This window comes from Mustela lutreola, chromosome 10 (assembly GCF_030435805.1).
Source record: "Mustela lutreola isolate mMusLut2 chromosome 10, mMusLut2.pri, whole genome shotgun sequence".
NCBI classification, from domain to species: domain Eukaryota; kingdom Metazoa; phylum Chordata; class Mammalia; order Carnivora; family Mustelidae; genus Mustela; species Mustela lutreola.
This window is the reverse complement of record NC_081299.1, coordinates 88,699,984-88,844,162: the sequence shown is the minus strand read 5'-3', so window position 1 is coordinate 88,844,162 and position 144,179 is coordinate 88,699,984.

Here is a 144,179-nt window from a genome sequence, read left to right as displayed (position 1 = left end):
ATTTCTTATTTTTTGAATAATTAATAGACCATTTATCAACAAGTAGTTCATGAAATCCTCTCTCATCTGTAGCACCGACTCTGAAAAAGGTGCCAGCCTCTGCTTACTCTGTACGTATATAGAAACGAGAGCTCAAAGTTATAATCCATTTGTCAATTATGGCAACATTATATTCTAATAAAACCTAGAAGCATCTTATTTCTTCTACCTTCATTAATCAACAACACCAACCGCCAACAATACCACTAAGCACATATTTTTTTCAGAAATTATTTCAAATGACGGAAAATAATTTTCCCAGAAACAGTTGGGGATTCTTTAAGATTATATTAGTTACTAAATTTCCTTAGTCATCAAGATAATTATACTCATATAATGTTTTAGTGCTACAGAGAATCTCTAAAAATTATAAATAAGCTTAAAAATGTTATATTGTTAGTTTTCAAATTTATTTCTTGAAAACATCATTGGTAAGAGAACAAAGAGATAAGACAGACTGAGAGAAAATATTTGCAGATCATAGTTGATAAAGTACTGGTATCCAAAATATATAAAGATCTCCTAGAACTCAAAAATAAGAAGAAAAACAACCCAATTTAGAAGTGGTCAAAAGTTTTGAACAGACATCTCATCAAAGAAGACAAAAAGATGGAAAATAAACATATGTTAAGATATTCAACATCATATGGCATCATGGAATTGCAAATTAAAATGACAATGAGATAACACTACCCATCTATTAGAATGGCTAAAATCCAAAACACTGACAACACCAAATGCTGGCCAGACTGTAGAACAACAGAAACTCTCATTCATTGCTGGTGGGCATGCAAGATGGTATAGCCATTTGGAAAACAGTTTGGCAGTTTCTTTCAAAACTAAATATACTTTTACTGTTTGATCCAGCAATTACAGTCTTTGGTATTTATCCAAAGGAGTTCAAAACATATGTCAACACAAAAACCTTCACACTATGTTTATAATAACTTTATTCATAATTGAATAAACTTGGAAGGAACCAAAGATGTCCTTTCGTAGGTAAGTGGATAAATAAACTGTGGCACATCCAGACAATGTAATATAATTCAACATCAGAAAAAAAAAAAAAAAAAAACGAGTTTTCAAGCCATGAACAGACATGAAGGAAACTTAAATGCATATTTCTAAGTGAAAGTAGCCAATCTGAAAGACTGTTCGGTCTGGTTTCAACTATATGCCATTCTAAAAATTGCAAAACTATAGAGAAAGCAAAAGCATCAGTGGTTCCTAGGGTTTTAGAGAAGAGGTGGAGAGGGATGGATAGAGGGAGAACAAGAGATTTTTTAGGGCATGAAGCTCTTCCATATGATAGAGTAATAGTCAATACATGTCATTATGCATGTCCAAAGTCATAGAAGGTACAGCACAAAAAGTGAACACCTGGCATAAATAGAGAGCTTTAGCTAATAATAATGTATTCGTTATATTGGTACATCAATTGTAATAAATGTACCACACTAATGCAAGATGTTAATAATACGGGAAATTGTGCATGTATGGGTGAGAAGTTATATGGGAACTCTATTCTTTCCTTTTTTTCTGTAAAACTAAAGCAGCTCTAAAAATTAAAGTCTATTAATTAAAAAATAAACTATTAAATTTAAGTAACAGGATGACAAATTCTGGGAAAATCAATATGTTTTGTTTCTATGCAATTCATTTATCTAAAAAAAGAAAGCAAAGGTATTATATTCACTCTAAATGCAACTAGATTAAATGGGCTTGAAAGCTTAACCCTTTAGCAGTTCCAATGTGATTTCTGTCCATCACCAATTCACAAATGATCTTTCTGACCTCCTATCCATGACGTCGTAATTCATGTGTTCTTATTTTTTACAACAGCTTTGCTCCACGGATTATGTTTGGCTCATTTTCTCCCTACATCTTTCTGTAGTTTGGTTTTGCTAACATTGCCCAACAACCAGCATGATATTGAGGTGGTCCTAAATTACATGTTACATTGTTACATGTATCTTAGCTCTTTGTTTTGTCAGCGGAGGAGAATGGATCTTGACTTAAGGAGGAGTTTTATATTGCCCAGTCTCCTAAAAGGCACTGTGATTTCTCTCATTTATTGACACTGGAAAAAGTCAAATACATTTCAGTAAATGCATATTGAAGCAATAGGAGAAACAAATTAGTTTTATTTTCTGCTGCTTCTGGCATTTTGTTTTCTGTGGCTTCTTCTATTACCCTAACACATCTCAGAGTCCATGTCTATTACAAATCTCCCCATCCTTGTTTCTTTTATTAACCCCTTAGGTACCAAGCTTTTCTATAATAAAAATAACTGGAGAAAATTCTCCAGTCACCCTTAAGAAGTAGAGTACTTAATAATGTCAGATAGTTTGGGCTTTTACAACAGTCTTGGATGAAGTCACAAAATCAGGTATAGTTCATTATTAGTTTAGAGGTGATGGGAGGATTCATTGAATTTACTGAGGACAACTCAATCAGAATATATATCAATTAAAAGATAAGGGGTAGACACATGTCAAACATAACAGTCATGTTTAGAAAAAAATAAAAATAAAATATTCCTTCTAATAATTTTTGAGTTTTTCATTGATTCCTAAAAAAAAAATCCCCCCCATGTTTTTTTAGTAAAAATGGCCATCTCAAAAGGAGAACACTTCAATTTAAAATATGTGTATCTAGGAATTTCAGAAGTCATTCATTTATATATTTATTAAACAAGTATTTTTTCAGTCCCTGAGTATGTAAGAGGCCCTCTACTAGTAACTAGAAAGTAAAGATAAGAATAGTGCCTGCTAATAAAAACCAACAGCTTCTCCTTTCAATTTACCTGTTTTTAGGTATTTGGAAAGAATCAAACTTCAAGTAACAAAACCCAAATATAGGGCACCTGGGTGGCTCAGTGGGTTAAAGTCTCTGCTTTTGGCTCAGGTCATGATCCCAGGGTCCTGGAATCGAGCCCCACATCAGGCTCTCTGCTCAGTGAGGAGCCTGCTTCCTCCTCTATCTGTCTGCTTCTCTGCCTGCTTGTGATCTCTCTCTCTCTGTCAAATAAATAAATAAAATCTTAAAAAAAAATACCCAAATATAGTGGCACAAACCTATAGGGCTTATTTAGGAGACATAGAAACATTCCAGATGTAGGCAATTATTGTCCTTTCTTCAGTAGCTCAATAAAAGTGGGCTTATGAGCTTGTTATTGTCTTAGCTTTCCCTTGTGAGCTCCTCCCATGATCATCAGATGCCTACTACAATAGCTCATTATAAAGGCATAATAAAACAAAGGAAAGAAATACAATAACATCTATACAAAAAGAAGAAGAACTCTAGAGGAAGCCCACAGTATACTTCAATTTATATTTAATTGGTCTAAACTTGGATTTTATTGACACCATTGGCTGAAAGATGACCAAGAGGATTATTTTAGTTAAACAAAAGACCCTTTAATATTAAGACTAGACAATTACTAAGTATTGTTTCCAGTGTGACTGACCAATAGAGAACTCCAAACCAGCCTGTAAAGAACAAACAAGATAATTCTCAATCCTGTTAAAAACAAAGCATTAAATAATACAGAATATACATAGAGTACTCAGCAAGGATTAATGCTCATTTTTGTCTGGAAGTTGTTTTAAAGGTAGTGGAGACATTACCCAACCCAATATATGTATTTATTAAACACATATGGACAAACAAGAATATATCATCTGTAGTATCAGATACCAGGAACATAAAAATAAGAGATGAACAGTTTCCTTAAGTATTTCACAAATCTAGTAGGGGAATTAAATATGTAAACAGGTAATTATTAGACAATGTGATTAGTATAATGTTGAATATTCTAGCAAAGTGTGTCATGTCTTGATAGAGAATATTAGAAAATCTTTGATTACGATGCCCTTGGTAGTAGACCTTAAACTGGAAACTGGGCAAGATTGAAAGGAATCCCATCAAATTGGAAAGGACACTATTGTCATCTAGTGGCCAGACTCCCATCCTTGAAATGGTTGAGTTATCTTAGATATTATCTAAGAAATAATATTGGGTGGGAAAAAAAGCAATTGAGCACAGTTTTACAAGTTTTTGTTTTTGTTTTTGTTTTTCCAGATCCTAATACATAAGGGACACAAATGCTCGAAAAATTGAAATAAAACCTGCCTTTCAGAAACTTTTTTTTTCAGTCTTTCATCACAGATAAAAATGACCTCAATTTGGGAAGCTGACTCAGATTAAAGGAGGCTAAGTAGACATGCTAACTAAATGCAGTTTGTGATCTTAGATTGGACACTGTGGCAATCAGTGATAGTTAAATAAGACTGGTAGATTATTTAATAGTATTGGAAGAGTATTGATTTCCTGATTTAGATAATCATACTGTAGTTATGTAACACTTAAATATTTTGGGACACTGACAAGTGTCCAAGAATCTTATAACCATTATTAAAACTTTGTATAAGTCTGAGTTTATTTCAAAATGAAGAATTAAAGAAGCTAAATGATAAAAAATGTAGTACAAATTACAAAACTGGTTTAATCTCATATTTTTAGTTTCCCTAAGTGAATAATATATCCTATAATTATGTAAGTATTATAATTTGCCTATTCACATATTTCTCTCTAAATTCTACATTTAGGGTCAGTGTGAAAGAAAATTCAAGACATTCATCATAGTTTTTGATTTGTAGTTTCTGAAGGAAAAATACTATACCTCTAAGTCCAGCCACACTGGCAGTGTTTTTATAGGAAACCACAATTAACTTACCATTTTCTTTGTGCTATTAACTCCAGTTAATTATGTGAGGTTCTCAGTCCAGCACTAATAGCTTCTGATGGTGCATTCCATTTGCTGTGATTTTTATGCTACGATTATATCCATACATTTCAAAACTTCACAGAGCTATTAACATGAAATCACTTTAGTGGATTCCTTAGGAATTTAAGGAAACAAACAAACAAAAAAGATGTCATCTAAGTCCATTGAACTGGACAAAAAAGCACAGGCAATGACCTTGAACCATTCTAGCTTTTAATGATATGTACTGATGATTGACATGCTGTTTTCAACCACCATTTGGGATGCACAATCTGTAAATCTCTGATTTTTGTCTTTTTCAGTGGACAAATGAAGTTAGGCAGGAATTGAAGTGTAGGGACAAATGTAATTCTACTTGTTTTAAATAAATCTGATAAAGCATATTAAATTTTGAAAGATTTCTCACTAAAAATAGTGTCTTAGCCACCTGAGTATAATTTAACATTGCAAGATAGGAACTCCAGTTTGACCACTTACATTAATCTTTAATAGTTGAAAAGTCTAACTTCAAAGTAACAGCTAACTAGCCATTTATTGAATGTTTAAGATTTTGTTGAAAATCAGAGATGAATTTATTTTTTAATTAAAGACTACAATAAATTCTTTGCCACTCTTTCTATTCATTTTTTAAATTTCTCCTTGGGTGCCCTTATTACTTGCTTTAACCAACAGAAGCTGGTGGAAGTGGTGCTATGTAACTTCTGAAGCTATGCATAAAGGAATTTTTGGTTCCCACTTTACATACTTGCAATACTCCAATATGGAATCCAACTGTCATTCTGTGGAAAACCCAAGCTATAGGAAGAAATCCCTTCTACTAATAGGGATTGAGACACTACTATCTCTGAAGCTATAGGGAGAGGCCCCACAGATGAGAACTGCAGCACTTTGATTAATAGCCTCAACTGAGTTTCCAGCCAACAGTCATTACTAAACTGTCAGACATTCAAGTCAGCCATCTTGGATTTCTCAGATCAATGCAGCTTCTAGGCAATTTCTGCCCTAGTCATTGCAACATGGAAAAAAGAGCCACCCAAATGTGGTCAGGCAAACCACAAAACAATGACAAACTATGAATGGTCTTTGGTTTAAATTTTGAGTGTTATCAGGAATAGATAATCAAAATCAAGAGTGTGCTATGTATTAGCCTCTTCATCAGGGTAAGCAATTTCTGTCATCACACTGGCTGCCCTTAATTTAGTTGCCTCTATAATACTACAATGTCAGTTTTATTCCATATAATTCAAACTTTTTTTCATAAAGCTTTTGATAATAATTTTTCTAATAAAATGCATTTTTCAAGATTCATTTATTTCTGTTCAAAAAATATTTTGAATTGAACTGAAGTTTTATGCTTACCACTTGGTTTGGTGAAATAAGAAACAATTAAAACTACAACATATAGCCCAATCATTAAGAACCTTGTTACTATTATAGAGACTTACCATATATATTTATTTAAAATAATTAAGAGTCAGCAAAAAGGTGACTGTCAGTAGGTACAAAAAGGGACTCAGAAATTTAAGTGGAACCAAAATATTTCTGGAAGTCTATTAGGAAGAAGAAAACAAGTGTTCAATATTCAAAATATAGAGAACTTGAAATGTGAAGAGAAGTGAAGTGAAGGTACCCCAAATTATGAGAAAATCACAGATTGAAGAATGATCATGACCAAGGAGAGTTGGTAGGGAAAAAAAATTCACTAAACCAGAGTATAATTATCAGAAAATAGTAGGAGAAAATAATCAAAATGCAACTTATCTGTATAAAAAAAATTTTTGCAATCTTACTTGTTTAAATATTATATATTTTTTTATAATTAAATATGTTTTTTGAACATCATTAAAGAGAAACATAGCTGTGGGCCTCAACCACAACTTTCTTCATATGCAAATGAGCATGCCAGATTTTGCACTTAAAATTCAGGAAGCAAAATTTCATCATTTCACACAAGTCTGAGTCTGGAATGCCATAGATTCGTGATGGCAAATATAGAGATTGCTAGTTAGAAATATATAGAAAATGAAACACATAAATGATGATGAAATGCAAATTTGCTGAAATCGTATTAAAATGTTTTCTCTTTCCTTTTAAACATCATTTTATATATCCTTGACTTAAAACTATTTATTTCCCATCTGGAAAAGTCATCCTCTGGTATTGTGTGGTAAAGCAAAAGAAACACTCATGAACACTGATCTGGGACATAGGCACTGATTAGCTAACCAGATTACCACCTGAGAATCAAAAATACCACAACAAAAGGTGTCTAAGTTAAATCCTGGCAAAAAAAAAAAAAAAAATATATAGCTATTTTCAGTAAAATACAATTAGTTTCAGAATAAGTGAATTATTGGGGTGCCTTGGTGGTCAGTCATTAAGCATCTGCCTTTGGCTCAGGTCATGATCCCAGGGTCGTGGGATAGAGCCCTGCATTGAGCTCCCTGCTTGGTAGGGAGCCTGATTCTCCCTCTCTCTCTGCCTGCTGCTCCCACTACTTGTGTTCACTCACTCTTTGTCAAATAAATAAATAAGATCTTAAAAAAAAAAAAAGAAGTTCCTTCTTTTTCTTTCATCATGTGTAACTGACTGTACCAAGAGTGAGGGGAGAGCAGACTCATTTATCATATAATCAGACATTTGATTTAAAAAAGTCAGTGGGATACATGCTCTATATTTGCTATTTAATACTATTTTAAAAATATTTGTTTATTTATTTTAGAGAGAGAGAATGCACCCAATTGGAGGGAGGGGAGAAGGGAGAGAGAGAAAGATCCTCAAGCAGACTCCTCACTGAACATGGACACCAATGCTAGGCTCAATTCCACGACCCTAAGATCATGACCTTAGTGGAAATTAAGAGTTGGCCACTTAACCAATTGAGCCACCACCCAGGCACCCCTATCCAATACTGTTTTAGCAATTTCAAAATATATTGATTCCATATTATCTCAGTCAAAGCTGCAAGTGTTCTTATTTTATCAGTAATAAATGAACACATTAATCATCTTTTTATCCATTATTCATTTACATTCATTGCTACTATAGTAGGCACTGGGGCACAAAAATGAGATATGGTCCATATGTTTTATACTCATTTGTATGATGTATAATAGTCCAGCTCTATCTCTTAACAGTTAAGAAGTATTAACATACTTTCTTTTTCTTATTTTTTTAAAGATTTTATTTATTTATTTGACAAAGAGAGAGAGAGATTACAAATAAGCAGAGAGGCAAGCAGAGAGAGAAGGGGGGAAGCAGACTCCCTGTTGAACAAAGAGCCCGATGCAGGACTCAATCCCAGGACCCTGAGATCATGACCTGAGCCGAAGGCAGAGGCTTTAACCCATTGAGTCACCCAGACACCCTAACACACTTTATTTCTTGAACAAAAATGCAAATACACATTTTTTTAGGTTGTATGAACTCTCAAAAAGCTGCATTCATATGTTCTTATATCTAAAGACTTTGCCTTAGATACATACACACATTTATTCCTTAATTTAATTTAATTCTTTAACACATTTTACTAAGTACTTATTTGCCAAACATAGTACTAAATACTGAAAATATAAATATGAATATATTCTTATACTCAATAAGTTTTTATTGTCTAACGAAACTAAAAGGCATTCATGAAGAGCCTGGGGGCGCTCATTCAGTTATATGTCTGACTCTTAATTTCAGCTCAAGTCATGATCTCAGAGTTGCTGGATCCAGCTCCTCAATGGGCTCTGCAACGAGCTTGGAGCCTGATTGAGATTCTTTCTCTTCCTCTTCTTCCTCCCCGCCCTGTCCACTCCTGCTCTCTGTCTCTGAATAAATAAATAAATAAGTAAATAGATAAAATGTAGTCATGCAAATAAATGTAGGCAATAGAACATCAAATGTGTAAAAATATAAAATTTTACATAGAAAGAAGTGGTCATAGCCACTCAGGGAGAGTCTGAATTCAGATTCTTTAGAAAAAGGTGATACTAGATCTGAGTTTTTAAAGCTAATCACATATTCAGTAAGTAAAAATAGCATGGTGCATGGTTCCAAGACCAAAACATATAACTATCAGAGTGGTTTGTGATAGTTTTTATAAAACGTGGAGTTTTAAATTTGTTGTTATGTGTGTCTGAATGTATAAATATACACACATGCTTGTGCCTCATTGGGTGTTGGGTTATTCTTCCCATTTGAAAAGAAACTAAAGATGCTGGTGTTTTTGTGTATGTCACTAAACATATTGAGCTTAATAATTAAAAAAAAACTATAGTTTCACAAATATGACCATTTGAATCAGATGTGCCTAGTTGACTTATTATTTTTCTTTAGAGTTCTTCAGTGATATTAGTCCTAATTTCACTGGGGGGAGTGGCAGAGGGAGAGGGAGAAGCAGACTCCTCCCAGGTGGGAGCCTGGGAGTAGGAAGCCTGAAGCAGACTCAATCCCAGGACCTGCGATCATGACCTGAGCAGAAATCAGACACTTAACTAACTAAGACACCTAGGCATACCTAGTCCTAGTTTTTGAGAAAGTAATTTCATTATTTACATAAACTCATCATCTTCACATTTTTATATCTGTAAAATAAGTCTAAGGATGCCCCTTCCCAAAGTCATTAAGAAAATTATTAGAAAGTATACAATTTTTTATTTGACTATTTGTAGATCTTATTTTTTTTTTTTTAAGATTTTTATTTATTTATTTATTTGACAGAGAGAGATCACAAGTAGGCAGAGAGGCAGGCAGGCTGAGCAGAGAGCCTGATGCGGGGCTCGATCCCACAACCCTGGGATCATGACCTGAGCCGAAGGCAAAGGCTTAAACCCACTGAGCCACCCAGGCGCCCAGTGTTGATCTTATTTTAAAGGAAGAAATATATCCAACTATATGCATGAAAATTGTACTGAATAGAACTCCACTAAGACATGGCAGTGGGAAGAAGGGGCTATTAAAAAAAAAATCACAAAACCTATGATAACCAAATCTCTTATTAATTCATTTAAAGCATAATTAAAGAAACAGAAACAACAATTATATCACCCAATGTCTATATGCTACCCTACAGATTATGGATGTTAAATATGAAATTATACAAGATATAAAAATTGCATCATAGGTCTTTTGGCAGATTTCAAAATGAACCAAAAGTAACAAAGAGTAATAACTAACTCAAAATAAAGATATTCATTAGCAAGACATAGTTCTAGTATTTTATAAAAATAAAGTATATGCAATGAAAATCATGAGCAAGATAATTAAAGTACAATGGGAATTAAATAAAATGAAAGCAAAAGTAAGTAGGAATTCTATTTTTGTAAAAGAAATATGCTATGCAATAAGATAAAAGAGATCATGCTTTCCTAACTCACAATATACAATAGTCAAAAAGACAAAATATAGTATTGACCAGAGATTCCAATAATAAAAATAATTGCTAGAGATCTCATTCAGTTAGAAACAAAACTTTTCATAAATGCTTGGCTTTATTTCATGACACTTTTGCCTCTAAAAATGTAGTTGTGGGTGGAGTGGGAAGGCAGAATTTATAAATCTATTTAAAAATAGGGTGATCTCTCAGTTAACATCCCACTTTTGGTGGTGTGTTCAACTTGGAAATGTTTGTCATTGTGTTAGTTACTAGAGCTTCCATTAAATAAATAAATAAATAGGGTGCCTGGGTGGCTCAGTGGGTTGGGCCGCTGCCTTCGGCTCAGGTCATGATCTCAGGGTCCTGGGATCGAGTCCCGCATCGGGCTCTCTGCTCAGCAGGGAGCCTGCTTCCCTCTCTCTCTCTCTGCCTGCCTCTCCGACTACTTGTGATTTCTCTCTGTCAAATAAATAAATAAAATCTTTAAAAAAAAAATATATATATATATATATATATCCCACAGTATGCATGTTTGTGTGTGTGTGTGTGTGTGTGTGTGTGTGTGTATATATACCACAATTCTGGAGGCTAGAATTCTAAGACCAATGTGTCAGCAGGTTTGATTTCTTCTGAGGCCTAAGGTTTCTTCTGAGGCCCTCTTTCTAGTCCTCATGTGGTCTTCCCTCAGTTTGTGCTGTCTGTTTTTAATCTCCTCTTCTTGTAAGGACACCGATCATACTGGATTAGGACCATCCTAATGATCCAACTTATATTTTGTGCTTTAAAGTCTCTCTCCTCACATATAGTCACATTCTGAGGTACTGGAGGTAAAGGTTTCAGTATATGAATTTGGGAGGGACACAATTCAACCCGGAACACTCATCTTAGGAAGCAGATTGAGGAAGTAGGAAAGGGCTTCGAAAGGTCAAGATGTTGGACCCAAGAATTTCCCCAGCTTTTTAAAATCCCTCCCAGTGGCTCTGTTTTCAGCAATGTTTTAGAACAAAATTTGGGAAGGTTATAATTCAAAGATTCAATCATTGTGGGCAGGACAGAAAGCCAATGTTGTTTGCTGTCTTTCTAACCATATTATTTGGTTTTATTATGTTAACTTGATTTAGCACAAGCTAGATAGGGGCAATAGATTTTCAGTCATGTGCCAGTGGTGGTAGGCAGTGGTTCTCTGAAGCACTATACTGTAAGTGTTGTAAGACCATGTTCAGACTCCACAAGGAAAGGGATCACAATGTATTATTTAAGCTTGTCATGGAAAAAGGAGGAGGAATAGTTCTAGCATGTTCCATATATGTGCCTTTCTTAAAATAGAAAGTATCTTAGTTTCTATGGAAAGTGAAGTTTTCAACTATTTGACCATCTACCTGGAACACTCAGTTTTGGCCACAGGTGGACTTTCTTATTTAACTGTCTTAGCTAAAATAATGCCCACGTTAAAAAACTGACCAGTACCTAAATTTATTTCAGAGAGGCAGAGTCTGTCACTATTTTATTATGTGGAGTCACACTTCAGCAACTTGATGCCTTTTCTACCCTTCTTCAGACACAAATCTGTCCTGTTGTTTCTTTGACTTCCTCCTGTCCTGTCTTTTCTCATGATGCTTTCTCTACCTCCCTGTTCTGAATGAATTCATTCTGCTTTCTTATGCCTTTCCTGTCTCTCTCCTGATTCTTCCTTTCCGGAATGCTTTTTCTCTTGATATAACAACTCACTATCTACTCATCAGCTTTGTTATTACGACCACAATGGACTTAGCTTATAAATTTCATTCCTTTCAAAGAATAAATCACTACAATCTCTCCCCATGATTTCTTTCTTTAAAAAAAAAGAGCAAATGTACATTATTTATAAATTGAACATTCAGTTGCCTCTTTTTTCCTCCCAGCTTTATTGAGATATAATTGACAAATGACATTGTGTAAGTTTAAGGTTTACCATGTGATGATCTGATATACATATATATTGTGAAGTGATTACCACAATAAGGTTAGTTAACACATCTATCACCTTACACAATTACCATTTTGGTTTTTGTTTCGTGGTGAAAACATTTAAGGTCTAATCTCTTAGCAATTTTCAAGTATACAAATTATTAACAGTAATTATTATGCTGTATGTTAAATTACATTAAAGTATTCATCTTCTAACTGAGGTTAGTGCCCTTCATTAATACCTCCCCTTTTCCACGGGTTCTTGGAGCTTAAACTTAACATTTCTATGTCAAAGATACTCATTATCAGTCATATGGAGGTACCTGCTGTCATTCTTTTTAAAACCAAAACTACTTAAAAACAACTATTTTTTAATGTATTATTAAAACTAAATGTAACCCATGTCTGTTCACTATTTAATTCACACTAACTTGGAGGTTCAGATAAATATTGAATGTGATTTTTCCAGGATATCTATTATGTTTTCTTTGAAGTTATCAAACATTCTTCAGAGAATGTTATTTGGGGATGGCAAAAATTAGGAATAAGGTTTAAATTCCTAATTTTTGCCATCCCCAAATAACATTTGGGGATGGCAAAAATTCTTATGTGGGGGCCCAGGTGGCTCAGTCAGTTGGATTCTGCCTTCAACTCAGGTCATAATCCCAGGGTCCTGGGACCAAGCCCCAAGTCAGGCTCTCTGCTCAGTGGGGAGCATGTTTCTCCCTCTCCCTGACACTGCCCCTGCTTGTATTCTCTGTGTGTGTGTGTGTCAAATAAATAAATAAAATATTTAAAAATAATACTAATAAAAATAAAAATTCTTTGGCAATTTTTAGGACACCTGGGTAGCACAGTCAGTTAAGTATCTAACTCTTGATTTTGACTCATGATCTCACAGGACTCTGTTCTCAACACACAGTCTGCTTAAGACTCTCTACCCCAGCCAGCCTTCTGTGTTCTTTCTCTCTCTCTGTAAAGTAAATAAATAAAACTTTTTAAAAAATATAGAAAGAACAATCCTTAGGTGATTTGTGAAAGAAAACAATTTTTGTTTTATTTTTGGTAAGTACTGTGTTGGAAAACAGAAAAAGCATTTATAAAACTATGAAGTAAATAGCTTTTGAAATTAAGGATATATCCTGAAGCTGAGTAATGGATTTAAGGAGAAATGAATTTCTTTCCAAGATATCATTCTAGTTTAATTTGTTATTTGTCCCCAAGAAATGTATATACATGATACCAGAATAAATCTGACAAAGAAAATAATTTTAATTCAATCTAGGAGGAAAAAGAAGATATAATTCTGAAAAGTTACTGTGCTACATTTTATATTCTGTGGAAGATGTTGAGGATGGAATGTGAAAAGGTAAATTAAAGTAAGAAAATCAGTACCATTTCCATGAGAAGTGTTGATTAAATGAGGTTATAAAGAAATGGACACCTGGATGGCTCAGTCAGTTAAGCGTCTGCCTATGGCTCAGGTTATAGTCCCGGGATCCTGGGATCTCCTGGGTCTCCTTATTTAGAGGGGAGCTTGCTTCTCCCTCTGTCTGCTCCTCCCCCTGCATGTGCTATTTTTCTCTATCTCTGACAAATAACTAAAATCTTTAAAACAAAAATGAGATAATGAAGAAAGAAATATTCCTAAATCACCCTGAAATCTTACAGTGACCATACTTTCAGGACTGTACTTTTTTTTCCAGATATTTTTGTTCCTTAAAATCATTAAACTACCAGAAATTGTAATATTTTACTATCTGTAGTCTACTTTGTTTTCTGCATTTATACTGAGAAACATCACAAAACAGTTTTATCAAGACCAAATATCTAAGATTTTGATTTAGAAAATATGATTACTGCATGTGCTTTACTTCACATGCAAAAGCAGCTACTGACCATCACCAGAGGTCTTTAGTTTGTGAGGTTTTTTTCCACAAAGATTATAATGGGTTCCTGTTAAGGGATGTATGTATTCAAACTCAGAACCCTCACATCTAGTACTGTACATTTACAATATAGTTGGTAAGGGTTAACAATGCAGTCAGTAGAAAAGAGACAAAGCAAAGGAAACATTTCCACTTTGGATCCAAATTTCTTATTCAGGATGCATAACAACTGATATAGTCCACACAGGCAAATTAATTACTGTATCCTGGAATATTTAATCAGATTAATATGATCACTTACAACTGGATGTAGCACAAGTGTGCTATTATCCTAAGATAATTTATTACTTTTTTCTCTCAAAACCAATTCTACTTCTGTAATATTACTATCTAGGAATAATCTGATGACCAAAAGAAGACACACTTCAGAGTGAAAGAGGTCACTAAATCACACTTATGGTGGGGCAATGCATGTAAATGTGATGTCTCAGGCAAATTGGAATGGATGATTATACTCTAAATGATGTAATCATTTAGTCATCTGGTCAAGGAAAATCAGGTGTCCTATTTGACTTACCATTTTCCTTCTAATAAAATAAGCTTGAGGGATTTGATTTTGCTTCCCTTTTCTATTATCCCTACTTGAGTCTCTCATCATTCCTCACCCAAACAGAACTTTCTGCCCCTGACCCATCCAATAACCTCTGCCAAAGTGATTGCTTTGCAAAGTGCAGAGTGCAATCTGATAATGTTGCTGTCCTAGTTAAGATAAAAATAAAACTATTAAAAGATCTTGCCAACTCCAGGATAAAGTTCAAACTTCTAAACATTTCATTTAAGATTCTTTATGAACTTAGGTCCTCTGAAACACTCCATATTCCTGCTCACACAGGCTCCTTTTCACACATTATGTTTTCTTATGTCTTCTTGACTTTAAGGCTCTAGTTTCATTTGCACAGAATATTCCCTAACGTGCATGCATGTGTGTGCATGCATACACACACACACACACACACACACACACACGGACTCTTGCTTATCTTTTAAGTTATTGCCTAAGTCTAGAGACTCTGGTTTTTATTCTGAGTACTCAATCAGAAATATTTGGGGGAAATATTTCTCCCACATTTCTACCATATGATTCTTGTGAGGAATCCTAATTATAGATTTACATCTTCCGATTAGTGTTAATTTGTTCAGGGATAGGCATGTGGTCCAACCGTGCCAACCAGTCCATCTTCATGACTTTGTCTATTTGGCTGAGTAAAGAGATTCAGTCCCTATTTGATAAGTAAGCTATGCTACATGAGGAATGGGAATGCCAGAAGACAAGTTCACAAAATAAAACAATTTGGAAATTGCATCCAACAACACAGAGAGAGACTGCGATGTTAGAGCAAGAGTCCTGCAAGTGTTCAAGGGGATTCCCAGTTCTATTTGTTCCTGAGGTCCATGTTTCCCAAGGAAACATAAAATTTTAAATAAAATCCACTTAATTGTTTTCTTTTATTTACATCATTGGATTTTTCTCAACTGCAACCAATAGTCAAGATGAGATACCAAGATGAGAAAAGCTTTCTCTAATCTGTACTTTCATATGATGGTGTTGTATCACACAAACTTTACTTAGACAAAATCATCCACATATGCTAATCAAGGGACTATAGAGAATTAAGATTTAAAATAGTATGGACAGTTACACTCAATGAACACAGGTTTTAATGTATGTGTAAAGTCCAACTCTCTCTCATTTTCAGTTCCCATATTCCCCCCAGAATGGAGGTATTTTGTTGTGGTGATGGTGGTTGTTGTTATTGAGTGTGAGTCTTACTTTTTGATATATAATATGATTTTAAAATTAAAAATAGCTCCCAAATGCATAACGATATCTTGGTTTCTAAATATTATTTGCCAATAAATAGAAGTGGGGCTTACTGGGAAAGTGGTTAATTCCAGGACTAGACAGGGAAAGTCCACGAACCCAGTTCCAGAAAATAAGTAAGTGATCAAAGAAAGATGAGGGCTTGACACAAGAGCTAACCTAATGACCCAAACTGGAACACTTTGAGTATCAAAATAAATAAGGATAATATTGGGATTAGCCTGCAGAAAAAAAGAAATATCTAAAGTACACACTCAGTTAAGTGATAAGGGACAGCTCTTCCTTATAACAGAATTCCAATTAATAAATGTGTAAGGAAAGTGGGAAACAGAAAATCAGCTTTAAGCAAATATCATAGTAATAATTTCTGCTAGTGAGATCTGTTAGTGGGTATTAAAGCTAACTGGCTAATATCTGAGGAAAAATGGGATTTGCATCATATCGAAGAGTCTCCCCCCAAATATTTATGAAGTAAAATGTGATACAAATGTTATGTATAATAACATCTATGTGGTGTTATATATATAATATAATATATGCATAACATATATATACATATCATATGTCATGTATAGTAAGTCTACCTTAGAAGACACCTTAATCAAGTAATCAAAGACAACATCATCAGTAAAAGCATATCATCAGGAACCACATGTTATGATGCATTCAGAAAAATACAACATCCTTCCTGTGGTATAATGGCCAAAAACCATAACCCCAGCCCTATTATGAAAAAATCTCCAGCAAGCCAAAGTTGAGAATTTAAAAAATAATTTAGCAGTACTTCAAAGTGTCAAGATCCTGAAAGATAAGGAAAGGCTGAGGAAATATTTAAAGATTATAGGGAACTAAGGAGAAATAACACTTAAATTCAACATCGGATCTAGGATGAGAGAATGAGATCCTAGCACAGAGTACACTTATGAAGGCATGGTAATCTAGCTAGTGATCTATTGACAGAAATAGACTAATGGGACAGAACAGAGTGCCCAACAACCAGTGCATGTATGGAACTCAAAATATGCCAGAAGTGGCTGGTCAAATGAATGATAATAAGTTAGAAAAAAATAACTGACTATGTGAAAAAAAGATGAGAATCTTTCCCTTGTTCATTTAAGTAAAGCAACACTATTCACAATAGCAAAAGCCTGGAATAAACACAAATGGGTAATGATAGAAAGAGGATGATTACATTTACACACATATGACTATTATAAAGTAGTCAACATAAATGAATTAGAACCATGTATTATCATATGAATAGATGTTAGCAATAATATAAGGGACAAGTCTTGAAAATAAAACATGATTTTTATATAAAATTTTAAAAACAAAAATTAAATTCAAAATTTTATATATTCTATAGTATACATCTATAAGATATAGATATATAGTAATATCTATAAGAAAATAAAACTATGCTATTAAAAAAAAGGAGATCGTAAATATAAGATTCAGAATGCTGGTTATTCCAGATGAATTAGAAATCATCTGCTTCTAGTTATATGGCATTCATACCATCCTATTGTTCTGTCTCATTTGTGGATGTACTGTATTATAGACCACTAATCCTTTCGGAGTCCCTCCATTAATTTATCTAATATGCTACCTGTGAGGCAATATGAAAATATTTTTACTTAATTAGTGAGTTAAGCTCATTTGTACTTACTGATATTATTGATCTACTTGCTCTGTGCTGAACATTTCATATAGTATTTCATTATGTGGTTTATTTACTTGATCTTTATTTTTTATTTAAGAAAGTTTTTATTTTAATATTTACTTTTGATAAATAACTCTATCTAAGTTAATTATCTTTTCCTGATTTTCTCTCTTTATGTATTGATTGGTACCCACTACAAGCAAGAAAATTAGCAACTAACCCGTTCTTTCCCCTCCCCTTCTTTTCCACAACATCTGATGTATAATAAATTTTACTTTCAATAACCTCAAGCAACCAAAAAGTTTATTCTACTAGTCATGTGATCCCCTCACTTTATTCTTATATTTTTATGGTTATATTCTTCTACATTATCAGAGCATAGGGCTATGACATACTTTACTCTCCTTTATAACTATTATTATAACCACTTATCTTATTTTTACAACCATTATTTAGTCTTGGTTATGATGGAAATATATTTTTTATATTCCTCACCAGTACTTACGTTCATGTCTATTCTGCCATTTGGTAATCCAAGCTAATTCTTTAATAGATTCTTAGGAAGTATGTATGGAAATATTTCCTGAAAAAGTGATCATATAAATAATACTATATACTTACATATTTATAACAGTGCACATTTGGTTAGATATAAAATTACTGGTTCACATTTTCTTTCCTGGAGTGTTAAATGTATCATTTCATTGTTCTATGGCATAAGATTATTATTATTATTGATATATTCAATAATAATTTGGCTTTACACACTTATAAGTGACTTTTTCTAGAGACCTAAAGAATATTTTCCTTTTATATAATCTGCCAGTTTTATCAGAATGACTGTGTTTACTGTTTCATGTACATTTTCCCCAGTATATACGTGATCTCAATATTTCATTCTAGAATCATTTTTATGGAAAAATTTTTAAATTTGAAAAATTTCAACAATTTGTTTTAATGTAAATTTTAATTTTAAATTTCAGTATTTTTTCTGTATTAATGATTTCATTTACTTTTTTGAAGATACCTAACATAGCTAATTTTTGCACAATGTAAGTTGATACAACAAATAATGTGAAGTACAGCATAAATCAAAATAATAAGGCTATAAATTCCTACCAAATCTGACTTTTCTTCCCATCTCTCTAATGAAACTTTTTCTAAAACTCCCTCATGACTTTCTCTCCCCAATATCTAATGGGTTCATTTGAATTATCATTTTACATTGTTCAGATCTGATGAATTTGTTTCTGTTGACTATTTTTCCCCCCTCAGGCTTTGCTTTAATTTGGATTTTTTGATTGCTCTTCCTTAATTCTTTTTTTTAATATTTTTATTTATTTATTTGACAGACAGAGATCACAAGCAGGCAGAGAAGGAGGAGGAAGCAGGCTCCCTGCTGAGTAGAGAGCCCGATGTGGGGCTTGATCCCAGGACCCTAGGATCATGATCTGAGCCAAAGGCAGAGGCTTTAACCCACTGTGCCACCCAGGTGCCCCAGCTCTTCCTTGATTCCTTTTGCCTATTTCTCTATTATCTTATTTACTATCTTTCTCTAGCTCTTAAATAATTGATTCTCTAGAGTCTAGTCTTGATTCACTTTTTTCTTGTTATATATCTCACTGGGAAGTCATCTACCTCTAAGTCTTTTACTGGATTCTCTCTGTTGAGATTTTCTAACTTCTATTTCATGCTCCAATATGTATTTTCAACTGCTTACTGAGTTCTGTTCTCATAATACCTCAAACTATGAATGAATGAATGAATCTCATTATCTTCCTCAAATTCCAAACGTGTTATCTTTATTCCATTTGTATTAAAATTTCCAATTGTTTTATGAATCTTCATTTGGCTCCACTTTCTCCCTTTTATTCACATTGGTTGTGATGCCACCAACTTTGGCTTTCTTTTTCAATATTCCTTTGGTTATTCAAGGTCTTTTCTGGTTCCATATAAATTTTAGGATTATTTGTTCCATTTCTTTGAAAAAGATGGATGGTACTTTGATAGGAATTGCATTAAATGTGTAGATTGCTTTAGGTAGCATAGACATTTTCACAATGTTTATTTTTCCAATCCAGGAGCATGGAACATTTTTCCATTTCTTTGTGTTTTCCTCAATTTCTTTCATGAGTACTTTTATAGTTTTCTGAGTATAGATTCTTTGCCTCTTTGGGTAGGTTTATTCCTAGGTATCTTATGGTTTGGGGTGCAATTGTAAATGGGATTGACTCCTTAATTTCTCTTTCTTCTGTCTTGTTGTTGGTATAGAGAAATGCAACTGATTTATGTGCATTGATTTTATATGCTGACACTTTACTGAATTCCTGTACAAGTTCTAGCAGTTTTGGAGTGGAGTCTTTCGGGTTTTCCACATATAGTATCATATGATCCGTAAAAAGTGATAGTTTGACTTCTTCTTTGTCGATTTGGATGCCTTTAATTTCCTTTTGTTGTCTGATTGCTGAGGCTAGAATTTCTAGTACTATGTTGAATAGCAGTGATGATAATGGACATCCCTGCCATGTTCCTTACCTTAGTGGAAAAGATTTCAGTTTTTCTCCATTGAGAATGATATTTGTGGTGGGTTTTTCATAGATGGCTTTGATGATATTGAGGTATATGCCCTCTATCCCTACACTTTGAAGAGTTTTGATCAGGAAGCGATGCTGTACTTTGTCAAATGCTTTTTAAGCATCTATTGAGAGTATCATATGGTTCTTGTTCTTTCTTTTATTGATGTGTTGTATCACACTGATTGATTTGCAGATGTTGAACCAACCTTGCAGCCCTGGAATATATCCCACTTGGTTGTGGTGAATAATCCTTTTAATGTACTGTTGAATCCTATTGGCTAGTATTTTGGTGAAAATTTTCACATCTGTGTTCATCAGGGATATTGGTCTATAGCACTCTTTTTTGATGGGATCTTTGTCTGGTTTTGGGATCAAGGTGATGCTGGCCTCATAAAATGAGTTTGGAAGTTTTCCTTCCATTTCTATTTTTTGGAACAGTTTTAGGGGAATAGAAATTAGTTCTTCTTTAAATGTTTGGTAGAATTCCCCCGGGAAGCCGTCTGTCCCTGGGCTTTTGATTGTTTGGAGATTTTTGATGACTGTTTCAATCTCCTTACTGGTTATGGGTCTGTTCAGGCTTTCTATTTCTTCCTGGTTCAGTTGTGGTAGTTTATATGTTTCTAGGAATGCATCCATTTCTTCCAGATTGTCAAATTTGTTGGTGTAGAGTTATTTATAGTAGGTTCTTATAACTGTTTGTATTTCTTTGGTGTTAGTTGTGATCTCTTCTCTTTCATTCATGATTTTATTTATTTGGGTCCTTTCTCTTTTCTTTTTGATAAGTCTGGCCAGGGGTTTATCAATTTTATTAATTCTTTCAAAGAACCAGCTCCTAGTTTCATTGATTTGTTCTATTGTTTTTTTGGTTTCTATTTCATTGATTTCTGCTCTGATCTTTATGATTTCTCTTCTCCTGCTGGGTTTTGGGTTTCTTTCTTATGCTTTCTCCATCTCCTTTAGGTGTAGGGTTATGTTGTGTATCTGAGACCTTTCTTGTTTCTTGAGAAAGGCTTGAACTGCTATATATTTTCCTCTCAGGACTGCCTTTGTTGTGTCCCACAGATTTTGAATGGTTGTGTTTTCATTATCATTTGTTTCCATGAATTTTTTTTCAATTCTTCTTTAATTTCTTGGTTTACCCATTCATTCTTTAGAAGGATGCTGTTTAGTCTCCATGCACTTGGGTTCTTTCCAAATTTCTTCTTGTGGTTGAGTTCTAGCTTCAGAGCATTTGTGGTCTGAAAATATGCAGGGAATGATCCCAATCTTTTGATAGCGGTTGAGACCTGATTTAGGACCGAGGATGTGATCTATTCTGGAGAATGTTCCATGTGCACTAGAGAAGAATGTGTATTCTGTTGCTTTGAAATGAAATGGTCTGAATGTATCTGTGATGTCCATCTGGTCCAGTGTGTCACTTAAGGACTTTATTTCCTTGTTGATCTTTTGCTTGGATGATCTGTCCATTTCAGTGAGGGGGGTGTTAAAGTCCCCTACTATTATTGTTTTATTGTTGATGTGTTTCTTTGATTTTCTTATTAATTGGTTTATATAGTTGGCTGCTCCCATGTTGGGGGCATAGATATTTAAAATTGTTAAATCTTCTTGTTGGACAGACCCTTTGAGTATGATATAGTGTCCTTCCTCATCTCTTATTATAGTCTTTGGCTTAAAATCTAATTGATCTGATATAAAGATTGCCAATCCTGCTTTCTTCTGATGCCCATTAGCATGGTAAATTCTTTTCCACCCCCCTCACTTTAAATCTGCAGGTGTCTTCGGGATTAAAATGAGTTTCTTGGAGGCAACATAGAGATGGGTTTTGTTTTTTTATGCATTCTGATACTCTGTGTCTTTTGATTGGGGCATTGAGCCCATTAACATTCAGGGTAACTATTGAGAGATTTGAATTTAGTGCCATTGTATTGCCTATAAGGTGACTGTTACTGTATATGGTCTCTGTTCCTTTCTGATCGACCACTTGTAGGCTCTCTGTTTGCTTAGAGGACCCCTTTCAAGATTTCCTGTAGAGCTGGTTTGGTGTTTGCAAATTCTTTCAGTTTTTGTTTGTCCTGGAAGCTTTTAATCTCTCCTTCTATCTTCAATGATAGCCTAGCTGGATATAATATTCTTGGCTGTATGTTTTTCTCGTTTAGTGCTCTGAATATATCATGCCAGCTCTTTCTGGCCTGCCAGGTTTTGTGGATAAGTCTGCTGCCAATCTAATATTTTTACCATTGTATGTTACAGACTTCTTTTCCTGGGCTGCTTTCAGGATTTTCTCTTTGTCACTAAGACTTGTAAATTTTACTATTAGGTGACAGGTTGTGGACCTATTCTTATTGATTATGAGGGGTGTTCTCTGCACCTCCTGAATTTTGATGCTTGTTCCTTTTGCCATATTGGGGAAATTCTCTCCAGTATACCTTCTGCTCCCCTCTCTCTTTCTTCTTCTTCTGGAATCCCAATTTTTCTAATGTTGTTTCATCTTAAGGTGTCACTTATCTCTCGAATTCTCCCCTCATGGTCTAGTAGCTGTTTGTCCCTCTTTTGCTCAGCTTCTTTATTCTCTGCCATTTGGTCTTCTATATTGCTAATTCTTTCTTCTGCCTCATTTATCCTAGCAGTGAGAGATTTCATTTTTTATTGCACCTCATTAATAGATTTTTTGATTTCAACTTGGTTAGATTTTAGTTCTTTTATTTCTCCAGAAGGGGCTTTTATATCTCCTGAGAGGGTTTCTCTAATATCTTCTATGCCTTTTTCGAGCCCAGCTAGAACCTTGAGAATTGTCATTCTGAACTCTAGATCTTACATATTACCAATGTCTGTATTGATTAGGTCTCTAGCCTTCGGTACTGCCTCTTGTTCTTGTTTTTGTGGTGAGTTTTTCCTGCCTTGTCATTTTGTCCAGATAAGAGTATATGAAGGATCAAGTAAAATACCAAAAGGGTGGCAACAACCCCAGGAAAATATGCTTTAACCAAATCAGAAGAGAACTCAAATCATAAGTGGGGAGAAAGGGGATAAAAAGAGGTTCAGAAAGAAAAAAAAAAAAGAAAGAAAGAAAAGAAACAATTAAAAAAAGAAAACGAATAAAGAAAAAGTATAAAAAAGGAAAAATATATATTAAATAAACTAATTAAAAATCGTTTAAAAAGAAATGGATAAAAGTTTAAAAAAATTTTAGCAGAAGAAGAGAAAAAAAATTGAAAAGAAAATAAATTAACTACAAGACTAAAGAATCAAGGGGAGAAAGCCATGAGTTCCGTGCTTTGCTTTCTCCTCCTCTGGAATTCTGTTGCTCTCCTTGGTATTGAAACTGCACTCCTTGGTAGGTGAACTTGGTCTTGGCTGGATTTCTTGTTGGTCTTCTGGGGGAGGGGCCTGTTATATTGATTCTCAAGTGTCTTTGCCCCAGGTGGAATTGCACCACCCTTAATGGGGCCGGGCTAAGTAATCCGCTCAGGTTTGCTTTCAGGAGCTTTTGTTCCCTGAGCGCTCTCCATAGAGTTCCAGAGGACAGGAATAAAAATGGCAGCCTCTTGGTCTCCAGCCTGGAGGAGCCGAGAGCCCGGGGCCCCACTCCTCAGTGTGCCCTCAGAGAACAGCACTCAGTAACTCCCGTCTGCCTGACCTCCGGTCGAGCTCCGAGCTCACCGAGCCTGTGACCAGTTCAAGGTACCCCTGACCTGTGAGCTCACTGTAAGCTCATTTCTGTAGCCGGCTTCCCCGTTCTAATACCTGTAAGCTCTGCGACACTCAGACACCCCCAATCCTTCTGTGACCCTGCGGGACCTGAGGCCACGCTGACCCCGCATGGGCTTCACCCCAGTTTAGCCTCTGGAGCGATGTTCCTCAGTGGAACAGACTTTTAAATGTCCTGATTTTGTGCTCCATTCCTCCGCTGCTTGCCAGGAGCTGGCCCTTCCCCCCAGAGTCTATCTTCCCGTTGCTTTGGATTCATTTTTCCACCAGTCCTACCTTTCACAAAGTGGTTGATTTTCTGTTTCTAGAATTGCTGGTCTTCTTCTCTTCAATCTGTTGATGGATTTGTAGGTGTTTGCAATCTTTAGATAAGCTATCTAGCTGATCTCCTGCTAGCTGAAGTAGTCTCAGCTTGCTACTTCTCCGCCATCTTGACTCCTCCCCCTGCCTACTAAATCTTCTTACTCTCTAACTCCTGTGATACCTCTGATGAAACCTAACAATTCAAGACAAAGGGTTTGAAAAAACCATCAAATATATAACACACTATTAAAGACCATACATAAACTAATTTAACTATCTACTTCTTTGCTACTTTCACATCATTTACCTAAACTTTTGCAGTTCCAACCTACTCAAAATTCACTGTGTATACTATGCATTTTCACAACTATTTTATTGTTTATTTTCCACTCCCTTTTCCCCTTTTTACACTCAATAAGTTAAACTCATCCTACAAAGGCCAGTGCATAAAATGCCTTTTTCTTTGACTCCATCCTCAAAGAAAAACTAATTTTCCTTGTATGCACTAATTCCTGAGAGCACTTTGTATAAATATTTCCTACTAATGATACTGTACAATAATGCCTGTATGTGAATGTTCCTCTAACAGACCGCACATTCTGGGGGTATAGCTCAGTGGTAGAGCATTTGACTGTAGACGGCACATTCCTTAAGTGTGGGATCTGTGTCTTAGTCTTATCTATAAGCTCCCAATGCCCCATGTAGCTCCTAGAATTAAGCTGTTTAATAAACATGGACATAAGAACTGACAACTAGAGTATAGAAAAAATATATAAAACTATTATTGAGAATTCATTTTTTATGGAATAGGAGCAAGATGGAAGAGGAGTAGGAGATCTAAATTAAATCAGGTCTCAGGAATTCAGCTAGATAGTTATCAAACCATTCCAAACACCTACAAACTCAATAGGAGATCAAAGAGAAGAAGAACAGAAATTCTAAAAACAGAAAAGCAACCACTTTCTGGAAAGTAGGAAGTGTGGAGAAGTGAATCCAAGGTGATATATGGAAAGATATACCACAGAGGGAGGGACCAGCTCCCTGCAAGCTGCAGAAGAGTGGAGCACAAAACCAGAACTTTTAGAAGTCTGCTCCACTGAAGGACATTGCTCTAGAGGCTAAGCGGGGATGTAGCCCTCACAGGGACAGTGTGATCTGAGCTCCCTCAGAGTTACAGACGGACTGAGGGTGTCTGAGTGTGGCATAGTTCCCAGGTGTCAGAGCAGGGAAGCCAGCTACAGAGACAGAGCCAAGGACTGGGCTGTCAGCTCAGGATTGTCATAAGCCATGATCCCCAGCACAGCTGAACCACTATTCTTTGAGCAGAGACCCCAGAACCGGCAGATCCAGGGAGACTTACCTTCCTTCCCCAAGGGGAGTGGCATGGGAGCATACTGCAGGAATCTGCTGTGTTTGGAGACTCCAAATGGGGCTGTGTGCCAGAGATAAAAAAGGTCAGTCACAGGCTGGGTGAGCATGGAGTGAGGCTGCAGACCAGGGAGATGGGAGGGACTGACTGCTTTACTCTGAGGGTGTGCTGAGGAGTGGGACCCTGAGCTCTTGGCTCCTAAAGGGCCAGAGATTGAGAGGCTGCCATTTTCATTCCCATCCTCTAAATCTGTATGGAAAATGTTCAGGGAACAAAAGCTCCCAAGAGCGAACTGGAACAGATTACATAGCCTGGCTCCTGGAAAGGGTGACGCAATTCTACCTCCAGCAAAGACATTTGAGAATCATGGCAATAGGCTTCTCCCCTAGAAGATCAACAAGAACACCCAGCCGAGACCAAGTCCACTGATCAATAAGAAATGAAAAACTTCAGACCTAGGGAAATATAGCACATAGAATGCATGGATTTTTCCCCGATGATTCCTCAGTCTTTCAAAATTAAATTTTTTAAATATTATTTTTTCTTATTCTATTTTTTAAATTTTTCCTTTTTTTCATTTTAACCTTTTAAAAACTATTTTATCTTATCAACACGTTTTTAAAAATCTTTTTAACTTTTCATTGTCATAGTCATATTCTATCCCTTCATTGTATTTAACCTTATTTATGATATAGATATAAGATTTTCTTTCTTTAAAATTTTGGGATACAGTTTCTTCTAACAGCTCAAAATATACCCTAAATCTAGTTTATGGCTTTGTTCTGTAAGGGCCTACTTAGCCAGAGCAACTCCATCTCTGTTAAACAGCCATTCTGTTGTTTGTGCAGTAAACCTAAATTGACCCTGACCCCCCAACCCAAGGAACTTACTTAAAAGCAAGTCCAGGAAACCAGTAAAATGTGGTCAGCCAGTTCCTGATAACAGAGCCCAAAAGCCCAAACAGAGCCCAAGGACGAGTCAGGCCAGGTGGAGACATCTAATCAGTAGAAAGCACATATGCAACCTCCCTAACCTCCAAAGAATGTAAACCCTGCCTTTTGGCCACCAAACTTGGATGCCAATTCTGACCAGAGTGATAGGCTAGTTCAAACAGCTGCTATAGGGTAAACTGCAATTCAGTTGTCCACCTGCGTGTGGCCTAACATGACTATGCAACTTTCTGTGTGTGTTATAATCTCATTGGCCACCTGTGTGTGGCCAGGCTTAACCACATGGCCTTTGCTCTATAAAAGTTAATCTGTGAGGCTGGGAGGGTTTGCTCTCTCCACAAGAGATGGCCTCGACTGGTCGGTTTGATTCTCGATGCTTGGTGCGAAATAAAGCTTTGCTTGATCTTCACTTTGTATCAGTCTCGCTCCTTTGATCACGGATCCAATCTTCTGGGGGCTTGTCTGGGATCAAACTATGAGAGCTGAGCCAGCATCAGAATTTCTGGGAAAAGCTTCTGGAGGTAAGATTTCAAGATCCCGTTCTGAGAGATCCTGTTCTGTTTGTGTGTTTGCAGAGCTCTGGGGATGTGGCCCACCAGGGAGAAACTGGATGCAGTATTGCTCCCCAGGGCTGGGGTGGATGTGGGGATGCCCCATCCCCTCCACTGCCAGGGGGTTCTAGTTCCCCTAGGCAGTCAGGGGACTGAGAAAATCTCCACCAGCAGCAGCTTGTGCTTTTGAGTTGAGATTATATCTTGCACACCACTAGACTTGATATTTGGTTGAGGAAGGGCCACTGGGTCTGCAGTTGTCTTTGTCTTGTCTTTTTGTTGTCTGTTTTGTCATTTGTTGTGTTTGAAGAAATGGGGCAAGCAAGGAGTAAGGGATCTGTGACACACCTAGGTCTTGTTCTCCGGCATTTCCAGGATTTTCAAGATAAAGCCACCTACTTGGGTGATAAGGTTTACCCAGGAAAACTAAAAACACTCTGCTAATTGGAGTGGCCCACTTTCAGGATGGTTGCTTGAAGAAACATTTGCCTTGGCTCAAATCTACTCTACCCAGAGTAAGGTCTTTGATTTCCATTGATACCAAATACCATACATCATGCCCTGGCAATACCTGGTGGAAGAGTCACCATCATGGCTCAAGCCTCACCTTTCCCCTACTAACAAAACCATTTCTCTCCCTCTAAGGCAGGTCAGACCACCACAACAAGAACAGAAATATGAGGGGAACCAGGGAAGACTGTCCTGCCTCTGTCAGACGAGGAGAATGTAGATTCTCCCTCTCCTTATCCATTGCCTAAACCTGACTCTCGGTCCCAAGACACCCTTACCAGTCCACCTCATACATGGTTGGGATTCACCTATGGGACCACTGAGCAGAAAGACCACCCTGATCCTTCCCCTTCCCTCTACCCACCCTCTGCCACCCTCTACCCCAGTGGTTCCATCAGCACTGATGCTGCCTCTCTATGAGTTTGCTCCACCAGATGGGAGAGGGCGCCCCCACCTAACCTATACCCCTTTCTCCTCTTCTGATATATGCCCACCCTCAGGATTTAATTAGTCTCTTGGAGACTGTCTTTCTTACCCACCATCCAATCTGGTGGATATTCAGCAGCTCCTTATGGCCCTCTTTAACATGGAAGAGAGGGATTGCATTATGCGATAGACCCATAAGGTGATAAGTGAGAGACTTGCCCGCGACCTCGATCCCCGGTGAATGGAGGACTATTGCCCAAAGGAAACCCCGACTGAAATCCAAACTCTGATGAAGGTAATGAGAACCTACTTTTCTACCACCAAGCTCTGCTGGGAGGCCTCCATGAGTCTGTGAGGAGACCCATAAATTTATCTAAAATTAGTGTAGTCACTCAAAGTAAGAATGAATCTCCATGGGCTTTTCTAGAAAGGCTTATTGAAGCCTATAAAATGTATTGCCCAATCTACCCCAAGGCACCCCAAAATCAGAGGGCAATAAATCTTGCCTTTGCCAGTCAGTCAGCCCCATATATAAGGAGGAAACTTCAGAAAATTGAAGGATTTGAAGGGAAGAATCTGACTGAGTTAGTGGGAATAGCAGAAAAGGTGTTTAACAACAAGGATACACAAGAAGATGAAAAACAGACTAGAAAAATAAAGTTTTGGCATTACATGAGGCAGGAAGAAGACAGGGGGAAAGAAGTCAGTGGAAAGGGAAAAGGCAGGTAGGAGATGGTCAGTGGAAAGAAAAACCTAAGCACAAAGAAAGCAGGTGGGAAGACTTACATTCAGATCAGTGTGCTTACTGCAAGGAAAAAGGACACTAGACCAGGGAGTGCCCTAAAAAGAAGATGGCAATACTGGCCACCAAAGACTGAAGGAACCATAGTTCAGAGTCCCTCCCCAAACCTTGGGTTAAAATTGAGATGGAGGGGAAATCAATTAACTTTTTGGTGGACACAGGAGCCCAATTTTCATCATTACTAAAGCCTATGGGAAAACTATCTGGAGAGGAATTCTGGGTACAAGGGGCAAATGGCACAGAAAGACATAAATGGACAAGAGAAAGGACTTTAAATTTGGCCTCAGGAGTAGTCAAACATCAATTCTTGGTCCTCCCTAATGCCCGGTATAACCTGATGGGAAGAGATCTCCTCCACAAACTATGGGCTGGCATTCAGTTCTCAGAAGGAGACATGACTGTGACTTTGGAACAACCCACTATGTAGATGCTTCTGGCAGCAATAGATGAACACCTCCTTTACGAGGCAGTCTCAAAACCAAAGGAGACAAGGGAGGGAAGACTTCTCCAAACCCTACAGGTCGAGTTTCCCAAAGTCTGGACAGAAGGGAAGTCTCCCGGCCTGGCCAAGGGACGGCCTCCAGTAGTGGTACAGTTAAAAGCAACAGCTGTGGCTGTTCGTGTCCAGAAGTATTCCCTCCTCCTGTGGGAAGGAGGGAAGCAAAAAAAAAAAAGGGGGGGGGATCAGAAAACACATTAACCGCCTCTGAGGAAATGGGATCCTAGTTCCTTGCAAGTCTCCATGGAACACACCATTGCTGCCCATCAAAAAGGCTGAGACTGGGGAGTACCAACCCATTCAGGACTTGCGGGAAGTTAACAAATGGGTTGAAGATATCCATCTGACGGTGCCTAACCCCTATACCCTACTCTTCCTCCTGGGCCCCCAAAAAACTGTGTATAAGAATCTTAGATCTCAAGGATGCATTTTTCTGCATAACTTTGGCAAGGGAGTCTCTGCCCCTCTTTGCTTTTGAGTGGCCCGACCCACAGGAAGGGTTCCAAGGTCAGCTCACCTAAACAAGACTTCCCCAAGAATTCAAAAATTCACCCACCATCTTCGACGAGGCCCTACATGAGGATCTGCATGAGTACAGAACCTCCAACCTGGGAGTCTCTGTTACAGTATGTTGATGACTTGCTAATAGCCGCTGAGGACTATGAGTCATGCTTGTGGCTGATGAGAGCTCTCTTACAGACTCTACAGGAAAAATGGTATCAGGTGTCAGCTAAGAAAGCACAGTTTTGTCAGAGCCATGCCACTTATTTAGGCTTTGATCTCCACAAGGGAGTGTGTTCACTGTCTGAGTCCAGGAAATGTGATCACACAATACCCCCTCCCCACCATGCCCCAACAAGTGAGGGAGTTTCTTGGGATGGTGGCCTACTGCAGACTGTGGATACCGTGGTTCACAGAGATTGCCAGACCTCTCTACGAACTGCCTAAGGGAGGACTCACTATGGTAGAGTGGACAGCTGAGGCAGAAGGAGCATTTCAGGAACTACAAACAGCCTTACTGAGTGCCCCAGCATTGGCCATCCCAGATGTTACCAAGCCCTTCCACTTGTATCTGGATGAAAAAGCAGGGGTGGCCAAAGGAGTTTTAACTCAGACTCTGGGGCCTTGGCAAAGACCAGTGCCTATCTTAGCAAGAAACTAGATCCAGTAGCAGCTGGGTTCCCTCCCTGCCTTTGCATAATTGCTGCCACTGCCCTCCTGGTCAAGGATGCAAGTAAATTGACTTTGAGTCAAAATCTCACGTTGACCACCACTCATGCCATCGAAGGCCTCCTTCTGACCCCACCAGACCAGTGGATGACAAATGCCCAAGTGATGGGGTATCAGGCCCTCCTCCTCAATGAACCCAAAGTGACTTTCTGGCCCTCGATGGTGCTAAATCCAGCCACGTTGCTGCCAGAGGAGCTGGCTGACCACCCACACGACTGTGGGGAGGTCCTAACCCAGGTCACAGGAATAAGGCTGAATCTCAGAGACACTCCCCTCCCAGATGCAAAGATGACTCTGTTCACAGACGGGAGTAGCTACATGGCCGATCAAAAGAGGTAGGCGGGTGCTGCGGTGGTTTCTCCTGAGCAGGAGCTCTGCAAGGTGGCCCTGACACAAAGAACCTTAGTGCAAAAAGCAGAGCTGATTGCACTTACCAAGGCACTGCAGATGGCCAAGGGTAAGACCGCCAACATCTGTATGGACAGCAGGTATGCCTTTGCTACTCTCCATATACATGGGGCTATTTATAAAGAAAGGGGCCTATTAACAGCAGAAGGAAAAGTAAACCAATTAGCAGATTGAGCCACAAAGCAAGCAGCCTGAGAAATGGCACAAGAACTGGTTACACTCCTGGCTCCAGCCCTACCAGAAAAACCAGACTATTCAGAGGAAGATTTAAAATATTTACAAAAATTGGCTAAATTAGACTATGAAGAGGATTGGGGTAAGACTAGGACAAGAAAGTTAATTCTTCCTTGAAGACTAGGGAAAAAAAAATTAGTAAGCCAAATGCATCAGGGCACTCATTTAGGGACATGCAAGCTTAAGGATCTCGTGGGCAAGCAGTTCCAGGTTTCTAAATTAGGGCATATGGCTCAGGATGTGGCTGATAGATGTGCTCAATGTCAGGCAGTAAATGTGGGAGGAACAAGGATGGGAAGAGGAAAAAGGGAGAGAGGTAGGTAACCATGAATTTATTGGGAATTGGATTTTACAAAGATGAAACAGGGAAAGTATGGACACAAGTATATGTTAGTTTTTGTGGATACATTTTCAGGTTGGGTAGAGGCTTTTTCTGCCAAACATGAGATGGCAGGAATGGTGGCCAAAAAGCTACTAGAAGAAATAATTCCTAGGTTTGGGTTGCCTCTCACGATTGGGTCAGACAATGGCCCTGCATTTGTGAGTTCAGTCTCACAGGCATTGGCCAAGGCCATGGGCACTAATTGGAAACTACACTCTGCCTACCAGCCCCAGAGCTCTGGACAAGTAGAGAGAATGAATCGGACTCTTAAAGAGACCTTGACAAAGTTAATTCTGGAGACTGGTGGTTGATGGGTGGATCTCCTTCCCTTCGCCCTCCTTAGAGCGTGGTGCACACCCTACTTAAGTAAGTTTACCCCATTTGAAATAATGTTTGAGAGACCCCCTCCACTCTGCCTACAGCTACAAGAGGTTGCCCTAGCGGAAATGACTAATCAGTCTATACTCCAGTCACTGCAGGTGCTACAGTCTGTCTTAAAAAGAGCCCACACAGGGATCCAAGCTGCCTACACTGAGATGGAGATGGAGGTGGAACCACATCCTTACCAACCTGGAGACTCGATTTGGATACACCTCCTAATTTGGAGCCTTGTTAGAAAGGACGATTTACTGTCATCCTAACCACCCCCATGGCAGTAAAAGGCCTGTAAAAGTAAAGGCAGTACTGCCTTTTACAAAAGGCAGTAATAGACATCAGGGCCTGGATTCACATGGGTCACATCAAATGAGCTGAGGATGAGGACTCCCCCCAGAGATGGAAGTCGCTGCTGATGGATCCCGCCGACCGTGGACTAAAGCTAAGACTCAAAAGACAATGAGTTCATTGTTGCTCCTTTTGTTACCTGTTTGTGTAAGAGCCTCTGAGTCACCTCATAAGACTGAAAAGTATAGGTGGGAAATTAGACAATTGGAATTAGAAGAGGAAAAGGTTATACAAAGCAGAGAATGGCTAACTAATCAGCTGACTGTGCAATATAATGTAACCTTATGCCAATTGGCACCCATTAATCCTTGTTTAGATGCCATACAGTTTTACATGTGCCCTAACACTGGGCCTCCCCAATGCGGTGGGTGGGGGGCAATTCTGGAAGCCCACCAGAGTACTGTTGTGCACAATGGGGATGCAATACAATAGCACCTTTGGGGAACAGCAAGCGCATCACTAGCAAGGACCCTCACATAGAGGTTGGACATACTAGGGAAGGAAGATGCCATCTGATGACTGATGGATACTATCATCCACGGGCTGACTGCACTAAAATCTTTATAAAAATAATCAACCTCAAAGACCATCTTTGGGAGTATGGCTGATCCTGGGGCCTCAAGTATTATGAGGTTGGCACAGAGGCAGGAAATTCACAATCCAAAAAATAAAAATTAGGGAGCCACCCTGGCCTATAGGGCTGAACCCAGTTTTAAATCCTCCCAAACCACCAAAACCAACCAAACCACCTGCCACCCCAACCCCAAAAGAGACTGTGGAGGATAAAAAAGAGAGTGTTGACAGTGACAACAGCGCCTCCAAACTTTTACTCCCATTGGTAGATTCAATGTTTAGCTTTTTAAATGCTTCAGACCCTAATATTACTTGAGACTGCTGGCTATGCTTAAACCCTCAGCCCCCATATTATATTGGAATAGGGGCCAACCTTACATAGGGACTCAAAAGGGACAGATTAAAAATGAAAGTTCTTATGACTCTAGTGAGTGGGGAAAGGTAACTAGACTAGCCCTAGGGGATATAGAAGGAAAGGGACTTTGCCTTGTGACACAAAAAGGGAAATAAGCTTCCCCATATAGAGACCTATGTGAGACCATAATAGTCCCTACTGTTTTCACTAACTTCCTTAAGACCCCCACCAGAGCCTGGTTTGTCTGTAGTTCAGGACTCATGCCATGCCTTAATCTCGCTTCGTTCCAAAACTCTTCCTGGAACCAACTCTGTATAACGGTTCACATTCTTCCCCAAGTAGATTATTATGGAGAACCCGAGGGATTCCAACATCTTACTGCAAGGATAGAACAGACAAAGTGTGTGGTTCCCATCCTATTTCCAGCACTAGTTATGGCAGGGATAGCAGGGTCCACAGCAGTAGGAACCGCAGCTTTAATAAAGGAAAAAGTAGATATTGAGGCTCTTGGGCCCCAAGTAGGTGCTGACCTATGCCATATGCATGAAAATATAGATAAGCTAACTGATTCATTGAGCTCTTTAGCTGAAGTAGTACTGCAAAATAGAAGAGGGTTTAACATACTATTCCTAGAAAAAGGGGGCTCTGCGTAGCCCTGGGAGAGGAATGCTGCTTCTGAGTAAATCATACTGGAGTAATCAAAAACAGTCTGGTAGCAATTAAAAAGAGACTAGATGACCTCAGACAACAACACAGGAACTCCCAGGGATGGTATAAAAGTTTGTTCAACTGGCCTCCATGGATGACTTCCCTAATATCAGCAATTGCAGGCCCCCTGGTTTTACTATTACTAATGTTGCTTTTTGGCCCCTGCATTATAAATGCCCTAATGTCATTTGTACAAAATAAAATTGGAGTGATAAAAATGTTAGTCCTACCAGCTCAATATAACCCCTTACAACAGGAGGACATAGAACTGGCTGAAGAGTCAAGGAATTGACTAATCTCCAAAGAAAAGGGGTGGGGAGGATATAAGGGCCTACTTAGCCAGAGCAACTCCACCTTGGTTAAACAGACATTTTGTTGTTTGTGCAGTAAACTTAAATTGACCCTGACCACCGCCCCCCCCCTTCCCAAGGAACTTACTTAAAAGCAAGTCCAGGAAACCAGTAAAATGTGGTCAGCCAGTTCCTGATAACAGAGCCCAAAATACAAGGATGAGTCAGGTCAGGTGGAGATATCTAATTAGTAGAAAGCACATATGCAACCTCCCTAACCTCCAAAGAATGTAAACCCTGCCTTTTGGCCACCAAACTTGGATGCCAATTCTGACCAGAGTGATAGGCTAGTTCAAACAGCTGCTATAGGGTAAACTGCAATTCAGTTGTCCACCTGCGTGTGGCCTAACATGACTATGCAACTTTCTGTGTGTGTTATAATCTCATTGGCCACCTGTGTGTGGCCAGGCTTAACCACATGGCCTTTGCTCTATAAAAGTTAATCTGTGAGGCTGGGAGGGTTTGCTCTTTCCATAAGAGATGGCCCCGACTGGTCGGTTTGATTCTCGATGCTTGGTGCGAAATAAAGCTTTGCTTAATCTTTGCTTTGTATCCGTCTCGGTTCTTTGATCACAGATCCCATCTGTTCTAGTCTCCCCTGATCACATTCTCTCTCTTTTTTTTCTTTTTTCAACCAATTCTTATCTTATAAATTCCTTTTTAAAATCTTTTTAAAATCTTCATCTTTACAGTCACATTCCATTCCTCCATCATGTTTCTCCTTACTTTTGTATAAATATAAGTTTTTCTTTCTTTAAAATTTTGGGAGGCAGTTTCTTCTATCAGACCAAAATACACCTAAAATCAAGTGTGTGGCTATGTTCTATTCACCAGAATAGAACATATATATTTATATGTATATAATATATATATAAATGTGTGTATATATATATTATATATATATATACATTTACATATATATATTTTCCCCCCTCCTTTCTTCACCTCTGGTTTTGGTTCTCTTCTGATTTGGTTAGTACATATTTTTCTGGGGTCGCTTCTACCCTTTTACTATTTTGTTCTCTCATTTATCTATTCTTATGTGGATAAAATGACAAGGCTCAGAAAAAAAAAAAACTCATCTCAGAAATAAAAGAAACAAGAGGCAGTACCTACTTGTAGGGACCTAATCAACATGGACATTAGTAAGATGTCAGAACTAGAGTTCAGAACTATAATCATAAAGATGCTAGCTAGGCTTGAAAAAAATCATAGAAAATAATAGATAATATCTTTCTGGAGAAATAAAAGAACTAAAATCTAACCAAGTTGAAATCAAAGAAGCTATTAATGAAGTGCAATAAAAAATGGAGGCTCTTAGGGCACCTAGATGGCTCAGTCACTAAGCATCTGGCTTCAGCTTAGGTCTTGATCCCAGGGTTCTGGGATTGAGCCCTGGTCAGGCTCTCTGCTCTGCAGGGAGCCTGCTTCTCCCTCTCCTTCTGTTATGTTCCCTCTCTTGCTGTGTCTCTCTCTGTCAAATAAACAAATAAAATCTTTTTTTTTTTTTTTTTTTTTAATGGAGGCCCTTACTGCTAGGATAAATGAGGCAGAAGAGACAATTAGTGATATAAAAGACCAAATGATGGAGGACAAAGAAACTGAGAAAAAGAAAGATAAACAACTACTGGACCACAAGAAGAGAGTTTGAGAGATAAGTGATACCATGAGAGGAAACAATATTAGAATAATTGGGATCCCATAAGAAGAAGAAAGAGAGAGAAGGCACAAGGTATACTAGAGCAAATTATAGCAGAGAACTTCCCTAATTCAGGGAAGGGAACAAGCATCAAAATCCAGGAGGCACAAAGAACTCCCCTCAAAATCAATAAATATAGGTCAACACCCTGTCATCTAATAATAAAATTTACAAGTCTCAGTGACAAAGAGAAAATTCTGAAAGCATCTTGGGACAAGAGGTCTGTAACATACAATGGTATAAATTAGATTCTCAGCAGACCTATCCACAGAGACCTGGCAGGTCAGAAAGGACTGGCATGGTATATTCAGAGCACTAAATGAAGTAATATGTAACAAAGAATACTATATCCAACTAGGCTGTCATGGAAAATAGGAGGAGGGGTGCCTGAGTGGTTTGTCATTGAGTGTCTGCCTTCGGCTCAGATCATGATCCAGGGTCCTGGGATTGAGCCCTGCAACAGGCTCCCTACTCAATGGGAAGACTACTTCTCCCTCTCTCACTCCCCCTGCTTGTGTTCTCTTTCTTGCTGTCTCTCTTTCTCTGTAAGCTAAATAAATAAAATCTTAAAAAGAAGAAGAAGAAGGAGGAGGAGGAGGAGGAGGAGGAGGAGGAGAAGGAGAAGAAGAGGAAGAAGAAGAGGAAGAAGGGAGATAAAAAGCTTCTAGGACAAACAAAAACTGAAAGGATTTTCAAATACTAAACAAGCCTTACAGGAAATATTGAAAGGGGTCCTTTAAGCAAAGACAGAGCCTAAAAGTAACAGACCAGAAAGGAGCAGAGACAATATACAGTAACAGTCACTTTACAGGCAATACAATGGCACTAAATTCATATCCTTCAATAGTTACCCTGAATGTAAATGGGCTAAATGCCCCAATCAAAAACACAGGGTATCAGAATGATTAAAAAAAAAAAAAAAGACTCATTGATATGGTGTCTGTAAGAAACTCTTTTTAGGCCCAAAGACAACTTCAGATTTAAAGTGAGGGGTAGAAAACAATTTACCATGCTAATGGACATCAAAAGAAAGTTGGGGTGGCAATCCTTATATCAGATAACATAGATATTAAGCCAAAGACTATAATAATATGTGATGAGGAAGACACTATATTATACTTAAAGGGTCTGTCCAACAAGAAGATCTAACAATTTTAAATATCTCTGTCCCTAACATGGGATCAGACAATTATATAAACCAATTAATAACAAAATAAAAAAAAACATCAAAAATAATACAATATTAGTAGGGTATTTTAACACCCCCCTCACTGAAATAGACAGATCATCTAAGCAAAATACCAACAAGGAAATAAAAGCTTTAAATGACACACTGGATCAGAAGGACATCACAGATATATCCAGAACATTCCATCCCAAAGCAACAAAATACACATTCTTCTCTAGTACACATGAAAACCTAAGCAGACCCATAAACAGTAAGGATATTGAAGCAGTAATTAAAAGTCTCCCAAAAACCAAGAGCCCAGAACCAGACAGCTTCCCAGGGAAATTCTTCCAAACATTTAAAGAATTAATACCTATTCTCCTGAATGTGTTCCAAATAATAGAAATGGAAGGAAAACTTCCAAAGTCTTTTTATGAGGCCAGCATCATCTTGATCCCAAAACTAGACAAAGACCCCACCAAAAAGGAGAATTACAGACCATACCCTTGATGAACATGGATGGAAAAATTCTCACCAAAATACTAGCCAGTAGGATCCAACAGTACATTAGGAGGATTATTCACCATGAACAAGTGGGATTTGTTCCTGGGCTGCAAGTTTGGCTCAACATCTGCAAATCAATCAATGCGGTATAATACATTAATAAAAGAAAGAAGAAGCACCATATGATACTCTCAATAGAAGCTGAAAAAACATCTCACAAAGTATAGCATCCTTTCTTGATCAAAACTCTTCACAGTATAAGGATAGAGGGTATATACCTCAATATCATGAAAGCCATATATAAAAAACCCAGAAAGAATATCATTCTCAATGGGGAAAAACTGAGAGCTTTTCCCCTAGGGTCAGGAACACAGCAGGGCCATCCAATATCACCACTGCTATTCAACATGGTACTAGAAGTCCTAGCCTCAGCAACCAGACAACAAAAAGAAATAAAAGGCATCTGAATCAGCAAAGAAGAAGTCAAACTCTTACTATTTGCAGATGATATGATACTTTATGTGGAAAACCCAAAAGTCTCCACTCCAAAACTGCTAGGACTCATACAGGAATTCAGTTAAGTGTTAGGATATAAAATCAATGCACAGAAATCAGTTACATTTCTATACAACAACAACAAAACAGAAGAAAGAGAAATTAAGGAGTCAATCCCATTTACAACTGCACCCAAAACCATAAGATACCTTGGAATAAACCAAACCAAATAGACAACGAATCTGTACTCAGAAAACTATAAAGTACTCATTAAAGAAATTGAGGAAAACACAAAGAAATGGAAAAACATTTCATGCTCATGAATTGGAATAACAAATACTATGAAACTGTTTATGCCACCTAAAGCAATCTACACATTTAATGAAATCCCTATCGAAATGCTATCCATTTTTTTCAAAGAAATGGAACAAATAGTCCTAAAATTCATATATAACCAGAAAAGAGCCTGAATAGCCAGAGGAATGTTGAAAAAGAAAGCCAAAGTTGGTGGTATCACAATTCCAGACTTCAAGCTTTATTACAGAGCTGTAATCACCAAGACGGTATGGTAGTGGCAGAAGAACAGACACAGATCAATGGAACAGAATAGAGAGCCCAGAAATAGACCCTCAACTCTGTGGTCTACTAATCTTCGACAAAGCAGGAAAGAATGTCCAATAGAAAAAAAGACAGTCCCTTCAACAAATGGTGTTGGGAAAATTGGACAACCACATGCAGAAGAATGAAATTGGACCATTTCCTTACACCACACACAAAAGTAGACTCAAAATGGATGAAAGACCTCAATGTGAGAAAGGAATCTATCAAAATCCTTGAGAAGAACACAGGCAGCAATCTCTTCAACCTTAGCTGCAGCAACTTCTTCCTAGATAATAAAAGCAAAGGAAGGAAGGGCAAAAATGAACCATTGTGACTTCATCAAGATCAACAGCTTTTGCACAACAAAGAAAACAATCAACAAAACCAAAAGACAGCTGACGGAACGGGAGAAAATATTTGCAAATGACATATCAGATAAAGGGCTAGTATCCAAAATCTATAAAAAACTTATCAGACTCAACACTCAAAGAACAAATAATCCAATCAAGAAATGGGCAGAATACATGAACAGACATTTCTGCAAAGACCTCCAAATGGCCAAAAGATACATGATAAAGTGCTCAACCTCACTTGGCATCAGGAAGATACAAGTCAAAACCATACCTCTCAGCAGTCAGAATGGCTAAAATTAACTAATCAGGAAACAACAGGTGTTGGCAAAGACATGGAGAAAGGGGAACCCTCCTACATTGCTTGTGGGAATGAATGCTGGTGCAGTCACTCTGGAAAACAGTATGGAGGTTCCTCAAAAAGTTGAAAATAGAGCTCCCCTATGACACAGTAATTGCACTACTGGTGTCTACCCTAAAGATATAAATGTAGTTATCTAAAGGGGCACGTGCAACTGAATATTTATACCTACAATGCCCACAATAGCCAAACTATGGAAAGAACCTAGATTTGCAACCGATGAATGGATAAAGAAGAAGTTATATACATATACATATATATTATTTGCATATATATGTATTGCAATACATATGTACATGTATTGGATATGCATATATGTATGTGTGTATACACACACACACACATACATATACAATGGAATACTATGCAGCCATTAAAAACACAAAATCTTGCCATTTGCAATGACGTGGATGGAACTAGAGGGTACTATGGTAAATAAAATAAGTCAATCAGAGAAAGAGAACTATCATATGATCTCTTTGATATGAGGAATTTAAGAGGCAGGGTGGGGGGGTCATGGGGGAAGGGAGGGAAAAATGAAACAAGATGAGACCAGAGAGGGAGAAAAACCATAAGAAACTCTTTTTTTTTTTTTTTTTTAAGATTTTATTTATTTATTTGACAGATCACAAGGAGGCAGAGAGGCAGACAGAGAGCGAAGGAAGCAGGCTCCCTGCTGAGCAGAAAGCCCGATGTGGGGCTTGACCAGGACCCTGGGATCATGACCTGAGCCAAAGGCAGAGGCTTTAACCCACTGAGCCACCCAGGAACCCCCCATAAGAGACTTTTAATCTCAGGAAAGAAACTGAAGGCTGCTCTAGGGGATGTGGGGTATGGAGAGGGTTGGTTGGGTTATGGTCAATGGGGAGGGTATGTGCTATGGTGAGAGTTGTGAATCCTGTAAGGCTGATGATTCATAGACCTGTATTCCTGAAACAAATGATACATTATATGTAAATTTAAAAATTCATAATTTACTGTATTTTGTACCTACTCTCTTCATATTTTCTGATATCCAGCCTCAGTGCTCATCTTGTCATATACCTGAGGGTCCCTTTCATTTTTATTTTGGGAGCATGTTAGTAGTGTTTGAAGATAGCTGCAACAATAATATCCTTCATCCATATTTATTTATTTATTTAATTTTATCCCACGTATTCTTTTAGACCAAAGTTAGCAAACTACAGATAAAAAACTAAATCAGACTAGATTTATAATGCCATCTTGGTTTTTTCATTTGTTTCTTTTTCCATAGCCTATGAACTCAGATTGATTTTTACACTTTCAATTATAAAATAATAAAGAATATTGTATGTGGCCTGCCAAGTTTTAAATATTTACTGTTTGGTCTTTTGCAGAAATTTTGACAAGCTTTATTCTTGAAACTTGACATCTCCTTCGAGGATGGAATTTAATTTCTTTCCCCAGTTTGGATGGGTTTATAGCTTACTTGTAACCGGTAGAATGAGATAAATGGAATGCTGCATGATCCCCCAGGCTAAGAAAGAAAAAACTATGCATTCCTTACCTTATGCCCTGAAATGATCTTGCCACAGTCCTGAGACTGCCACATTAAGAAACTGCCTCACCTGGAGGATCCTTGTGACTATGTGAACAGAGAGAAATGCCCAATTAGATCCCAGCCACTCCGAGTTAGCTGCAGCCACTGTCTGCCTACAATTGCATGAGAGACTCAAATGAGAACATTTCATCCAGGCCTTCCCCAAATTTCTATTTCAGAGAATTTATGTGGTAATTAAATTTGGGTGTGGTTTGTTATGCAGGTATACTGGCTGAAATAGATTTTGACCCTGGGATCTAGGGTGCAACCCTAAAAATCCTCAAATGTGTGACATGACATTAGCTTTGGAGCTGAATGGCAGGCAGAAGTGGGAAGGACCTTGAATGGTCTGTTAGTAAAATAAAGGCCTTCAAGGAGGTTCTTGGTGAGGACTTACTGTAAAAAGATGATAGTGAAAATCAAAGGGAAAGAGATCTGTTACAGTATGGTAGTAGTTTTGGTTACTCTGTCACCTGCAAGAGAGTGGAAAATAGCAAACTTGTTTAATTATTGTGATGATAGAACTAAGCACATTTCCAGGCAAAATACTGAAAGTGGTGGCAATAAGGTGGTGGCTTTTGTCTAAAGGAGAGAACCAACAAGAGTCATAGAAAACCCATAATACCTTAAGAGATGTATGTTGGTAGAGATACTTCCAACTTGTACTATCAAGGACAGACACAATACAAAGTAAATAAACGTTTTGAATCTCCATCATTTTATGGACATGAAATAGGATGATAAGGTGATTCATTTACAATCTCAGTTTTTGCTGATTATTATTGATTTATTTTTATGGAGGAGAAAAAGCAAAAGAAGATCTCAGAGAGTAGAGCCAAGAGTCCAGAGAACAGCTCTCAGAATAGTAATCAGCCATAATCAAGAAAATGGTGAGAAGTGCCCTGTTGGTCTTTAGGATTGATAAGGACCAGTGACTGCTGGGAACCTCCTATTTTCCTTTGTTTTGAGCAGGAGTCCTTGTATTGGTTTGTGCCTGTCCTACCATTGTATGCTGAGTGTATGGAGAGGTCATAATTTGTCTCCTTAAATCACTGATTTCTAAATTAAATATATATATAGATATAGATATATAGATATATATTTTCATGGTACTATAGCCAGGAAATACACCTGAAAATCCTCATCCACACATCGAACTAACATACCTCAAATCTAATTATGAGCTTTACCCCATAATATGATGAGGACATGGGGAGTTTAGGGGTAAAAGGTGAGTATATCTTGTAAATAAAATAATATTTACTGTGGCCAGAGGACAGACAGTAGCATCAGGGGCATATTACATTTCTCAAAGATGAACACAGAAATATTTCCTATCTTATGTGATTTTTATTGCTTCTTTTTTCAGCTTTATTGAGAAATAACTGACAAATGAAATTGTAATATTTAATGTTCACAATATGATCATTTGATATGTGCATCCATTTTGGAAGAATTCTCACAATTGAGTTAATTACTTATCTTTACATCACATTTTATTATTACTATTTTTTATTTGTAAGAATGCTCGTGGTCTACTCTCTTAACCAATTTCAATTATACAAGACAGTATTATTAATTGTAGCTACCATGAGATCCATTAGATTGGCACACTTTATTCATCTTATAACTAAAAGTTTTAATAACTTCTTAGTAACCTCTATTTCTCCCACCCCTCAACCCCATAGTAGCCATCATTCTACATTCTGTCATATGTTTTTTAGAAATCTGAAAGTCACCCATTATGAAGTCGAATTTCTGTATGTCTCCTTGAAATCATATGGGCTTTTGTGACTGCCTCAACCATTAGATCCTGGTGGAGATGATATATAACTTCCAAGGCTAGACCATAAAAATTCCTTACACATTTTCCTTGTATTCTTGCAATCTTCATTCTTGGATCATTGCCACCAAAGGGAGATGCCTTTGGCCTACAGCCCCAACTGAGCTTCCAGAAGACCATAAGAACCTATATTCTAGCCATAGATTAAGCCATACCAAAGTGAGTTTACCATCATTAAAACCTCATGGAGCAAAAGCAAACCATCCAAGGTAAGCCCTGCCATGATTACAAATACATAAATAAAATAAGTTACTATTGCAGTTTTAAGCTACTAAATTTTGGAGTGCCTTTTTTTAATTTTAATTTTAATTTTTGTTTTTGTTTTGTTTTTTCTTTTTTGGAAGGAACAATCAAGTCTTTATTCACTCAATAAGATAACATAAGCAGGAGACAAAAATAAGTGCAACCTCCCCAGTGTTCCATTTTTTTCCTCATGGAATCATGTCAGTGGAAGGTCAGGTAATATAAAAGTATAAAATAAAAAATATTTCTTAATTTCATATATATAAATATATTATAATATATTATATATAAACATGTATGTACATACATACATATATATATGAAATAAAAGGATTTTAAGGAATTGGCTCTTTCAATCACAGGGGCTTGCAAGTCTGAAAAGCATATGGCAGGCCTCCTGGCTAGAAATTCTTAGAAGCTGATACTCTACTTCACAGGTAGAATTTTTTCTTCCTTGGAGTGTTTTGTAATGAAGTAACAGATAACTGAAAAAATTTATTTGCTTAGGTTCTCCCCTTTGACTACATAACCCCATGTTTTTGCCCACCTCACCTCCCCACATTTTTCAATCTATTATGGGCTACAGTTTCGAGTGTCAGTAGTGGATCTCTAGAGTTCTCTGAATCTTTCCATTAGTTTGAAACTATTTCTCTGTACTCCCCAGCAGATTATCACATCTCTTTTTTATATTTTTATTAATTCCTCACCTTTTACCAAAACATGTAATTCTATTAACATTTCATGTATTCTGCTAAAAAAAAGAAAAAGAATTTGATTTAAAATATTTTGTAAACTTGGGGTGCCTGGATGGTTCAGTTAGTTCAGCATCTGATCCTTGGTTTTGGCTTAGGTCATGATCTCAGGGTCCTGGGATTGAGCCCTCTGATGGGCTCCACATTCAGCAGAGTCTTCTTGTCTCTCTCCCTTCACTCCGCCCCTCACCAGCTCTCTTTCTCTCAAATACATAAATCAACAAAATCTTCAAAAATAAAATAAAATACTTTGAAACTCTCCTTAAAAGTAGATTCTTTAAAAGTAGGTTCTTTACCTTGCTTTTCATTCTTGCCTGCTAATAGTATACATTCTACATAGCAAAACCTCAACAAGTATTTGGTGAGTTGTGTTATATTTAATTTTAAGTAGTTTTAGAAGGCATTTAAAAATAATAAACCTGTGACATTTGCTTATAGAAATTGGGAAAATAGAAACAATGTAGAGTTTCCTTAAAAAATTAAAAATAGAACTCCCCTATGATCCAGTAATCCCACTACTGGGTGTTCACCCAAAAAATACAAAAAACACTAATTTAAAGGGAAATGTGCACCCCCATGTTTATTTCATCATTACTTAAAATAGTCAAACTATGGAAGCAGCCCAAGTGTCCATGGAAAAATGAATGGATAAGGAAGATATTATATAGAGAGAACATTATTTAGCCATAAGAAGAATTAAATCTTGCCATTTGCAACAACATGAATGGCTCCATAGGGTATAATACTTACTGAAATAAGTCTGTCAGAGAAAGATAAATACCATATGACTTCATTCATATGTGGAATTCAAGAAACAAAACAAATGAGCAAAGGAAAAACAAAGAGAGAGAGAAGAGAGACAAACCCAGAAACAGACTCTTAATTATAGAGAACAAACTGATAGTAACTGGTGGGGGAAGGATAAAATAAGTGATGAACATTCATGAGTACACTTGTGATGGAAAATGAGACCAAACTTGTCCTTATACCACATGAATTTTCAAAGTAATTTAAATATGATCTATTAATGTCAGCCTTTATCACAATTAAGAATTTGCATGTGATCATTTTCTTTTTCACAAGAGTAAATATGAATATGTGTATAGGGTAGCAAGACTAATATTTATTTGAGTATAAATGTCATGTTTCTTGAAGTTTCATATGGAATGAATACTAAGCATACCCACTAAAGGCTTCCTTTTTCATTAAAAAATAATCATTTTTGTTTTTTCTTTAAAAAAAAAAAAAGGAAATAAATTGGGAGAATGGACTAATTTATTTGGTCCACCTATTAGTTTAGCTTAATTTTTGTTTCTTTTACTTGAGGTTAATTCCTACAAATCTGGGAAGATAACTACCACAGAATGATAATTTTTAGATTATATGTCTAACAGTGCAGGTAAGCATTCTCTATCCATCTGTGACATCACAACTAAAATATTATCTATTTGTTGTTTTAAATACCCTTGTTGAAATCTGACAGCTATAATACTGAGTGAAGGAAGCAGACAGAAAAAAAGACATACTGTATGATTCCATGCTTATAAAGTTCAAGAATAGGCAAAAATATTTTCTGCTGCTGTGACAAAGGATAGTTGTTGCCCTGGGGAAGGATAGTAACTGAAAGGAGACAAGAGGAACCATCTGGGTTGCTGGTAATCTGCTTCTTGATTTGACTGATGGTTACATGGTTGAGCACTTGTGAAAATTCACTGAGTTGCATTCATGTGATTTGTAAGCTCTATTTAACACTACACTTCAATTTCGAAAGTACCTATTTTGGGGCCTCAATTATCTCTAGATATATATTAACGTTGAGTGAAATATGTCTCTGTATCAAGATGTGAAGAAATTGAAGAATACAAAAAGGTTAGAAAGATAAGGGACATAAAATATTGTGTAATGCCATCGTAATTTTATACAAATGAAGCATCTGAAATCTCAAGATGGTAAGCATCACAGCCAAAGTCATGGTGCAATTTAGAAGCTGTATTAAGTACTTTTATGACTCTTGCCTTAGCATTCTTTTCACAGTGCCTACTATATATGGTCATCAATAAAAACATGTTGCCTGTTCTTGAATATATTACATTACAAAAATAATCTATGAAGATTCACATCTATTTCTCTTCACAATCTTTAGGTTCAGAGCATTCTTATAATTTATATTTATGCTTCTAGTTCTTATAAAAACACCCTGCTTCTCTTTTATTCATCACTGATCCACCAAGTTTCTAGTAGCTTTCACCTCAGAAGACCCTTCCAATCTTGTATCTATACTTAAGAGATCCTCTAACTCTGCTGAAAAGTCATTCTCTGGGTTGTTTCCCATTAAATAGGTGTAAAAGCTTAAATTTCAGCCTGTTCCCTCTCTGTAGGCATCAAATCTTTATTAGGCATTTTTCCTAACATATCAGCCAGGACTTCACCAAACTGCATCCCACTGGGTACAAAGAAGATTCTTAAGTTTCCAGACAGAAGTATCTTTTGCAGTGAGTCCTCTGTCCTTTTTCTCATTTCTAGGTCACTTTCAACTTATTCTTTACAATGCATGGAGATTAATCACTCAGTTCTTCTAATGACAATGTACTGCTAATCAAAACAGCTCCAGCATGCTTCCACTCTGGAGCTGTCTTCTAGCTGCTCACTATTCCTTTTTACTAGGTGTCATTTTTTTTTTTCATTTTATGAAATGAAATTTCATAATTTGGTCATTTTATGATATTTTTATATCATAAATTGACAGTTTAAATTTTCTATCTTTATGATGTTGATTTTTTTTGCTGATGAAAAGTAACATATACCCAGTATAAAACAACTGATAAATTATAATAAAATCAAAATAGCAGTCATAATGATAGCTAACATTTGAAGTACTAACAGCTACTATAGCTAACATCTGAAGTATAGTGCTAATTTACCCACACATTATAATACCTACACAATCATATCTTACCTAATCCCACAATATCCCAGTGAGGTAGACACAGATATAATTAAAAGAAGACAAGTTAAATTGTTTACTTCAAAATCACACAGCTAAAGAATGTCTGCACAAGAAATTGAATCTAGATCTTCTAAGTACAGAGCCCCAAATCTTGTAAACTACTATTTAAAAATAACCATTATTTACATTTCAGTGTTCATCTTAGTTTTTCCCCTCATGTAATAAATATATATAACTCTAAAAATAATTTTGCAATATAATTGGGATCATTCTCTAGAAACAAATTTGTACCCTGAGTTTATTACTTAATCTTATAACAGGTTTCTCATTTTATTAAAGCTTAAAATATTTGAAATCTGTATTTTCTGGGTTATATAGTATTTTAATACTATATACTCTTTAGAGCCATTTTTTAAAAATATCAGTGTTTAATAACTATCCATTTCTTATACACATTACGCGAGGTTTGCTGCTCTGTTGTGGTTCTGCCAGGCTTTGGTTTTGGATGAGCTGGACTTGGCTTCATATGTCCTCTCCATCCAGAATCCAAACTGAGGGAGAAGATTTGATCTGGGATAAATGCTTGTGGAGAGCCCTAAAGGAAGAGAACCCCAGTCAAGTCATCCAGTTGTAGTTAATCTTGTGTCCAGATGTGTCAAAATTCACAAATATTCATATCAAATTGGCACAAGTGTGCCACATGGCCAAGCCCAAAGTGAATAGTACTAGAAAGCATGGCCAATGTGGAGAGGCAACAAATGATAATAAACCAATAATACAATATACCATAATATTTATTTCCATACAGCAGGCAAAATATATTCATTTCTTCAAAGCACTCAAATGTCTTTTTTAGAAGTTAAAATTGGCTCAAAGCCCAAGACCTTGTGATCCAACTTAGATGCTGTGAAAACTTCTCTTGAATTGAGGAACTCTCAGTTAAAAAGACAAGTGGTGCCTGGGTGTCTCAGTCAGTTAAGTGCCTGCCTTTGGCTCAGGTCATGATCCCAGGGTCCTGTGGTAGAGTCCCTGAGCCCCACATGGTCATGCTCCCCGCTCAGCAAGGAGCCTGCTTCTCCTTCTCCCTCTGCCCCTCTCTACCCTCCCATCCCCATGTACTCTTTCTCTCTTTCTAATAAAAAATAAAATCTTTAAAAAAAAAACAAAACAAAGACAAGTAATCTGTCCCCTTACATACCCAAAGTAGGGAGGAAACAAGGACAGGGTAATCACAATGAGTTTTTAAATAAAAGCTGGCAAAAAATATTTGCAATAATCATTGGTTCTTAGAAATTCTGAAATCTCACGGGGAAAATGTGAGGTTGTCCCTAACCTAGAAAATGCTTTCTGATTAGACCCCAGTTCTGTCCCAGAGAGTTGACCACTCTGTCCATTGTGCTTTGGGGCATTTAATTGGGGCTTTGAGACTATTCTCTTTGGCCATAGCTTAAGAAGGCATTGTTATGTGCTCTTCTTGTCATTGGACCAATTTTCCTACCTGTAGAGATTTAAAGCACTAAGGGAGACTTTTTGTTTAGAATATTTACAGTGTTTTAAATTAAGATACATGGCATGTTGGCAATACATCTCTCTCAAAAAGTTTGTTAGTTTCTATCTCTCTGATTCTAGTCAACTCTTTGAGTCAAACTCATAATTCTTCCTGAGATATACCTTTCTCAATTTCTCTCTCCACTTGATTTAGGCTCTTTGAGTTTATCAGGTTTCCACAAGATGAAAACATGCACTCTCATCTTTAAGACATTTTGTCCAAATGAAAGGATTTACTGAGGGCCACTTAATAAAATCAGACTTAATGAAAGCTTTCAACATTTATGCCTTTGACTTAGTCTTCATCCTGAGGTTGTGTTTCTATGACCACACCCTTGGTTTGATTTTTATCTTTAGGTTTGAACTTTATTTGAGAATTACTTACCAGCTGGAGACCAAAAAACAACAACAACAACAACAAACAAAACAAAACAAAAAACAAAAACAAAAAAACAGGGGTGCCTGGGTGGCTCAGTGGGTTAAAGCTTCTACCTTCTGCTCAGGTCATGATCCCAGGGTCCTGGGTTCGAGCCCTAAATCAGGCTCTCTGCTCCTCAGGGAGCCTGCTTCCTCCCCTCTCTCTCTCTGCCTGCCTCTCTGCCTACTTGTGATCTCTGTCTGTCAAATAAATAAATAAAATCTTCAAAACAACAACAACAACAATAAAAAACCATTTTCAATGCTGAAGGTGTCTAAGTTTCTATATTCTCCTTTGGAAACCTTTTTTTTTTTTCCCCCGAGCTCATTTCTTACTTGAAGTTACCTTTCTAAACGGAGCAAATAATGATGAACTCAGGCTGCCATTATTTTGCTCCAAACCTTTCTACCTAAAGCTCAAAGGCACATATTCTACTTTCCAAGTGGTCATTTAATCAAATATTTCAGAACACAATGCTGTCATCTCCCCTTTTCTCAGCCTATTATAATAGCACTCTCACTACCTTTCCCCTACTGTTAGAGCCAGGGTCACAGATTCAGATGTTCTGTTATGGCAACACCTCATTGATATCATATTCTCTAAGTAAACTTGGCAGGGGTTCCTTCAAAATACTAAAAGCTTAAGATGACAATAATCTTCTTTATCCATTCATCTGTTGATGAGCATCTTGGCATTTTCCACAGTTTGTGGACATTGCTGCTATGAACATTGGGGTGCATATGGTCCTTCTTTTCACTACATCTATATCTTTTGGGTAAATACCCAGTAGTGCAATTGCCAGATCATAGGGTATTTCTATTTTTAATTTTTTGAGGAATCTTCATACTGTTTTCCCAAGTGGCTGCACCAACTTGCATTCCCACCAGCTGTGTAAGAGGGTTCCCCTTTCTCCACATCCTCTCCAACACTTGTTGTTTCTTTCCTTGTTAATTTTTGCCATTCTAACTGGTGTAAGGTGGTATCTCAACCCCTATACTTTTGTACATACAGCAAACCCTGTTTGCTAAAGCCGGTTTGGGTTACACTTTCTATGCCTTGTTCCAAAAAGAAATCAATGGATCTGCTTTAATAAGGAGTTGGATCTTTATCCTAACAGCATGACAGACATTAAAAGATTTCCTGTAGAGATAACATATAAATTACATTTGGAAAAAAAAAAAATGCTGTGCCTGCAATAGGGAGAATGAATAGGGAAGAGTCCAAAAAAGATGGGGACAGATCAGTGTGTAGGCCAATGGAGGAATCTAGGTGATAGAAGGTTGTGGCTTAGAATAGAACAGGGCTAAAAGAGACATGCTCAGATTTAGAATATTTAACAGAAGACTCATGAATTGATAGTGAATTAGATACATGGGTGGGGAAAGGGAAATGTCATAGCTGATGAAAAGAAACGGGATTTTTAGCTTTTTGCAGTCAGATGCATGGCAGGATCAGTTAGTGTGATAGAAGATACTGAAACAGAAATGTTTTCATTAGAAGATAACTAATTCTTTCTTAACTATATTGAATATTATATGCCTTTGAAACATCTAAATGGAGATGTTGAGTACACAATTGGGTATTTGAAACTGAGAAAATAAACTTTGGCTGGACATCTAAATTTGTGGGCCATTAAGTTAAATTGGACATAAATTCTTCAGGGCATGTAACCTGTTTTGTGAGCATTTTAGAATCTCTTCTTTTGTTAATAATTAAAAAAAAAATCGTAGTTGTCACCTGTTTCACATGTAGAGAACTTTTCTTTCCCCTAGAAATTTGTTAGCTCTTGGGGAATGGGAAATTTACTTCTATTACCCAGGAGAGCAGCTTGTACTTGCAAGAGTTTAATAAAATTTGCTTAGTAAATAAGGAATGCAAAGGCTATTGTCTCTCTCTAGCATTTTAACTCGATTTTTTTCTTCTTTTCTTATAATTTCAAATATGGCTTTTAAAGTTTCTTTGTTCCAACTCTCATCCATGTATATGTCCACCTGTCTTGCTTTGTTTTTTCTTTGTCCTGGTACTCACTTACAAAGGACCATTTATAAACAGCTCTGCCCTGATTTCTGTCTACATGCAAAGACCAAGAGTGTATAAGTATTTTCTGCACAATTCTTGTTTTCTGTGTTCATATTGAAGCCAGAGAGTAGTGGAAAGGGAGAGATGGAGGAGATTCTATGTGATGAATTTTGATACAGAGGGTTTTGCTTTCATTTTTACTTCTTTATCCTTTAGCTTACAGTGCAGAAAGGAAAAGTATTAAGGATGAATGATATATGTGCAAAACTTGAGCTGTTCCATGGGGGGCTGTATTTCAATTTTCTTGAATCCTTCAAAAGAACTAGAGGAATTCATGAAGGTGTGTCATCACTGACCCACTTTAAGATTTATCACAAATAATCTGTTTCATTTATGTAGCAAAAGTGTCTGTTAGATGACCAACATAAAAGTGGATTTAACTCTGGGATACCTGCATGGCTCAGTGACCTGGTAACCTCTGCCTTTGGCTCAGATCATGGTCTCAGGGTCCTGGGATCGAGCCCTGCGTTGGGCTCTCTGCTAAGCAGGGAGCCTGCTTCCCCTCTCTCTCTGCCTGCCTCTCTGCCTACTTGTGCTCTCTCTCCCTGTGTCAACTAAATAAATAAAATCTTAAAAAAAAAAAAAGTGGATTTAACTCAAAGAGTAACAGGAACTTCTTAGCTTATTGCCACAGCTGCAATATGAACCAACACATTCTGGGTCTATACCGCCACAGATACAGACAAGTCCAAAAACAGCTAGCCAAGTGGATAAGAGTAATGTTAAACTGGCCTCAGCTGCAGGTCCCTCTCTGCATATCTTCCCATGGCAGAATGGCCCTTCATTGCCAAGACGAATACAATCATTTGTCACGCAAATTATACGTTTCTGAATGCCAGAGACTGAAAGACAATGACACCTGGAACTAGCGTATACTCACCAAACGCCCATTATAAAATGAGATCATGTTGGAAAATGTGCAGGTGTTGATCTCCAACAGCTTTATTCAAGGAAATAAAATGTTTGGGCATAGAGCCACAGGTACTTGTTTCAGCCTTTTTCTTTTTCTTAAAAACAAACAAACAAAAACTATCTAGTGGCATATTAGCCTGGGATAGTTTATATTTTCAATCAAGGTTTGATTGCCTTATAAATCCTCTTTTGTGGAACAGGAAATTTTAATAGAATGGAATTTTGACCATGCAAATATTGTAGAAAAATGGCACTTACAAAATGACGAATTTATTCACTTCTGTGCAGTTAATATAAATTCTCATATGGTCAACTCAATTGCAGTGACCTTTATGCTTCTTTGAGAGATCTGAATAAAAATCAGACTAACTGTAAGTGAATTAGCTTACTCTCTGTAAAAAGCCTTTTGTTATTCCTTACCAGTCTATGTGGTATGTACAAGCTCACTTTAAACTAGGCATCCACATGAACCCAATTCTTGCACCAAACTGCTGTCTTCAGTTCTTTGCCAAGTCCCCAGAAATCCTTCAAGCCATGCCCATACCTGACATTCTGCCTCTCAGACGGAATGTTCCAGTGATTACAAACATTCTGTTAGCACTAAGGAAATTCCCTTTTTGTCCCAAATGCAGTTTCTAGGAGCGTGGGTGCTGATCCACTAGGGCTATCATCAGTCCAGTTACTCTGCAGAGTATCTCTCCTTGGGGGTCTCTTGGAGCCTTTAGAGTTCTAAAGCTTCATGTTGGTCCATCTCATCTCAGAGCAAGGACAGGAGAGAGGAAAGAATGGTATTGAGAAGACGAATAACGATTTTCTTTGGTATTGAACTTTTCCAGAGGGCCCCCGGTGCATTTCAGAGCCAGGTAAAACTTCTTTTTAAGCTTTTATTTACTGTCCTTTTTCTCCCTGGGATCCAGATATAGGTCCAAGATAACTTGCATAACCTCTAAAAGCAGCCAACATCCTTCTCAATATTTTTGTCTGAGGGCTTTGATTTTCTTATAAACTTAAGATCTTCATCCCTGGCTCCTTCATCCCCTAGGACAGATTTCATTGTGAGATGCTCCTTAATCCCCTGAAAATATACTTTCTTGGGCCATCCAACCATTTTCCAATTCTATCTAAATTCCAACATTGATTCATAAATCAACAAATATTTATTGAATCTCTATCATTGACTAGACATTTCAAATACACCTTTGACTACTCATCAGTATTTCTCACTAATTTTTATTTGCTGAAGAATATTGTCCTGCATGGCCATTAGAAGCAAAATCCAAAAAGAGGAATTTGTTTAATTACTTTTTGGCAAAAAAAAAAAAAAAAACACAAAAAAACAAAAAAGACAAACAAACAAACAAAAAAAACCCCACAGATGTAACATTGAAATAACAAAATAACATTTACTCCAAAAGTTGTGCCTTAGCTCATATGCAATTTTGTGTGTGTGTGCCATTACATGTTGTTGACATTTTCTGAGGGTTAGCTGATATCAAAGATTCTCTTGACCTCTACCAACTTGCCCTTTTTCAAGGAATGGGAGACTACAAAATACACTTACTGTGCTCTCTAAACACATTCTCTCAACAGCTTTACCCAACCTCCAATGCATACCACGCCATCTCCTTTACTGCAGAGGGTGAGTGATAAATCTTGACTGGCAGAACTTGGTTTCAAAATTTCTTCAAACATCCTTCATAGATAACCTTAAATTTCACTTCAGTCTGTGAGGGTACTTCACACCTCCTGAACTGGCTTTTGGAGGATCTGCTAAAAACCTGAGACAAAAGGGAGAATTGTATGTTACATGCTATTAGAGTCAGTTTTTTGAGCCTCTTCTTTATTAGGATAGCTTGGTCTAGGCAGTGGTGTGCAAGGGCTAATGTGGGGTAAAGGTGAGCCTTCTCTTCATAGCACATGCACTTAAAATCCACCAAGGAAACAAGACAGATTAAATTTCTCAGAGTTCTTTCTCACCCCTCTCTTTGTTGTAACACTTTCACAGAATAATATTTATGATGACACTCTCATCAATCAGATTAAATTTCCACTTCTTAGGACTCCCTTCCCTTTTTTTGGTCAATGATGAGAAACTATTAGATACCATTTGGTACACAGGGTAAAGGATAGGACAAGGAGGAGAGAAAAGCCAGAGAGCCATGGCATTAAAATATAATGACCTAAAAGTAAACTTGTGAAATAATCAAGCAGCTGTTTAATGTTTGTTCTTCACCATATTTTTCCTATTTTATCTTCTTTTGCATTCTTTTCATGTCAACTTCCCTTTTGCAATTCATCACCTCACTATGAAAGGATCACTGTAGATAAAAGCCTTCAAAATTATCTCATTGAGATATAGCATGGATTTTCTGTGTCAAGAGCCCTCAATTTTTTTTTTCTCTAATATAATTTTTATTTTTTATAAACATATATTTTTATCCCCAGGGGTACAGGTCTGTGAATCACCAGGTTTACACACTTCACAGCACTCACAAAAACACATACCCTCCCCAATGTCCATAATACCACCCCTTTCTCCCAAACCCCCTCCCCCCAGCAACCCTCAGTTTGTTTTGTGAGATTAAGAGTCACTTATGGTTTGTCTCCCTCCCACTCCCATCTTCTTTCATTTATTCTTCTCGTACCCACTTAAGCCCCCATGTTGCATCACCACTTCCTCATATCAGGGAGATCATATGATAGTTGTCTTTCTCCGCTTGACTTATTTCGCTAAGCATGATACGAAGAGCCCTCAATTTTTTATTTAAAATCTTTAAAACATTATCAACTCCACATTAGTGGAGTAGTAACTGGCCGAAAAAGAAAACTATGACATGAGAGAAAACAGCATTTCACAGAGATCAGCAGGTATACAACAGATCAAAAATCGAGTGTCTTCTTAAAACAAAATGATTGCTCTGTGAAGACCTCTATTAAACTAGGCATAAAGAAGAAATTTATGAAAATCATTCTCTTTGCTAAAATATTTTCAGAAGTAGATCACAATGAAAAGCATATCCTAGTACTCCCTAATTAGAGTACACACTGAGCTGGAAGCCTAGGTACCTTTAAAAGTATTGTTCATAGCATGAAATCTTCTATAAAGAAAAAGATAATCTCTAAAGCTTTAATTCACGTATTTAGGTTGAATAAACTTCCAAAAGAGCAAATAGTTATTCTTGGATTATTATGGAGTTAGAAATAAAGTTAAATACAGATGCATTTCTTAGATTTTTCTACCTGGAGAGGTATCATTCTCATAGCAATTTAGCTGATGGTACACTTGTGGATTAAAAAAAAAAAAAAGGAAGTGATATATATCCTTCTCCTACAGAGAAAACGTGGTAGTAAATACAATAAAAACAGCAATTCACTTTAAATAGCACTTTACAATTTAGAGAGCATTTTCACATCTTTAATCTTCTATTCTTAAAGTAAGTTCTCAGAGTTCATTTTTATCACCCTTACTTTACAGACAAAAGGAATACAACTCAAAGAAAGTAAGATTTGCCCAATATCACATAACTACTTAATGACAGAGCTGGGACTTGCAACCCAGATTTCCACAGCTTTTTGCACCAGTTCTAAGGCTCTTTTTGCTACCCTATAACTGCCTTAGGTAGAATTCTCATTGCTTGATTAGGAAAGAGGCTAAACAAGAGTAAGATGTTTATTCAGCAATGAAATTATTAATTGGCTACCACATAAGGACATATATGCATCACTGTAAAAACTTTGAAACCTTTGAAATATGCAAAAAGATTAAGTGGAAAGCAGAGCATTTTCTAGCAGACCCTTCTAGGGTTATCCAATTCCACAGGAGTCTGAGCCTTCTCTTGCATGGCGTCTTACAACTCCGCAAATTGTAAAAAACAAAAACAAAAACAAACCTGATGGTAATAGAAATAATTTTTTCCATAAAGACAAGATTTGGCCCATGGAGATTAAATTCCACCCCAAAGATGGTGACCAGTTTTTCATTAATCTGCAAATTCACTGGCCTATATGTATGTCTGTTTTTTCCAGTCTCCTTTGAGCCAGTTTTAACTTTTACTGGTCTCCTCCTTAACTATTGAGTTAAATAAAAACATTTGATACATGTTTATTTTTTATTAGTATGAGAGTCATAATTTTACTTTTTGAAAGATATCCTTATCACATGAAATGAAATATGTACTCTACAAGAAATCACCATCTGATAAGGACAGATATATAAATAAACAGAATGAGAAATGTCAAATAATACAGATTTGTGAAAAATGAACTGTACAATGGAATTGGAGAGGAATGGCTTAGCTGAATCTTGAAAAATGGAGAAAAAGAGAAACCACAAAAGGTAGATGTACTATGGTCACCCATGTTTAAGAACATAAATTCAACCACAAACAGTGATAAAGCAATCTGTTTGGCATTAATGCGACATCATTCTTTAGCATCGTCACAAATCAAAACAAATAATCTCCAATATGAAATATCCTACCTAGGCTACAGTATGGGAGTCAAATGAAGTGGGAAATTGTGCTACCATTTATCAAATACAATCTTTTTTTGCCAAGCTGTATATACAGTCCCTAAAAGATTCGTTCGTTAATTATAACTATTTCAGCCAAATAATTTTGTCTTTGTAAAGACTAGATACTTATTAAGAGCAAGCTCTTTTTCTTTCTTTTTCTTTTTTTTTTAAGAGCAAGTTCTTTTTCTAACTCATCTCATTAGCTAACTTGACAGTAAGAAAAGATTATTGCCCATAAAATTCATTTCATAGATATTTGATGAATTTAATGAAGAGTTGAGTTCATGCTGGTACCTCCTCTTGAAGTGTTCTGACCTCTAAAAATTCCATTCATTCTTCAAAGATTCTCAAAGTTTCCTCCTACTTGAAATCTCTGCCTGAATCAGACAACAACTTTTGGTTCATTTAGATTACCTCATCTCTCTGAATAGCATTGGTTTCATTATGTCTTGTAGTATATAACTGTTGATAGTTTAGATCATCATATTTTTGCCTCTTAGAATCTAATCTCCTTGAGGTCAAGGTCCTTATTTATGTATCTGTGTAACTCTCAAATGTTTGTCATAGTCCTTTTACAAATATCTGTTGCATGAACTTTATTTTTTAATGTTCACTTTGTGTTAAAAATGCTTGACAAAAAAAAAAAAAAAACTTTTAACATAGGAAAATAGAAATTGTTTTCCCTAAATAGTTTATTTTCTTGAGACAGTAATCTCAATTACTCCATAATTAGTTTTGAAATTTGTCTTAGTACAAACAAAAATTATCTGAGCTTCTACTCAACAGTCTGATAAATATGGAAAATTTATAGAAGCTACATATATATATATATATATATATTCCACAATATATAAAAATAGTGCATAAGGAAATGATATTAAGAATTAAGGAGAGCAGGAAATTTTATAGACACAGAAACTGCTTTGTAGCAACACTGTGATTTACTGAGCTTTATTTTTACCAATAATATCCCCTCCAGCCTGCATGTGAGTGTATAATATATTCCAAACCTAATAAAAATGACTATGTTGGAGCATTTTATATATTTCAGAAAATTAGTCAATTTTTACATCATCTGAGGTTCTGTAAATTACTATTTTCATGAGGAATAAAAATCTGTCCATAAATAATCTATTCTGAGACACTGGCAAGTCACACAACACTATGACTGCATTAGTAATTCATCCCACCAAGTGAATAATTTGTACAAAAATATCCTAGCACAAGCCAAACAAAGGGATCATCCAGAGAATGTGGGATATAAGGTAGCTATCTCAAGATTATGTGGTCTGAGGGAAGCCCCTAGCCGTAAAGTAAGAAACAAGGGAGCCTGAAGTGAGGGAGAACAGGGACTGATTTCATGTCAGGTTGATTCAGAGATTGGTATGACTAAGGAAAATGCTAGATTCATGAAAATAGAGTTCTTAACTTGACAACTTTAAAAATCACTTCTTTCTTTTAGTATTATTATAGATTGAATGATCTTCACCCAAGCGAAATGATGAAGTCCTAACCCCTAGTATCTGTCCCAGGGACTTGCTATGGAAATAGGGTCATTGCAGATGTAATTAGCTAATATGATGTCACACTGGAGTTGTGTGGGCTCTTCCTCTAATTTGATTAATGCCTTTATAAGAAGAGGGATATTTGGGGGCACCTGGGTGGCTCAGTGGGTTAAGCCTCTGCCTTCCGCTCAGGTCATGATTCCAAAGTCCTGGGATCACGCCTCTCATCTGGCTCTCTGCTCATCAGGGGGTCTTCTTCCCCCTCCTCCTCTGCCTGTTTCTCTGTCTACTTGTGATCTCTCTCTCTCTCTCTTCTCTCAAATAAATAACAAAATCTTAAAAAAAAAAAAAAAGGGAAATTTGGGGCATTCGGGTGGCTCAGTTGGCTGAGCCTCGAGTTCTTGATTTCAGCTCAGATCATGACCCCAGGGTTGTGGGATCGAACCCCACATAGGGCTCCACATTCAGCTTGGAATCTGCTTGTCCCTTTCCCTCTTCTCTGCCTCTCTCTGTCAAACAAATAATTAAGTAAATAAAATCTTTAAAAAAAAATAGGAAGAGGGAAATTTGGATATAGGTATAGAAGATGATAGTCACGTGATGTTGGAGGCAGAGATTGCAGGGATGCATCCGCAAGCAAGGAATACCTGGAGCCACCAGAAGCTGGAAACGGCAAAGAAGCATGCTCCTTGAGAGCTTTTGGAGAGAGCACAATTCTGCCAACCCCTTGATTTCAGATTTATGGCCTCCAGAACAATGGGAGAATAAAATTCTGTTGTCCTAAGACACCCAGTTTGTGGCACATTAGGAAAATAAGATAAATATCTTCCTAGTTACCAAAGGAACAAAGTCTATTTTAAGTAGCAGCTTTCATCTACTTAACCTTGGTGATCACAGTGACTGGATAACGTGTGGCATAATATCACTAGCATAGAAAAATAGAACACTGAACACTTGTAGTATGATTGTCATAAAATCGATATCAAAATATGGATAATGATGGTAGCAATGATTATCATGTGGCTGATGCATGATCTTTAATCTTCATAACCATAGGTGGCAGGCAATATTATCTTCATTTTACAGAAAAGGAAAAGGAAGCGTAAGTAGGTTAGGAATTATCGCAAGGTAAAATGTCACAGTTTAAATTCAGGCCTTTCTGATTCCGTGCAATATTCTTCTGCACACTGCCTTTCACCTTTCTTATAAATCTACACAATAACAAACAATTTGATTAATATCTGTTAATTGAACTGACTATACATGTAGGCCTTTAAAGTTTCATCCTGTAACAAACCAATGGAAAGGAGTTGCTCAAACATTATAAGCACTTATCTGAATTCTTTTAGTCCTGTCAATCAGCATAAGATAATTACCAGAGAACATATTTCTCCTCCTACTCACAAATTCTCCATATGTCTACAGCATGTCTTACAATTTCCCCCAAATCAAATGATTCTGACTTGCCCCTTCAGGGGAACAGCATCACATATTGATTACAATGAGAATGGGCTTTGATGTCTTCCAGCCTGTGATTCAGTTTCAGTTCCTCAGAAGCTGTGTGGATTTGGCTATTTCCTGCATCCACGGAGACCCAGTTCCTTCACTGTAAAACGAGGGTCAAGCTAGCCGCTTGGCATAATGGCAGGCACACACGAAGTTATTATTACAATTATGCCTTCAATAGTATACCTTACTTAGAACTAGGAAAATGTGTTGATTATATGAAATTGACCACAAATGTATTGTGAGTTATATAATTTAAACCATCAGCTTTCTAGTTTCTATCATCAAAAAGAATTTTTTAAAAAGACACAGAAATCAAAGAAGGCCTTTTCTTTCCTGTGTTATTTAAAGAATTTCCTACAAATCAAAACACGAAATCCTTCTGAAAAGCTAATCTTCACAATAAGAAAGAATCTGTAAAGGTTCAAATTCTACATGGGAAAAAAATGACTTATATCAAGCTGTTTCTGCATTTCCTCTGATAAAGCACAATAGTCCTATATTTCTCATCCAAATCACTTTTGCATCACAATAGGAAGCAAATTGTAAAAATAAAAGGTTTTTACTGGGATTTTTTTTCTCACAAACTCAGTCTACCCAAATGATTGAATACTCCCCAAAAAAGAGTTGAAAGAAAAATGATGGTATCGAGGGAGACAAGAGATATTTTTAAAAATGTTATCTACTTTCAAATTAGTTCTTAAATTTTGTTTTTGTCATCATTGGGGTTAATGACAAGGAGGCAGCAAAGTGTGGTGGTTGAGAGTGTGGACTCTCCAATCAGAGTTTCGGGTTCTTTGCCAGTCTTCATCACTCACAGCTGGTGTGAGTTGGGCAAGCCATATACCCATCCGTTCCTCAGTTTCATCATATGCAAAATATAAATATACATAATACTAATCTCTCAAAGTAGCTTAAAGAATTCCACAAATGCATGTAAAATGCTTTACAACAGAGCCTGGCACATAAACAAGCATCACTTGAAGTTTGAAACTATTATTAATATTCAGTCTTATAGTGTGTCTATGGGGAAATAGTAGCCAAATAGCTATTTAAAAATAAATAATACAAATAGCTGGCAGGTACTGAACACATATTCTCAGCCAGCCCCTATCGTATGTACACTATGCTATAAGCATGATTGTTTTCCCCATTTTACAGACGGTGGGACTAAAGAGTATACAGAGGAGCTATCACTTGCACACTCTAGCAGCCAGGTTTGTTTTTATTGCCCCTCAACTTTTTGTATTGTACCAAACCCTGAAGGGGACACCAAAAATACCAAAACCTTCCATCAGACCTCTTCTCCTGACACCAGGTAGGATTTTTCACCTTGAACATGGTTCTAAAGCCGTCTTCTCTAAAAGAAGAGCCTGGAATAGTGACTTGTGAAGTCACTTGAGAAAGTGATTTAACAAGGGAGTGCTTTCAGGAGAAGGAAAGAAAGAGAGGAAAACAAGATAGGGCAGGGAAGGAAGGTTAGGCAAAAATGTAATCTTGACTGGAGATGAGCTGTATCTTGGACTAATAGTTGCACCATACACTTGAGGCAAGGTAGCCCGTCCTTTGTATGCTGACTTAGTCGGTCAGGAGCTTCTGACAACCCCAGGAGCTAAGGAGCAAAGGAAGCATGATCTCCTGAGCAAGGCAGCTCCTATTCCTCCAGAGTCAATGCACTGACCAAGGGGCAGCTGTGAGCCCTTAGAAACCACCCGTCCAACATCTGGAAAAAAGAAACATTGGCCCAGTGAATGGGCACCAGTAACATATACTGCTGTCCATCTTTTGTTGTTCACCATCCCCTTTAGTCAATGAGCTCTCCGACTGAACATGGGCTCAACTCTAGAAATTAGGCAAAGAGCTTTGACTCTTATTGGATAGCTCAACATTTTGCTTGTTTATTTTAAGTACAATTTATAAATATAATGTCAATAAGAATATAATATAAAATATAAATATACTTTTCTTCAGTACTTTTGTTGGCTACCTATCTGTTTTGACCTGGGGACATCATGTTCTACTAACATTTCCATAGATCATGGTGAGCCAGATGCCTGGCCCTAGTTGGTATTCTGACGTTGCTGACCATTTGGGTAATTATATTCACATTATTTCTGGCACAGAAGTGCTGCACCTGGCTTTTGTTATGCTGGGATCCTATCATCCCACCAATAGAAGGTGGGACATGTTTTCTGTCATGGCATGTCTTCCCATCAGCCCTGTGTAGAGGAAAAGATACCATAGTATCTCAGGGATACTGGCATCCTCCTTCTAAGCATGTATCTTTTCCATCTTGGGAAACAGTCATTTTGTGGGTTTCCAATATTTTATGGTGGATTCGGTCTGATAGGTCCAATTCTCCATGCTTTTTAATCCATAACTCCAGTCTGTCACAGATTTCTAGCTTCTCTACTTTATTTACTGTGGGCCATTGAATTTTCCAAGATTACGAGAGCCAACCAAATAGTATATCAGGAAGACTTTCCAAGTCCCTTGCCAGAGTGTTAAGTCCTGTGTTTGAGAGAATGGGTTCTCATGTCAAAGGACTGCATTTTTCAGTTTATAGTCTTTGATCCAGCAGTCTCAGAATATGCTACTGGGCATATTTTCCTTTTTCCTGCTGATAAAATGTTAGCCAGGTCTTGGAGCTCCTTTGGCATAGAATCCGTCTTCTCTCTTAGTAGGTCAGGCTCTTTCATATTCAGGTTTTGCTTAATGCTGGCCTGATTAACATGGTTCCTACTGAATGTAATAAATAACAGTCAGCTTCCCCACAAGGATTTTTGCATTTTAAACATAAATACTGTTTACTCAAATGCTTATTTTTACTAAAACATTTTGTTTGTTATTACCTAAACATTTATCTAACTAGAAAAATGAAACATTTTAACCTTCTTCCTCTCATTATGCATGGCTGATGGGGTAGGGGGTTAGCAGATCCTGAGGAAGACAAGCATTGTTTTGTAAGGCTTCTGCTTTATTGGAGGCCTCTGCATAGTGAGGAAGTAGAGTGGGCTTCTATTTAGGCAGAGATGAGGGGGAGGGACACCTGGGTGGCTCATTCTGTTGAGTGTCTGGATATTGGTTTCGGCTCAATCATGATCTCAGAGTCCTGGTATCAAGCCCGCCTTATGCCAGGTTCTGCACTCTGCAGGAAGTCTACTTGAGGATTCTTTCTCTCTCCCTCTCCCTTTTTCCCTACCCTACTCATGTTCTCTCCCCCTCTCTCTCTCCCTAAAATAAAATAACTCTTGGAAGGGGAAGCTATAGACGTGAATCTGAGGATTCTAGGTTCTCAAGTGCATCAATCTAGATATCCCAATATGAAGTTTCAGGACCCCACTCTTTTCTCACTAAGGATCTGTTTTTGTTAGAGGATACTTGCCTACACTAAAATTCCATCCTCTTTATAGATTTCCCAGGCTTACCATTAGATCCTGTGTCTCATCTTCATCTCTTGTGAGCAATAAGTCTCTAAGGGAGCTGCCTAAAGGCTTTCCAAACTTCCTACAAGGCTGATTGATGATGGATGTGTGTTTCTCATCTTCTCCTTCAATATATCCATGGCACGTAGCAACACCCATCAAACTCCACAGTCCTTATAATTACTATTTACATTATACCTCTGAGACATTAGAAACATTACAGCAGCTAGAGAATTTCTTCTTATGAACAGCCTCTTCTAGTTAGTCTGAGAGGTCATGATTACAGTATTCCAGGCCCTATAGACTTTTTAACCTACCTTATCAGAAATTTTATTGACATCTTGCCAGCATGTGACCCACCTTCACAACTCTATTCTTTTTTTTTTTTTTTGAGTATTTATTTATTTACTTACTTGACAGAGAGAGAAAGATCACAAGTAGGCAGAGAGGCAGACAGAGAGAAGGGGGGAAGCAGGCTCCCCGCTGAGCAGAGAACCTGATGTGGGGCTCATCCCAGGACCCTGAGACCATGACCTGAGCCGAAGGCAGAGGCTTAACCCACTGAGCCACCCAGACACCACCACAATTCCATTCTTATAGTCGGCTTCCAAGAATCATTTCTTAGATGATCCTAGGTCAGAATTTCAAAAATCAAAGCCTTCGATGGTCATTCTTTTGTTTATTTGGGTCGTTTCTCTTTTGTTTTTGATAAGTCTGGCCAGGCGTTTATCAGTTTTATTAATTCTTTCAAAGAACCAGCATCTAGTTTCGTTGATTTGTTCTATTGTTTTTTTAGTTTCTATTTCATTGATTTCTGCTCTGATCTTTATGATTTCTCTTCCCCTGCTGGGATTAGGGTTTCTTTCTTGTTCTTTCTCCAGCTCCTTTAGGTGTAGGGTTAGGTTGTGTACCTGAGACCTTTCTTGTTTCTTAAGAAAGGCTTGTACCATTATATATTTTCCTCTCAGGACTGCCTTTGTTGTGTCCCACAGATTTTGAACTGTTGTATTTTCATTATCATTTGTTTCCATGATTTTTTTTCAATTATTCTTTAATTTCCTGGTTGACCCAGATGGTCATTCTTTTGAAAGTGTCATATTAAAAAAAAAAAAAATCCTACATGAGGAGGACTACGTTTCCACCAGAAGGCATTACGGGTGAAGGAGTTGTCTTTGTATCCCAGAATCTGTGTGTCATTAGGATCATGCTGTGGTGTAAAGCCCTGCAAGAGACAGTTCCAGTTCAGCTGAGGGCAATGCTCCTGCAGAGCATGAGCCAATAGTCAATAGCTGGGGAAGTTGTACTGGTCCAATAAAGAAGATCTTGGGAGCCCATTGACAGCATCCACTATGCCGTGCTTCTGAGACATAATTAAAAGCAGCACTTCCAAATCATAATGCATATGTCCCAATTTAGTTTTTCTTTTTTTTTTTTGCTTGCTTGTTACTTACTTTGCTCCACTTATCACATTCCTCCTACCCCAACCTATATGCTTCTACTATATTTTATGCTGTTTTTCTGTATATTTAACTCAATTATAAGTTCCTATAGTGTAAGAGATTATGTATAATTTATTTTATATTTAAGAAATTAAGTTTTCTGGTTGGGGAAATCTACAGCTTCAAGCATGGATGCTGACATCATCAAAATTCTCTATTTGGCTGTCAGGAGCACAACTGAGGACAACGTTTCTTCTCTCGGCCTACACCACCAAAAATGAAGCCTCTTATAGGTTCTTCTCTGGTCATGTATAAAGAATTCTCAATCAATACTTTCATTCTAAGGACATAAAATTTTTTTTAAAAATACCAGAAGTCTCCCTTGCTAGATTATCAATATTAATTAATTTAAGTTTTCATTCATAAATATAAATTTTTCATTCATATTTTTAGGGGAACCAAGAGCACAATAGAAGAGCTTCTGAAGGAGCAAAGATCCATTGCATGAATAGTGGAAGCAATGTAAGCCAGAGAATCTGCCCAGACACATCACTCAAGACTTGCAGACTTTTGGAAGACAGTATTCTAAAGTGAACAATAGAAAGGGGAAATCTCTTTAGAGATTTATGCTCCAATAGTAATCCCAGACCTCCAAACCTTGAATATGCAACAGTAACAAAGAACTTGTTATGGAGGACAACACATCCATATTTGTAGTCCACAAAGACCAAGGTAATATATCCCCACACCCTCTCCCTCAGAAAAACATGGACATCCAAGGAGAGAGTCAGGAAGTTGGAGACAGAAGACAAATTTACCTGTTAATCATAGCAGTTGAGTGCCTTAATATTATATTTGAGAAACTACATCATTTTCCCCCCAAGTTGGAAACAACTCAGTTACATATATATTATGGTTGAAAATAGACTAGTCATTTGTTAGATTAGTAAATCGAAGAGGGAATGTAAACGACTGTGTGAATTTGTTCTGTGAAATTCTAGTAACAAAATGCATTAGCTCAAATGTGCACAGGTTAATGCAAAGAAATCCTACAAGATTTCAGAAGATTATAGTCTGAAACTACCCTACAATTGCTTTCAATGACACGTTAGAAATGTGATTCTCTTTTCCTGTGGTACGTGATTGGACTCTTAATAGTTAAGCATAAAGAGAATTCTTCTCTCAGGAATCACACGGAAATCATCAGTAAAGGTTTCCACATTACATAATTATATTTTTGTTTGTTTAATATTTCATAAGCTCTGGGTAAAGAAAGTGAAAATGTTTCAATAGTCCTCATACTCAATTTAGGGAATACTGATTTCAAATTTGGCTGCATATCAACCCCCTCTATAGAAACTTACATCAAAAAGACATGTTAACTTTTTAACGTTCATTTTTATTGTTGGTCAGGAAGGTATCTGTGTGCATTTCCTCACTCTTGAATTTCCTTCTCTTTATATTACATCTTGCAAAATCTTTTTTTTTTCATAATTTCATTCAAGCATCATCTTCTCTGTGAAACTTAGTGCTCCCACCAACTCACTTTCGAGTAGGATTGATCAGATTTTCTTTATTTATTTATTCTACTTGCATTATCTTTATTATAGTATACAACAATATCATGTTGTAAATATCATTTGCTAATTTGGAATATATATCAGTTGGTAATCTCTTTGTGGGTGGGTATCTTTTCTAATTATTTTATCAGCAATTTGCACAGTGCCAAGAACTTACTAAATAGTGCTCTACTACTTTTTTTAAAGATTTATTTATTTATTTATTTGAGAGAGAGAGAGAGAGAGCGCAAGAGAGAATATGAGTCAGGGGAAAAGCAGAAGAGGAAGAGATTCCTCAATAGACTGCCCTTGAACGTCGAGCCAGAATCCAGAGTCAGTGGCTTAACCAACTGAGCCTTCCAGGTGTCCCTATTTTTTTTTTGAATGAATAAGTATAGGTTTTGTCATAAAATAATAGAGAAATATCTAACATGATCTCTACTGCTTTATTTACAGAGTTTAGGTGTGGGCATACTCAAAAAGACAAAGTCTTGATACTGTGGGAATACACGTGTACCATATTATGTCATTCTTCTTTGTTATCTTGATTTGGGAAGACCTAAATTTCCTTTAGCATCTTTTCATATTGCTCCTTTGAACAAAATTTAATTATAGGCCAACTGAAAAAATCACCATGACTCCTGATTACTACTGGGAGAAATAAAGGGAATGAGGAAATATGTTATGTTCCATAGGATTTAAACTGTTTCATTAAGCCCTTAGTTAAAATTCAGAAAGATGGTTCTCCCTGAGGTAGACTCCCCCCATGGCAACTTCATCTCCCTTTAGTTTATAACCAAAAAGATGTTGTAAGAAAAATAACTTTGAGTCAATTAGAATATCCAAATGGTAAGCTTTGTCTCTTGATTAAAGATCCTTGATATAATTGTCAACATTTATGTTTCAAAATTTCACTGATTTCAACTTTCACAGATCTTGAATATAACTTTCTCATTAGCCCAAACGTTTGCAGTAGCTCAAAATAATTGCCCAAAGAGATGATATAGACTTGCCTTATGAGGTGTCATCTGCCCTGTATGTGAGTTTTTTCAACTACTAAGGAACTCTTTGGCAACCAGAGAAGAAAATCTAGATTTGTTCAAAGGATTGATCTCTACAAAAGCACAGTCTGTTGTTGCTGGTAGGCTTTTGTTGTTCTGCAATTGTCAACACACTTAATTCTTCAAATGATAAAAGTCTCTAAGTCTGTAATATAAAAATTAGATGTCCTGGAAATTTTTATTTCTATTTTAAAGGTACAACTTATCATCAAAATCATGTTCATTGCAAATGTTTTCTTGGCAATTTACTTGTCATAAATGTCTATTGTACTGACATACTCGACAGGGAATAGTGTATGTTTATTCTCACGCACTTAGGAATTTGTAAAGAGATGCAGTGACAATAAAGGTAAAAAATATTATGACTTGCAAACCTCCAGATGATGAGATTTGTTTTTTTATGTAATTCCATATTCCAAGGTCTGAACTGAATCCAAATTTTAGAAAGAGAAATACATTATAATTTTTTCACACTGTGAACATATAACTGACTTGGCATTAGTCAATTCATCCAAAGATTTATAGAAAAATCTTGCTTTTGCACGTGTGTGAAACAGTTGGGGAAGTGTAAGTAGGGAAAGATAAGTCAGTATGAGACAGATTTTTTTTAAGACACATTAAAAGATATGGAAAAAAATTTTGGAAACAAAAAAGTTTGAAGGTACACTGCCTTATATAGTTGTGACAGGTGAGATAAAGATAAACACAGAGAAATAGTACATATCCTGATCTCATTTCAAACTTTGAAGTTTCTTAAAATTGCCGTATTATCTCAGGATGTTCAACTTTTGTCACTATGTATACGTAGCCTTTTAGGTCAATCATGATAACTGGAGATTATGATCAGAGCAATAGGTATTTCAAGAACAGTCATTTATTTATGCATGCATCAGTTTATCCCGCATATATTTACTTTGCCTATTTCCTGCAAGTAGCTGTAATAGAGATTTCTCCTCTCTTAAAATCTTTTCTTGGAGCTAATATTCTAGAATCCCTTTTCTGTTTTGGTTTTTTTTTTTACATTTTTAGTTGATCACTACAAATGGCCTGTGACAAATGATGATAAATAAAACTTTGTTATATCAGGTATCATCAATCAACCTTTCATTTGCTTAATGTTTATTCAAGAATAGCTTTGTGTAAGCTGTGCTTATCTTAAAGAGGTTTAAGACATTCCTTTTATTCATATCCTCAGTAATATACTCAGTTATCAAAATAATGACTGCTATTTTGATATTTTAGATATCAGATTTTTAATCTTTTTAATATTTATTTATTGATTTATTTAAGATTTTTATTTACTTATTTGACAGAGACTCAAATAGAGAAGGAACACAAGCAGGGGGAGTGAGAGAGGGAGAAGCAGACCTGAGCCGAAGTCATACGCTTAACAACTGAGCCACCCAAGAGTCCAGATCAGATTTTTTAAACTTGAATAAAAATTGGGTTAACTATATGATGAATGGGACACATCTCACACACATACTTGAAATTTAAACTTATTTAAACTTATTTGTTTTGTGATACTCATATAAAGACCAACAGATCACTAAAACAGAATAGAGAAGTCAGAAATAGATCATTTATTGAATTTATTAAATGAGATTATGTATGTATGTATGTATGTATGTATGTATAAAAACTGAAAGAAAACCAATGGAAAAAGTGAATGGCTTGGGGAGTGCAGGACCTGGTAACTCAATATCCATAGGGAGGGAAAAGAGCAAACAAAGCTTGATATCTACCTCACATTGTATGTAGAAAGTAATTTAAGATTACTATAAACATAAACTCTAAAGTAATCCCAATCTTCCTAAATTTTTTGCCATTTCATACACTAAATATTTTACTCTGTTGAATTGAATTTTTGTTTTGTTTTGTTGCCTGTTTCATCCCTCTGGAGTACAAGCTACAGGAAGCTGAGGTTTTGTCTATTTTTTTTCTCTTATAAACATACCATGTAGAAGATGTTCAACAGTATTTACTGAATGAACAAATGCCTTAAGATACTTTGTCTTTGAATGAAGAGTTAACAAGGACCATAATACGGTACAAAGGTTCTGATCAAATTCTCTGAAGAACTAGAAACATTTCCACTTCATCAGAAAATCAGACTCTAGCCAAACTAATTAAAGAACCTAGATGTCCATCAGCAGATGAATGAATAAAGAAGACGTGGAATACACACACACACACACACAAACACACACACACTGAATACTATGCAGCCATCAAAAAAACACCAAAATCTTGCCATTTGCAATGACATGGATGGAACTAGAGGGTATTATCCTAAGTGAAATAAGTCAATCAGAGAAAGACAATTATCATATGATCTCTCTGATATGAAGAATTTGAAAGGTAGGGAAGGGATTGTGGGGGGAAGGGAGGGAAAAAATGAAACAAGATGGGACTGGGGAGGGAAACAAACCATACGAGACTCTTAATCTCAGGAAATAAACTGAGGGTTGCTGGGGGCTGGAGGAAGTGGAATAGGGTGGCTGGGTTATGGACACGGGATGGTACGTGCCATGGTGAGTGCTGTGAATTGTGAAAGCCTGATAATTCACAGACCTGTACCCCTGAAACAAATACTACATTATTTGTTAATTTAAAGAAAAGGTATAATTAAAAAAAGAAAAGAAAATCAGACTCTTACATACTACTAATAATAACCACTCCTCCTATTTATTACGTACTTCCTGAGTATTAGGAACCATGTGAGATATTTTCCATTAAACATCTTGTTTTTCTTTATAATACTTCATAAAATAGTACATAATTAAGAAAGTAGGCATCCTGGTAACTAAATAACTTGCCTGCAATCACAAGATTAAATGGTTGAGCATGGATTTAATCTAGGTCTGTCTTAAACAGATCTAGTTTTCATTTATTAAGTGAAATATAATATAATATACTTAAATACACATGGAACATATTCAGTGATATGAAAGCAAATTTCATCCTTTTTAAAATTAACTTTATTGGGGCGCCTGGGTGGCTCAGTGGGTTAAGCCGCTGCCTTCGGCTCAGGTCATGATCTCAGGATCCTGGGATTGAGTCTCACATCGGGCTCTCTGCTCAGCAGGGAGCCTGCTTCCTCCTCTCTCTCTTTGCCTGCCTCTCTGCCTACTTGTGATCTCTCTCTGTCGAATAAATAAATAAAATCTTAAAAAAAAAATTAACTTTATTTCCTCTTTTTTCACTTTAAAACCTTTTATTTATTTTTTGTTGTAGTGTAGTTATGAAATGGTTAAGATACAGCCCAAGAAATATAGTCAATAGTTTCCTAATAGAGTTATATGGCAACATTTGGTACCTACGCCTGCGGTGAACACAGCATAATGAATAGAGTTGCTGAATCACGATGATGTACACCTGGAACTAATGTAACATTGTGTGTCAAGACATTTTATTCTTAATTCAAATGTACTTGTAAGATAGAATAAAAGTTAAGGAATTAGCTAGAGGTAATTCTTCTTGTAAAGATTATGTTCCCTATTTATGCCGGATTAAGTAAATAAGTTTTTGATAATGCTTCATCTGAGACATGAAAGAAGTTTCTCAACAGAAGCACTCCATTTTTTTTTTCCATTACAGAGAAATATTAAACATAGTGGAAGCAAAAATATTTCTTCATTTCATGAAAAGTTAAAACCATACAATTCCACAATCAACATCACTGAGTTTATTCAATTTATTTGAAAAATTGGGATCAGTATTTACTAAATCAGTTCACAATAGTAATTTTAAAGCATACTCTCTTTCAGAAAAAGGACAATGAATACTTCTGTGAAAAGATGTGAATGAAATAACATCCTAGAAAGAAAAATAGTCAGCCTGAGCTCCCGGAGTCTCCAGAACTAATAGTTGATCTATCAGTTATCAGATTTTCTGGGAGAGTGGCAGAAAGCACAATGAATTAGTTAATCAGTTACTCTGAGTTGGAATGGGAGGGCATTGGCTTGCAACTTAAGGGTCAGAAGCATGGAGTAGTAAACCTGAAGTCTGAAAGAAATTTCAACACTCTTTTGCATTTCCTAAAGAAAAACTCAACACAGTTTCTTCAGCTTGACATTATCAACATTTGGGCCTGAAAATTTTGCTTGGAGAGCTACCCCATGCATTGTGGGAAGTTCAGCAGCAGGAACCATTCCCCAAGTCGTGACAACCAAAAATGTGTGCAAACAGGGCAGATGTCTCCTGCTGGGCAAAATCACCCCTCCCCCATCTATAAACCCTGATCTAATATGTTGGTTTGCCTTTCTAAAATTCAAATTCTTTGCAACTCTGCAAATCTTATACACCAGTTCCTAAGGAACACTTAAATTTATCTCTCTCAAGAACCTCTGATGAGAAGTTGAATTTTCTTTGCCTGCTGATACTAATGTTGCTGGATGTGTGCTGAGACCTTGCCATATTTATATCCTAAGATTTTATATTTATCAAATAATAATACTAATTTATTAATATTATGCCCAGCATTGTCATCTTTAGATCTGCATTATCTATGCTGTCAGCTAACTTAAAATGAATCATTCTCTTACTGATCAATATTTTGCATTGAAATGATAAGATACAAAATATATTTTTGTAGAATGAATATTAATATGTGAGCCCTCTACCTGAAATTAAAGATGAGACCTGCAGGTTAGTATGTAAAAAAATTACGTACTGACAGCTAAGTAAATTTTGCTCTGTGGTACTGAAATTAAAGGCTGTAGGTCTGGAGACTTGGTGATGCATTGGAGAGGAATGATTCCTGCAGTTTATTCATTGGTACAGTTAGTCAATATGCATGTAATGAGCTCCTATTCCATGTAATCCATTATTTCTGAGGAAACAAATAAGGATCCACTAGCCAAAATTCTTCATGGAGCTTATGTCCTAGTTGAGAGAACAAATAATAAGCAAATAAACAAATAAAGAAAAATATAATGCTCCACTGATAAGTTATTTGTAGGAAACAAAGCAGGGCAAAGACAAGAGAACTTTACATGGAATGCTCAAGGAAATACTCTCCTCACACACAATACCATGAATAGCTTTCAGAATAAAATAGGGGAACAAGCTTCACAGAGAACTGAGAGAAGAGAATTCCAACCAAAGAAGGAATAAAGTGCAAAATCTGAAGTTAAAATCAGCTTAGCCTATTGAAAGATCAGCAAGAAAATGAGTGAGACCAAATGAAGTGAGTAAACCAGAAACCTGTAAGAGGAGTAAACCAGTTAGGGGAGCCAAGGTCGGAAGCACAGACATGAGGGCAGTCCTGCAGACCCATAGCCATGTAGCTGAGGTAAAATTTGGTTTTGACTCTGAATTGTTAAGACACAGCAGGATCTGAGAAGAGAAGTAAGGATCTTATTTACATTTATAAATGGTCAGCCTGGCTTCTGTGTAGAAAAGTATCCATAAGGTGAAAATGAGCAGTGAGAATTCTTTTTTTTTTTTTTAACTTTTTAAAAAGATTTTATTTATTTATTTGACAGTCAGAAATCACAAGTAGGCAGAGAGGTGGACAGAGAGAGAGCGGGGAAGCAGGCTCCCCGCTGAGCAAACAGCCTGATGGGGGGCTCCATCCCAGGACCCTGGGATCATGACCTGAGCTGAAGGCAGAGGCTTTAACCCACTGAGCCACCTAGGTGCCCCTGAGCAGTGAGAATTCTAAGCAAGATCCTGAATTGCATGGTCTTGGGGAAATGCCGGTGGTTTGGATAAGGACAGAAGCACTGGAGGTGATAAGACATGAGCAGACTCAGGATATTTTGAAGGAGGAACTGTCCGAAGGACTGAATCTGTGGTGTGATTGAAAGTATTCAAGAACAAGTTAAAGGATGTGGTCGTGAATGACAATGTGAAAATTAGTGTCATTTTCTAAGCTGGGGCAAACTGCAGAAGGAACAGACATGTGGGAGGAGTACAAGAGGGAGCTCAAATGTCTTTTCACACATGTTAAGTTTGAGATGACTTCTAAATATTAAACCAGTACCATTTTATCTAAAGAGCAAATCAGATTTTTGTTTTCCTTTCTGTTACCTTTTGGTTACCAGCTCTGTATCTTTTTGTTGTTACATCAGCTTTCCTGTTTATGCCCAATGTATTTATTTCTTATCTTCAGGTTGTGCCATAGAAAATAGAGTTTTAATAGGTGTTTGTCACAGCGGGTTTTTTTCTTTAAATACAGCATTATCTATCTAAGCCTGAGTAGCTCAAAAAATAAAGCCCATGAAAAAAGCAAGACATAAGTAAATTAAATTTTAGAGGTCTGCCTTTCTAGGGCAACTGGTGAATACTGCCAAACACTGTTTTAAAACACCAATGTTTAATGTTAAGGTAGAATTTTTCAAACTTAAGATTTTACTTAAATCTAACACTTTGGATGTATGTACAATTTGTGGGATCTCTTCTTGAAAGTAGGTTGACATGATAAGAATCCAAGATTGCTCCTTGAATGTGTGAAGAAGAAATAAATCTCAGTTTGAGCATATTTCATCTGCTAATACATCGGGAAAGAAAAAATCTGTAACAAATATCTTCACAGTAAAAGTACAAGCTATAATTTTTACTGTTATTAACTGATTTTTCCACATTAGTATAATTTTTTAAATCCTTTAATTGAAAATCAAAAAAGTATCAAAGAACAGACCTGCATTTACAGAGTGTCTTGAAGTATTTTACCACAGGTCCATGGAGGACTTTCTGTGGATCACCCTTTTTTAAAATGACACCTGTAGGGTATCTGGTTGGCTCGTTTGTTAAGTGTCTGCCTTTGACTCATGTCATGAAAAGTCCTAGGATCAAGGCCTGCCTCTGGCTGTCTGCTCAGCAAGAGTCTGCTTCTCCCTCTGACCCCCATCCCACTTATGCTCTCTCTCCCATACTCAAATAAATAAGCAAAACCTTTAAAAATAAAATAAAATAAAATGACATCTGTATTGGAAAGATTATCTCAGCAAAGAAAAGCAGCATTTTTTTTTTATCATCTTTTGTTATCTTGGGAATAATGATACGTTTCTGAACAGATCTTAGACACATTAACTAAAATAAATTAAGAAAAGGGAAAGATCAGAATCATGGGGTGTGCCTGAGTCAGAAGCTACCGTGGTGGGATGTCTGAAGGCAGTTTTATGATCCATAAGACTGGGAAAGGAGATTAGGAGATTAAGGAGAGTGAGGGAAGAGAAATCCTGTCCTGCCACACCATTTAGTCTGGGGTCAGTCTTTGCCTTCTATGTTGCTCTGGCTTCTTAGTGAAAGAACATTACATATAGCTTGAAAACACTTCCAGGCAAGTCATTGTCCTTTGGAATTCACTCTATACTCATGAAACAAAGAGAATGCAAATATAAATGAGAAAAAGTCCTTAATAAGTCAGATAAATAAATTTTATCACACTTTAAGCAAGAAAAGTAAATTCTCTTATTTCATTATCCTAGCAGGAACATTAGTGACTCCCGGGGTTTAGTAATAGGACATAGTCTGTTTTTACCTCTAGGTCATTTGATAATTTTAAGTGACCTGTGGAGACTGAAAATGTTTTATGCTGTTTTCTATCTCTGTGAGAGCAAGACTGGGGAAACATGATTAACAACAGCCTTTACGTATGAAAATAATCATAAATGAATATACAATAACAATTTATGTTCACATTTCAAGAAACAGCTTACAAAAATATGTTTTGATTGTTAACACTTGAAATTATGAAAATTACCTAAAATCCTTAGGTACTAGGCAAATTTTGAATTTGGCCTTCAACATTGGACCGTGAAAGTAGTTAACAATAAACTGTGGTCTTATTAACTTGGAAAAATAGAGTTATTTATTAAATCCTGTATTAAAGCATAATGATGAGTGGTAAATTTACTAGAAGTGCAATACCAAAGAAAACTTTTTAAAAAAAGATCCAAAAAAAATCAGATCCAAAAATACACATTTATTTTTCTATAGAACTTATTCTCTAGTCCTTACTTAACCTAGAGGTAGAATCATAACACAATTTAGGTCAGGGGAAAGTCAGCCAACCTAATTTTCTTTCAGTTAAATAAAAGACTTTTTTGTTTGTTTGTTTGTTTTAATTGAGTTTCAAGTTTCTTTTTGCTTTTCTTCTGAGTTATGGAGGGTTAAATAGTATCCATAGAACTCTGGTGGTGATGGTAGTGGGGCTTCTAATCCTTAATCATTACTACATATTATCTTTTGAATATGTGCCATTCCTGTTGGCTCCAGGTGTCAGCAACTACCTCCTTGGAGTCCACTAAAGACACTCATGTTCAGCATCTTTTCTCTAGTTGATCATGTCTTTGCATGTGGAACTTTTGCACCAAGACACTGTTAAGATAGGTCAACTTTTCTTCACACACATCTGAGGCCCTTCAGGCTAGCAAGAGAAACTCACATACCCTCCTTTCTGGAGCAGTTAGTTTCAGCAATTGACAAATGAGTAGAACATTTACAGTCTTCCAGTGAGAATGTCAAGGCTTCTGGACAATTCCTCATGCCCAGTGACTTCTTTCTCAACTAAAACCCAGGTGTAGTGTAAGTACCTAACAATAAGCTTTTAGGGTTGTAAAGCAAATGCCTGACATTAGGCTTTGGATTGCAGAGGCATCCATTTCAAAGACACAGATGTCAAATAAACAAATTGCCTACTGCATGATACAGTTACTAGCTAAAGAACTAGATGAGAAATGAGGTCGCTCCAAGCCATGAAGTTCTCTTTTTAGGAAGTTCTGGGTACCATGTTAGATAAATATATGTTATCTACCTTGTTATTAAATGTTCCTTGAAAAATAAATTTTAATGGTTTAATAATTTCTTCTAATGGATGTATTTTAATTTATCCAATGGTTCCCTACACTGTTACACTTACAAGTTTTTATGCTAATGTAAATACTGAAAGTAACTTAAATTTTGGAAATCATCTCTGTTTTAGTATAAATTCCTGTGAATAAAACTATTGGATCACTGGAACTTTTAATGCTTTCAAAGTAGCCATGCTAAAAAGCTCCTCAGAAAAGTTTAGTGAACATAAAGATGGGTGAGGTAGAGGTAAGGGCGTTGAATAGCTCAAAGTATGAAGCAGGGAAAATAGAAATCAAGGAGGCAGAGGTAAAAAGACCTTTCAAGCATAGGGGCTAAGGGATAGGAGATTTTCAGTGGACCATGTTTTCACACCCCTGCACCTTTGCTCATGCTGAAGTACTCATCCCAGGCCATCCAGTGCCCTCTTTCTCCCACCTGTTTCCACAAAATTGTTTTTATAGCCTGTATATCTTTGTAGACTTTGGCCATGATTTTGTGCGTTGCAAAGCTTTGTATTTTTGAGGACTTGACAATTGCATACAATAAGTGTGCAATAAATGTTAAGTTGAAACCTTAAAAAGCAAGCAAGCAAGCAAGCAAGCTCTGGGTAACTTAGATAACAGACCAATTGAGTGACTCTGCACCCTAACTCCCACTCTTATGTTTTAAATTTACCAATAGAGAGTGAACCCATGAAACCCTAAGCCCCCATCCTCAATTCCAATAAAAGCAGAATTGAAGGTATGTGCTTTCTTTCTCTTTCCACCTGCAATGACACCGTCTGTCCCCTGGCATGCCTGTACTGTCTAAAACTGGTGAGTAATATCTTTGATTTTTCAAAGGTCCTTGATGGTTGTTGCTTAGATATGTCTTATAATCATAATGAGAACTGCCAGGGCTAGTCCAGTCACAACACTGACTCTAGTTAAAGAAAGGTTTGAGGGGGCTCAGCCACAAGTAGTGGGGGCCCAGGTGAATGCCTCAAGCATTCCTGGCAGATAGCATCACGGTGAGTAGACTGAGACCTTCACGAAACCACAAGCCTAACAAGCCATTAGCCCTAGAGACTGACTGCTCCTGCTCCTCCTTGTCTGTGTTCTCCATCCTCAGACATCTGAAACTGTATATATACCGTGATCCTCCATGGCTTCCAGGATCTCCATAAAACGATGCTGGCACCAGCAAGAGATAGAACAGGTCTTTCTCCCAACTTCTTCTGTGTGAAGCACCCTGCCAATATGGTGGTTGAATAAAATTCTGTTTCTCTGGATGAAAATTCTAACAACTTCAGCAGTCCCAGTAGGCTGTCTCTGGCTTAAAACAGCATTTCATTATTTATCATGATTTGCAAGTCAGGAATTCAAGCAGAATTTGGTTGGCAATTTTTCTACTTACTGTGCCAATGACTGACTAGCAGTCGCTCATTATTTTCACCTTATGGCTGTGCTCATGTGGATGACTCAAGGCTCCGTTCAAATGCCCAATACTTTGGCAAGGATGCCTGGAAAGCTGGGTTCAGCTAAGAAGAAGATCCTTTCTCCAGGCAGACTCAGGGCCAATCTCCACATATTTGCCTGCTTGTTTTCACCACAGGAAAGATGGAGTTCTTACATAAAAGCGATCTTTGTGTACATTGTGGATTCTTTTTTGACACAGAAGTTATTTTGGACGCTTAAGTTTCAAACATTTGGGAACTCCAAAATTATTTTCTGTTAAATTTGTTATGTTGTTTGATTTTTTTTTTCATCTTTTCTGTGCTCAGAGACATCATCTGTAGGATTTTGGTATTCTGAAATTTTTCGAGGTTTGTTTTATTTCCCAGCATATGATCTACTTATAGCTAAAAACTGATTAAATATAACCTATGAATAGTTAAAAGATCAGGTATTCTCACATTGTTCAGTGCATTGTGTATATATATATGTGAATTAATTATATAGTTAATTGTATGTTACTTATACGAAGCTGGGTTATAATTGGCAGAAATGGCATTTGCTTATTTTTGCATTACATATTTCCAAGATTTGTTATTTGGGGTATAAAAAGTGAATATTGTTTTAGCTTCTTCTTGGATGGTATTTTCTATCATTATGGAACTTTCTTCTATCTCTTGATATACACCTTGCCTTAAAGTCTCCTTTGGTGTTAATATTGCCATACCAAATGTCCACTAAGGAGATAATAATTTAACTCTTACCTGCATAACTTCTGGCTGAATAGTACCAGTCAAGACAAGTCTTTCTATAATTAAGTGTGGCATATAAAATAGTTCTGATTAATATTGTAAAATATTTTTATTTACCTGAGAGGACCTAACACTATGTCTAATAATATCTACTAAATATTATTTTGTTGAATGCTAAAGGACTCTCTCACTCTTTCTCCAAAAATATGTTACATATTCATATTTAAATTTACTGGTGATCATGCTAATGCAAATCATTAGTTCTTTTTTTTAAGATTTATATTTATTTATTTGACAGAGATGGAGATCACAAGTAGGCAGAGAGGCAGGCAGAGAGAGGGAGAAACAGACGCTCCGCTAAGCAGAGAGCCTGATGAGGAGCTCATCCCAGGACCCTGAGACCATGACCTGAGCTGAAGGCAGAGGCTTAACCCACTGAGCCACCCAGGCGCCCCAACAAATCATTAAATCTTTAAAGTGGCTGCCTATTTTGTGTGCTTTAAGAAATAAAAGTTTGAGCATTCTACTGGAATGGGTAAATTTTTTAAATAATGCAAAATGAAATAAAAGTGCATTCAACCCCCTAAAGTAGCTATTTGAATGTGAGATGAAAATTTACATGTTACTCATTACTTGATTTTTACTTGTTTTGCTTCTTTGTTTTTGTTTTTGTTTCTGCTTGAGTTACCCATGGTTAGAGAATAGTTAAGTTTGGAGAAAAGGAACTAAGGAGATGTTATAAATAAAGACAGTTCACTGTTTCTTAGGAAATGGTTCTTGGAGGTAAAATCAATAGTCTGAAACTATCACAGTTACAAAGCTTGGTTCACCAAACATAATTTTAGCCTAAATATACGAATTACACATCTTTACTGTAAGTGTTTAAATACTGCTGTCTTAAAACAGTGTATAAATTCTGTCAAAAGAATTAGTTGGGATGCCTGGGTAACTCAGTCTTAAATGTCTGCCTTTGGCTCAGGTCATGATCCCAGGGTCCTGGGATGAGTGGGAAGCCTGCTTCTTCCTCTGCCTGACGCTCCCACTACTTGTGCGCGCTCTCTCTCTCTCCCTCTGACAAATAAATAAAATCTTTTTAAAAAAGAATTAGTTAACTTATAACAGTTTTCAAAAATCACATATTTTCCTGATCAGAAAACAAACACTAAAAGTGAAATTACTCTCAGGTAAGGATTCATGATTTTTATTTTTCCTTTGAAATCAAATCTTATAATCAAATCTTAAAATCAAAAAATTAAGAATTACTGGAATGAATGATCTAGTTTTGTCCTCCTACCTCAGCCTGATTTTCTGAAGTAGAACAATTTTAGAGCCATAAATCATTAGACTGTATTCCTGTGTAGATATCCTCCACATTGGCATAATTCTTCAAGCTTTGGGGAACTATGGTTTGCCACTTGTGCACTTTACATAAAAACCCAAGCAAAACAAAGCACATCTACTTAATAAAAGATATTTGGTCTTGAGGCTAGAAAAAAATACTAAAGAAAGAAGATTTAGGGCACCTGGGTGGCTCAGTCATAAAGCATGTGACTTCGTCTCAGGTCATGATTCCAGGATCCTGAGATCTAGCCCCGCATCAAGCTCCCTGTTCTGTGGGAAGCCTGCTCGTCCCTCTCCCACTCCCCCTGCTTGTGTTCCCTCTTTTACTGTCTCTCTGTCAAATAAATAAAGTCTTAAAAAAAAAAAAAAGGCTTAGGTTAAAAATTTTATTTTGTTTGATTTTTTTTCAAAATCTATATGAATACTTGTAATTATGATTTTTAAAATAATGCAAATAGAAAGATTTAAGACTGAATGAATTCATTGAAATTATGTAAAAATCATAACATCATCAAAAACAACAAGAACGATAATAATGTTAATAATGTCTGTTGAATCCCTTTTACGTGTGAGGAACCATGGGGAACTTCATATATGCATTATCCCCTTAAATTATTACAATGAATAGATAAAATCACTCATGTCTTCAGTCTCAGTTTTAGATGAGGAAACTGAGGCAGAAAGGTTTTACAAAGTCCATTGAGCCCGTCATCAGGACATTTGATCTTTGAACTTGGAAAGTCGGTCTCCAGGACCTGTTTTCTTGTTCATCATCTTTTGTTAAACTCTATAAAGAGGACACGGTGGAAGAAGGGAGGGAGGAGAGGAGGTATACAGGGTGTGAGGCCGACATGCCGACTCATAGGCAAAATCAAGGGGTACTATGACTTGGGAAGGAAAAATGAACTTCTTACATTTATAATTCAAGAAAGAGTAAAGTTCCAAGCAAAAGCTTAAACCTCAGAATTTTTTTTTTAAGATTTTATTTATTTAACAGACAGAGATCACAAGTAGGCAGAGAGGCAGGCAGAGAGAGAGGAGGAAGCAGGCTCCCTGCTGAGTAGAGAGCCCGATGCGGGACTCAATCCCAGGACCCTGAGATCATGACCTGAGCCGAAGGCAGAGGCTTTAACCCACTGAGCCACCCAGGTGCCCCTAAACCTCAGAATTTAATTAGTATAATATGTTTCATCAGGATTAACAATAAAAGATGCAGTAATGCACTATTATAAGCTGCATTCATAATGTTGCCTAGGTTGGTAAGCGTGCTAGAACTTGCTTAAAAGATCACCTTCAACAGTTTACAGACAACTGAACAGAAGAGTAAAACACATTTTCTAAGCTTTCATGTAACCAGGATTTTGGTAAAATTTATGCTATGAATTTGATTCAGACCTCACTCACATTCCATGCGTGGAAGTTAAGGGAAGTAGAATTTATCAGTAAACCTCATTTTCATTCAACTCATATATGAGAGGATCACTGAAAATACCCATACTTTAGAAGCTACTCTTAAGGGAGAGGTTATTAAAAAATAGTTTTTTTCTACAATACTGAGCCCTGAGTGGCTATAAGGAGTTGTAAGCACGTGGCTGACACTCATATGGACATTCCCTACTCTGAACAACGTGCGGGAGTGGCTCAGAGACAACAAACCCAGGCCTGTTCCTGTCTTTGCTGAGTTTCTTTTTCTTGGCAATTCTTAACCCCTTCTCCTGCACCCTTCCCCTGATACACTCTAACAAGATGCACATTTTCTTTCTTAGTGAATTAATATAAAACATTCTAAAGTGGAGGTAGTGGATTTGCAGTATATTTCAGCAAAGGAACACTACATTATCCTCTTCTTCAAATGCAACTCAAAGTCTGCAGTTCTTTATACAAATACATTAGCATTCTACAGATAAAGAAATATCTTCTCTCTACCCTGACCTCTATTTGCAATCAATTTAAAAGCTTTAAATGATTAAGGCTTGAAATAAATGATTAAATATGCCTGTGACAAAATGTATGTAGAATGAATAGATGACAGGCACATATTTTTCCATTGAAAACTGAAACAGAATTATCCTGCTAAAAGGCATAGCCCCAGTAAAGAGGGTATTAATCTACAAAGGGCCTCTATTTTCTACAACTTCAGAAAGCAGCATAAAATAAAATACAAATATCAGCTGCTGAAATTGTGCAACATGACAGCTCATGACCTTACTGAAAAGATTCTTCCATTAGAGGACAAAGGTCACAGTTAAATTTTTTTTTTTTTTTAGGTTTTACCATTTTTCTGAGAATTTTTCTGGGAATACATTTTTATGATTCCCAATTACTAAAATGGGCCTAAACAGTTTTCTAATGTCCTCCTCCGTCCTTGCCATCTACTCTGCGTAACTAAATGCTATAAAATTTTCTTCTTTTTTTGTTTCTTTCTTCCTTCCTTTCTTTCTTTTTGTTTTTCCAGAGGAAGAGAGAAAAGATCAGGGAGGGGCAGAGAGAATCGTAAGCAATACGGGGCTCCATCTCGCAAACCTGAGATCATGATGACTTGAGCCAAAATCAAGAACCGGCTGCTTAACCAACTGAGCTATCCAGGTGCCCCTATAAAATTTTCTAATGCCAACTCGTCTTAATTCCTCTATGAAGCTGTCCCTTGATAATTCTATACGGTGTTCAACTTATCCGATCTTTATGAATTTCAGAGTAAATTTCAGCCTGAAAATTTTCCCCAAACCACATCTATCTGTTCGGGCTGATCATAAGAAGTCAATTTTCTTCTTTAGCACACCAGATTCCAGGTGAAATTAGAACACTGACCTGAACTATAATTTACTTTGCTGAGTCTTTATTGCTTTGCATAAGTGATATCATTTCTCAAAATAGTAAGCAACTTTGATAGAGTTCCAAAAAAGTACTTTTTTTCTCTTGATTTCGATAGTAGTTTCCTACCTGAGAAAAATAGGCAACTTTTTTTTATTATTGCATTTTTGAAAGCAATTTTATTATTAAAAAAAAAAACAAAAACCATGACACTTTTTTCTTCAATGCAGACTGACTTCTCCCTCTGACTATCTGAAATTGTAATAGGTTACAGTTTGTGGTCTCTTCCAAGAATTCTTTTTTTTTTTTTAATTTTTTTATTTATTCTTTTTTTTTTTAAATAAACATGTAATGTATTTTTATCCCCAGGGGTACAGGTCTGTGAATCGCCAGGTTTACACACTTCACAGCACTCACCATAGCACATACCCTCCCCAATGTCCATAATCCCACCCCCTTCTCCCAACCCCCCTCCCCCCAGCAACCCTCAGTTTGTTTTGTGAGATTAAGAGTCACTTATGGTTTGTCTCCCTCCCAATCCCATCTTGTTTCATTGATTCTTCTCCTACCCCCTTAACCCCCCCATGTTGCATCTCCACTTCCTCATATCAGGGAGATCATATGATAGTTGTCTTTCTCAAAATCGGCAACTCTTAATAGCATGCCTAAAATAATTTTTCCTTAAAGAAAAAAACGATTGATTGATTGATTTGACAGAGAGAGAAAGAGTGCACAAGCAGATAAGCGGCAGATAAAGGGAGAGGGAAAAGCAAACTCCCCACTGAGCAGAGAGTCTGAGTGGGGATGGATCCCAGGGCTCTGGGATCATGACCTAAGTTGAACGCAGATGCTTAGCTGACTGAGTCACCCAGCAACTCAATAACTTTTTCGTATATAAAAGTGATTTAGACCCTTGGGTCAAATAATTAAAACCATTTCCCATCTACATGATATCTGGTCAGGAATATAAGAGCTACAAGGGATTTTTTTAACTAAGTGATATTTCCTATGCAATAGAGGATATAAAACACTCCTATTCCTATCCAATAAATGGCAACAGTGACCTTCCTCCACAGTTTTTGTAATAAGGAATAATACCCCGTGCACAATTCAAATATTTCTCTGTAAGTCTCCGCATATGTAAGACTGAAAACGAAGTCAAGAACAAGATCATGGAGCGGTTATAATATTTGTAAAAGACTTGAGGGTTATCCTTAGGATGATGGGAAACCACTGAAAACATTTACGCCAATGTGATGTGATGACATTATAGTTTAGAAAACATAATTGGTCTACCATGTGCAGAATGAATTGGAGGGAGTTTCCATGGCAAACTGAAGACCTTAATTGTCTAGATAAGTGGTGACTTTGATCAGAATGGTCTGAAATAAGCTCTTTAGAAGTTAGATTCAAGTGAATTTGGAGCTTGGTTCTAAGCAGGTAGAATAGGAGAGAAAAGCATAAAGGATAAATAACCACAGAAAAAACAAGAGAAGGATTAAGCTGGAATTGAGTCTTACATGTTTCATTTCCCTCTCTACATTTGAACTATGTTATCTTTGAAGATATGCCTACCTTTAAAGATTTTTTTTTTGTTATTCTCTAATTTTCCTTGAAGTTGGTTTATAAGTCATTGGAAGAGGAGACTCCATACACAAAAATTATCTACACAAGAATTTTTATTAATAAACTTACCACTTAAAATGTGATGTGTTCTAACAATAATCTGTGAGTAGTAATTTTTTTTCATAAATTCCTACTAATGGAGATTAGCAATGCCCTGCCTTTGTTTTCTCCCAGACTTTGATACTGAATTTTCTCAAGCCAACCAATTTGTAATATTTAAATATTTAGCCATTTTTTATCCAGTATTCATTTTTTTACTCCTCAGATTGAGGTTACTACATACTTTACTTTTACACATATAATGAGATATAAAAACTTAGTTTATAAGATAGCAATTTAAATTCTTAGGGTAAAGTTCTTATACCATATGTTTCAAACTTTTGTGTATCATAGAATCACCTAGTTTGCTTCTTAATAAGACAAATTTCTAGGCCTCACATTCAGAATTTCTGACTGAGTAAGTCTGGAGGAGAGTTCAAGAATGTGATCTATTTTGTTGTTTAGTTATTTATTAATAAGCAACTTAGTTAATATAGGTGGTACTAAGATCACACTCTGACAAACAATGATATTCTATATCGAAGGAATATTTTACTATGTTCTTTTCTGTCTCAGATACATCAGATAAAATAGAATTAGTTGTTTCCAGGCCTATAAGTATATTAATTCTTATAACTGTGGTCTATATTATTCCAGAAAAATAAATAAATAACGTTAAGAGATTTTTTTCCTATCTCTGTTTGTTTTTTTTTTTTTCTCAAATCCTTATGTGTTAAAAATTAAATAAAGTAACCCAGACTATCCCAATAGATTGAGAATGTTTCTTGGGGTTGGGCTGTAGGGATTGGTTAGCTAAGGAATGTGAACATCTAATTCAGTAATGCTGAGAGGTAAAAGGAGAAATTTTCTCAGTTACCCTACTGTGCTCAATTTTGTGTCATCCTGACTAGGCTAAGTGATGTTCAGACAGCCAGTAACACTTTATTTCTGTGTCTGTCTCTGAGGCTGTTTCTGGAAGAGATTAAATCTATTCTGAATCAATAGACCACTCAGTAAAGCTCCCCCTCACCAACCCAGGTGGACATCATGTAACCAGCTCAGGGCCAGAATAGAACAAAAATGACTTTGGGAAGACATAACTTATATGAATGTTGATTTTTTTTATCTGTACATAAAAGGTAATACCTGCCCTATCTCTTGTACAAAGTTGTTGTAATCAAGTAAGAAGTATAAAAGTTATATGACTTAGGGACGCCTGGGTGGCTCAGTTGGTTAAGCGACTGCCTTCGGCTCAGGTCATGATCCCAGCATCCTGGGATTGAGTCCCACATCGGGCTCCTTGCTCAACAGGAAGCCTGCTTCTCCCTCTACCTCTGCCTGCCTCTCTGTCTGCCTATGCTCACTCTCTCTGACAAAAAAAAAAAAAAAAAAAAAAAAAAAAAGAAAAAAAGAAAAAAAAGAAAGACTTAGTAGAATGCAATCTACAGACATCTTTAATATTTTATTTTTACTTAAAATATATGAATTAATGTTAATTTTCTGATCATTAATCTATGCACCATACTCAGAATGTTACTATTTCAATTTTATTTTCTTTGGAATAGAACAAGAACAAAAACAAACAGAGGAAGGTTGCATTTGTGCTCTTTACTTGAGCTAGGATGGCCGTCTTCTCCTGGTCTCATACATTAGCATTCTTTGTTCTAAAGCCTTCAGATTTTTGGACTGAATTACACCAACAACTTTTCTGGTTCTTCAGTATGATGATGGTAAATCGAGGGACATCTAATCCTCTATAATTATAAAAACAATTCCTATAATTGATTAGTTATCTTATTGGTTCTATTTCTCTGGAGAACCTTGACTAATACATCTGTGAATCTTACATGTAACCTTCTAAACCAGCCACTAGTGGTCTGGACATTATTTCTGTGTCATTTCATGATTGCAGGAACCACCTAGCATGAGTAATTTTCAGAAGGAAAAAACAAACAAACAAACAAAAAACCATTTTAAAGAACCTGCTTTATTAAACTTATAGATGATAATTTCCTTTCAATATTTATCATTGAATCAACTTAAAGACAATTTTCAATAATTAGCAATTAGATACCTAGAATGGGCTAATACTGACAGAAAATATACCTGTGATTTCTCACATATACGTTTTAGTAGTTGTGTTAGTTTCATAGGACTGCCATTGCAAATTATCACAAACTTGGTGGCTTAAAATGACAGAAATTTATTATGTTATGGTTTAAGAGTTCAGAAGCCTGAAATCAAGGTGTTGAAAGGATTGGCTCTTTCTGGATCCTCTGAAGGAGAATCTATTTCATGCTTTTCTCCTGACATTTGGTGTCTCTGTAAATCCTTGGCATTCTTTGGTTTGTGGACACAACACCCCAATCTTTACATCCATCTTCATACGGCTAGCCCTGTGTCTCTGTGTTTTTTTTCCTTTTCTAAGGAAACTTATTATTGGAAGAGGACCACTATAATCTAGAATGATCTTAAATTAGAATCCCTTCCTAATTACACCTGCAAATAGTTAGATTGTGAGGTTCCAGGGAGACAAATATTTGGGAAAGACACCACTCAACTCACTAGAATAGTGATATTTTATTTCTTATTCTTTTTCATATACATACACTGCACATTCACATAACCAATTTATGCCAAATGAAAATTTCTCCCCAAAATATTCTACTTAAAAAGAGATAGGAACAAACATTAGACTCTACTTTAAACAACCTGGGTTAAAGTTCCATCTTGGTCATATTCTAAGTGTGGTCTTTGGGAAGACATAACTTAGATGAATGTTAATTTTTCATCTGTAAAAAGAAGATGATGATACCTGCCCTATCTCTTGTACAAAGTTGTGATCAAGTAAGAAGTATAAAAGTGATATGACTTAGTAGACTGTAGTCTACAGACATCTTTAATATTTTATTTTTACTTAAAATATATAAATTAAAGCTCATTTTCTGATCATTAATCTATGCGCTATATTCAGAATATTACTATTTCAATTTTATTTTCTTTGGAATAGAACAAGAGCAAAGATGTTTGTGAAGCAATCTGAGATATTTTCCTCAAGTACTTTAAAAATTTAAATATATTTAAAATAAAATAGTGTAAAATACCTTAAGTTATAAACTGAAAGCAATTTCAGGGGGATTCATTTGGCATAAAACTTCCCAGAGATTTCAACTTGACTTTTATAAATAAAACTTCTTCAATAATATTTAATTACATATTATGTAATCACAGTAAATATACTCCTGGCAAAAACAGATTTGAAAACATACACTTGACCCCTGGTAAGCATTCAGTTCAACTACTGGATACAGATAGGTATGGCCTTTTTTTTTTAAAGATTTATTTATTTATTTATTTGAGAGAGAATGAAAAAGAGATGGAGGAAAACTGCAGGTGGGGGAGGAGCAAGGGGACAGGTTGAGAGAGAGAAAAAGAGAGAGAGAGAAAATCTCAAGCCGACTCCACACTGAGCACATAGCCCATCCCAGAACTCAATCTCACAACCCTGAGGTCTTGACTTGAGTTGAAACCAAGAGTCCAACACTTAACCAACTGAGCCACCCAGGCACCCCTACATATGTCCATATTAAAGAGTAGCCTATTGGGGCACCTGGGTGGCTCAGTGGGTTAAAGCCTTTGCCTTCGGCTCAGGTCATGATCCCAGGGTCCTGGGATCAAGCCCCACCTCAGGGTTCTCTGCTCAGCAGGGAGCCTGCTTCCTCCTCTCTCTCTGCCTGCCTTTCTGCCTACTTGTGATCTCTGTCGAATAAATAAATAAAATCCTAAAAAAGAAGAAGAGTAGCCTATTTATTAATGTTCAGAAATTTGGGACATTAATTGGTATGACTAATGGGAGAATGGAGAACTTTGTTCATAAAGATATTTGGTTACCAGAGGAGGGATTTTACTCTAATTTCATAACCACCAGGAAATAATTATTCCTCTTTTCCATCCTCTAAATTGTATAACAGTTTATCAGACTGCCAAATATTCTTTTTTGCATCTGTTTTGCTCTTTAAGAGAATCCCTTTACATTGTCTACTAGATTAAATGCTCCTTAAGAGAACTGTGCCTTGTTCGTCCTTGTATTTTTCTGTTTCTCCTGACATCGTCCTTGTACACATTGAGTTTTGCTGAATAAAGGAACACCGCCTTAAAAGAAACAGGAGTATTTTCTTATTATATAAAAACATACCTACGTTTTGGCCTTTGCTGTACTTGGAACTTTGGAGAAGTTAGGAAATGTAACTGATGAAAATAATTCATGTGATATGTAGCCCAATTTCTATTTTTTTCACCAGAAAAATGTGAGGGGAAATAAAATTTAATCTATGTTTTAGAAAATCTAATGTTGAGATAACTCTTAGACACTATAAATTTGTTATTTACTATAAATTTGTTATTTGTATTTAAATATTGCATGTTTTTATAACTTTAGTGTTTCTATTCACTACAGATTGGATAATTATATTCTACCAAAAATCTATATTTCTTGCCAAAGGTTTGCATTTTTGTTTTTAAATATGTGTCTATTTATGAAGAGAGGTCTTTATTGTTAATTACAACATAAAAACAAAGCAATTATCATGCTAAACTATCATTTAGGTTCATTATCAAGAACAATGAATCATGGATTTAAATCATGATGGTTATTCCAAAGCCAAGGAGTTATGAAAACTATATAAAAAATTTATCTGCCTTCTGAGAGAACCACTAAAGCTGGATTTAAATTATCCAGTTCTGGGGTGCCTGGGTAGCTCATTTGGTTGTCTGCCCTGGGCTCAGGTCATGATTTCAGGGCCCACACTGAGCCCTGCAAGAGGGAGGGGCAGTCCCTGCTCAGTGGGGAGTCTGCTTCTCCCTCTGCCCTCCCCCCCTGCTCATGGGCTCTCTCTCTCTAATAAATAAAATCTTTTTTAAAAAAATTATCCAGTTTTTTGTGGTAGCTATGTTAGTGCCTGACATATAGTAAAAGTAGGTGTTCAACAGATATTTCTAAGAGTATTGATTAATTGATTGATTGATTTCAACCTTGGTTGTCTTGGATGAACACAAGTGGAATTTAAAACTCTCTTCTTATCTGAGTCAAAACCTATACTATAGGGCATTCCAGGAAGACTGGCTGCTTGTTTAAAATTCCTCCAACCTGAACATGTCAGTGAAATTTGAGCTAGATTATATACAAGGAGAGAAAGAAATGCTGTGGGCTTGGTACCTTCAGTTCAGCTGCACTTCAGTGAAAAACAAGAATGCAGCAATGCTCAGGAAGATGTCAGCTTGGTTAAATTTTCACATGGCTTTCTCAGAGATAAGCAAGTGCATTGTTAACAATAGAATACCAAATACTACCTGAGTGTGTGTTTATAGAGAGAGAGAAAGAAATGATAGATGGATGGATAGATGATAGTTGATAGACAATAGATATATTAATATATGAATTTAGCATTTCCTAACATTTCAGTAGAGCTCAGAAGGGAAAGATAGAGATATTTTACAATGGTGTCAAAGAATGGAGATATAAGTCACTGAATAATAATGTACCTCTAGTCACTCCATTTTTTATTCTTTATTTCTTTGTAAAATGTTCTGCAGTAGGAATGCCTGGGTAACTCAGTTGGTTAAGCATCCCACTCTTGGTTGCAGCTCAGGTCACGATCTCGGGGTTGTGAAATCAAGTCTTCTGTCAGGCTCCATGCTGGGTATGGGGCCCAGTTAAGGTTCTCTTTCTCCTTGCCTCACTGCCCCTCCCACCGCTGCTTGTGTGCTCTCTGTTCTCTCTAAAATAAATTTAAAAAATAAATAAATAATAATAATAATATATTCTGAAATCATCACATCATAAGCCACAGACTTCCTTGGTTGTGAAGTCTGTTCTTTCCTACTCTATGACAATGAATATTCTCAAATCACATTTCAAAAACCAAGAGCAAAATGTATGTGGTGAGCGTTGACAATTAAATAAAAATTTATTAATGTAAAACATGTGTTCCTACTTTGTCTTGTACTTTCCTCCCCTTTAAATTATTTACAGTTTCTGTCTCACTGCTCTCACCACTGTGGAGAGAGCAGTGAGACACCACCCGGACCTAACCTGATATATATATATATTTTTTTTTTCACCTTTCCATACCTGGTGCTGAGCATACTTTCAGGTAGTTAGTAGAGAGTCAGGATGTGTTATATTAATTATAAGTGACAAATGAAAATCAGTACATATTAAATGAATTACAGGTTACAAATGAATGGGTGAGTGATATTAAGAATTCAAAGGTAAATTATCCATCTACACTGAAATAATGTATCCCCTATGTTTTTAAAAGGCAATGAGATATGCAATCCATTAAAACTGAAAGTAAATCTGCTCATAAATACACTGTATTATTTATAAGCATTTTAGAGAAATATAAGAAAGAGAATGATAAATTCTAGTAGGGGTCGATAAAGTTTTGGGATCAGAAAGATCTTGGCAGAAAAACTGGTAGTTGATTTTGGAAGGATATATTGGAATTATACATCAGGTAGGAAGAAATATGAAGAGAAATTTCAGATAGAAGAAAATCATGAAAACCAAACAAACTCACTAAGGTATGAAGTGTAAGTATGCTCAGTACTTTGGATTATAATTTTATCATTTATCATCTAAATTTTAATACCTGAGAGCATCTTATTTTCTCTCTTGAGTAAATACTGTGGTTTTCATCTTCCTTCTTAAAATGCATTGTGGGTAATCCTTGTGTTGATTAGCTTTCCTATAAGGACCCAGTTCACTGTTACAGGGAATCCCACTGAAGTTCACACATTATATCTTAAAAAATTCTGAAGGAGCAGTGTTCCACACTTCCAAATAAACTTCATGAAATATGATATGAAAAGTTATTTAACTACCGTAAGAAACACACTACAAATCCACAGATTTATCAAGGCTCAGAGGAGTTAATTTCTCTTGAATGATATTAAATAACTTTTTTTTAATATATATACTAAGGGCTGAAAAGCAGTAAACTTTCCATTCTGTGTGTCCATGATATTCTGACCTGACTCTCTACAGACGGATATCCCTACAGAAGGCTCATCCTTTTTTTCCCTCCTGCCTCAAAAAATGACATTTTTTATAAGGCTCATCTTTTATTTCCTCAAAGCAACAGTCTATTTGGGCCCCATGTCATCAGATATCCAGTGACACATCTCAGATGTCTACAAAAGACTCTTCCAGTTCTCCCTAGTGCTGCCATCATCTCCTATAAACACAGTAGTTCTACGTCCATGACAGATTCTCATGGCTGGATGACCAAATCTCCATTTCCTCCTTTACTTTCCCTCAACAACTTCCAGCCAGGGGTGGCTGTATGACTACGTTCTAGATAATGACAATGACACAGGTAAAATGTGCTGCAGAGTGTCTGGGAAAGTCTTTGTTCTGTCTGACACAAATACTATCTTTTCCTCTGGAACCTCCATCCTCATTCTGTCACAGTTCCCAATGGGGTGGCAGCAGCTGCAACAATCATCTTAGGACCATGAGGGAAAGGACCTGAGAACAGCCCTGATTTTGCTAAGCTGCTAATTCAGTGCCAGTAACTACCTACTTCAAGACTTTTCTCATTATATAAAACAAAGCATTGTAGTATAGTACAGAATCGTCTTTATCATATATATATTTTCATCATTCTGTTTAGGACCACAGAGGTTCTCTAAGATGAAACAGATTTTCTCTACTGTGCTACACATTTCTGTCTGAGCCCTCACCAGTGTCACCTTTAATGTCTATATTTCTACCGATAACTCTTCAAGGCAATCTAGACTTTTTCTATCATGTGTCTCAAAATTTTTCCAGTCTCTATTCAGTATCCACATTTTTAGGTGTTTGTTAAGGGAGAACTCCATTTCTCAGTGCAAAATTTTATATTGATTTTCTGGAGCTGTTATTATAAATTACCACAAACATGATGGCAAAAAAAAAAAAAAGCATAAATTTCTTCTTTTACAGTTCTAGAGGACAACAGTCTGGAATCAAGGCGCTTGCAAGACTGTGCTCCATCCATGAGCTCTGGAAGAGAAAAATTTATTTGGTTTTTCTAGCTTCTGGTGGCTGCCCAGCATTCCTTGGCATTCTTTGGCTTGTGGCCATATTCCTTCAATTCCTGACTCAATATTCACACTTGACTCCCAAAGATATATGAAAAGAAGTAGAATCTGAGCTTCTATAGGTTATCACATAAGATAAAAATATGTTTATATCCAAGAAACACTAGAATTATTTGGTATCTTTTAAATTGAATTTATGTTATGCTATTTCCTTTGTGTACAAGTAAATAGAAGCTATATTTTGCAAGATCTCTATTTCTTTTTTAAAGATTTTATTTATTTATTTGATAGAGAGAGACACAACGAGAGAGGCAACACAAGCACGGGGAGTGGGAGAGCGAGAAGCAGGCTTACTGCCGAGCAGCAAGCCCTCAGCAGGGCTTGATCCCAGGACCCTGGGATCATGACCTGAGCCAAAGTCAGATGCTTAATGACTGAGCACCAGGCACCCAAAGATCTCTATCCTTGATATTATCTATGAGAAAAAAGAAAAATAATACACATTGCAAACTAATGTTCACTTCTCAAAGTCGTTCAAAAATTGTGTGTAGTTTCCTCAGTGTCTACAGATTTATTTGTAGGAATAACATGATAATACTTTCTTACTTTTTACTAATGACTTTGTCATTTTTAATTGGATTTTTTCACAACAAGGTATTCAAATATTTTATTCCTCATTATGGTCCCTTCCGAAAGAGGACATGGCCAAGGGACATTAACAGAAAAAAGCAGGAACTGATTGAAGTGAAAAAGTTTTTGTCATTTATCATTTTGTCAAAAAATAAGACTTCTTTTAGGACTGGTAGCAATCTTTGATGCTACCGTTTGCCAAAAACAAACTCTAAAGCAAAAAGTCACAGTAAGTTGTGGATCTTCACCAAGGTACAAAACCAGACACTTTATCAAATGTTAGAGTTTTTCAAATGTGCAAAGAGGACAAATTTTTCTAAACACAATTTTGTGAGTTTTTCTTCTGCAGAGTAATAAAATATTCAAAGATATTGGCCATAGTTGATAATAGAAAGAAGCTCACACATTAAGAATTTTTCTTTGATGTAGCTAACAAACAAATAACAAATAACAAACATGACTTAGTTGTCCTAAGATATCAGTAGACTTAATTTTATATTGAAGAGATGTGCTTTGTTATTTCATAGATGCTTCAAAATTCTAAGAGATGTTTTAAAGATTTTAAAATAATGAGTTCTTTATAGTGGTACCACTTCAAATCTCACTTTCTGTTCCAAGTCAAATGTTGCCATTTTGATCCAGATTAGTCTGATCAGTTTCAGTTACAGGGGTTCAGCATTCACTGTCTCCAAGGAGAGTATTAGGGGAAAAAAAATACAATACAAGATAAAAAAAAAATTAACACTCAAACAAAACACAGATAAAATACCTCCTCTTGGACTCTGCCTTTCAAAAGTTGGACCCCAATAAGAAAATTCAAAGTATCCATGACACATAAGAAAGATCTGAGAAACTCACAAACTGAAATTAAATAAGAACATATCTCCCTTTCCTCTAGTGATTTGCAATTCTGCCTCTCTTTATATCCAAGTGAGCTGCATGACAAATCAGCAAGGAAACCAAGGTGTGACCAATAAGATAAAAAAGCAAAAGTACAATGAAAATTCTAAACACTATGTACTTTGTGCATGGCTGTTCATAGCACCTCCATTTGCAATAACCAAAACCTGGAAAGAACACAAACCTTCATAAACAGGTAAGTGGACAAACTGTTATGAAGCCAAACAATGTAATATTCATCAGCAATAATATAGAATAAACTGCTGATACACACATCAACATGGATAATCTCCCATAATTATGCTGAGTGATAGAAGCCAGACAATGATGATGTACATTGTGTATGTTCCTATTTATATAGTATTTTTTAAAATACAAACTAACTTTACAGTGGCAGAAAGCAGAACAATGATTTCCTTAGGACAGGGGATGAGGCATAGAGCGGGTCAAGAAGGAATGATTACAAAAGATTACAAAAGAACTTTTGGGGTAATGAATACATTATCTTGAATGTGATGATGGATGAAAATATACATATGTCAAAATTTATAGGATTATATACTTCTTTGTGCAGTTTACTTTATGGAAATTGCACCTCAATAAAACTGATGAAAAACAGACCAAATAAAAGATTTAAGGCCTAGGGCGCCTGGGTGGCTCAGCGGGTTAAAGCCTCTGCTTTTGGCTCAGGTCATGATCTCGGAGTCCTGATCAAGCCCCACATCAGGCTCTCTGCTCAGCAGGGAGCCTGCTTTCCCCTCTCTCTCTGCCTGCCTCTCTGCCTATTTGTGATCTCTCTCTCTCTGTCAAATAAATAAATAAAATCTTAAAAAAAAAAAAAAAAAGAGTTAAGGCCTAAGTTGTCAAAACAGCAAATTCTTTTGAAAGTTTGAACTTTTTATTGCACCATTTAAATTATTTCCATCACTTTGGAATTTGAGTTTGTGCTCATCTTTTAATTGCCTAAAAATGTTCCTTACAATCTCTATTCATATGAGCTTGCAGCACACTTAAAAATAATGTGCAAACCAAATTACAGCAAGAACTTTATCATTTTGTCAATATCACAACATAAAACATAAAATGCAAGCAGGTGGAAAAGGTGTTAATGGGATTTTAGACAAAACATGTATAAAAATAACTTTAAAGCTTTGCTATTATCCTGATTATAGAAGTACAAACATTTATACAGCTGTATCAGAATGCAGTCTGTTGTTCATTTACATCTTAACAGTACTGAATATGTTTATATCTTAGTTGAGCCAGCCCAAGAGAACTTTCTGGCACTGTTTCTTTTTTCCATTCATATTAATTTATGGAAATATACATTTAGAATTTTACGTTAAAACCTAAAAATTTTGCACACAAAGCAAACTGCAGTAGCAGTCTCCCGAATGAAGCTATGAGGAACATAAGTCACATGATTCTCTTGAAACACGTAACCAGATAGCCAGAGCTACCGGAACACACTAATGAAAACCTTCCTGGTGACCAATCTGTGTTTTTGTTTTTTGTTTTAATGCCAGGTAACTGTGACACTTCAGGAGCTCTAAGCAGCACTGAGTGGTAGATGTCATGATTCTTTCCCCAATGCCATTTCACTTAGCATGTAAAAAGGAAACAACCCCAAACTCTGACTGCAAAAATGAATAGAGCTCTCTTAAGTTCTGGAGGATTTCAGTTAAAAACATTATGCAAGCTGGTGCAGCCACTCTGGAAAACAGCATGGAGGTTCCTCAAAATGTTGAAAATAGAACTGCCCTATGACCCAGCAATTGCACTATTGGGTATTTACCCTAAAGATACAAACGTAGTGATCCAAAGGGGCATGTGCACCCGAATGTTTATAGCAGCAATGTCCACAATAGCCAAACTATGGAAAGAACCTAGATGTCCATCAACAGATGAATGGATCAAGAAGATGTGGTATATATACACAATGGAATACTATGCAGCCATCAAAAGAAATGAAATCTTGCCATTTGCAACAACATGGATGGAACTAGAGCGTATCATGCTTAGCGAAATAAGTCAAGCAGAGAAAGACAACTATCATATGATCTCCCTGATATGAGGAAGTGGTGATGCAACATGGGGGCTTAAGTGGGTAGGAGAAGAATCAATGAAACAAGATGGGATTGGGAGGGAGACAAACCATAAGTGACTCTTAATCTCAGAAAACAAACTGAGGGTTGCTGGGGGGAGGGGGTTTGGGAGAAGGGGGTGGGATTATGGACATTGGGGAGGGTATTTGCTTTGGTGAGTGCTGTGAAGTGTGTAAACCTGGTGATTCACAGACCTGTACCCCTGGGGATAAAAATATATGTTTATAAAAAATAAAAAATTAATAATAAAAAAAACATTCTCTCTGAACATCTTTATTAAAATGTATTAATATCAGAAATATAGCATGTTTACTCAATATAAGGAGTGCTAGTTCTGTGCCGGGCATTATTCTAAGTGTTATCTGGACATGAATTCTCTCAAGCCTCATAAAAACACTATAACATCGGTAATAGTGTTTTTCCAATTTTAACAGATGTAAAAACTTTGGCTCAGAAACGATAAGGTAAGAAGTTATTATGTACTGAATGTGTCCCCTGCCTGCAATTCATAAACTGAAGTCTTAACCCCCAACACCTTAGAGTGTAAATTTATTTGGAAATAGAGTTGTTGCAGAATTAATCAGTTATTATAATATGAGGTCACACTAGAGTAGGGTGAGCCCCTAATCCAATATGATTGGTACCCTTACTAAAAGGGAAATGCTTTTTCCACCCTACAGAGTTATAATTGACAAAATTATAATATATTTAAAGTATACAGTGTGGGGCACCTGGGTGGCTCAGTGAGTTAAAGCCTCTGCTTTCAGCTCAGGTCATGGTCCCAGGGTCCTGGGATCGAGCCCTGCATCAGGACCTCTACTTGGCAGGGAGCCTGCTTCCCTTCTTTTGTCTCTGCCTGTCTCTCTGCCTACTTGTGATCTCTGTCTATCAAATAAATAAATAAGTAAATAAAATCTTTATTTTTTTTATAAATAAAATCTCTTAAAAAATAAAGTATACAATGCAATGAATAATGTATGTACACAGTATAAAAGGCTTCCCACCTTTAATTTAATCCACACATTAATCACCTCATAGGGGCGCCTGGGTGGCTCAGTGGGTTAAGCCGCTGCCTTAGGCTCAGGTCATGATCTCAGGGTCCTGGGATAGAGTCCTGCATCGGGCTCTCTGCTCAGCAGGGAGCCTGCTTTCCTCTCTCTCTCTGCCTGCCTCTCCGACTTCTTGTGATTTCTCTCTGTCAAATAAATAAATAAAATCTTTAAAAAAAAAATCACCTCATATATGTACCCCGTCTTACTTGTTTTTGTTTTGTTTTATCAGAACACTTCTGTTCTACTCTATTAGCAAATTTCAATTATATAGTAGAGTATTACCAGTTATATTCACTGTTCTATATAAGATCCTCAACTTTATTCATCTTGCAACTGAAAATCTGTACCATTTTAAGAGGGTCTTCCTATTTCCCTAGCACACTGGTAACCACCATTCTATTCTCTGTTTCTAAGAGTTCATTTTTTTTTCAAAGTCCACATATAAATGGTACCATATAGTACTGTCTTTTTCTGACATATTTCATTTAGCATTATGCCTTACAGCTTCATCCATGTTGTCACAAATGGCGGGAATTCCTTCTTTTTAAAGGCTAAATAATAGTCCAGAGTATGTATGTTATGTATGTATCTATCTATCTATCTCATATTTTATTTTTCCTTTCATTCATTAACAGACACTAAACTATATAAAATATATATAATATATATAAAATATATAAAAAAGTATATAAAGTATATAAAATAATTACCATACTATGGTAATTATTAATAATGCTACAATGAATAGATATTTCTCAGAAATAGTGATTTAGTTCCTTTGGATATATACCCAGAAGTGAAATTGCTGGATCATATGGTGGTTTTAATTTTAATTTCTTGAGGAACCTTTGTACTGTTTTCCATAATGGCTGTACCAGTTTACATTCCCACCAGTAGTGTACAAGGGTTCCCTTTCTCCACATCACTGTCAATGACAGTTATCTTTTGTCTTTTGGATAATAGACTCTGAACAAGTGGGAAGTATTAGCTCATTGCAGTTTTGATTTGCATTTCTTTGATGATTGGCAATGCTGAGCACCTCTTCATGCAACTACTGGGATTTGTATGTCTTCTTGGAAAAATGTCTATTCAGTTCTTTAGCCCATGTTAATTGAAATTTTTAAATTGTTTACTGAGTTGTGTGAGTTCCTTCTGTACTTTGGATGTTAACCCTTTATCGATATGTGGTTTGCAAATATTTTCCCCCATTCCATACATCACCTTTTCATTTTGCTGGTAGTTTCCTGTGCTGTGAAGAGCTTTTCAATTTGACATGGTCTTATTTATTTATTTTAGCTTTGTTTGCCTTTTGGTGTCAAATTAAAAAAGAAAATCATTGCCAAAACCAATGTCAAGGAGCTTACTCTTAATGTTTTCTTCTAGGAGTTTTATTATTTCAGGTCTTGCATTCAAGTCTATAATCTATTTGGGGTTGTATATGATGTAAGCTAGGGGTCCAGTTTCATTCCCTCGCATGTAGATATCCAGTATTCTCAACGCCATTTATCGAAGAGACTATCCTTTCACCATAATATATTCTTGGCTCCATTGTCATAAATTAACTGATCACATATGAATGGGTTTATTTGACAGGTCTCACTTGTTCCATTGGTCAATGTTTATGTCAGTATTATTGTGATTACTATAGTGTTATAACATAGTCAACAAGTACAGTGCTTCCAATTTTGTTCTAATTTCTCAGGATTGCTTTAGCTATTTGAGGTCTTTATGGTTCCATATAAATTGACTATAGTATGCTCTCTTTAACTTCCTTAATACAATGCTCAATGGAGAGGTGCCTGGGTGGTTCAGTGTAACCCACTCTTGATTTTGTGCATCCAATTCTTGATTTTGGCTTAGGTCATAATCCTAGGGTTGTGAGATCAAGCCCTGCACTGGCTTCCCACTTAACAGGGAGTCTGCTTCTCTCTCTCTATCTCTCCCTCTGTCCCTCCCCCATTCATGCACATGCACCCTCTCTCAAATAAATAAATAAACCTTAAAAAAAAATACAATGCCCCATGGAGAGGAGTTATGAAGTCTGACTTGTAGTCTTTCAAAAACAAACTCAATCCAAAATCTTGAATACACCTTTTCTTTGAACCAAGTTCTGTTCTACTTTTGCATGAAAATTAAAGAACATTGGCACTGTCATCTTTGTTTTCATTGATATCTCGTTGGAGCTGTCTTTAAATAAACATCTTGCTTTAGTTTCTCAAGTTTGTGTATGGTGCTATAATACTAACAAGATGATATATCTAGAACAATAATACCCTGACCATTCTTATTTTCAAGAATCCATAATCCCTAGTGATAACTGATAATAGGTTCCAACTAGGTAATGTAATCCTCTCAGATAGCAATATAAACATATGTCTCAAGGTCACTTTAGGCAGTCCCTCTCTCCCCTGAAGTATATGGCCATCCCTCCTACCCCCAGGATATTCCTGAGCTAGAACAAGTCCTCAAACCTTACCTCAATAAGGTATTTTTACCAACAGGTCTGGGGTCTGTGTCCATATTAACGCATTTAAATAATTTATAGAGACTCATTTAATATTCTTCAAAGCTTATTCCAGTTTTCCCACAATGTGCTAGTGGTTTTACTTGTATTGCAATTTTCAACTAGGTTTCCACGAGCAAATATACTTTGGAAATGAAGTTTAATGAAGTTACTATTTTTTTTTTTTTTTTACTTCAGATATTATTAAAACCTTTACTATGACACGGAGCAGAATAAGATGCACTACTTAATTTTACCTTGACTAAAGGAATCAAACTTTCTTGGACACAAAGCTGACAACGGTTTAATCATGAATAAAGGAGAATAGTACCTATACTAGCAAATTGTCCAATCTAAGAGTATAGCTCTGCTGTAAATCCTATTTATAGTGTCTTTATTTATAGTGTCTTCTTCCACAGAAAAGAAAAAAAAGTATTATTGAGTATAATTTAAGAACTATCTCTCATAGCAGAACAAAAAAAGAGACAGTATGATCAGCTGAAATTACTTAAAATGCTTTAACCAACTTCCATATTATTGCTGACAGAGAAAACTTTAAGGTCCTGAAATATCATAATTATACCAATAGACAACCTTTTGTTTGAACTTCTGTTTCTAGTTTTATTTAATACAAAAAGTTTATAAAATGCCATATCTGTTCAATAAGAATAATTCTTAAGCAGACCCATATGTAATTTTGTTTATAAAAAGCTTATCTCTTTTAAAGCTCTAAATTATTTTTAGTGGCTCTGGATATTGAGGAATTAACTGCTATATTTCAGTAGCCCAAGAGGAATGAAAAAAAGGAGTTTTTATGAAGTGAAATTTTCTAGATAGAAAAGCATGTATATGAAAATAGCTGCAAATATAAAATAAATTAAATTCCTATTTGGAATTGCCTAATATATAAATATATAAACAGCTCTTAAAAATTAAACTATCATAAATAATTCCCTCAATACGTGTATTATGGAACATGGTGAGTTAGAGCTAATATTTATTCATGATCAAGTTTTCTGCATTGGACTACACACAGGGAAAATGAGTTTCTTTTTAAAACTATCAGCACATAGATACAAATTACTCACTGAAGTCCTGGTGGAAATGCATGATTAATGAGAATTGGTTTCAAATGTTTCCATATAATGATTATATGAAGTGAATAGAATGTGGATGGTGGGAGTGTTTTAGATACAAAAAAAGAAAAATGAAATAAGAAAATGATCATGAGCAAAATGACAGACATCCATCACTCTAAGCTAGTACAGTTTTGATGAAAAACAACAAAAAATGAAGGTGAGAATAATTAAGGTCCCACTTTGCTTTGCTGCATGGGTTCTGTAGGTCTTTGCAGTTATTTTGCTCATATCTATTGGATAATAGAAACTCTAATTCAGGGGCGCCTGGGTGGCTCAGTCTTTAAACGTCTACCTTTGGCTCAGATCATGATCCTGGGGTGCTGGAATGGAGCCCCACCTTGGGCTCACTGCTCAGTGGAAGTCTGTTTCTCCCTCTCCCACTCTCCCTACTTGTGTTCCCTCTCTCGTTGTTTCTCTCTCTCTCTCTCTCTCTCTGTTAAATAAATAAATAAATTCGAAAGAAAGAAAGAAGAAGAAAAAAAAGAAAGAAAAAGAAACGCTAATTCACAGCATATATATTTATCCTAAGGGTGTGGGACGTGACTGCAGGTGAGAAACCCACTACTAATGCTATCTGCAGTACTGAAGTCCAGCAGGCTCCAGTAAAAATATAAGTGTAAAGTTTTGTTTTAAGATTAGAGTATACATTTAGAAATAAAAATAAAAGATTAAGTAATGATAGAAACTTAGGTCTTGTGAGGTGAACAGAATAGAAAACACTCAATTTATTCAGAAATTTTTTTTTTCAAATCCCCAATCAGTTAGTTGCTAGATGTGCCTTGGGCAAATCACTAACTTTTCTGTGGATAACTATGCAAAAATGAGGATAATGTGCTTGCCTGACTGACTTCTTAGTGCCATTAGGATAATCAATGGAGGAAATAAATACAGAGTCACTTAGTAAATTCTAAAGCAATAAAGTGCAAGTTTTTATGAGATTTGATTAATGCTTTTGATGAGTCAGCAAATTGTTTTCTTGTGCAAAAAGATCTGAGATATATTTTTAAAACTGACATGACAAGTGAGATGGATCTACATATTTACCCCAGAGATGTCTCAATAAATCAAATGATAAACGTGGAATGATGGAGTCTATTCCAGTGTGACAACAATTTCCTTTAGACTACTGATTTTTTTTAAATGTAATTTACTACTCTTTAGGTACAAACTAGAGTTGAGAATTTGGAATCATTTTCCTAATGATTCCTCATGAACTTGAACACCAAGTTCATGAGGGTGATACAATCAGTATAAATAATTTTCTTTTCATGTTGTTTAATTTCAAGAGAATTCTTTAAATTTGTGTTACTTTTTTAAAAAAAAATCTAAACAAAATAATGGCAAAAATAAAAATAAGACTTAAGTTACATGTAATTTGATTAAGAGTACTTTAACCATTTAACAGAAATTAGCAAAGCTTTAAACAAATATTCTTTCCCATTAGAATGAGAGGCTTCTAATAAAAAAATGAATTTTCAATATGTATAAACATTTTAAAGTGTTAATGATAATCTGCTATATTTGAATATTACTTGAAGTGACATTGCAAATGCTATCTTAGCTAAACCATGAAATCTCATACTTGAAATACTTTAACGGACATTTTGCCATGACAGGAAAAAAAATTAGAAAGAAATCATGGTGATTTTATTGAAAATAAATTCTAGAATACCAAATAATGAAAAAAAAAAGAATGTAATATCAGACTTTCTTTCTTTGTTATATTATTAATCTCCAGCAGTGACATTTTATGCTGTCACTCATGGCAACTATTATTAATGCAATATATTTCATCGCTTTATTTTTAAAGTACTTATTGCTATGTAAAGATTATTCACCCATAGATAATTAATAAAAATATTTAAAATTATGATGTGTTCTATATGACAGGTTAAAAGAATGTTTAGGGGATTAAACTGAAATAATCAGAAGTACAGTGTGAAAATACATTTAATTCTGAAGAATTTATAAACTTAAAGGAATGCATTTCATGCTTTGAGTAGATATTATCTAAAGCAAATCAGCTATGTCTTTACCAGAGAATATCAAAGGTATCATTTATTATAACTGTAATAAAGAGAAGAAAAGGAAGAAGAAAAATTGACTTAGTCTTTCACTGCAGAATTTTTAGAACATAAGCTGAATATTAAAATTCTTTTTTCTAAATTGTGTTTATTATTACTTAGAAATATTAAGGCTTGCTTTCCAATGACCTAACCAGTAAACAGAAGTATTTTGTAAAGCAACAAACCTTTTGCACATAATATTGCATACCCAACCCTATGAAAAAGAATAAATAAAAAACATGGCTCCTGTACTTCTAATTTTATGTTCCAAGATGGACCAAATGAACTTCAATGCCAATGAAAATTTTGTATTAATAACCTAAAAATTAAAGAAATACACAAATATATAAAATATTTAGAGGTTATTGATTTTGATATATTCTGTAACAGCTAAACACCAAATTTCAAATGCGGAGCCAGAGGGTGAGGACAGACTATAGTGGAAACCTCTGGTACAGATATAAAGCCCGTGCCCATAAAGGGATGTTCTTGGGTTTGCATTGCTGGATGCAAGGTGGGTCACCAACAGAAGGATCCCACTTCTATGCTGCTTTATGGTTATAAGAAAATTACGATGAGGCAGGAAGTACCAAATTGGTCATCGAATAATAGGTACTTTGTGTCCAGGGTAGTGGCTTAAGAGGCAAAAGGGCCTTTAGGCAGGACGTCAGTCCTGGGTGAATTCATGCACCAGCACCAGGGTCAGCCAGCCGCTGACTTTAAGGCAACACAATCATGCTAAGCCACCTTCATGACAGGCAACCTGAGGTGGGGGTGGGACCACAATCTGGCAATAATTTTAGCCAATAGGGTTTAATTTTCTTTTTTTTTTAAATGAAGAACGGTGATAAAATTATGTCACTTCTGAGAAATGGATGCGACCTGAGATTACAAGTCTTTGATTTGTAGACTACAGTTCTTCCATCAGGATTTGCAGTAACACACCGAATGCTTACAGACACAAATGGAAAAATAATATGCCCAGTCGAGAGTGACACATCTAAAAATTAAGGGCACAGAATACTTAACTTTTAAGCAGGAACTTTTTGTGGCCCCAAGGACCATTTGGGGTTTTTTGGCAGTAATTTCTTCCCTTCTTTTCTTTTTTTTTTTCTTTTCTTTCTTCTTTCTTTCGTTCTTTCTTCCTTCCTTTCTTCTTCTTTCTTTCTTTCTTTCTTTCTTTCTTTCTTTCTTTCTTTCTTTCTTTTATTTCTTTCTAATTTCTTTTCCTGTTAAAATGAACATTTAAAATACATTTATAGGAGCACCTGGGTCATTCACTCAGTTGAAACAATGGACTCTCAAGTTCAGCTCAGGTCATGATTCTTAGAGTCCTGGAATCGAGCCCTGGGTCAGGCTCCCTGTTCAAGGTCTTCTCTCTCTCTCTGCCCTTCCTCCTGCTCGGGCATTCTCTCATTCTCTCTCTCTTTCTTTCTCTCTCCCCTCCCTCTTTTAAATAAACAAATAAATATTTTTAAAAAACAAAGTACATTTGTATTGTATTTACTATTTGGTCAGCATATACAAATTATTTTGGAGAATTATAATTTAATTCAGCAAGAAGAAACAGAGTAAATTCATTCTACCTTGATTCTTCTCTAGACTCTAGAATAAGCCTCTAGCTTCATTCATTCTATCTTCATTCATTTCTAGCATGCATTACCCTTGTACAATCAGAGACTTATGAGCACCAATTTTTTTCAAGCTTGCTCTTTCAAGTTGAGTTGTCAATGACCAAGTTGATTCCAATGATAAAGTATATGCCTTTTACTCTCACTGCTTTCATTTCATTCAAAGAGTAAAAATAAATGTATGCTTTCTATGCTATTTTGTCTATCCCAGACCTCGGGATATAGTTCCAATACAAGTCCGTATGCTAGAACACATTAGTACACAAAAATGCAAAAAAATGTGATATTGATCTTAAAATACAAGGAATTTAATAAAATCGCTTCGTGATTTTATTAAATGTCACATATTGCAGACTGCCTCTCTACAACCTGCTCAACACACAAAATCCTATATAGACAGAAACAATGAAACAGCTGTTTGTTCAGCTTGATCACATATTAAAAGCATGGCATTGCAGCACATTTAAAACAAAAGACAAGCCCTGTGGTGGAGAGAGCATCCCAACAGATGTAGAGATAACAGGTGTCAAAAGGACTTCACGTTGCGCCTGCTCCCTGGAATAGTCCTTATTCTGAATAGCTGGCTAACTTTTCTCAACACTCCTTTGTAGGATTAAATGTATCTTCTACAGAAGTTCTTCCCAGTTTCCTTTAACTTCTGATGTTTCTTTTTAAATAACATTTATTAAAATTTGTAACACTACATTTGTTTTGGTAAGCACTTTTATATCTATCTTCAGTAAGCTCTATCCATTCAGCTTACTATATACATCCTCACCACTTCATTCAGCTCCTAGCAAGAGCCATGCACATTATAGACAGACAATAAATATTTTTGAACAAATAAATGAAGGTTTTAATAGGGATACTGAGCATTTGAAAGGCCTTAACTAACCTCTCAAAAGCTGGGGCTAACTCTGGCTATGTCAAGATAGAGATACTGACTGTGGTAGATTAAGTTGAAGAATATTATAGAAGAATTCCAGTATTAGATGAGATGTCTGTCTCCTTGCAACAAACAAAGGTTGATTCAGGGTGTGAGAATGTAACCAATGTATCTTTCTGAAAGGCTGATTTTTTTATTTGATTTAGCAGACAAAACAGGATGTCCTTCAAATGCATTGAAAAACCAAGCCCCAGAGAATAATGCCATTCTCATTTAGCCTTGTATTCTGCCCTTTTTTTAATCCTTGGAAACAGGAATATTTGAGGTTATAAAAGGATAAGAGTGTATGAGTCTTTGCTGAATTCAAAGGGGCATCTTTAGATTTTCAAGAATGGAAGCCTTCAGCAGAACTTATTTACTATGTGTTAGTATTCAAAACTGGTAAACTTCTACCAACTGTATTACTTTGACTTTAAGGTAATGTAAAAGCTGTTTTGCAAGACAAATTACACTGTTGTAACCAATATTATAATTAGGATAGAAAGCAGATACATTAGATTCACATTCAGAAAAAAGCTACAGAAGATTAATTACAGTCTATTAAAATTCTAAGTTCATCATCATTTAAAGTTTTTTTCACTTGATGCCAGAATGGAAAGATTCTAATACATTGGTGAGATGAATCTAGCTTGCACTAATCTACCATGCTGAACCCATTCAAACTTAAGGACCCAAAAGTGTTATAAAGCATAATTACTTGAGAGTTAAATCTTAAGCAAGACAGAAATCCAAATTAAAATTGCCAAGAATCATATGTAGATAGAGAATACAATCAAGGAGAATCTATATAAATAAGGCCTTGTCTCTAGTCCAAAATCCCCAAATTATACTATTACTGTTGCCTACTATAGTTTAACTTGGATTCTTCCAAATTAATTTTAAGGCATTGGAAAGCATACCCATTTTCATGTGTTTAAACTTACTCATTTTATATTAGCTGGCAGATGTCACAATAGAGTGTCACCTAAATCTTCTAATTACGCATGCAAATGAAGGGAATACAGCAAGAACATTTTTAATAATATGAGTACTTAATGTCATTTTTTGATTTTTATTAGACTAATTAATATAATTGCATACAATACCATTTGTGACGTAAATTCCAAATAGCTAGCTGCCAATCATTAAACATAATGTGATAATATGTTTTAGTTGATCTCATCCAAAACCACAATTAGATTTCAGGGCTCCATTTTTTTTTTAAGATTTATTTTATTTATTTTAAAGAGAAAGAGGGAGAGAGCATGGGGGAATGGAAACAGAGGTCATAGCAGAGAGAGAGGGAGGGAGAGAATCTCAAGCAGATTCCTCACCGAGTGCAGAGCATGACACAACTCTATGCAGAGCTCAATGCAGTAATCCTGATATCATGACCTGAGCTTAAGTCAAAAGCTGGACACTTAACCAACTGAGCCACCTAGATGCCCCTGCGTTTCATTTCTTTAAACAATACATCAAAGGTAATCATTAAAATTTTCCATATGAAATATAATGTGATTAAAACAAAATGGGTCAAAACTGACAGTGATAAGCAATACTTCAACATAAAGAAAGCTGTTCTGAAATAAAATCTTCCACTAAATGTTTAGCTTTTTTTTTCTTTTTTTTTTTTAAGATTTTATCTATTTACTTGAGAGAGAGAGAGCATTAACAAGGAGAAGGTCAGAGAGAGAAGCAGACTCCCCATGGAGCTGGGAGCCCGATGCGGGACTCGATCCCGGGACTCCGGGATCATGACCCGAGCTGAAAGCAGTTGTCCCACAAACTGAGCCACCCAGGCGTCCCAATGTTTAGCTTTTGAAAATTCTGATTTGTTTTCTTTTTGCAAACAAAGCAGGGTCAAATTAAACCTAACCTACCCTTCTTAGTTAAATGTAGTGAATTAAACACAGACACACACACATACACACACACACACACACACAACCCAAAAAACTATGATATAAACCTTCATGACTTTTCCTCAATACTCATAGTCTAATTTATCTTGGAGTAATTACAGCTCAATGGTTAGCTAATTAGGAAGAGTCATTATCATTTCCATAGGTTATTTATAGAGTATTATATCTGATGATTTAATATACATTGCTGTTTGAGCACTCTCTTGCAAGTAACACAAAAGCATAGGGGCACCTGGGTGGCTCAGTGGGTTAAAGCCTCTGTCTTCGGCTCAGGACATGAACCCAGGGTCCTGGGATCAAGTCCCACATCGGGCTCTCTGCTCAGCGGGAAGCCTGCTTCCTCCTCTCTCTCTCTCTGTGCCTGTCTCTCTGACTACTTGTGATCTCTGTCTGTCAAATAAAAAATTTAAAAAAAAAAAGCATAGCCATAGGAAGATGACAGCAAATATTATTTCATGACCATAAAAATAACTTTATTTTTTGACCAGAGTTATGAGTCCAGGTAAAGTCATGTGTGTTAGAGTCAAAAGAATAAAAATCATCTGCCATCTTCAAAAACACATTATCTGTATTAATGTACATTTTCTAGTTTCCTATATAATTCTCACTGAATGTGCTTTTTTGTTTTTCTGAATATTAGAAAAATTTGACTTGTACTTTTATGCAAATCAATCAAGGAAGTGGTTATGTGATAAAGAATTCAGAGTGTTACGAAAAAATTAGTTTGAGATATGGCTTCACTATGTAGCAAATAGGCAACTTTGAGTAAAATGCTTTACAATTGCACTCAATAACTTCATCTTAAAATGGGTCAAATAGTTTTTACTCTGTCTCAGCCTGGATGATTTTAATGTTCAAAGAGAAAACATGGATCCACTACACAGTTTATAGATGTGTTCTATGCACATATCATTTGGCCCACAATCTAAAATTCAAGCTAGTATTGTTATATATAAAAGAATCAATACACCATTTATCTACTAATATGCTTGGCATTGTCTTAGATACCTGCAGTCTACATCCAGTAGACTCTAAAGTGAAAGTTGCAATGAAAGCTTTAGTAAGAATTAGGTGATAGACAATGAATACCACAGTTGCTTTAATTTTGATCTGAGATTTCAAATCTTTTTTTCCCAGTAGACATGAATTTTTAAAAATAAACATGGATATGAAAAATCAAACACTATGACATTTTTGGAATACCCAAATATTTATGTAGTTCAAATAAGAGTAGGTCATCATTGTCCTTCTCTATTTTCACCTGGAGACCAATCTCAGCTTATCATCAAAATAAAATGATACACATGTACACACATGCAGATGGCATTTAAAAAGGCTGATTAAAATTATAGATATAACTGAGGGTTTCATGAGAGATGAAAGAGAAATTTATATCAATGCCTAATATTCAAATATTCTGAAATATTTATAAAAATATGTAATCATTCTCCCAATTATTCTCTCCCCCTGCCTACTCCATCAGTGAAAATATAGTATTGGAAACTTTCCTTAGCCATGATTTCCCGCTGTGTGATTGTAAAGTTTTACCAGCGAGATAAACACAACACCAGGCAAAGTGGGTACAAGGCAAGATTTATTAAAAACACTCTCCAGCGAAGTTTCAGGGCTCAGGAGAAGGGGAGCCAGGAAAGTTGCACCGGGAGAAGGTGGGCACCCTCGGGCGAGGTTCCGCAACTCTGGAAAAGCAGAGTGGTGGAAGTTGCGCCCAAGGAAGGGAGAAGGGGACTTTTAAGGGGTCTTGAGGGGAGCCCAGGGGTCTTTTGGCAAGTTTCCCTTATTTGGATATTTTGCCTGCTCATTGGGGTGCCATTGGTCCACTCGAGCCCGGGGTGGGGGTGTCAGATTACTGCTTGTCAGGGTCCCATTGGTCTACGGGAGCCAGGGCAGGAGGGTTTTCAGATTCCTGCTTGGGTCTTTGTTCTCCTGTCCAAGGTCAGGTTTTGTGGTGGGAACTTTTGCCATCTTAAGTAGCCCTTTCTGCCAGTCCAACATTCTGACCTTTTTCTTAATATAATGGTGTCAGGGGCATTGACTTCATTCTGGCTACTTCCTGCTGACAGGGGGCATCGTCATAGGGGTAGTCAGAAGTGGGCAGGCGAGAGTAGGGCTGGTGGAGGAGTTGATTGACGGACACTCGGGCAAGTTCTTGTAGGCGACCCTGCAAGTATCGGAAAAGACAGGGAGCAATTTGAGACAAGAAGGAGGATTATGCATACAGGTCCCACCAGAGGGAGCAGCCAGGTTACCCAGGTGCAGGGGTCCAGGCCCCAGGAGGACGTGTCTCCCCGCCATGCTTGGATCCGATCCCTGAGTTCTTTGATCCTGGAGGTAACTATACCTGATTGGTTAACAAAGTAACAACATTCTTCATTTAAGAATAGGCAGGTCCCCCCTTTATTGGGGGTCAGAAAGTCTAAGCCAAGTTGGCTCTGTAAAGCTAAGGCTGCCAAGCTGGTGACTTGCATCTGTAGGGCTGTGAGGGAGTCAGCAACCCGTTCCACGTCACTTTTCAGGGCTTGGGAGAGTTTGTAATAAAAGTCTATGGAAGTTCCTATCCCTGCTCTTCCAGTTGCCACCCCTGCCCCTATTATGAATGGGAGGAAGGCAGCCCTTCCTCCACGGTGTTGGGGGAATAGGATGGACAGCAGCTGGGATTCAGAGTAGATGGTGGTAGAAGGAGATAGTAGAATGAATATACAGCCCAGGGAGTCATTAGTGGTCAGGCAGCGATAGGTTCCCTGAGGGCATGAGGAAATGGCCGGAAGGCTATGACTTATAAGAAAGGGCCGCCGTACAGTAATTCGAATGGGCTTAAGCCATGGGGCGTAGCCCGGAGTCTGGTGAGAGTCAGGGGCAGAAGTGTGGGGCAGGAAACATGGGTCTCTAGGGTAAGTTTGGTAACTCACCAAAGGACTTTGAGCAGCCCTTTGGCCTTTTCTACCTTACCCGATGACTGGGTGGTATGGGATGTGAAGTTTCCAGGTTATGTTGAGGCTCTCAGCAACCGGTTGGGTTACACTGGAGATGAAGGCAGGTCCGTTACCTGACTGGAGGGTGCGGGGCAATCCGAACCTCGGGATGATGTGCTCGATGAGTATTGTAGCCACCATGTCTGCTGTTTCCCGAGCTATGGGGGTATGCCTCGATCCAGCCTGTGAATGTATCAACCAAGGTTAATAGGTAGTGAAAGGTTTTATGGTGAGGCACGTGAGTGAAGTCCAGTTGCCAGTCTTCCCCCGGCTAATGACCTTGGAGCTGATGGTTAGGCCCTGATCTGCGGATTCCTCCTGTGAATTCATGGAGGAACAGGTTTTGCATGCCCTGTGGACAACTTCATTACCTTAGATGAGGAAGGATGATAGAACAATGGCTGAAGAAATTGGTGGAGAGCCTTTGGGCCAATATGGAGGGATCAGTGGCTGTCAGTAATTATTGTGTGTGCCAGATTGCCTGGCAGGGCAATTCTGTCCTGAATGTAGATCCACCCCTTATCTCCAATCTTTCCTCCCCGTGCCTGGAGGGCTTTTGTTTCCTTTGTAGAGTAGGAAGGCTGGTGAGGGGTAACTCAATATCCCTTGGCCCCCAGGAAGTTAAGTAGGGTGGAGGTGTCATCCTGGGACACCGAGAGGGAGGGGCTACAGAGGAGAGGTTATCCACATATTGTAGTAGAGTGCTGGTCTTAAGGATGCACTGCTGGAAGTCTGTAGTCAAGGCCTGGCCAAAAATGTGGGGGCTGTCCCTGAAGCCCTGGGGTAGGACAGTCCAAGTTAGTTGTCCAGAAACGTGTGTGTCGGGATCCTCCCAGGTGAAGGCAAAAAAAAAAAAAAAATAGGAATCAGGGTGCAAGGGGACAGTGAAAAAGGCATCCTTTAGGTCCAGTACTGTAAAGTGAGAAGTGTTTGGGGGAATGCGAGACAATAGGGTGTAGGGGGGGTTAGGAATGACTGGGTGGAGGGGGACCACGGCCTCGTTGATAAGCCTAAGGTCTGGTACCAGTCGATAAGACCCTGAGGGCCTGCGTACTGGGAGGATGGGGTGTTACAGGGGGAACTGATGGGGATCAGGAGTCCCTGACGTTTAAGCCGTTCTATGATAGGTTTCAGGCCCCAGCGGTAGGTTAAGGAAATAGGGAACTGAGCACGAGAGGGAAACTTGGAGTTATCCTTAAGCTGTACTTTAACCGGGATAAGGTGGGAAGCGATGATGGTCTCTGATGTGTCCCAAATCTGAGGATCTACAGTGGGTAGATCATCTGGAGTGAGGATCAAGGGAGTGGAGAGGTGTAGGATGAGAGGGTTGAGGTGGATAGAGGGGAGAAAGGGGAGAGGCAGACAGTTGCCCTCAGTTTCTGGAGAATGTCCCTCCCCAGTAGAGGGACCAGGCAGGAAGGAATTACTAGGAACGAGTGGGAGAAGGGGAACCCATCCAGGCTACAGGTAAAGGGAAGGGTCACCCTGGGATTGGAGGAGGCCCCATCAATCCCCATAACAGTAATTGGTGAGGTTCGAGTAAGTCCCAAGTAGGAAGGCAGAGCAGAGTAGCTAGCCCCCGTATCCATCAAAAAAGAGATGGACTTACCCGCTACCTGGAACATAACCCTGGGCTCGGCCTGGGTGAGAGGGATGGCCGAGTCTGGGCTTCATCAGTCACCCTCCAATCCAAGCAGTTGAAAGGCCGGATTTACTGTCTTGGGGGGTCCCCCACGTTGAGGCACCAAAGATACCCTGAGGTTAGGGCAGTCGGATTTCCAGTGGCCCATCAAATGGCATTGAGGGCAAGGCCGAATTGGCAGCTTTGGATTGGGGCACTGGCGAGCCCAATGTCCCTCGGCTCTGCATTTGAAACAGGCCCCCGGGGGGTGGGGTTGGTTGCCCTTCTCTGTTGGCTCCCAGAGCCGGCCGGTGGCAGGGCTGCTACCAAGGCTTGGGTCCGCAACTGAACCTTTTGCTGGAGTCTGGCTTGTCGTTTAAGCTCAGCCGCCTCCTTAAGGGAATTAAAGACCTTAAATGCCATTTTCACCAAGTCAGAAATGGGGGTCTGAGGGCCCTCCTCAACCTTCTTTAACTTTCTTCATATATCCAGCACTGATTGAGAGATAAAATGAGTAGCCAGTACCATGGCCCCTGCAGGAGAGGTGGGGTCCAAGCGAGTGTACTGAGTTAAAGCCTCGGTCAATTGCCATGGCGGGGTTTTGGTCAGGGGCCTGGACAATCTCCCTAATCTTGTCATAATTAACGGCCTTATTAGAGGTTGCCCGCATGCTGACTATGAGACATTGGACCATGCAGTAGTGGCGCCAGTGGCCATCTTGGCCATCCTGATAATCCCAACCTGGTTCTATAGCTGGGACTGCCTGGGCTCCAACTGGCATGGCAGCATCAGTGAGCTGGACCTGATCTTCGTGCTCCCAGGCAGCAGCCTAGATGCACTCCCTCTCCTCTGTGGTGAGGGTGGTGGTCTGGCCCACATGTAAATCATGCCTGGTGAGGTCATAGACTTGGGCCAGATATTGGAATTCTTTGATATAGTTATCAGGATTGGCCAAAAAGGAGCCCAGATGTTTCCCAATTTGGGAAAGGTCTTGTAGAGAGAAGGACGCACAAACTGGAACAACTCCCTCAACTCCAGCAACCTCCCTTAGGGGGCAGACTAAATCAGGGGAGGGTTTTTGAGCCCTAGTGTGGGTGGAGCCATACAGACACATTCACACAGTCAGGCACTCTTCAGATTCAAACAGATTGGACACCCACCCCTTTGGGTATTCCTGGCTAATGGGAGGTGATCAGTCTCCCCTTCCATTCTTTACAAAAGGATCTAGCTCAAACAGTAGCCCTGCGGCTTTTACAACAGAATTCAATTAAGCACAAAAGATGTTTACCAACAGATTTCAAAAGCGTAAACCTAGTTCCCAAGACCAGCGCTCTGGTATTTTATCCCATTTGGTTAACGATTACCAAAGACTTTGAAAGCTACCTTAAGAATGACCCATTAAAACTCCGAGACACACAATTAACCATCAGTTCTAGTCATCTCTTTGCTAGCAGATTTTAACAAATAACAAGAGCCTATTTGACCTTCAGTAAACTTTGATTGGAGTTTCCCGTTTACTGCGGATAAATTTGTCAGGAGTTCGGATAGGTAGACAAGGGCACGGGTTCAGAAATCCTGAGCTTAAGGGACCTTGGGGTAAGGGATCGCAGTAAGGAGGAGGAGGAACCAGGGGCCCTCTTGTTGGTGGGTGGGTGAAGCTCTCCAGGTGTTCAGAGAGGGGAGACAGGGAGGAGAGGTCTGAGTCTTTGGGAGCAGTGGGTGGCAGGGTAGGGGGAGGGGAGCAGGCCAAGAGGACCAGTGAGGTGGAGCAGTGAGAGCAGAGGGAGGGGCGAGAGCACAGAGTCTAGAAAGCCTGGACATAAGGGACCTCTACCCATTTGCCCTGGTGTTTGCAGAAATTGCCTAGGTCCATGAGAATCTGATAGTCAAATGTGCCTTCCGGAGGCCACTGGGACCGATTGTCTAATTGGTATTGTGGCCATGCGACAGTACAGTAACGTCGTTTTCACAGGTCCTGGTCCAGTTCCAGGGTTTTAAGATTGGCCAATAGGCCTAAAACACCCCCGGGATGTTTTAGGGTCAAATTTGGATTGGGAGGTCCCCATGATTCATTGTCGGGCAACCCAAGGGTTGGAGGAAGGCGTTCCCTCGTCCACCACTGGGTTGTGGAAAAACTGTGTCAACAGCCGTAGAGGTTAGGACGTCTCCCAGCCTGTCAGAGTCACGGAGGTCACCTGGTGACCAGCGGGGTCCACCCTGACACAGCTGGGATTAGGGCAGGGTTTTCCTGAAGGAGGCGCGGAATCAGGGGAAACTCACCACAGCTTCAGAAGTGGCGTTCGGAAAGGCAGGTCCGGTCCGCTAGGGAAAGGAGAGAGCCTCCCCACTGTGTGGGGGCTCAATCTCCTTCCCGGCTTTCAGCACCAAATGTAAAGTTTTTCCGGCAAGATAAACACAACACCAGGCAAAGTGGGTGCAAGGCAAGATTTATTAAAAACACTCTCCGGTGAAGTTTCAGGGCTCAGGAGAAGGGGATCCAGGAAAGGTGCACCTGGAGAAGGTGGGCACCCTCGGGCGAGGTTCCGCAACTCTGGAAAAGCAGAGTGGTGGAAGTCGTGCCCAAGGAAGGGAGAAGGGGACTTTTAAGGGGTCTTGAGGGGAGCTCAGGGGTCTTTTGGCAAGTTTCCCTTATTTGGATATTTTGCCTGCTCATTGGGGTGCCATTGGTCCACTGGAGCCCGGGGTGGGGGTGTCAGATTACTGCTTGTCAGGGTCCCATTGGTCCACGGGAGCCGGGGCGGGAGGGTTTTCAGATTCCTGCTTGGGTCTTTGTTCTCCTGTCCGAGCTCAGGTTTTGTGGAGGGAACTTTCGCCATCTTAAGTAGCCCTTTCTGCCAGCCCAACAGTGATGATCCCACTTCCTCTCTTCCAGGTGAGCTTTCTTTCAGCTCTCCCACTTTGTGTCTTTCTTCTCAGAAAAAAAATCATCAAACAAAAGATCTTCTTTGGAACTACCCACCTTAAAAGTCTGAGAGAATTATAAATAAAACTTCCTAAAGCTTTTGGATAGAGGTGACAGACAATTTTCTCCTTGCCCAGTGCTAATTCATAGAAATCATGTAAGTAAAAGTAGCCAAAACAATGTTAATGGCAGAAACAAACTAGAATTGAAGGTGACAAGCATGAACAGGAAGGGAGAAGCAAACTCCACTAAGAAGCAAGCTCGAAGGCCAGGATAGTCATCAGCCTTTAAGTAACTAACAACATAACTTTTAAATACACCAAAAACTTTAAAATATGAAAGAACAAATTGATGAAACTATAAACATAGTGGAAGATTTTAACATAACTCTCTCAAAGAACTAATAGATTAAGTAAATAATAAGTACTCTTAAGATTTAAATTAAATCACAATTGCCCTAATCTAAATATGTAGATTTTTGTGCCAAACAAAAGAAAAAAAAAGCACAATAATTACAAATTTGCATGAAAAAAAACTAGCTCCGGTGCCTGGGTGGCTAGGTGGGTTGAGCCTCTGCCTTTAGCTCAGGTCATGATCTCAGAGTCCTGGAAAGGAGTATTGCGTTGGGCTCTCGGCTCAGCAGGGAGCTTGCTTCCTCCTCTCTCTATCTGTCTGCCTCTCTGCCTACTCATGATCTCTGTCTGTCAAATAAATAAATAAAGTCTTTATTTAAAATAAAAAGAAAAAACTAGCTCAAGAAATAACTAGAAACAAGCATGTACAAAACCATCTTTATAAGCTAGAATGTATTAGAAATGAATTATCTATTCACACTTAATGACAATAAAGCTTGTAGGGGTACAGGTTTGATTTTTTTTCCCTCTAGAAATATTCTCTGTTAACTGTCAAGCTTTGGGCCTAGGAGGGGTAAAAGAGACTGAAGAAACATGTTAATATTAGCCATTGGTTTTAGAAATAGAGAAATAAGACTGTACTATGAGAATTTGGGCTGATAAGGAGAGGTAAATCAACATAAAAAAATTGAACTCTGTGCAACTATGTTTTCATTTGTGAGTATTAATTTTTGTTTTTATAGTCTTCTGCTCTGAAAAGAAGAATGCCCTTGGAGCACTGTAATTTGTGTGAGTTAATTGGATTTTTTCAATAGAGTATTCAGAGGACAGTGTCTTGAAAGTAAATTTTTATTCAGAAGAGGTGTCTTCCAAGTGGAAAATTAAAAGTATGTAATTGAGATATAAAACTGTCATGAATAAATACAACAAAATACAGAAAAAATGTTAATCATTTTTGTGAATCTGTTTTAAAGATGAAAGTATATGACTTTGATCTGGGCTAGTCAAATATCTACCTGACTGGTCCAAATGTCTATTTTTTTTTTTTTTTAAATTTACAAAACATCGTTTTCAAGTGATCCAAAATACACTGAATAGGTGTTAAGAAAATTCTGTTAAAATGTAAAATACTTGACTTCTGTGTTAAATATGTTTAGGTAAGAATTTAACCTTAATGGCATGAGTCAACTAAAATTAAAGGGAGAGATTAGCAGTAAACCCAGATTCTTTAAGTCTACAAGTCTTAGAGAAAAAAAAAAAATTTTCTGGTTTGACTGGAAGTCATTCTTGTCTAGTTTATGAGCTGAAAGTGTAAGAAAGAGAAAGGCAAAGTTCCTAAACTTTTATTTTATACACACAGATACACACACACACACACACACACACACATATATAATATACATTTACTTGTTTATTATATATTCTAGGAGCATGAGTGGGAGGGGCAGAGGGAAGGGAGAGAGAGAATCTCAAGCAGACTCTGTGTTGAGTGTAGATCAGGACCTAAGCTGAAACCAAGAGTCAGGTGCTCAACTTGGTATTCCACTCAAGTGCCCATAAATAAATAAATAAATAAATAAATAAATAAATATTTTTTAAAAAGTAGTTTGCAAGAGCCACAGATTCATTTTCAAAGGAGAACATTTTTAAAAGATGAAATAGAAGGGAAAGAGAGTTGAAAATTAAGGAATCCATAAAAATCTGCTTTTTGCTCCTTTTCCAGCTTCTATTCTTGCAAGACTTGCGTCCCTACTTTAAGCATGCCTCAGAATGCACAGTCTATATTCTATTGTCAGGTACAAGGAATTAATGATTTCTTTAGAACAGATAGTATATAAGGAAGGACCAGGTGAAAATGACTGGACGAAGCTCTCATGTGTGTATTTAGACTAGCAGCTCTAGACATCTAGACATCAAGAACCCTAGCTCCAGGGAATAATACCTAGGCCCTCCTCTTTGTTCAGGCTGGTTCCTGAATGCTTGAGAGGACATGTACACCTGACCACAATCTTCAGTGAAAATTCCCAGACCCTGAACAAAGACAAGACTCACTCTCCTTTCCTTTCCAAGTCTACCAGATGGTCCATCTGTTTCTGCTCTTTCTATGTCTTCAGTAAATTCTGCTCTGACTTCCTGCTGGCTTGCATTTGATTTCCATCTTGTGAAAAGCCAAAGACCCTCATGGCTGGTTCTCCATGAACCTCTCTGGGTCATTAGACTTGGGCTGTTAGCATCGGTGAGTCCATGTGAAAACTACTTTTATCAGGAACTATAGCTGTGGATGCAGGAAAGGCACAGTGACAGACCACAGCACACTTCTGACACCTAAACCACAGCAGTGTAACCTCTGAGTATTATTCCAAATGAACCAGAGTGTGTAGAAGTTGGCATAGCTTTCTCGTGTATAGGAGAGAGGTGGTTTCTCAGAATTGACAAAATAATTATCCAGGTATAGAACCATTCAAAGTTTTAAGTAACTGATATCTCTCATGCTTGGATACAGATGTAAATTTGACATGCAAAAATTTCACTTCTAATATTACCATCCCTCAGATAATTTGAAAGTTTTCGAGTGGTCACTTGGACAAAAGAATCCATAACTAATGAGCAATTAAAAATTAACTCTTATTCTATTCTGGCCAAAGGGGGAATAACAGAACAGATTTCAACCTTTCACCTAAAACAGTGGAGGGACAAAAAATATTATATGAGTAATGACTTTCAAGATGCTAGATGTTATACAACAAATCACAACAAGCCCTCAGAAAAAGGGAAAACATGGTAAGCCCTCAGAATGCCTCAACCTACTGCTTCAGAGAGTTTTTAGGACACAGTGTATGGAGAGAGAAGCCAAGCAGAATCCAGCAATTTCCAAAGATGAAATGGGAAACTGGGGAGGCCAAAGAAACTAGAATGCATGGGGCAAAGACTGAACAAGACAGAACTCAAAAGAGAAGAACTGCAGAGAACTGAATAGAATTTCCATTGAAGGTTCAGCTGGGTATGGTCAGTGCACATACATGTAGAAACTACAGGGAAAGAGTCACCTGAAGGATCAGAGGGGAACCTTCCCATTACCACAAGTTAGGTAGATAATCTTGTAATTTACAGGGCATTGGGTAGAACACACAGGATGTTTTTGCTTCAGTAATGGGAAAAAATAACCTCAGACAAAAGTCTGTCCTTGTATAACCACACAAGTTAGAGAATAGAAACCTAAAAGATCAAGTGTTTCCAAGTATCTTTACTATGTTCCAGAACAAAGGTCACAAATATTTATAGTACAAAAAAGTAAAATTCACAATGACCTATCTCCAATAATAAATTGCCAAGCATGCAAAAAGCCTGGAAAACAGAAGTCATAATGAGTAGAAAAATCGGTAAATCTAAACTGATCCAGAATTTTCACATTTGATATAATTAACAAACGGGGACATTAAAATAGCTATTATAACTGATTTCCATATGTTCAAAAAGCAAAAGGAAAACTGAATGTATAAGTAAAGTCAGGAAAGATACTAAAAATCCTTCAATTGAAATGCTAGAGGTGAGAAGTATAATATATGGAATAAAACATAAATGGGACCAATGGCAGAATAGACATTGCAGAAGAAAAGATACATGTACTTTAAATTCTAGCACTAGAAACTATCAAAAATTAAATGCACAGAGAAGTACCTTAGAAGAAAAATCACATACAACATTAGTGATCTCTAGTAAGACTTTAAGAGGCCTGGTATACATGTACTTAGAGAAATCTAATATATATAGCAGAGGGAGAGGGTAGCAAAACTAAGTTTAACAAAATAATTATCAAAAAATGACCAAAGATAATGAGAACCTACAGAGTCAATTAATTAAGTGAACCCCAAGTAGAAGAAGAAAAAGAAAAATTTAAAAACTCTGCAGCAGAGCATATCAGTCCAGTTGCCTCAAACCAGTGATAAAGAGAAAAATTTTGAAAACAGCTGGGGGAAGGGAGGAAAGATGGCTCCATATAGAAGAATAAAGATAAGCATGTCAGCAGAAGATAAAGAGCAAGCTCTTTAAAGTACTCAAAGGAAAACAAACAACTATCAATTCTATACCCAATGAAATATCTGTATAACATGGAGGCAAAAGAAATATATATGACATCATGTAATATCACTTGAAGGCAGATTGTGATAAACGGAAGTTGCATCCTAAAAACACTAAAGCAACTACTAAATCAACAAAACAAAGCATTTTAACTAATATGTCAACAAAGGAGATAAAACGGAATCATTAAAAAGATTATTTTTAAAAAAGGAAAAAATGAGGAAATCAGAGAAAAGAACAGATGAAACAAATAAAAAAAATAAGATTGTAGATACAGATGTAACTTACCAGTAATCACATCACATGTGCATTACCTAGATATAAGTGAAGTGAAAACATTATGGGATTAGATTTACAGAAAGCAAGGTTCAACTATATGCTACCTACAGAAGAATCTCACTATCAATGTAAAGATTTCAGTAAGTTAAAGCGAAAGGATAGAAAATGATCTGACCTGCTAACACTGATCACACACACACACACAGGCAAAAAGCCCTTAATGACTAAAATTAATATCAGAAGAAAAATGAGGTTTCAGAAGAAAGGCTACTATCATAGATTAGGAAAGTCATTTTCATAATCATAAAAATGAACATAATAATCCTAAATGTTTATGTGCCTAATAACAGAGCTTCAAAACATATGAAGCAAAAACTGATAGAACTAAAGCCCAACAATTATAGTCAGATATTTCAGTACCCTTCTCTCAATAATTAATAGGGCAAGTAAAAATTCATTAAGAATATAAAGGAATTGATCTGTACTATCAATCAGCTTGATTTTATTGACGTTTGTAAAGCATATCACTTAACAATGGCAGAATACTATTCTTTTAAAGTGCAATAAAACATTTGTCAAGACAGAACATATCCTGGGTGATAAAGCAAACCTCCATAAATTGAAAATAATTCAAGCTATATAAAGTATGTTCTCTGACAACAATGGAATTATATAATAAACAATAAGAAAAAGATATCTGGAAAATTCCTAAATATTTGGAAACAAAAAGAAAAAATTCCATAAAAATTACTGAAGAAGAAAAATTTAAAAGTACAAGCTGAATGAAAATGAAAACACAACATATCAAAAATTGAAATATACAGCTAAGTTACTACATATAGAGAAAATTATAGCAGTAAGTATGCATATTTAAACAGGTAACTTTAGAAACCAGAAAAGAAGAGAAAATGAAATCCAAAGTAATCAGAATGACATAAATAATAAAAATAACAGCAAAAATCATAATAGAGAAAATCAGTGAGATCAAAATCTGATTCTTTCAGAAGATCAATACAATTAACAAAACTCCAGCCATACTATTTTAGAAGTAACACGTGGTGATATAAATAACCAATATCAAGAATGAGAGGTTATCATTACAGATGGATGCTGTGGCTATTAAGTCATATTAACTTTATGACAGTAAATTGGATAATTTAGATGAAAATGACACATTTCTTGAGAAATACAAGCTATCAAAGCTTATTCAGGTAGAGTAAGTTGGTGTTTTCTTATTAAACATAAATAATTCCATAGTTCATCAGACAGGTCCCCGCTGAGATGATGATGGAGCATGACAAAAGCAATTTAAATCCTTAATTGTGTCAGAACTTAGTAAGAAACATAAATATTGTTCAAATCACAAAATGACCAAACCTCTCTCCATTGCACTAACCTGTGTCACTGCTGTTATTTTACCTGAATTATAGATATAGATTATCCTGGGTTTGAAATAAATTTTTTTAAGTATCTAATTAGAGACTTGTCTCTACTTATTAGGAATTAAAATAATTACCTTAGTGCCTACAAAAATTAAGTATTAGGAGAAAATTTTATGTAAACATAAAATGTCTTTATTTTTCCTTCTAATTTTATGAGAATTTTGAGATCTTACATGTATTATTTAGATAGGCTAACATATTTAAAGGTTCAAATACAATAGACCTCTATTTGCTTACATACAATTATACAGGACCATTCACGGTGCTAGTAGCTCTGCCAGCATCAAATAATATCTTTGAAGGTCTTGCTAGGTGTTGTTTCCATTATACTAGTTGAGCAGGAAAAAGCGTGGAGGGTCACATATAGAAAATATTTACGCTCCAAGCCATATAGTCCTGCACATCACTTCCACTCTCATTCTACTGTCTAGAATGCTGTTTCACATCCATCCTTAACTGTAAGCAAGACTGGGAAATGAAGTAAAGTTATTAATCAGAAATAAAACAAAATGAGCTTTGCTCATCAACTCAGCAACACTAGGCATGCTACTGATTTTATTAAAAATTTTCACTTACAGGGGCACCTGGGTGGCTCAGCGGGTTAAAGCCTCTGCCTTCAGCTCAGGTCATGATCCCAGGGTCCTGGGATCGAGCCCCACTCAGGCTCTCTGCTCCGCAGGGAGCCTGCTTCCTCCCCTCTCTCTCTCTGCCTGCCTCTCTGCCTACTTGTGATTTCTCTCTCTCTGTCAAATAAATAAAATATTTAAAAAAAAAATTCACTGGGCGCCTGGGTGGCTCAGTGGGTTAAGCCGCTGCCTTCGGCTCAGGTCATGATCTCGGGGTCCTGGGATCGAGTCCCGCATCGGGCTCTCTGCTTGGCAGGGAGCCTGCTTCCCTCTCTCTCTCTCTCTCTCTCTGCCTGCCTCTCCATCTACTTGTGATTTCTCTCTGTCAAATAAATAAATAAATCTTTTAAAAAAAAAAAAAAAAAAATTCACTTACAGATACAAAAAATCAAATTCAAAGGGATACATGCATTCCTATGTTTTATAACAGCATTATCAACAACAGCCAAAATGGAAAGAGCCTAGATTTCCAACAACTGATGAATGGATAAAGAAGTTGTGGTGTATGTAAAGCATGGAATATTACTCAGCCATCAAAAGGAATGAAATCTTGCCGTTCATAATGATGTAAATGGAGCTAGAGTATATTATGCTGAGCAAAGTAAGTCAGTAAGAGAAAGACAAATATCATGTGATTTCACTTATATGTGGAATTTAAGAAACAAACCATATAGGAGGGAGGAAAATGAAAGAGGCTCTTAAAGATAGAGAACAATTAGATAAAGCTGAGTGTTGATGGAGGGAGGTGGGTGAGAAGATGGGCTAGATGGATGATGGGTATTAAGGAGTGTACTTGTTATGATGAGCACTAGGTGTTGTATGTAAATGATGAATCACTGAATAACAGTCCTGAAACCAATATTGCATTGTGTTGACTAACTAGAACTTAAATTTAAAAATCTAATTAATTAATTAGTTAATTAAAATATTCAGTTTATTCAGAAAAATAAATAAAACAAATAAGGTTTAAAAAGGTTTAAATAGGATTTTAAAGGGAATACTCATGTAATCACTACCCAAGTTTAAAAAAAAAAAAAAAAAAAACAGTGTCAGATATACCTTCTGCTTACTTCTGGACTACACCATTCTCCCTGCCCACATACATAACCACTATCTTGTCTCCAGTGATAATATTTTCTTTATTGAATTTTTTAAAAATGTAGGTTAATGCCTATGAATGTGTCCCAAACAATATAGCTTTGTCCAGTTTTAAACTCACCATTTCTAGCCCATGTATAAACATCATAACATAAATATTATTTTATGCTTATCTTTCTCTATATTATTTTTATGAGATTCAGGCACTTTCTGGTGAATAGTTGTTGTATGTTCATTTTTATTGCTGTATTCTATGTCATATTAAGAATGTAATCCACTTCATTTCATTCTATTGGTCAGCTAGTGATTGTTTCTGGTTTGAAACAATTATAAACAAAGTGGCTATGAAGTTCTTATGCCTGCCTTCTGGTACAGAGTGAAAAAACTTCCTTACCTAAGAAAGGAATTGCTGAACCATGTGGTATATTTACATTCAGCTTTACCAAATAATGCCAAACTAGTTTTCCAAAATTGTTGTAACACACTAACTCTCACCATGGTATGAGAATTCTCATTTTGCCATATCCTTGACAAGAGTATCATTATATTTTCCTTCTAACTTTTGTGGATCTAGGGAATGTGTAACTGCAGCTTATGTGGTTTTACTGTGGACTTTCCTCATCAATGTGTGTTTTCCTGATAGCAATGAAGATGAGTATCATTTGCATATATTTATTGGTCACTTGGAGTCCCTTTATATTCAAGCATTTGTCAAAATAGTCCATCATTTTTCTGATGGATTTCCTTTTTCTCATTAATGTGTGGGAATCATTGTATATTGTGGGATTTCTTTCAGTGATATATGTTATAAATATTTTTCCAGTCAGTGATTTATTTCTTCTTTACCTTTTAATTTTCTTAACAACCTCTTCAGATGAACAGAATTTTTTTTTTTTTTGATATAGTCAAACTCATTATTGCTTTGTGGTTAGTGCTTTTCTGGGCTCTATCCATTCTGAGGTCTATCCCATTCTATTTGAGGCCTTAATTATTTCAGATTTATAATAATTTTGGCAAGCTAGTAAGCAAATCCAACCAAGCTTTTATTTTCTGGGATTTACTGGATTTGTATTAATTTTTAATTGCTAATGCTCTTATTCTCAAATGCTTTTTGCATTCTTCAGAGAAACTTACAAAATTTTACTCTGTACCATTCTCTGTCACAATTATCCAACTGATTGCCCATGATATCTCTTATGTGCCCCCTTCTAGCTCCAATATTTTTTCTGGAATATCTAAAATTATGGAGAGAGTCTATTACAGATGATCCATGCCCAAGCACCTAAACACTTCTCCGTTATTCAGTTTGGCCCAGGAGAAAACATAGCATTCTTTCTGCCAAATTCTAGAAGCTCAGCCCTTCCCTCCTGTTTTTCTAGCAGGGCCAGTTCCAACTACTTCTGGCCTTTAGACTTTTCTAAAGCCTAACTTCCACTCAGAATTGCAGAGAATAGATTTTTATATATTTGAAGACATTCTCTTCAAATCCATCTTGCTATATATATTTGCTTTCAGATGAAGGCCTGTTTGGGGGTGGGAAAAATAGATACACATCCCTAAACTCATAGCATTCCAACTAAACTCTCTAAAGAAATTCTCAGCACCAATCTTTCTTCCAGATTCCTCCCTTTGTATAACCTGGAGGTATGTGCAGGGCTACAGGTCTCAAAAGCAGTTTAGTGTTGCCCAGATCTTGATAGTTTATCTGGGACCTACTTTTGGCATATAAAATTTTTTTTTAAAGATTTTATTTATTTATTTGACAGAGAGAAATCACAAGTAGTCGGAGAGGCAGGCAGAGAGAGAGAGAGGGAAGCAGGCTCCCTGCTGAGCAGAGAGCCCGATGTGGGACTCGATCCCAGGACCCTGAGATCATGACCTGAGCCGAAGGCAGCGGCTTAACCCACTGAGCCACCCAGGTGCCCCGGCATATAAAAATATTTAACCTCCATTTCTCTTTGGAATATCTATCCAAAACCTCAAGGCATAAAAGGTTATATTTAGCAATATACTTTTTCTGTATCATTTGAAATGTTTAATTTAAACCCTTAATATATTACTTGAGATATATTCAATTGAAATTAATTAAGTCTATAATAGATCATAAGACATAATGTCTAAAATAAAAATGTTTAATATAAACATGAAAACATCATATCTACTAATGTGAACCAATTCATTTGATTTTAATTACAGAAAAAATAAATTTGACACACTTTCATTAAATACATAGCCAGCTACTGAGTAATAACAAATTTTAAACACTTCATAGTCAAAGTAGTTTTTGCACAAATGACTTTAAATGTTAGGTCTTTCTTTCTTTCTCTCTTTCTTTCTTAAGGTTTATTTATTTATTTGAGAGAGAGAGAGAGAGAGAGTTCATGCATGTGAGTTGGGGGAAAGCCAGAGGGTGAGGGACAGAATCCTCAAGCAGACTCCCCACTGAGCTTAAAGCCCAAAACTGGGCTTGATCTCAGAACCCCAAGGTCATGACCTGAGTCAAATCAAGATTCAGATGCTCAACCAACTAAGCCACACAGGTGCCCCTGAAACGTAAAATCTTTTTAATAGTATAGCTGTATTATCCGGTCAAACTAAAATAACCTGAAACCTCTATTTTTTTTTTTTTTTGTTAATGTTATTACTTCTTTACATGAACTACACACACTATCTGGTTTTCTTTTTCCAAAATTAATATGTCCCTTTCACACCATCATAATTCTGGACATTCTTCTACCCAAAAATCTCTTTTACTCCTTATTTACTACATATTTACCTTAAATCAAGCATAGATGTTATGGCTTCTACTGAAGTTCTCCTGATTCTCTAAATAAGGGTCATTTACTCTATTGTTGATGCCATAACCCTAAATTCATTATCTATTATAGCACATAATGGATTATATTATTAATTACAACAATTTGATTCTTCCCCCTATTATACATGGATTATATTTTCCCCAGAGCAAAGCTCCTGGAACATAGTCTATTATTCAGTAAATAATTAATAAATGAAAGTATCATATCTCCTCTATTTGAGGGCCAGAGTTAGGGTGATTGGTATCAGATTTTCAGTTCCAGGATAGACAACATGAGAACTTACAGCAGCTCAAAGTATTTAAAAGTGGAGAAAAGTGGAGAAAAGAGACAGAGAAGTCTCTTTTAATTTGTGTTTTTCAAGCCACAAGGAGAAAAAGTTATTTCCAGTGATATGGTCTCTTGGCAAATATGAAAATGTAAGAAACAAAGAAATAGCGATTTAAACAGTTCTCACAAAGAATTAAAGCAATAGCTATTGCTTATTTGGGGTTCAATAGCAATTGTAGGGGTTCAGCAGTAATTTCAATAACTCGGCTGTGGCTCTGGTGACCCAAGCCGTTTGTCAAGGGGACACCTAGCACTTACTACCCTACTGACTCCATGACCAAGCTCCTCTAACCTCTGATTTTTTTCTAAATTTGTTTCTCCATGTACTTCCTCTGCTTTAATTCTTGTTTTTTCCCTAATCTGTTTTTGCATTGCTTGTGGATTTTTTTTTTTTTTGCACTTAAACTCTAGATTTCTTAAGATAGTAATTTATAGAATTTTTTCTGATAGATTGAATGTTTCTGCCAGGTTGCTAATAGCTAATTGCTACTGGACTTCTTGCACCAAGTCTATAGATGGCTCCTGTCACCACATTATCAATCAACTGCTAACTCAATCAGTTTTTTTTTTTTTTAAGATGTATTTATTTATTTGAGAAAGAGGGAATAAGCCAGGGGAGGGGCAAAAGGTGAGAGACAAGCAGACTTCCCACTGAGCAGGGAGACCCACAACCCTGGACTCCATCCCAGGACCCTGGGATCACTTAACTGACTGAGCCACCCAGGTGTCCCTAATTCAATCAATTGGTCAATTGATCAATTTTTATCAATAAAGCAAGATCAAGAGACATTAAGTAAACAGAATAAAGAAATAAAATTCCTATGTCTGTATATTTTAGAATCATTGAGTATACCATCTGAGTGTTATGTTATATATCCAGTAGCATACTTAGGCACTAGAAAATACGGAGAATAAAAATCCAAATGAGTTCCATGGTCAAGTTCAAAGGGAGTGAATCCAGTTGGATAGGATCAGGCAGATATGAAATAAGTTGGAAAGCATGGCTCTGAGTAGCATTAAATGAAAGATCATTGAAAATTTAATGGGAAGTAGAAAGAGCTCAGTGTATACTGTTGTTGACCTTCAGGAACAAACAGCTTGAGTGAGCTTGGCACAGGGTTTGAGGGAAACTGTACTTAAAGTATAATTTTGGGGTGTTACATGTACTTATTACATCTGGGATGTCATTGTTGCTAGATCTCAGTTAATAGCTCTAGGAAGTGTGTGTATTGTGTGTGTGTATGCATATGTGTGTGTATACATAAAGTAGATTCAAATATATTTGTCCAATTCAAATATAATTTTAAAGGACTTGAGATTTTGGGTATTATATTTCTCTTAGCTCTTATACTAAAGACCTTATTTTCTTAAAATAAAAAAATTAGTTACCATGTTTCATCATTAATTTATAGAGTGATATTTAAGGTTTCTCTGTGGTACTTTCTGTTCTTGGAGTACATTTGTTCTTAGAACACATTATCCTAAGATGTACAGAGTTTCACATTCAGAAGTCACATTAAATAATTATTTTCTCTGTAATATTATTTTTAGTTATCTATTCTTGTAACACAAACCACCCCTTAAGAAAGCTTAAGAAAAACAGAACAGAAAAATCATTTACTTTGCCCACAAATCTACTTGTCTCTTTTCCATGCTTTATCAATTAAGGTGGCTCAGAGGACAGCTGAGCACTGATTTCTTATGAAGGTCTGATCACACTCCTGTCTGGTAGTTTATGTTATCTGTTCCCTGAGCCACCTGCACAGGGCCTCTGCATTTGTTGCTTGTTTTTCTTCATGGTCTGGGGACACAGAGATCCCAAAGGAGGCTGTGACAATTTCTATGATTTAGCCTCTTTTCTCCATATTCTATTTGTTTGAAGTAAATCACCAAGGCCAGACCATATTCTAAAGGAAGTCTAATTAGACTCCACCTTTTGAAGACATCAATGCCCAATACTTTGTAAAAAAAAAAAATGTAAAATTTATAAAATATGTTTTAAGACAGTTATGTTACCAATTTGATAGAATTAAATGCAATTCTTCCCACTTGCTTTCAGTTGTAGGTTTGCTCTCTTTTTTTCCCTTTAGTTATTTCTTAGAGCTATAAAATAAATTGTATAAAAGTTTAAACTTTACAAAAATGTTTACTCAGAAAAGTCTTGTCCCTATGACTATACCTCACATTATATTTTCCCTCTTTTTTGTAGATAACTTTGCTGTTTCCATTTTTTGGTTTTCATTACAGTTCTTACTACTGCATAAATAGGAAAATATGTATAAAATTCCTATTACTCTTCCTTTCCTCTGCAACAAGATGTATACTCTGTAACAAATGCCTTACTGAAAGATGATTGGTTTCAATGCAAGATTAAGGAAAGTACAAAGGAAACCTAGGACACTCTTGTGCCAAAGCAGGGAATCACTCGGGAACTAGTGAGTGGAGGTCAAAAGAAATAAGCCCTAGCTGGGAGGGATTTTTAACAGCTACCCTTGAGACAATGTGAGCACCAAACAAAAATAATAATAGCAATTAATTATAAAACATTACATAAAGCAGAAAATTTACATCCATAGTGATATTTATAAAAAGAAAAAATAGAAGTCATTTGTCACCATTATAAGTGACTATCATATCATTCCTTTTCCAAAAATTGGCATAGGAAAATAATTAACAATTTAGTTGCCTTTTGAGGAAGAAAGCATTAGCGGATACATTATGTAAAGGATGGTCAATGGGATATTCAGACAGGATCCAAGTGATTAAAATTTCCCCCAGTTACAATGAGGCACCCTGATAAATTCATAGCATCAACAATAGGTACTCTGTAAAAAGTATTTATCTTGAATCTGATCAGTGCTTTAAAGTGCAATATTTTCAGAGAAAATACAGTAGAAAGAGAAATGTCAAATGCTACTATGGGGAAACAAAAAGACATATCCAGAATTCAGGACATTCTAGCCTTGTTAGTCTTATTTTTCAAAGAAGTCATGGTCCTAACTAAAGGAAAGTTTGGAGAAATACAACTGAATGCAATGAATAAAACCTGATTGAGTACTGGTTCAAAACAAAACTATCATATGACATTATTGAGACAATTGAAGACAAATGAATATGCTTCATAGTAGCAAACTGTTAATTTCTGTATATGTGATAATGAAAGTGTGGTGATATAAAATAGTGCTCTTGTTTTAGAGATATGTGTGCTAAAGTAATGAGGTTTGTAAAATTTTGATGTCTGCAACTAATTTCTAACATCAGCAAAGATAGATGTGAGAGAAAATGTGTTAATAACTATCAATACGGAGGTGATATACAGAAGTGTATTTATCTATTCATTTGTTTTCCTGTATGTTTGCATAATAAAGGAAAGGAAAAGGGGCAAAGTTAAAGGAAAAAGACTAAACTGAATGCTTCTCGTGGCAATAATTTTATGAAGTATTTTTCCTGTTATTTATGATGTGGTATAAGTTTATAAAGACATGGGAAGAAACAAAAATTTTGAAGCTATTGTTTCAATTTTCTCATGTCCTATATGAGTTTGGATCATTCTATTATTCATTATAAATACTGAACACTTGCTGTCGGTTCAGGATATAGCCAGCAGTAATGTGTTAATGTCTCCATAATTTTCTGAACTCCTTAGATTATAAGTGCTTTGCAATTGAAAAGTATTATTGTAATGATCATCATTATTAACCTTGTGTGCCACTTTATATTTGAAAGTGCTTAGTAACCATTTTTATTAGTCATTATTAACATCTTTCCAAAGTGCACTCCAGATTGATTAAGCGCATTCCTGACCTGACTATTCAATTTATGTTCAAGATGTGCCTCTATGTTCGGTTACAATTTATTGCTTCAAACCTTCCATTTGTTTTTTAAACCCAGAGATTTCCAAAAGTTATCTTTGAGATCAAAGTCCTTTTAAGTACTTCCACTTTGTTCTCTAACACATTTTTGAAGATAGAGTTATTTTTACTTGAAGCAATGGTCGTTTAGAGGTTATACAATTCTATTTGTAAAGAAAACTGACAAATTGTGGTCACATTTTATTCATCTATCTCAAATCCATAGCCTTTTTTTTTTTTTTTTTGCTTTTCCTGAGATGGTAGATTTAGTTTATTCATTTGTTGTTGTTGTTAAGTTTTTGATTACTGCTTTTACAAAAAGTCAAAGAATACAAAAGCATGTATGTCTTTGGTGTAAGGAAGTTGAATGCAGTTCCTGTACCGACCATCACTTGGCCATAGACAGGTCTGTTAATAAACCTTGAGGGGTCTGTGTTCTTATCTAAAAAAAGAGAGAAAACCACCACTTCATAATTTTCTGTGATGAGATAATGAAGACTCTATTAAAAATTATTGCTACGGTACCAGTGCATGGTAAGCACTTAATATATCTGATAAATAAGCACAATTTACCATGTTTCTAGCTTTTTCAACCAAATTTGTGGTAGGATGATCTTTCTAAACGGCAAATTTGAGAATGTTGGTTTTATTAGTTAAAATTAAAAAATTAAGATCTATTTGCTTTTTTAGTTCAGCACAGAAGTTCTCTATGCTCTTATGTGAACATCACCTTCTACCATTTTTGGTTGTACTCATTTATTCTCAAAGGATTTTGAGTTATATGGAACCAAATACTGGAAACCCTCCTGAGCAATAATCCTAAGAACCGTCCATTTTCCTAAGAACTAGATATCTTGTAAAATCTTTGCACATGTTAACTATACAGAACTTCTATAATGTCCTTGACAAAACCTTATTCATGCAGCAAAATTTAACTCAAATGTCACCCTTCAGCAAAAGCTTTTCCTGATAATTTCTCTCTCCATTGTGCTCTTATGGTAACCTGACCCTATTCATCCCTTGAATTTCTATAAATGTCTCTTTTCTCCTTTCTCTCCTTCTTCCCTCAACTATGAGCTCCTGAATAATAACATTATGTTATGTCGAACTTCATTCACCAAATATCTGTTGCAGTAGTTTTCAATATCTAATTTCCCCAATATTTATGTGAAGGGCATAATTTAAATGGAATCACTAGTCTCCAATTTTTTCACAATATCTGCTTCATTAGCATGAGATGATGCTATTTTCTTTTCCATGTTACATGAAATTTCTAACAATAACCCCACTGACCAAAATGGGGGTGTTTTCTTATTAGGACCATGCTTAAAAATGTGTTACATGGTGCTGAAAGATGTATTTCATGTCTTACTTTTTTTTCTAATCATAAATTAGTTTATAAGATTAGCCAGTTGTGACCTTAGAAAATGTGGAGAAATTAGCTCTAAATTTAGAACAAGGAATAGAGCAAACATTTTTTTTTAATTGAGATAGAGAAGAAATAAAAAAAAAAAATCAGTGCATATGTTTAATGTACAGCAAACTAAAGGACTTCTTAGCAATGTAGGTCAATGTTTACAGGAAGCTCACATTTTGATATTTCAGCAACATTTAGTGGAATTTTCATTATGGACAACACAGTGGTTACAAGCATGAGCTTTGGAATAAACTAACTATATTATAATTCTATGTTTAATGCTTACTAGACCTATAAATTGAGACAATGTAATTAACCAATGAGTGTCAGTATTCTAATCTACAATACATTTGTAAAAAGATGCCAATTTCATCTAGTTGTGCAATTTAAATAAGACAATATGTGTAAAATATTTACTACAGAAGCAATCACATCAATCATAGTAGCTATAAGTAATGTAATTATTATTAGATCCGCATTCAAAAATCATTAAGCAAGTGTTATCTCTCAAAGGCAAAGGTAACAAATCTCAAGAAATGTTAATGAACTGCCTATTATGTAAAGCCTATATTAATTGATAGATGTAGATTCAAACTGCTTCTCTTTACAGCACACTTTATAAAATACTCCATGCTGTTTCTAGCTTATGTAAGCCTCAGAAAAGGGATGAAAGATCATTACTAAGTTCCCAAAGCCAAGCATCTAAGAAAGGGAGGAAGAATAAAGCAAAATGCATCTGTTTTCTAGATATGCCTTTGTAACATTATCTAAAAATTGATATTACCTAAGAATCACCCACTGCTTGTAGGTTACTGTGCTAAGTATGGATGTGAGAGGACAAAACAACCACCACCACAACAAAACAATTTATTCCTTAATAATTTACATCTTAGTTAAGAAATAACAAAGCAGCAGGATGGTAGAGGATTAGCGGACTGAGATGACATCAGGTCACAGGAGTTCAGCTAGATAGTTGCCAAACCATTCCAAACTCCACAGGAAATAGAAGAGAAGAGCAGAAATTCTAGGAACAGAAAATCAACCACTTTCTGAAAGGTAGAATGTGTGGAGAAGTGAATCTGAAGTGATGGGAAGATAGACCGTGGCAGGGAGGTGCCAGCTTCTAGCAAGCAGTGGAAGAGTGGAGCACAAAATCAGAACATTTAGAAGTTTGATCCACAAGGGACATCACTCCAGAGGCTAAGCAGGGGTGGAACCCACATGGGGACAGTGTGGTCTCAGGTCCCACGGGGTCACAGAAAGACCAGGGGTGTCTGAATGTGGCAGAGCTCCCAGGTATTGGAGAGGGGAAGCTGACTACAGAGAAGAGCTGAGGAGTGAGCTTTCAGAAGGGGATTATCTTAAACCATGATCCAAGGCACAGTTGAACCACTGCTCTTCGAGCAAGGACCCCACAAGTAGCATATCTAAGAAGACTCACCTCCCTCCTCCAGAAGGAGAAGCCAGTAGGAATCTGCTGGGTTTGGAGACTCCAAATGGGGCTGCACACCAGATACAGAAACACTCAGTCGTGGGCTGGGTGAGCATAGGGCATGGCTGGAGACCAAGGAGACAGGAGTGATCAAGTGCTTATCTCTGCAGGTGCACTGAGGAGTGGGGCCCAGAGCTCTCAGCTCCTCTGGGCCAGGGATTCAGAGGCCACCATTTTCATTCTCCTCTTCCAAAGCTGTACTGAAAATATTTAGGGAACTAAAGTTCCTGAGAGCGAATTCAAGCAGATTACTTAGCCTGGTCTTTGGCAACAGTGGTACAATTCCACCTCAGGCAAAGACATTTGAGACTCACTGCAATAGGCCCCACCCCCAGAAAATCAGCAAGAATATCCAGCCAAGACTAAACTCATTGATCAAGGAGACAGCAGAACTGCAGAGCTAGGGGAAAGAAGTGCATACAATTCATGGCTTTTTCCCCATGATCCTCTAGCCTCGCAAAGTTAAATTTTTTTTTTTAAGTATATTTTATTCTATTTTTTTAACTTTTCCTCTTTCCCCTTTTAACATTTTTTAACTAGTTTATCTTAACAATACCTTTCTAAAAAAAAAAAAAAAACTTTTTAAACCTTTATTGTTGTAGTTATTTTTTATCACTTCATTGTATTTAACCCGATTTTCTGTATATATATAGGTTTTTGTTTTTTCTAAAAAGTTTTGGGATACAATTTCTTCTAATAGATCAAAATATACTGTAAATCTAGCACATGACTTTGTTCTAGTCTCCAGCCTGAGCACATTCTCTCTTTTTTTTTCTTTTTCCAAACAACTTATCAATTCCTTTTTTTAGAATTTTTTTAAATTTTAATCTTTACAGTCATATTCCATGCCTTCCTCTTATTTATCCTTATTGTGTGTGTGTGTGTGTGTGTGTGTGTGTGTGTGTGTGTGTAAAGTTTGTCTTTCTTTAAAAATTTTGGGAGGTAGTTTCTTCTAAGAGACCAAAATATACCCAAAATCAAGTGAGTAGCTCTGTTCTATTCACCAGTCAAATATATATATATTTAATTTATATATATATTTTTCTTTTTTCCCCTTTTCTTCTCCCCCCAGTTTTAGGTCTCTTCTCATTTGGTTAGTGTGCATTTTTTCTGGGATTTTTGCCACACTTTTAGTATTTTAATCTCTCATTCATATATTCTTTTCTGGATAAAATGTCAAGGCAGAAAAACTCACCACAAAATAAAAACAAGAGGCACTACTGACAGCTAGCACTCTAATCAATACAGACATTGGTAATATGTTAGATCTAGAGTTCAGAATGATGATTCTCAAGGTGCTGGCTGGGCTTGAAAAGGTATAGAATATATTAGAGAAACTTTCTGAAGAAATAAAATATCTTTCTGGAGAAATAAAAGAACAAAATCTAACCAAGTTAAAAATCAAAAAAGCTATTAATGAGGTGCAATAAAAAATGGTGGCTCTTACTGCTAGGATAAATGAGAAAGAAAAGAGAATTAGTGATATAAAGACCAAATGATGGAGAATAAAGAAGCTGAGCAAAAGACAGACAAACAACTACTAGACCATGAGGGGAGAATTCAAGAGATAAGTGATATCATAAAATGAAACAATACTAGAATAATTGGGAATCCAGAAGAAGAAAAAAGAGAGGGAGAGACAAATGGTTTATTGGAATGAATTATAGTAGAGAATTTCCCTAATATGGCAAAGGGACCAAGCATCAAAATCCAGGAGGCACAGAGTAGCCTCCTCAAAATCAATAAAAATAGGTTCACACCACATCATCTACTAGTAAAACTTCCTAGTCTCAGTGACAAAGAGAAAATCCTGAATGCAGCTCGGGACAAGAAGTCTGTAACATACAATGGTAAAAATATTAGATCAACAGCAGACTTATACACAGAGACCTGGCAGGCCAGAAAGAAATGACATGATAAATTCAGAGCAATAAATGAGAAAAGCATGCAGTCAAGAATACTATATCCAGTTAGGCTATCCTTGAAAATAGAAGGAGAGATAAAAAGCTTCCAGGACAAAAAATGTAAAAGAATTTGCAAACACCAAACCAGCCCTAAAAGAAATATTGAAAGGGGTCTTCTAAGCAGAGAGACAGCCTAAATGTAGTAGACAAAGACAGTATACAGTAACAATCACCTTGTGGGAAATACATTGGCACTAAATTCATATTTAGTGGGCTAAATTTATATTTAGTGGGCTAAATGTCCCACTCAAAAGACACAGGGTATCAGAATGGATAAAAAACAAAACCCATGAATATACTTTCTACAGGGGCGCCTGGGTGGCTCAGTGGGTTAAGCCACTGCCTTCTGCTCAGGTCATGATCTCAGGGTCCTGGGATCGAGTCCCACATCGGGCTTTCTGCTCAGCAGGGAGCCTGCTTCCTCCCCCCCCTCTCTCTGCCTGCCTCTCTACCTACTTGTGATCTCTCTCTGTCAAATAAATAAATAAAATCTTTAAAAAATATATATGCTTTCTACAAGAAACACATTTTAGACCCAAAGAAACCACCAGATATAAAGTGAAAGAGTGGAATAAATTTACCATGCTAATGGACATCAAAAGAAAGCTGGGGTGGCAATCCTTATATTGGATAAATCAGATTTTAAGCCAAGACTATAATAAGAGATGAGGAAGATACTACATCATACTCAAAGGGTCTCTCCAACAAGATGATCTAACAATTTTAAATACTTATGCCCCTAAAATGGGAGCAGCCAAATATATAAACCAATTAATAACAAAATCAAAGAAACACATGAACAATAATACAATAATAGTAGTGGAGTTCAACACCCCCCTCACTGAAATGGATAGGTCACCCAAGCAAAAGATTAACAAGGGAATAAAGGGCTTAAATGACACACTGGACCAGATGGATGTTACAGATATATTCAGAACATTCCATCCCAAAGCAACATAATATACATTCTTCTCTAGTGCACATGGAACATTCTCCAGAATAGATCATGTCCTGGGTCACAAATCAGGTATCAACCAGTACCCAAAGATTCAGATCATCCCTACATATTTTCAAACCACAATGCTCTGAAGCTAGAACTGAATCACAAGAGGAAAGTTGAAAAGAACTCAAATACATGGAGGCTAAAGAGCATCCTACTAAAGAATGAATGGGTCAACCAGGAAATTAAAGAAGAATTGAAAAAACTCATGGAAACAAATGAAAATGAAAACACAACTGTTCAAAATCTGTGGGACACAGCAAAAGGGGTCCTGAGAGGAAAGTATATAGTGATACAAGCCTGTCTCAAGAAACAAGAAAGGTCTCAAATACACAACCTAACCCTACAACCAAAGGAGCTGGAGAAAGAATGGCAAAGAAAGCCTAAACCCAGCAGGAGAAGAGAATTAATAAAGATCAGAGCAGAAATCAATGAAATAGAAACCAAATACACAGTAGAAAAAAATCAACGAAACTAAGAGCTGGTTCTCTCTCTCTCTCTCTCTCTCTCTCTCTCTTTTTTTAAAGATTTTATTTATTCATTTGACAGACAGAGATCACAAGTAGGCAGAGAGGCAGGCAGAGAGAGAGGAAGGGAAGTTGGCTCCCTGCTGAGCAGCTAGCCCTACTTGGGGATCGATATCAGGACCCTGAGATCATGACTTGAGCTGAAGGCAGAGGCTTTGATCCACTGAGCCACTCAGGTGCCCCTAGGAGCTGGTTCTTTGAAAGAATTAATAAGATTGATAAGCCCCTGGCCAGACTTATCAAAAAGACAAGAGAAAGGGCCCAAATAAATAAAATCATGAGTGAAAGAAGAGAGATCATAACCAACACCAAAGAATTACAAAGAATTATAAGAACATATTATGAGCAACGATATTCCAGCAAATTTGACAATCTGGAAGAAATGGATGCATTCCTAGAGATGTATGAACCACCAAAACTGAACCAGGAAGAAATAGAAAACCTGAACAGACCCATAGGTCTATAAGGATATTGAAGCATTCATCAAAAATCTCCAAACAAACAAGATCCCATGCCATATGGCTTCTCAGGGGGAATTGTACCAAAATTTAAAGAATTAATACCTATTCTCCTGAAACTGTTCCAAATATAGAAATGGAAGGAAAACTTCCAAACTAATTTTATGAGGCCAGCATTACCTTGATCCCAAACCCTGACAAAGACCCCACTAAAAAAGAGAATTACAGACCAATATCCTTGATGAAAACAGATGCCAAAATTCTCACCAAAATACTAGCCAATAGGATCCATCAGTACATTAAAAGGACTATTTATCACGACCAAGTGGGGTTTATTCCTGGGCTGCAAGGTTGGTTCAACATCCGCAAATCAATCAATGTGATACAGTACAATAAAAGAAAGAACAAGAACCATCGGACCCTCTCAATAGATGCTGAGAAAGCATTTGACAAAGTACAGCATCCTTTCTTGATCAAAACTCTTCAAAGTGTAGGGATAGAGGGTACATACCTCAATATCACCAAAGCCATCTATGAAAAACCCACAGTGAATATCATTCTCAATGGGGAAAAACTGAGAGCTTTTCCCCTAAGGTCAGAGACACAGCAGGGATGTCCACTATCACCACTGCTATTCAACATGGTACTAGAAGTCCTAGCCTCAGCAACCAGACAAAAAAAAGAAATAAAAGGCATCTGAATCAGCAAAGAAGAAGTCAAACTCTTACTCTTTGCAGATGATATGGTACTTTATGAAGAAACCCCACAAGACTCCACTCCAAATCTGCTAGAACTTGTACAGGAATTCAGTAGTGTCAGGATATAAAATCAGTGCACAGAAATCAGTTGCATTTCTACACACCAACAACAAGACAGAAAAAAGAGAAATTAAGGAGTCAATCCCATTTACAATTGCACACAAACCATAAGGTACCTAGGAATAAACCTATCCAAAGAGGCAAAGAATCTATACTCAGAAAACTATAAAGTACTCATGAAAGAAATTAAGACACAAAGAAATGGAAAAGCGTTCTATGTTCATGGATTGGAAGAACAAATATTGTGAAAATGTCTATGCTACCTAAAGCAATCTATGCATTTAATGCAATCCCTATCAAAATACCATCTGTTTTTTTTTTTTTTTTCAAATAAATAGAACAAATAGTCCTAAAATTTATATGGAACCAGAAGAGATCTCGAATAGCCAAAGGAAAATTGAAAAAGAAAGCCAAAGTTGGTGGCCTCACAATTCCAGACTTCGAGCTCTATTACAAAGCTGTAATCATCAAGACAGTATGGTACTGGCAGAAAAACCGATGCATAGATCAACAGAACAGAATAGAGGGCCCAGAAATGGACCCTCACCTCTATGGTCAACTAATCTTCGACAAAGCAGGAAAGAATATCCAATGGAAAGACAGTCTCTTCAACAAATGGTATTGGGAAAATTGGACAACTACATGCAGAAGAATGAAAATGGACCATTTCCTTATACCACACACAAAAATAAGCTCAAAATGGATGAAAGGCTCCAATGTGAGAAAGGAATCCATCAAAATCCTTGAGGAGAACACAGGCAGCTACCTCTTCAACCTCAGCCACAGCAACTTCTTCCTACGAACATAGCCAAAGGGAGGGGAAGCAAGGGCAAAGATGAACTATTGGGATTTCATCAAGATCAAAAGCTTTAAAGACAACTGACAGGATGGGAGAAGATATTCACAAACATATCAGATAAAGGGCTAGCATCTATAAAGAACTTACCAAACTCAATACCCATTAATGCCCATTAAGAACAAATAATCCAATCGAGAAATAGGCAGCAGAAATGAATAGACATTTCTGCAAAAAAGACATCCAGATGGCCAACAAACACATGAAAAAGTGCTCCATATCACTCGGCATCAGGGAAATACATATCAAAATCACAATGAGATACCACCTCACACCAGTCAGAATGGCTAAAATTAACAAGTCAGGAAACAGATGCTGGTGAAGATGCAGAGAAAGGGAACCCTCCTATACTGTTGATGGGAATGCAAGCTGGTGCAGCCACTCTGGAAAACAGCATGGAGGTTCCTCAAAAAGTTGAAAATAGAGCTACTGTATGAAACAGCAATCACACTACTGGGTATTTACCCTAAAGATACAAATGTAGTGATCCGAAGGGGCACGTGCACCCAAATGTTTATAGGGGCAATATCCCCAATAGCCAAACTATGGAAAGAGCCTAGATGTCCATCAACAGATGAATGGATAAAGAAGAAGTTATATAGTTATAGTTATATATATATATATATATATATATATATATATATATATATATATTATGCAGCCGACAAAAGAAATGAAATCTTGCTATTAACATCGACATGGATGGAACTAGAGGGTATTGTGCTGAGCAAAATACGTCAATCAGAGAAAGACAGTTATCATATGATCTCACTTTAATGAGGAATTTGAGAGGCGGAGTGGGGACCTTGGGGGTAGGGAAGAAAAAACAAACAAGATGGGATCTGGGGGGGAGACAAATCATAAGAGACTCTTTTTTTTTTTTTTTTTTTTTTAATTTTTATTTATTCCTTTGACAGAGACAGATCAGAAGTAGGCAGAGAGGAAGGCAGAGAGAGGAGGAAGCAGGCTCCCTGCCTAGCAGAGAGCCCGATGCGGGACTCGATCCCAGGACCCTGAGATCATGACCTGAGCTGAAGGCAGAGGCTTTAACCCACTGAGCCACCCAGGCGCCCCCATAAGAGACTCTTAATCTCACAAAACAAACTGAAGGTTTGCTGAAGGGAGAGGATTATGGAGAGGGTGGTTGCATTATGGACATTGAGGAGGGTATGTGCTATGCTGAGTGCTATGAAGTGTGTAAGCCTGATGATTCACAGACCTGTACTCCTGAGACAAATAATACATTATATGTTAATAAAATTTTAAAAAAAGAAATAACAGACCTCAAATATTAATAGAATAAATTCATAACTGCAAAACAAGTATAACCAAAGATGTTCCTATAAATTGAATGAAATTATTTTGAGTTGATATATAAAAATATTTTATGGAAAATATTTTGAAATGAGTCTCCAAATTGTTATAGAAAAAGATAAAGGAGAGAATTCTAAAGAAGGTAACTATTCTTCCACTTTACTTTTCACCTTGGGGTATTACCCGTTATCTTCCAACCATCTATCTTCATTCTTAGCCTGTCAGTTTTCACAGTTGGGTCTTAAAAATCTTGCAACACATGTCCTGTTCATTTTATTTTCTTAGCTATGAAGATAGGTAACAACATCTTTTTAGAAATGACCAGATCATTCTTTTGAACAAGAACCAATTACAGCAGTCACTTTCAATATACTAGCTAAATATATTTATTGCTACTACAGTGTAACAAGAATATTTTGTAGGTGTATAGGTTTCCATTTCAGTTTAGAAAAATTCGAGCTGTAATTATAATGAATAGTTCATTAACTTGTAGTGTTTGCCTATGATGAAAAGAAGGAAAATTACTATCTTAAATTGCAGGTTTGGTAATAAAGAGCAGAGATTCAATTACTTGCCCCCAGTCAAAGCATGAATCAGTATAGAACTAATCAGATCTCAAAATATATTAGGCCTACAAAATAGTTTGAGCGCTTAGAAGAAAAATATTAATAGAGATAATATGTTATTCTATTAAATTATGCTAATTTACTATAATTCTTTTAGCTATCATCCCATTTTAAGGCAGGATTGTAGCAGTTCTGTGAAATTTACTAATTTCCCTTTCCATTCTCTACCCAGAATTTTGTGGAAGAAAGGAAAAATTGTATTGTTTGACTCAAAAATGTTGCAGTCTTAATTCCATATTTAACATGATGCTGGCAGATACTTTCTTTGAGGAATCTTAAAATCAAGTCTATCTGGTTAATTAGTGAAATTATCATGGGTGAACCACTATGCTAAATCCTGAGGACAAAACATTTAATAAGAGCTGTCCCATTCAATGAGAATTTTACAATCTATCAGAGAGGAAAAACACACACATAATTGAAATCCAATGCATTAAGTGTTAGAGTGTATACAAATGTCCTAGTTTCAACTTCATTGTCTCTCACCTGGAAAGCTGCTATAACATAATGATTGCTTCTTTCTGCCACTAGTCTCCTCCCACCAACTATTTCATCTCTTTTCTATGTTACTGCCATGCCAGAATGATCTATATAATGCAAACCTCATTTAGTTACTCTAGATGTAAAGACCTTTGGTGATTCTCCATTATGAACAGATTACAGATCCAGCTCCTTAGCAGGGCATAGGAAACTTCCAAACTTAGATAGGTTTCTCTCCAGCCCCATCTATACCCCATCTTACTGATTTTCTGGTGATGAATTCAGAATCATCATGCTCTTTTACATCTTTCCTGTTCCTCCTTTTTGAGATGGCCTTTCCATACTTAGTTTAACTCACTTTATTTTTATTCTACCTTCATGATTTAATTAGCGTTTATTTCCTCTAAGAAAATTTAACAGGGGTGCCTGGCCTGGATGGCCAGACTTTTTATTTCAGTTCTGGTCATGATCTCTGAATTGTGAGCTCAAACCCCTAGTTGGACTCTCTATTCAACCCAAGTCTGCTTGAGATTCTTTCTCTCCCTCTCCCACTGACCCTCCCCCTTTTTCCCTCTAAAAATAAATAAATAAATAAATAAATCTTGAAAGAAAAGAAAAGAAAAAAAGCATTGACAAACTAAAAGACTGTCTTTTGCCTTCTTACAACACACTGTGGTGATCTCCATCTTACCACATTTCATAATTTACATTTGTCATGGTATGAAACTCTGCATGCAATTCCTACTCAGAGAATTAGCTGAGTTAGACTGAGACAAAATGGAGTCAGAGTAGCTAATGTCAACTCCCATACTAGTTTTTAGTCAAGGTCTAATGCAGAACTTCGCCATGAACTGTGTGACCAGCAGATAAGTAAAACCTGTTTGGAAAGCCCGTGGCCACTTTGACGAGCCTGAATGCACCAAGTCGATAGGCAAACACTCTAGGGTAACAATGTGACCATACACCCTCCTAAGCAGACCCCTTAAAAGAGGTAGCTATCTGGTGGAAGCCCCAAGGCCGATCCACTGACCACACTGCACCTGTAGAGATGGAGGTCCAGACAGATGCTGCCAGATGCTCTGCCTGCATCCAGGTGACCTGACGACAATCGATGCCAGCCCTTGTCACACTATCCACATGGGAAGGGTGCCTCCCTGCTTACTTGTGACACCGCTTTTCTGGTTCCTCTGTGGAATGGTTCATTAGTTCCCTCTTCTCACAGTCATGTGTGGCTGACGTGTGATAACGTTGTGCAACAAATGGGAGTGATTTGTGATTTTAATATTGGCTCCACGTAGTTACATGAAACATTTTTCAATCCAGTGATTGTCACCTGGCATTGGCATGCATCCGGCTTCAAGAATGCCAGCAAAACTATAAAATTCCTGCAGTGACTATTATCTTTTCCCATCCTTTCCAGTGTATCTTCCTGTCTTGCGGGCTTTGGGTACCTTCTGGGATTCAGATTAGATTCTGCCAAACTTTACATTGCACTTTTGTGAAATTTGAAGGCAGATGAAGTCGAGAGTCTGTTATCTTTATGCTTCTTCGGCTGCTTACTCCTGCAAGAAAGGAGCTGCTATGTAGCAGTGTCAGTCTTTATCTTTGCAAGTGTTGAAAGATAGTTTAGCAGAGGCAGAGGCAGAAGCCAGACTTTACATTCCTGTGTCCAGGTACCAGCTCCATGGGACTGAGATGCAGCTGCAGCAGGATTGCAGAGGCTTCCTAATCCCAGATTCATGATCTCTGGATTATAGTCACACTAAGTGTTGTGAACTCATTCCTTACTTCCCTGATCTTGGCAGAATTACTAACTACTAGCAGATCAGTTCTGCATTTTTCTAGGACACATTTCAGGAGCTCGAGCCTAATGTCCATTCCTCCATCCTTTCTAATGACTTCAAAAGTGCCCAAATCCCTATTTTATTTATTTATTTATTTATTTATTTATTTATTCATTTATTCATTTATTTATGCATAGACTACTTAGAATTGTGCTAAGTCCTATACTGTGCCCTGCCAGAGATTTTTATATCAGAACTGCTTCCAGACAACATATTCTCAAGCAATGGCATCTTGGATTGTTTATCTGGCTACATTAAATTTAAAAGCAGTGAAAATGAGAGTACAACTGCAGAGTGGGTATTGGTTGCCCAAAGAAGACAGAAGTCAGTAACCAAAGTTACTTGGCAGGAAATGCCTACTGACTATAGAGGCTATTGTTTCCCAGAGTGCCTCCTGACTAGTCCCCCTTCCTACAAGGAAAGACTCATTTCCATCTTCCAGCTGCAGCCCTGGAACAAAGTCTGCATGTCGCCACGGAGCATGGACCTTAAATGAGGCACATGTTCTGCCTGGGTTCTCTTAAGCATATCCATGAATGAATTTATATTTGACTTCATTATGGAAGCTTTTCAGTTAAATTTCAGACAAAAGAGATAGCATTTCAGAGGAATAAAGGCTCAAAAAGACAAAGCATGCTTAGGAAATAACAAATAGTTCAGTGTAACTTTATCAGCAGGCCTTTGAAAGATGTGGTGAGAGATAATGTTGGAAGCAAAATTCTGAAGGACATAGTGTATCATACTAAATCCACTACCATTCTTAACTGTTTTCATTATTTTTCCCAGAAATTTCTCCTGGTGTTTTCTAACCAACTTTTATAAATCTCCTGCTCTGTTATTGCCAATCCCATACCAGGAATAAAACTGTAATAATGTTATTAGACCAGTATTATCCATTTCAGGACACTATCTTTCTCCTATTGTCATCATATTTCAATAAATATAAACCAAAAGAAAAGTGAAAATGACAGTGTTCTCTTAAAATAAATCTCATTTGGCTATCATTTATGAATTATTTTTCTTAGGTAAAATACCTATATCTATTTTTACTCTTGTCCTTTTGAATTATTAAATCAGAAATGACCGCTTCCTTCTATGACTTTGATCTTTTCTCACACATACTTTCAATGTGATTATTTTAAAACTCAGATAGGGAGTTGACTTTCACACATTTTCTTTTACCTGTTAATCATAACACCCAGCATTTCTGTAAACTAAAAGATTGATCTAAATTTAAAATAGATGATTATTTTACAAAAGATATAGGATTAATATTCTTTTTCTACAAAGATGCAACAAAGCAAATGAAGTGTTCTAAGTTTCTAGTTTCACCATAAGTAAAATATTAGATGTGGTAGAAAATGAAACAGGTCTTCATCATTACTGCATCAAATCAATACCAACCCCAAAAGAAATCTATCTTTTGATATCTTTTTAATAATAATATTCACTCCTTAAGTACAAGGCTGATGAATTTCTGATGTGCACTCCCTGTGGAACTGATTCCTTGCCACTTTCCTCATTCATTCATTCACTCATTCATTTATTCAATAAATATCTATTGAGTGCTTCATGTGTAGTTGTAAGTACCAGCAAATAAAACAAAGATTCTCACCATGTGAGCTAACGTTCTAATGTGAGGAGACAGAAAATACATAAAACACATTATAAAATAAATTGCTACTGATCGTCTTAACCACTGGTTGGGATTAAGTGACAGTTTAATGAAAAGTTCTTTAGTACTTAGAGGCTAAACTATGCTATCTCCCTAACTTGGACATATAATTGCCCTGGCTGCTAAAGTATAAATACAACATATAAATGATATCTGTAGGAATGAGCCAAAGTAACAGAAGGAAACAGAATGAGTCAGAAGTAGAAGGAATCTAGTAAACTTTATGCCTCAACAGTAGTAGTCATGTTTATCAGATGCTACATGTTAGCCACTTTACATGCATTTTGTTATTTAAGAAAACATTTTTACCAATATAAATAAGGCTAATTACTATACCCAATTATCAAAGAGGAATCCAAGGAATGGAGAAGATTCCCATATTTCAGAATTTAAGAAGTAGTTTGGAAGGCACTAGAACTCGCGCTATCTAATCTTAAAAGTGATAGATTTAACTGTGGGTAGAATGCAGTAATAGATTCATTTAGAAAAACAATAACTGTGCTTACCATAAAGAAACACTGAGAGTTTTGGAAGCCTAAAAAAAGTGAAACAACTATTGCAGTGCACATTTAAATGTTATTTAGGAGAGAGAAAGCCTTAGACAAGGAAACTGAAGTCCCATTCACATGACCATTCCAGTGTGGATGATATCTCAGGTTACTTGGATGTGATGAGAAATATTTGATTCATCTAATTAACTCTCCTTGCTCTAATTTGCTTAGCAATCAACTTTATGTTTATTATTTGGGGCTTCAAGTTTAACATCCAGAAGGAAGGTACTGGCCATGTCAATGTGAATTTTATGATGCATATGACATATA